Genomic DNA, 124,724 nt, shown 5'->3' with positions numbered 1-124,724 from the left:
GTTTGACCATAGGGGGTTTGACCACATGTGTTTTCTCAGCAGAGGGTCTTTGATCACAGGTGGTCTATCAACGGGTGTTTGATCACAAGCGCTGTATCCAGCTTTGGTCATAGGTGTGATACAATTAACACGATTTTATACATGTTTCCTGAGAGTACGTTAATAGAAATTAACATGTATTTAAAAAAGCCAAGAATTATATTTTAGTCTCCACATAAAGGCTGGCGCTAGACCTCATAGATTTATTTTAAATATAAATGAAACACAAATAATGCGACATATAACAAGTTTCACAAATAAATAATGTAGAAGTACTTGAAAATACATATCATATATAAAGGATAAAAAATGATACAAAACTTGCCAACAAGATGTAATACATAAAATGGTTAACTAAATGACAGATGTGCTATAGCACGCAAATATGTCAGTACATCTGTTTGACCATATTATTACATCATGTCGAAATTTAAAATATAATTTAGCAACTTTTAAAATAAATCCTTACCATATATGGACAGCATTGGACAAACCACCTGAGATCAAAGACCCTATGTGGACAAAACACCTATGATCAAAGCCGGACACAGCGCTTGTGATCAAACACCCGTTGATAGACCACCTATGATCAAAGACCCTCTGCTGAGAAAACACCTGTGGTCAAACCCCCTATGGTCAAACCCCCTATGATCAAAGCCCCTATGGTCAAAGCACCGCTATGGTCAAAGCCCCGCTGTGGTCAAACCCCCTATGGTCAAAGCCCCTATGGTCAAAGCTCCGCTGTGGTCAAACCCCCTATGGTCAAACCCCCTATGGTCAAAGCACCTGTGGTCAAAGGTCCTAGGACCTAATACTTGAATCCCCCTCTAAAATCAGAAACTTCAATGTTTTCAAAGCACACCCAGAACCCATCTGCACCCAGACAGTCGCTACAAAAAAAAACGAGGTTTAATGGGAGAGGAGGAGACACCAATGTGTTCATTAACAGGATCTAGTTATAGCTTTGATACCTTATCCACTGAAATATATGACAAAGATGCACTTATGGTTACATGTTTTACTTGAAACTTCAAAGTATTAAAAAAAAACTTAAAGCAACCTAAAAAAAAACCCTAGAATATTTAAAGTATAAAAGTCTTAGAGGTATTTGTACCACTTTTACAACATGGAACTTCAAAGTTTAAAGTATTCCAGAAAACTGACTCACAAAACATTTTAGTGGCCCGGTGAGAGGGCAGGGGGGAGGGGGGGGGGGGACAAAAAAAGCCCAAACACTCGTAAACGAGTTCAATATTCTATGTTCTACATTCCATGTTCCATGTTCCATGTTTCATGTTCAATGGTCCTTGTCCAATGTTCCGTATTACACGCTCCCTATACCTGGTTCCATGCTCTATGTTCCATGTTCCTTGATTCGTGTTCCCTGTATAACATGGTTCATGTCATACGTGCCTTCTTTCTTATTCAACGTTCCTTGTTCTAAATTCTACGTTTCATGTTTCATATTCCCTGTTCCAAATTCTTCATTTCAAAATTCCATTTTTCCTGTTCCATATTCTACGTTTCATGTTCCATGTTCCCTGTTCCATATTCTACGTTTCATGTTCCATGTTCCCTGTTCCATACTCTACATTTCATGTTCACGTCACAAGCCTGCACTTTCCAGCAATGGCTCTAACCCCCCCCCCCCCCCCACCCACCTTTCCCCGCCCTAAAGACCAGCACAGCCTTTGGCACTGCTAAAGATCAGCCATGATAGGGGAGTCGGCCCATATTATGATCTGCTTCTATCCTGATCACTCAACATTTTAATGATAGATGGGCGACGACACAGCAGAATATCAACTGACACGATCAAGGAAGTAGCTTTATTTCTGGAAAGTTTATTGCAAATTTAAAAACAAAAATAAAAGCCTTTAATAAATAAATCAAAAGAAAGAATTAACAGTTTTATAAACTTTAAAAAAAATAAACAGTGAAAATAATAAGTTCAAGGAATCGATTTTGTTTTAATGCAAGACTGCGTGGCTTCAGTTTAGCATTGGGAGAAAATATATGAGTCTAGAGAAGTACACCATCTCCTGGGTGCCTACCATGACCTTAGTTCAGGGGTCTCCAAACTACGGCTCGCAAGGTCCTCTCATCCGGCCCGCGGAGATCTTTTTGTCTACGGAAAAACAATGTTCATCAAGGACCTCCAGCTGCAATTTCAGTACCGTTTTTCTGACTTGGATTTAAGGGCAGAAGAAGTGAGACTGTTTCGAAACCTATTTGAAGCAAATGTGACCAGTTGCCGAGATGAACTACAGCTGGAGGTCACTGAATTGCAAGCAAAAACAAAATGACCCCCCCCCCCTTAGAGACAAGTTCAAAGAAGGGCGGGTGGTTTTTTTTAATGTTTAAATAATTTTTTGCCCAAGGAATACTTTCCAAATCTTAAAACTTCTGCATTAAAGTACCTTACACATTTTGGAACAACATATCTGTGTGAACCAACATTTTCAAGAATGAAATACGTGAAGTGTTTCTTTCAGATTTTTTTCTCCGAGGAGGGGTTATGGGACACTTTTATATATTTCAATATAAATTATATTTCGTGTTAAGGGGGAGGGGATGGGGGAGCGGTAGACATTTTTCGGGAAGGGGGAGGGGGGCTACGCTACCCCGAAGAGATGTCTGGAAGAAACTCTGGTCCCCGAACTGAGATTTGATATTTAATGCGGCCCTCGGGCTGAAAAGTTTGGAGACCCCTGCCTTAGATTAACAGATCCTTGGTTTCCAATACATCGTGATCTCTCTCTTGACATTTGCCAGTGTAGGATTGGTAAGTATTACGGTAGGTACCAGCATTGGCTGAATAAGCTGCCGAAAAGAAACCAGAGCTAGTATTCATTAAAATCGCTTAATGAAGCTCTGCTTCTATTTTATTTCGGAGTTATCTCTCGTAAATGGGTTGCTGTCCTTGGCTAACGAGCTTGGTCAAGAGCTAAATAAACAAATAATGAAAAAAAAGACACAATAATGTATACAACGTAGTGATCAGTGCAACTTTGTGGTGTATGTTAATGAGAACTTTTTCTGAATAATTTAATACAGTAGAAATTTCACCGATAGCCCCACATCATCCTTGGGAATGCATACGAAGCGTTTCACGACAATTACAAACTTCGCATTTGGAGAGAAAAAGATATACACTTTTTTAAGTGCGCCATAAGAGTTCCAGTCATAAAACAGACCAGGTGCCGCCTGGTTGAAGTTCTGGAATATTCGACAAACCACGGGGTAACCTACGTAAGATATAAGCAGGCCAGATGATCTCCAGACTAGCCCATCTGTAGATGCTAGACACGCCTCTATAATAGACACGCCCCTTTCAAGATGCTAGACACGCCTCTATAATAGACACGCCCCTAAGTAAGATATAGGCAGGCCAGATGATCTCCAGACACGCCCATCTGTAGATGCTAGACACGCCTCTATAATAGACACGCCCCTTTCAAGATGCTAGACACGCCTCTATAATAGACACGCCCCTAAGTAAGATATAGGCAGGCCAGATGATCTCCAGACACGCCCATCTGTAGATGCTAGACACGCCTCTATAATAGACACGCCCCTTTCAAGATGCTAGACACGCCTCTATAATAGACACGCCCCTAAGTAAGATATAGGCAGGCCAGATGATCTCCAGACACGCCCATCTGTAGATGCTAGACACGCCTCTATAATAGACACGCCCCTTTCAAGATGCTAGACACGCCTCTATAATAGACACGCCCCTAAGTAAGATATAGGCAGGCCAGATGATCTCCAGACACGCCCATCTGTAGATGCTAGACACGCCTCTATAATAGACACGCCCCTTTCAAGATGCTAGACACGCCCCTATAATAGACACGCCCCTAAGTAAGATATAGGCAGGCCAGATGATCTCCAGACACGCCCATCTGTAGATGCTAGACACGCCTCTATAATAGACACGCCCCTTTCAAGATGCTAGACACGCCTCTATAATAGACACGCCCCTAAGTAAGATATAGGCAGGCCACATGATCTCCAGACTAGCCCATCTGTAGATGCTAGACACGCCTGTATAATAGACACGCCCCTTTCAAGATGCTAGACACGCCTCTTTGTTGATGCTAGACACGCCCCTATTTAGAGCCTAAACATACCACTTTTTAGATGCTAGACACTCTCCTGTATGGATGTACAGAGACACTTCTATATAGATGCTGGACACGCCACTGTAGATGTTTAACTGGTCTCTATAATAGACACACCTCTATGTAGATGATAGACACGCCCCATTATACATACTAGACACTCTTCTTTAGGGATGTCCAGACACACCTTTACACAGATGCCCTTATATATATGCTAGACACGCCCCAATAATGCTAGATACTTCGCTGTAGGAATGTCCAGATAAGTCTCTACATAGATGCTAGACCCGCCCCCTATATAGGGACACTGCCCTTTATGAATGCCCTATATGAACTTCCTATGCTAGACACATCCGTGTATAGTTTCTAGACACGCCCCTATTTAGATGACAGACACGCCCCTATTGAGATGCTAGACACGCCCTTGAAGACTTCCCCAGTCCTCTCTAGCCACCCCCCCCCCCCCCCCCGAGCTCTGGGACGGGCTCGTCCAACACGACTCCCCCTCCTTGATTGCCGTCCTCTCCAGGGAGGGAACTCGCGAGGAAAGCTGGTTATCTCACCCAGCGAACGGTGAGAGGATTAGGGGCTGTATTAGAGGCAAACCCGGGGAGGGGGAGGGGAATTCCGAGGGTAAGGAAATGAAACCGAGGCTTGTGAACTCGGTGGTAGCACCCGATTTCGCAACGTTGGTGAATAGGCCCAGACAAGGGTGATTAACTCGCTGTGTCAATCAAGTTGAATAACCGCTAACTACATTGTACACGGCAGAGTTGCTTCATCTTTTCAAGGCTATTTATAGGACACAATATTCCACTGCGAGATTGGATTTAGCGGAAGTAAACTGGATGTAGTACAAGTAACTGGATGTTTTACAAGTAACTGGAAGATTTACAAGTAACTGGATGCTGTACAAGTAACTGGATGTTTTACAAGTAACTGGATGTTTTACAAGTAACTGGGAGTTGTACAAGTAACTGGATGTTTTACAAGTAACTGGGAGTTGTACAAGTAACTGGATGTTTTACAAGTAACTGGGAGTTGTACAAGTAACCCGAAGATTTACAAGTAACGTTTTGCCTGCGAGTAAGTAGATTTTTTTACAAGTAACTTGACGTTTTGTAAGTGATGACTTTTTAATGTACTAGACTTTTTCATATCTTTTATGTACTAAATTTCCACGATGAAGTAATTGTTTTAAAACTACAATCTGCGAATCCAGCAGTACAAGAATAGGTCACTACGGAACTTGATCACCATTACGGAACTTGACGGAGTGGTCTAGCGGTAGAGAGCTGGATTGCTAACCCGTAATTCTCGAGTTCGAATTCGGGTTCAAGTCAGTAGACCGTCCCTGAGTCCACCCAACCCTGATGGGTACCTAACTCACGTTAGGAAAAGTAAAGGCAGCTGGGCATAGTGCTGACCACACTATCTCTTCATATGCCGAGGTCACAGAAACAAGTGAACTCTACTTCACTTGCCCCATAGACCGTCAGGTTTGAAAGGGAAACTTTACATTATACGGAACTCGTTCACCACTACGGAACCACTACGGGACTTGATAGCCACTACGGAACTTGATAGCCACTACGGAACTTAATAGCCACTACGGAACTTGATAGCCACTACGGAACGTGATCACCACTACGGAACTTGATAGCCACTACGGAACTTGATCACCACTACGGAACTTGATAGCCACTACGGAACTTGATAGCCACTACGGAACTTGATCACCACTACGGAACTTGATAGCCACTACGGAACTTGATCACCACTACGAAGCTTGATCACCACTACATCAATTGACAACAACAGCAAAAGACTACAATTACAGAAAATGACCACTACATATCAATAACCATCACTAAACAAAAGACAGCATAGAAAAAAAAATCGCATTGAAATTTCATTACACCAACAACACAAAAATGACTATACTAAATCACATGCCCGCCCTTTACATTTTTTAAATACTTTGCCCAGACAAGTCAGAAAATCTAAAATTAGCATTTGAATATTAACTTGCAATCATTCAATCACTGCACTACTAATAATCAGATTTACGGGACAAACATCGGATTTTGATCGTCAGAGATCAAATGACCGCAAGGGATTATTAGAGTTTGATTGAGGAACACGGGAAATAAGGAAGAAATATATCAGGTAATCAGGGAAGGGTAATTGTAGAAATGGGGGTGGGGGGGGGTTATATTAGAGATTTCAGATATGGGATGAAGAATTGTGGATGATTGAGCATTGGATAACTTCAGGGGAACATGTGCTGGTGATTTGGGAACATTGAATGGTGAAAGGAAATAGGTGGTGATAAGGGAACTAAATGGTGATCAGGGAACATTGTGTTTTGATTGGGTAACATTCGATGATGGGGGAACATTGGATTGTGATGGGGAACATTGAATGATGGGGGAACATTGGATTGTGATGGGGAACATTGGATGATGGGGGAACATTGGATTGTGATGGGGAACATTGGATGATGGGGGAACATTGGATTGTGATGGGGAACATTGGATGATGGGGGAACATTGGATTGTGATGGGGAACATTGGATGATGGGGGAACATTGGATTGTGATGATTGGGGAACATTGGATTGTGATTGGGAACATTGGATGATGGGGGAACATTGGATGATGGGGGAACATTGGATGATGGGGGAACATTGGATGATGGGGGAACATTGGATGATGGGGGAACATTGGATTGTGATAGGGAACATTGGATGATGATGGGGGAACATTGGATGATGATGGGGGAACATTGGATGGTGGGGAACATTGGATGATCATAGGGAACATTGGATGATGATGAAGGGGGAACATTTGATGGTGATGGGGACATTGGATGGTGGGGAACTTTGAATGGTGATGGGAAACATTCGATAATGGGGAACATTGGATGATGATGGGGGAACATTGGATGATGATGGGGGAACATTGGATGATGATGGGGAACATTGGATGACGATGATGATGATGGGGGAACATTGGATGATGGGGGAACATTGGATGCTGATGGAAAAAACATTGGATGATGATGGAGGATGATGATGGGGAACATTGGATGGTGGGGGAACATTGGATGCTGATGGAAAAAACATTGGATGATGATGGAGGATGATGATGGGGAACATTGGATGATCATAGGGAACATTGGATAATGATGGGGAACATTGGATGATCATAGAGAACATTGGATAATGATGGGGAACATTGGATGATCATAGGGAATATTGGATAATGATGAGGAACATTGGATGTTCATAGGGAACATTGGATAATGATGGGGAACATTGGATGATCATAGGGAACATTGGATAATGATGGGGAACATTGGATGATCATAGGGAACATTGGATAATGATGAGGAACATTGGATGATCATAGGGAACTGGATAATGATGGGGAACATTGGATGATCATAGGGAACATTGGATAGTGATGGGGGAACATTGGATGATGATGAGGAACATTGGACGGTGATGAGGAATACTTGATGATGATGGGGGAACATTAGTTTATGATGTGGGGACATTGGATGATGATGAAAAGTTTGCATGGCGAGGAAAGAACTTTGGATTATACGTGAGGAACATTCTATGATGATAGAAAACATAAGGTGATAACTAGGGAACCCGTTCGTGATAAGGAACATCCGAGTCTGATTGGGGAACATCATTTGTGGACACAAAAAACTTAGCAGCTCTACAGAGGAGAAAAAAAGTGATAATATTGATGCTATTTTTTTTTTACAGACAGGCCATAAAATATACACGCATCACCATGGCAACGGAAATCAATAAAGTGTAAGTGAATAAAAAAATTGTCAACGAAAAAGAAAAACATTTTTCTAAATGAGGTATGAATTGGAGGGTAGATAGATAGCGATTTGAGGTTTCCATTTTTCGAGGCATGTAATCGATACTGAAAATAACGAGATGATTTTTTTTCTTTTAAAAAACGCGACAACAAACCAAAATAAATAAGGTTGTCGTTATTTGTTATTTAAAAGAAAGATTGAATTTTAAACGCGTAGACAGGCCGACTACACGTAGGCTTTATTTAAAGAATAGTAACAACTTACGTTGTATGAAATAAATTTAAACTCCCAAAGTAGATGAGTGAATGATAGATAGTCCAGGATAGAGAAACACGACACCGATCAGTGTGTCGGACACATCACGATGACAGCGACACTTTCCCCTTGTATCCGATTTACAACGGAAAGGTCAGTTCACTGGCGTAAAGCTCTGGCCCGGTGTAAAGCTGGGCTCGGCTACGACACAGCTGATCGAAGGTTTGTGGATACACTCCGCCCCTACCGCCGGGCTCCAGTAGCCTCCCCTCCCCCCTCTGTAGAGCCAGGGACAAGCGCGCGGCACGATGCTGTGCCCCCAATCATTCTCTCCTAGCTCGCTCTTCTAGAAGAGGGGACATAACACACTTGTAAAAGGAATTAATTCCTCCAAGCAGAAGCTTTTTTTTTTTAACACACACGTATTTAAAACAGTGGTGATATGTTTACATATATATATACTTGGTCTTTATATATGTATATAATACTAAATTGTTTCTTATTAAGTGTAAATTAATTAATTGATTAATGAAACAAAATCTTTACCGCTGTGAAACTGGGTGCTTACGTCACCAGTTTCGGTCGTTTATTTCAACTGTTCGGTTCCGTTCGCTCGACGCAGACGATAGCAACAGCTGGTTAACCCGGGGAGGGGGTGGGGGAGCCAGTGTTTAGTTACAGGAGAGAAGGGGTGGCAGGGTAGAAGTAAGCGATTGGACGGGAATGGACGGTCTCCGTGACGTCACGGAGAAATCATTCAATCAACCGGAAATAGGTTTTATTTTCAGCCTTGACGGAAACATAGTTGTGGTCGTGAGAACGTTTTTTTTAGTGCGTTGTTTGTCACATACAGTCAGTGGTGGAATTTCAGTTTGCTGCAAGTGTGTTTTCAGTGTGTCTTCAGTGTGTTGTTAGTGTGTCTTCAGTGTGTTGTTAGTGTGTCTTCAGTGTGTTGTTAGTGTGTCTTCGGTGTGTTGTTAGTGTGTCTTCAGTGTGTTGTTAGTGTGTCTTCAGTGTGTTGTTAGTGTGCCTTCAGTGTGTTGTTAGTATGTCTTCAGTGTGTTGTTAGTGTGTCTTCAGTGTGTCGTTAGTGTGTCTTCAGTGTGTTGTTAGTATGTCTTCAGTGTGTTGTTAGTGTGTCTTCAGTGTGTTGTTAGTGTGTCTTCAGTGTGTTGTTAGTATGTCTTCAGTGTGTTGTTAGTATGTCTTCAGTGTGTTGTAATTGTGTCTTCAGTGTGTTGTCAGTGTGTCTTCAGTGTGTTGTTAGTATGACTTCAGTGTGTTGTTAGTGTGTCTTCAGTGTGTTGTCAATGTGTCTTCAGGTTGTTATTAGTATGTCTTCAGTGTGTTGTTAGTGTGTCTTCAGTGTGTTGTCATTGTGTCTTCAGTGTGTTGTTAGTATGACTTCAGTGTGTTGTTAGTGTGTCTTCAGTGTGTTGTTAGTGTGTCTTCAGTGTATTGTTAGTGTGTTACTAGTGTGTTGTTGCTCGTTTGCCACAGTCACTGGTGGAATGTCAGTGTGCTGCCAGTGTAATAAGTGTGTTCTCAATGTGGTGTTAGTGTGTCGCCTGTGTTGTCAATGTCTCAACAGTGTGTTCTTAATGTGTTCTCAGTGGTAGAGCGTACGACTACCAACCTGAAAGTCTCGAGTTCGGAAACCGGGAGGTATGACGACTCTCGTCCCTGAGTTCACCCAGCTCTAATGGGTACCTAACTCACTGTAGGAAAAGTAAAGACGACCAGGCATGATACAGTAAAAACCATCCCTTCATAGCTGAGGTCAAAGTAACAGGTGAACTCTCCTTCATCTGTCTCATACATTTCCTGTTCCGAAAAGGTATCCTTATAAACTGAAAGGTTTAGTTAGTTGTTTGAGTAAGGTATACAAATTTGCCTGTTCCGAAAAGGTACCATTTTGGACTGAAAGGTTTAGTTAGTTGTTTAGGTAAAAGAATTAAAGGCAACAACCACACACTAGGCATTAATGTAACCGAAAAAATAAAGGGAAACTGAAATAATATCACATAACTTTTTTTCCTCTATTTTTGCACATAAAAATAAATACTGTTAACCCCGATGAAGACCTGAGGCCGAAACGTTACTTGTTGTTGTTTTTTGTGTTTATGTCAATAACAGTTTTATTTTGGTTCCTAAAAACATACCTCGACCAAAGGGACACGACTCATGGTGGTGAAATATGGTCAAGGGCAGATAACTAGAGTACACCGGACATTCAACATGTTTACACCCTACGTCAATAGGAGGAATTTGTAAGAGAACCGACGCTAAGGAAATTGTATAATGAAGTAATAGGGAATGTTATGCTATAAAAGGGATTGGTATTAAGTAAAAGAAAAGGAAGTGAAGTAAAGAAATTGTATAATGAAGTAAAAGGGAATGTGATACTATAAAAGGGATTGGTATAAAGTAAAAGAAAAGGAAGTGAAGTAAAGGAATTGTAAAATGAAGTAAAAGGGAATGTGATACTATAAGAGGGATTGGTATAAAGTAAAAGGCCTGAGGTAAAGAAGTTGAACAAAGAAGTAAATGGGAATGTAATGCTATGAAAGGGAATGGTATAAAGTAAAAGGGAAGAGCATATAATAAATTAAGGGGACATAATAATGCAAAGGGGAGCAACATCAAGTCAAGAGAACGTGAAATAAAGCTCAAGCATGACAATGTATACTATCAAATCACTCCCGAGTTAACTGACCCTCAGAAAAACGTGTTGGCTACATCTGTAAAAACCAAGACTTTAACCCAAACAAAAACAACACTTAAACAGACTAAATCATCTTTACTGCGCTTCCTCATGTACCTATATAATGCGAGTTTGTAATCCCATGTTCAACTTTTTTTTTTGTAATCGACTTTTTAATCATATTTAGATGTCTTGTACCCAAAATGCTCAAATAAACTAACTTAGAGTTCATTTTATGTAACAACCAGTTTTTTTTTTGTTTTGTTTCCAAGCATTTCGTCGAAAAGATGAGGAGGGGGGGGGGGGGACTAACACGTCTACACACTTCCCTGAACGAAATTGCGAAAATTGTAATTTATTTTTAAAGTGTCAGCCCCACCCCCTCCGGAAATTCGCTTGCGAACAGCCCCACCCCCGAAAGTTGTTCAATACCACCACCACCCCCCCCCCCCTTCCCGAGAAATTGTTTTTTGAAAGAAACACTAGTAGCAAGTTATATAAAAAAAACACATAAGCACATTGTGAAACGATCAGCGATGGAGTGACATCAAATGTGTTTTGGCCGGGGAGGGGGTGTCACACCACCAGACACCACCCACCCTAGTGACGCCACTTCTGCTGACCTGTTGTCAGAATGTATTTTGTTTATTTGGACGAACATAAAGAATCGACTCGGGACGAAATATAAATTCTAACTTGGTTTCTCACAAAATCCCCCCCCCCCCCCCACACACCAGACGATAAATGTATTCTCGCTTCGAGAACTCTATTAAAACGGCGCGGGTTTTGAAGTCACGGTTTTGCTTCCGGTGTTGGTCGATACTGCATGAATAATCTCCCCTCGGTACCAAGGCCGGCCACTCAAGAGGCAATACATGAACTCCGGGTTTTTCATTTTTTCTCCCGGAATTTTTTTAAACTCATGAGCTGAACTCAAAAGTTTTACTTAAGCTCGTAAAAATTACACGTCATTTGGTAATATTATTTTATTTTGGGTTGGAATCAGCTTTTTGTAGTAAGAGGTTATTACATAGAAAAAGCAATTTCTTTTTTTTTTTTTTTTTTTTTTTTTTTTTTTTTTTTTTTTGAAAAATGAAGACTCCATTAAATCGCTTGAACTGAGTACAGAGAATTTGCTCCATAATTGATGAGGCTGTAATATAATTGATTGGAACAACTAGGTCGAACTGGCTTATTGAAAAAAGCATTAAGGAAAGTCATAGGCTCTGTCCTGTGGGTGGCGGGCCACGCCCTTCTGGGTCACGACTGTGAGACGGTCGAAGGGGGGGGGGGGGGGTTATGGAAGAATGGGGGCGATTTAAAAACAAAAGTGGGGGGGGAGTATATTTCGTATAACTATTGAGGTATAGGCAAAGCGGTAGTGTTGTCCTAAGGGGTCGTCCATAAATGACGTCACACTGGTAGGGGGGAGGGGGGTCCGTAATTTTGTGACGGTGTGTGATGAGGGGGAGGAGGGGGGGGGGGGGGGGTTCAGATGGTGCGACGTCACACTTTTGCATTATAAAAAAGCAACGTTAAAAAAGCGAATTTTAGACGTTATTTTGCGTTTTAGGAAACTGTTTTAATAAATTGTAATAACAGTTGATTAAAATATTCTATTTTGACAGAGTTCAGACAAGATTTTGGAAAAATATAGCTGCAATTTTGAGAAGGGTTGTAGGCTGAGGTGTGACGTCATTTTAGGGGGGGGGGGGGGGGCTGGCTTTTTGTGACGACGTGTGACGGAGAGAAGGGGGAGGTAAAAATCGTCCAAAAAAAAAGCGTGACGTCATTTATGGATGACCCCCTAAGGTGGGGGTTGGATAGACCATAAGGTAAGCATGAAAGCAACTTACGCCCCAAATATCAGGGAGACGAATGCCATATGTCATTTATATTGTAGGGACCGATGTCATATGTCATATATATTGTAGAGGCTGATGTCAAATGTCATTAATATTGTAGAGACGGATGTCAAAGGCCATCAAAGTTGTAGGGAGAGATGCCACGTGTCATTAGCATTGTACGAGACTAATGTCGTATGTTATAACAATAAAAAAAATACTAGAGAGACAAGGGTTATTTGTCACACGCAAATGTCATTAAAACATAAGTACGAGCTAGTTAGAAAGATGATATAAACGATATAACGAATGGTACATGGTAGAAAATGTATACATTGAAAAATAAAGTATAAATGGTGTTAATTATATGTCACAAACGTACAAGATAGAAAGAAGGTAGACATAAAGATAAAAAGAAATAAAGGGGAAAATATCGATGAAAGTACGAAGATAAGAATTTTTTTTATGATGGAAAAATATCAAATATAAACGACGAGTTGAATCAATACATCGGCAGTAGGTCATGTGACTTCTACCAAACAAGCAGGGGCGGCAATCAGAACGTGATTCCAAATGTCGAAGTTTGATTATCTGCACTTAGTTCAATGTTCCCGTTACCCATCTGGTGGTGACGACAGGCAACAACACGGGAAATAAAATTTACTTTAACCCTTTAGGTAATTCAGAGAACGAGCCGACCCGCAGCGTATCATACGCCGCTATTTAGTTGTTTTATTTTCTACGAGCCGGCCCGCGGCATAACATACGCCGCTATTTAGTTGTTTCTAATTTTCAATAATTCATAATTTGTGAATTCGACAGTACCAACGCTGACACTGAAAATATTTCTTTAAAACACTATAAGTAGCTCGTTAAGGACCATAACCCCCCCCCCTTCCTTCCCCCCCTTCCCCCCCCTCCCCCCCCCCCTTCGCCCCCCTCCCCCCCCCCCCCCCTACGTTTAAAATCGTTGGCTCTGCTTGTAAACATTTAGAGTGAACACAGCTCACTAAAACCATGTAGGGGTGGGGAGGTAGGGAGAGCGTTTGCAGCTTGTTTTCTAACGGCTCGAAGAGGAGAATTATATAGAGAGATTTTTTAGTAATTCATAATTTGTGAATTCGACAGTACCAATGCTGCCACTGAAAATATTTGCTTTAAAATACTACCCCCCCCCCCCTTTCCCCTAACCCCGACCCTACACACCCCCCCCCCCCCCCCCGTGAAAGCAGCCTCCTCTTAGTTATTTCTTAGTTACCTCCTGTAAGTTTAAAACCGAACTAAATTATCGGCCCCTAATAGAAACCCGGCTCTACGGCTCTACGATTTGTAAACATTTAGCTTTGTAAACATTTAGCGTGACCACAACTCACCAGACAATGTGGGGGTGGGGTGGGGGTGGTAGTGATAGTGATAGTGATAGAGAGAAAGAGAGGGGACTGCAAGGAGGCGCTTGCAGCTTGTTTTCTAACGGCTCCCAGAAGAGAATTATATATATAGATAGATAGATTCCTCCTACCTGTATACGATATTGGACGCGCCCCAAAAAGCAGGTTTTTGGAGTGTTCGGGCTAGGATTAGGGTTAGGGCTATAGCTATAACTAAACAAGTGTTAGAGTTTAGAAAAATGATAGTGTTGGCATTGATATAGGCCACTATATTAAATAATAGATTATAGGATCCTAATATCTGTTTTAAAAAATTCCATTATCAGTGTTTATTTCAGACATCTACTTCGATGACGGGGGTTGGAGGGGGGGAGCTTGAAACTACGATGAGGGTGGGGTGGAAAATCGTTTTCAGTTTCGCCCATTGAGGGGAAGGGGGGGGGGCAGTAAATGAGCTTCGGGGTAAGGGCAGAAGCGCCTCTTTGAGATGCCTCATAGAAACACAGTCCATTATTATGGCCAATCCGTGCACAGATATAAAGTTAAAATCTATTTAATGACCAACTCTATCTTTAAAACGTCGTTGTACAGAAATATACAGATAACGTAGGAATCCTAGTGATCTGACACCCCTTTGAAAGTTGAGAATGGCCTCGCCCGAATAATGACGCGAAATAATTCAACAATTTTGTCTTTCGAGAAAGTTAATTTGATGCATAATGGTCTTTAATGAAGCGGAACGTCACAATGATTGCGGTTCTTGTATCTACGGGTTAATGAGTTTAATTTGTGGCAGCGACACGCTTCAGTACACACGTGGGTGACACAGTGCATACATACACACAGGTAATAGGGTGCGCACACACACATACACATACAGGCAGGTTACACAGTACACACACATACAAGTATACATTAACATGCAGGTGACACAGAGCGTACACAGACATACACACACACAAACACAAACACGCAGGTGACAGTGTGCACACACACAGACACACACACATACATACATACATACATACACAGTACAAACACATACATACAAGCAGGTGACACACTGCACACACATACATAACACAAGTGACACAGTGTATACCTACACACACACACACACACACACACAAATACGCACATATTAACATACACGCAATTAACACAGTACAAACACACTAACACGCACACATTACCATACACAGTACACAGTTAACATTACGTCTAACACACCCACGCAAACACTCACACACACACGCAATAAACAAACATCATTGAGTTTTAATTATGTTTCTTGATGTGATTTTAATAACATACAGGCCTTTACGCGTCAAACATAAATACAAATTGATTTTTTTTTCGATTAATAAAAAAAAAAAAACGCCAATGTTTTCCGTAAAATCAAATTGCTTCAAACCAAAACGACAAAAATATCCTTACACAGATTCGAAGAGATTTGTTACATGGAATACATTTAGTTATTTTTATAACAAAATGTTATTTCTCAAACATTTTAAATTTGATATATGTGGTGGACGACAGGACGACAGGCCTAAGTGATCGTCTTTTGAGTATGCATGCAGTGTTTCTTCCAGGCAACTCTTCTGGGAGAAGAAAGTCGATCCCCCCACACTCTCCCCCCCCCCCCCCGAAAGAAATGGAAATGTATGTAGAAAATATATACCTTACCAGAAAAATTTACCCCCCACCCCCACCCCCGGAGACAAATGTCTGGAAGAAACACTGTATGCAGGGTGTCTAGGTCTTTTTGTTATTTGACTCGAATCACGTGATGACTTAACTTAGATGACCACGTGACACCTACACTTAGATCAACACCGCCTTTGATCACTAACATAACCACAACAGCGGCCATCATTACTTACAAAACCAGACAATCTCTGACAGGATTAGGGTCAAGATTATGGTCCGGATTAGGGTTGCCATTATGATCAGGATTAAAATCCGGATTAGGGTCAGGACTGAAATACTTATTTCAAGTTAAAGCACCCTCCCTGTAATCCGAAAAGAAAATCTTAAATTTATAAGCCAACAGCTGTCATTACGGGATACATCTTTATTTACTGATTACAAACTCACAACGCTCTTCTTTGTAGCCTGCTGTAAGAAATTTTTATTTATTTAATTTTCTTGTAGACAAACATAACGTTAGGATCTTAGAAAACATTAAAAGCTTACAATTTATGAGCAGGGAAATAATAGAGCAATTTACTTAATAAAACAAGCGCGCAAATTCGGTTCGCTTCAAATCGATTTTTTTTTTAAAAAAAAGGGAAATAACTCTCACTGAAGGGAAACAACTGGAGCTTGAACGCTTTGCCAGCAGAAACGACGCAAGAGTTAAGTGCGGGTCGTCTTAGGCCCGGGGGTAGGGGATTGGGGAGGGGGTAAGTGGGTGACGAGTTTTGAAATGATTTCGTCTGATCTATAACTGAATGGGGCGGTATTGACCTCCCTTGGCTTGGCGTTTAAAGCTCAAGAGTTTTGAGCTCAAGAGTTTTGAGCTCAAGAACTTAAAGGGCTTAGAGCTTAAGAGTTTTTAGCTAAAGGGTTTAGAGCTAAAGGGTTTAGAACTCAAAGAGTTAAAGAGCTTAAAACTGGGTCTTGGGATACGAACTTGAGTGGGATAAATAGCTTGGGAGTTTTGTATAGGGGGGGGCATTGTGACTGTATCAAAGATGTTACACCAGTCAGTCACATCACCAACCCCCATCATTCCATCCCTCCGTAAACCCGGATCATCAACTCTTGTAAAGAACATCCCTGGTTGATCCCCCCCCCCTCCCATTGATCATACATATTATACCGGTTTACCTATATCCATACATACCCCTAAACATCTGCTTGTGCATCTCCATATCCAGCTTTCTAACCCTATCCCTAACACTAAACCTATTCTTATCCCAAACCCTACCCTATCCCAATACCTATCTCAAACTTTATCCCAGTCCCAAACATAATCTCTAGTCCTAGCCGAAAATATATCCCAAACCCTTTGCCTTACCCTATCCCTAAATTATCCTTACCATATCCCTAGCTTATCCTTAACCGATCCCTATCCGTTACCCTTTCTCTAAATCACAGTTTTGGTTTACATGTGGAAGGGGTAATTGTCGGGGGGGGGGGGTTATGACGTGGATGAATTCCTGGGGGGGGGGGGGGTAAATAACCGGGGGCTAGTGTCCTGCTTCAGTTGTGAATGTAGTTAGAATGCGACGCTTTAAAACAATTACGTTGACTTCCTGTATAAACCTAAATAAAAAATAAAGTATGGTCTGTAAGCTAAAATATCCTTTGACATATGTATGCTTTCCATACAATGCCATTGAATGATATTATTTTCTGTATATTTTGGCATCGTTTTGTTATTTTTAGAGAGTTGTCAGTTTTTTAGACTGATGGTGTGTGTGTGTGTGTGTGTGTCTGTGTCTGTATGTGTGTGTGTGTGTCCGTCCGTCAGAAGAGAATGAAGGAGGTGGGGGTATCGGTCATTAATACGTTTTCTAAACTTCTGAAAGTGATTTAGCAATCTTAGACATAGAGTGTTATTTCAGTCAAGAAAAGCTGCCGCAGACAGTCATAGTAAACAAAGTACATAAAGAAACATTACGGATATGTTTAAGGTTTACTTCAGGCATTCTAATGACAATTTATGTATGATATCACTATCGGAATTTGCCCCAGGTTGGAATCTTGAAATTTATTTTTAGAATAAATTTTGGATAACTGAATTGAACCTTTTCAAAAATCAAAAGCTAACTTATTTTATGTGAATAAATTACAGAACGATTCTTTGTTGAAACTGTAGATTGTTTTTTTTAATGGTATACGTTATGATGTGTGTTTAATCAGGGTATGTTGGTAAAAACGATGCGTGCATTATAACATTTATTTAATTGTTATGTTGTTGGATGGAATCAAAGATGAAAGCAAATAACAAATTTAAATGTAATAAAAGCAAGAGCAAGTTTAATTTTATTTATTAGAACGTTCCTAAAATAAAAGCAAAATCCACTTAATTTCACGTTACATAATTGAATCTAAAGTAAAAGCAAAAGCCAGTTTATTTCACATTATAGAATCGTCTCTAAAGTAAAAGCAAAAGCCACTTAATTTCACGTTACAGAATTGAATCTAAAGTAAAAGCAAAAGGCCAGTTTATTTCACATTATAGAATCGTCTCTAAAGTAAAAGCAAAAGCCAGTTTATTTCACGGTATAGAATTGAATCTAAAGTAAAAGCAAAAGCCAGTTTATTTCACGTTATAGAATTGAATCTAAAGTAAAAGCAAAGGCCAGTTTATTTGACGTTATAGAATTGAATCTAAAGTAAAAGCAAAGGCCAGTTTATTTCACGTTATAGAATTGAATCTAAAGTAAAAGCAAAAGCCAGTTTATTTCACCTTATAAAATTGAATCTAAAAGCAAAAGCAAAGGCCAGTTTATTTCACGTTATAGAATTGAATCTAAAAGCAAAAGCAAAAGCCAGTTTATTTCACGTTATAGAATTAAATCTAAAAGCAAAAGCCAGTTTATTTCACGTTATAGAATTGTATCTAAAAGCAAAAGCCAGTTTATTTCACGTTATAGAATTGAATCTAAAAGCAAAAGCCATTTTATTTTAACAACTTAAAGCCAGTCTACAACTCCTGCCTGTATAGCGGGCCCCAACACACAAGGGGAGGTAAGAAAAATAAATTAGCTATCCGTATCGAGTAGCTTCCCCTAACAGTGATCTGCATTTATCGATTTGCGACAGTGAGGCCGACCCGAAGGCCTAACCATCGTCTGCTGGCCTTGCCCGGACAAAAGTCTCTCCGGATTTTTTTTGGGAGAAGTTTAAGGGACGCAAGGGTGGGGAAGGGGGTGGGGGAATTTATTCAGGGAATATCTGTTGAATCGATCTATATTTGAAGTTGGTAGCTTCAAAGATAAACAGATTTCAATATAGGAAGGCAAGAGCGAGTCCCGGCTAGATGAATGAAAGCTGCATTAACTAATCGATAGCCGGGGTTAAAAAATTAATCATAATTGTAATCTGTGACTGGAGTGGTTGCCCCTGGTTGGACAGAGTTAATGCCCGTGGTCAAGCCATTAAAATCTTGTCATCTACGACGCTGGGCGAATTGAGACAGTTGGAACATTCCACATCCTGTCTGGTGAATGTCTGGTGATGACGTCATGTTGTATCTGTCAATCAAACAACCGTCTATGACGTCATATCGTGATAGACATTTGCCGTCATGAAAAAAAATGCCTAGCTACTTATAAAGTACCATTTTCTAGGATGATCTCGAACTCACAACCTGGTAGTTTCCAGTCAACATAAATCTACAATCATCCAGACAACAAGCAGACGACACATATGCCGCCACGCCCACCTCCCCAAGCAGAATATATTCGGCTACACTACAACCCCTGCCCATGCAGAATATAAGCTATCACAACCCCTCCCCAAGCAGAAAACATGTGTCCACCCCCCCCCCCCCCCCCAAAGCAGAAGACACACGGCCCCAGTAGATGACACACTGCCCTAGCAGACGACACACGGCCATACCCCCTCAAATTATCGATCACCCAAACTTGTTCTTCCAACACTGGTTCTCCGAACGAAATCATTTTATTAAAAATTCTCCCATTTTATGAGAGAGAGAAAAAATATATTTCAAATGTCTTCTCGAATCCTATTTTTTTTTCCCAACTTCGTTTCGTTAAAAAAATATTTTTAAATAACTTTTCTTCTGGTCTGCACAGATTCACGCGCAGGACATTTTTTTTTCTCCTCTCTAAAATAAACGTTGGCCGGTGTAGAGCTGAAAAAACATCCCGGCCCAAATGCTCCAGTTTGGACGTCCTCGGAAAAGATTCACCGCGGAGTCTGTGAAAATAATTACCGGCGTTCCCGCTTTCAAATCACCGCAAAACTTGTGCAGTGTGTGCTGATTTAGCGCCCCATGACAAACAATCCTGTTTGTTTGAGCTCAAAGAGTCGACAGTCGTCTGCTAGTGCTGATCGGCTAAACGGATTTCCTTTGTATTTTTATTTTTTTATTTTTATATTTGCAAAATGAAAGGAAATCGAAAAAAAAAATTAAAAAAAAACATCTAATCACTCTGCACATTTCAAACAAACTGAGTTAGTGTGGCATTAAGATTAGATGCATGCTTTTTGGCGAAGTTTATATTTGCCAGCAGTATAATAATAAATCTAGAACACGCCAAGTCAAAATTACTAGCCTCTAGTTCCGTTCCTGTCCCTGAGTCTGCCTAGCTCTAATGGGTACCTGACTTGAGTTGGGGAAAGTAAAATGGTAAAGTAAAACGCCAACTGTCATTGACCCCTTCATCTTACTTTTTTCTTCTTTCTTAATTGTAAAATTGGAGGGGATTTCCTCCAACACAATAAAGTTTTACTTATCAACATGTTATACGCCTTATAGGCAGTTGACTCCAGCCTGTTTTTCTTTAAGGATTTGCTTCCATAGAATTTTTTTCCAACCCAAGAACAAACTACAAGTCAGTAGTTGTTTATTTTGTTGTTTTCTCTACCACCCGAGCTTCTATCACTAGCTAACAAGCCTCATCGGCCTGGGATCCGAACTCTGGAATTTCGCAGTCAGCAACCGTGAGCAATCAAGGCAATCATTAATAAGTTATCTCATCGATTTTAGCTCTTCCATCTCAATCAACAGATTCCATACCCTCTGTTAACCTCATTATGAAATTAACCCACACCAATGACGTAACTATCACAAACCCTAATTCTTAAACTATCCCTAACACTAACTATAAAGTAAACCTAACCTTAAATTATGATAAAAATAACTCAACCCTAATTATGAAAACTTACCTAAGCCTTAGTTATGAAATTAACGGAAACGCTAATCAATAACCTAACCTTAACCATATATTATTATGTGATCTACCTCAAATTGTCTCGCATTATTCGGATTGTAAATCCTGTGTTATAAACATTTCCGTGGCGCCAGCATTTTGGGTGTAAATCCACGTAAATTAATTTTCTTTTTTTGAAATAAAATAATTGATCTTCACCCCCACCCTAACACCCAAACTTGGGGTGTAAAAAATGGTCCAAAACTCAGCCCGCGCCCAACAACGAAATCCCATTTTGACGCCCCAGCCATCGATTAAGCTCTCGCGAGATTTCAATTGTCCGGGCGAATTAATGCGTTGTGAGAGCGAGACTTGGCCCAAACTATGTTTGAACAAGTCTGAGAATGGTCCAAGGTCTCATACACTGTGGGTTTAAAATTTGAGGCCATGATGTTATGATGTTAGTGGGCCATGGCCTAGGAAATAACAGATGTAAACATTAAGGCCATGATGTTAGTGGGCCATGGCCTAGGAAATAACAGATGTAAGCTTTAAGGCCATGATGTTATGATGTTAGCGGGCCATGGCCTAGGAAATAACAGATGTAAGCTTTAAGGCCATGATGTTATGATGTTAGCGGGCCATGGCCTAGGAAATAGATGATGTAAACTTTAAGGCCACATAACGTGTAAATGGAATCTATTAATGTAAAGCCTTACTAGTTTCCCCACACTCGAGTCTAGCATTTACATTTAATTAAAAAGCTTTAAGATGAGGTTTTTTTATTTTTATTTTCATCAACTTCATACCCAATTTTCGATTTACCGAAAGTTAAAACATGCTTCAGCTGATTTTATTTTAAGTTATCCTCAGATTTAAGTGTATGAGTGACTCATAATTAAAGCACCCCTCGATGTGAATTTCGCCTATACTTAACTTTACTCATTCTAATGGATTATGCCTACCTATTTATAAACGTTATCCAAAGCTAATTATCGATAATTATTAGTCACTTATCCTAGTGAATAAGTCTACTCCATGTTAGAGAGTAGCCATTTTTTGTGAATCACTCCTTTAATGGATTCTAAAAGTTTTTTTTTTCGAGAAAAATGTAATTACAGTTAATTGAAATTATAATTACCGAAGTTTTGTTTACGTACTGTCTACAACAAGACGGAATGATTGTGATTGTGATTGTGTTTGATGGGACTGACAGGATATGGAAAGATTGTTATCGGGAGGGGGTGGGGGCTGGGGGAGGGGGTGGAGGAAGCTAAAATGTGCCAGAAAGACGGACTCCCTTTCGGATGTTCATATTTTGAATGAATGTAAGTAAAAATTTTCTGCAAACCGATTGGATACATCAATTCTACTCCTGCTCGCCACAATGTATCTTTCTATACAGGGGAAGCAAATTTGATGAAACGATAACAGGCTTTTTTTTGGCGGTATGTAAGTTACATTGTGTAATGGTGAGGGTTTATTTTTTGAACGATGTGTAAGTGATATGGAGAGCCCGAAGTATCAGGTCCTCGCTTCTCAACGGGCATCACGTGATTTATCCCGCCTCTACCAATGGAGACGTCACTCTGACGTTAAGATCCTTGTCAATACATTTCGCTAACGTCAAAATCCTTAATACGCCTATTTGACGTCATGCTCCGTGGTAACACACCTCTCTGACGTCATGTCTATTTCAACACACCTCTCTGACGTCATGTCTATTTCAACACATCTCTCTGACGTCATGCTCCGTGTTAACACACCTCTCTGACGTCATGTCTATTTCAACACATCTCTCTGACGTCATGCCCATTTTAACACACCTCTCTGACGTCATGTCTATTTCAACACACCTCTCTGACGTCATGTCTATTTCAACACATCTCTCTGACGTCATGCTCATTTTAAAACACTCCTTAAAGTTACTCTGGCTAATGTAATGTTTAATGTCTTAAGAATGTTGAATGTTTTAGTTTTCTCCAGTCAATCCAACTCCCTACCCCCCCCCCCCCCCCACACACACACAAACCCCTCACGCAGAGACCTCTCCATAATAATCCACTTACCACCTAACTGCCCTTCATCGTCTTACCGCCTGATTATTATTATGATTTTCCTTTTAGTTAATTAGGAACTCCATTTTTCTCAATTAGAAACCCCATTTTCTCAATTAGGAATCCCATTTTTCTTAATCATTACTCAACATGTTTAATTAAGATTACTATTTTTCTTAATTAAGATCCTAATTTTCTTTCAGAGTTGCTTTGATATTTTTCTTGAATATTTTAGTTTGCAATAATCTGATGATAGCACGCCTACACCCACCAAATATACAGCAACCAGCCACTACATGCCAACCAGCCACGACATGCCAACCAACCACAACATGCCAACCAGCCAACTAGCCAACCAGCCACTACATGCCAACCAGCCAACCAGCCACTACATGCCAACCAGCCAACTAGCCAACCAGCCACTACATGCCAACCAGCCAACCAGCCACTACATGCCAACCAGCCACTACATGCCAACCAGCCACTACATGCCAACTAGCCAACCAGCCACAACATGCCAACCTGCCACAACCTGCCAACCAGCTACAACATGCCAACCACCCACAACATGCCAACCACCCACAACATGCCAACCACCCACTACCTGCCAACCAGCCACTACATGCCAACCACCCACAACATGCCAACCACCCACTACATGCCAACCAGCCACAACATGCCAACCACCCACAACCTGCCAACCAGCCACTACATGCCAACCAGCCACAACCAGCCAACCACACACAACTTGTCAATCACTCACACTCTCCCAATATACAGCAACCACCCACACTCTCTCAACCACCCACACACCATATCAATTATGTCAACCACACATACCATGTCAACCACACATACCATGTCAACCACTCACACTCTCCCAATAAACAGCAACCACCCACACAATCTGTCAACCACCCACACCCTCCCTATATATAGCATCCACCCACAACCTCCAAAAACACTCACGCACACAATACACGAAACAGTTAAATGTCTCAGAGGAAATCTCCGTCAGTAGCACTATATATTTTTTTAAGAACCAAGAAGAACAAACTATAAAGGGAAATAATTAGAACAGACAAAAGATTCGCCATTTTTTTTTTATTTTAACGTGTGTCTCCAGAGACAAACAGTAACTTTAACTATATCTAATTTTACTAATTTACACAGCCGTACACTTTTTTTTATTATTGTTATAATAATATATATAGACTAGGATATTTTGCATTAGGGGAAGGGGTGTAGAATTTTGGAACGATGTTCAAAGGGACGGGGGGTCGGGGGGTCAATAAATGTAACGTACAATGTGTGTTATATTTTTCAAAATTAAAACAACACCTGTATTTACATGGTTTAGTTGCAGTACTTGCAGTTTGACACAAATTCAAATTAGAATCTTTATTTCAGTTTTGGTACATTTAATTTCGGTTTTGGGAAATGTGCTGTTTTACTACCTTCCCTTTATGGCTTAGACGCTAACTTTTGTTGGCTGGTTAGCCCATCACTTTCTAAATTGTGTGTTAATAAAAAAATATATATATATATATCTAAATCCTAATTTTTATGTGAAGACATTAGGCTAAAATAAATGTTTTTAACAAGAGAAAGGTAGTGTCCATCACGAGCGTAAAAATAATATTCCTAGTTGTCTTTCTTGGCGTTTTTTTTCATACTGCTGCAACCTACATAGCGCGTTTGTTATGAAATTACACTACGCGCCTAATAATACATTAAACATTTATAAGCTGAAGGTAGTCTGAGTCCAGAAAGAATAGAATCTTGAATTCTAGATCTAGTCTAGTCTAGATCTCTATTTTTCTCAGAAATTCAACGCAACATTAAGCAAAAGATCTACTAAACATGAGCCTGTGGGTTGATAAATACAGACCAACGTCTCTTGCAAAACTTGATTATCACAAAGACCAGGCGGCTCATTTAAAAAAATTGGTAAGCACATCACTGACATCATAGATCTAGAACACAAGTCACTTAGTTTTGTGTTTTGAGTGAGTTTTTTTTTTTTTAGCTCATACTCATACCGAAGTAAATAAATGTATATGGCCTATAGATCTAGTAATAGATCTATAAAAAAAATAATTACTAGAGTAAAGTACCACGCACGGTCAAACAAAACACAGCTACTGCCACCCTCCACAAGCCTCCTGTTTTCCACTCAATTATTATAGTCTAATAATTGTTTGGATGTTCTAAACGAAACAACCACTAGAGAATCTATCTGCTGTACACATGTCCATTTCTAAATATATCCAGATCATATTCTTTTGTTTTCTCCTTCTGGAAGACGATTTTTAAAGTTTTTAGGTAGGGTCTACGACATCGTATATGAGTCACATCCCCCATATGAAAAGCACTAGGTCCTGGATTAGACGAATAAAACTAACCAATCAAAGTTTTTATAACTGGGTTAACTATAAAGTGTTTTCGGCATTTTACTTTACATATAAAAAGTAGCCTATTGCTAAATTTAATTATGATTATTAATTAATAGTGATGGCAATTGCTTGAGCCAACAATGAAATTCCATTGATATTCGCAATCTAAAAATAAGTTACGGGAATACTACTCTAATACTCCAAAGCATAACTAATAAACTATATTATAATAATTTCAGTAGTAATAGATTATCTGAGAGTGCCTAATTGCTGCCTAATAATTAAAAATATGCTAGGCCTTTAATAATAAGGCATAAAGAATTATAAGTATTACATAATATGAATATTGATTTCATTGACTTATAACCCGTTTTTTACAATTTGTCTAGTTTTACACATTACCAACAATACTTTCTATGGGGTTATAGAAAATAGATGTAGGCTTATTGAATTGTTTCTAAAAAATATTATAGAATAATACAGTTATGTCAGCTAAAACTAAATAAGCCGAAATGTTTCAGGTTGAAGGTGGTGACTTCCCCCACCTGTTAGTTTATGGGCCATCCGGAGCTGGAAAGAAAACAAGAATAATGTGCACACTACGTGAATTGTACGGCTCAGGGGTAGAGAAGCTTCGCATTGAGCATAGTAATTTCACCACACCATCAAACAAAAAATTAGAGATATCGACCATTTCCAGCAATTACCACATTGAAGTCAATCCAAGGTGAAGGTTATTTTGATTACTATTGTCTAATAAAAGTAGTTGTCTGTTATTTTTTATGTAGGCTTTTCTTTGCATTGTTTTTATATATTTTCATTATTCGCTCTGTGTTTAAATTTCATTTACATTTTTTTAATAGATGTTAATTGATTTATATTTCTTGAAATCTTTTAGATTATTTTTTTTTTGCAATGCGCATATCAAATAAACGTTCAACTTTACAGTTGTTACACTCTGATGTTTTCAGTGATGTTGGTCACAATGATAGAGTTGTTATTCAAGAGTTGATAAAAAATGTGGCACAGGTGAATCAGCTGGACACAACACAGCAAAAGAATTTTAAAGGTACTTTCTTTAGAGCCTCTCATTTAGTGCTTGTATTTATGTTAACATGTAGTATTAGTACAGGGGTCGGCAACCTGCGGCTCGCGAGCCGCATGCGGCTCTTTTGATATCAAGATGCAGCTCTCCAGCTCTTTGAACAAATACTAATAATCTTAATAAAAAATAAAATATTTTAAATAAAAAAAATGTTAATGGCTCTTTAAAACCATTGAAATTATGAAAAGTGTAACTTTTGGCTCTTCCGCTCAAAAGGTTGCCGACCCCTGTATTAGTAAGATCCATCAATACATATCAATTATGGATAATGCTTTCCTTCACAGTTAAAAATAATTTGTGATACTTTCAACTAAAAAACTAACATTTTTTAAGACATTTGTATTTTGTTTAACAAGTCCTTTTTACAGTAAACTGTAAAAAAAAGAATTTCCTCATAACTTTTATATATTTCTGTCAACTGACATGATAGTTCTTGCCACATCATAAAATAATTTCCTTTAAAAACCTTTTTTTAAAACTATGTCTTTATTGTTATTAAGCCTGTCTTCTTATTTTGCAGTTGTTGTGCTGACAGAAGTCGACAGGCTGACAAAAGATGCCCAACACGCCCTCCGTCGTACAATGGAAAAATACATGTCCACCTGTCGTTTAATTTTGTGCTGTAACTCTACAAGTAAAGTTATTCCTGCTATTCGCAGTCGATGTCTGGGTCTAAGGGTCCCTGCTCCATCTATTGAAGAGGTCAGTTGATGACTAGTTCTGGAAGTTGCCTTGTTATATATTGATTGGTTCCCAAAACAAAAGCAACAGAAAATAGTGCCAATATTAAAAAGCTCACGTGCAAACTCATTATACTGATACAGTTTGACTGTTTTATTTGGTCACATTTTGTTAAAAGGTCTTATGCATTTTACATATGGGTATCCTGTGCTTGATAAAGTCTTTGAATTATCAATTAAACTTTGCACACTTTTTTATCAGTGAATTTTCTATGGCGGTTTTTTCTGGTCGCCTTATGAATATGATTAGGTCTGAGGGTCCTGTTTGACCTTTTTAATTTAGAAAAACAAACTTTTAAACTGAATCTATGAAATACTAAATCTTTTGATCATGTCATACTTAAAATTCTTTTATATATACATTTTATAAACTAATTTGTTTAACTTTGGCCTACAGATCAGTCAAATCCTTATTAATGTGTGTAAGAAAGAAGGTCTTACATTGCCACAAGAGATGGCTGTTAAGATAGCAGAAAAAAGTGGAAGGAATTTAAGACGGGCAATCTTGATGTGTGAAGCATGTCGTGTCCAGCAGTGAGTAATTACAAAGTACCATCGTTTATTATCTTGCTCATATAGTTGGGTACAGGGCATTCTTCTTCGTTGTTCTTAATTGTAACGTTGGACGCGGATTTCCTCCAACACAGTTGAGTACTACCTGTCAACCGTTTATGTGCTATAAAGGCCGTATCACTCTAATTTCAGCCTTTTAAGTCTAGTTTTTAAAACCTTTTTTTTTAAATTCCATGCAGTATATGTTACATAGATAAAAATTAAAGAGAATTTGCATTGTTAATATCAAGTCCTCAGGAATTTTTTATAGCTGGTTTAAATGCAATTTTTACTGAAGAATGTTTAATCTTCCAATTCCCTGTTTTCAGGTACCCCTTTAACATTGACAGAGAAATATCAGAACCAGACTGGGAGGTATTTTTAAGAGAGACAGCAACTATGATTGCTCAGCAACAGTCCCCAAAAAGGTCAGTTTTTTTAGTCAGGGATTCCCAGATACGACTTTTTCCAAATTCCAATTCCAGCTGATTTCTAAATTTTGAAAAATTTTAATTTTCAGTTTTTTCCCACTGATATTTTTCATATTTTTTCACAAATATAAAACGGAAAATAGTATTCTAATATATTGTCATTCTATAAAAGGCTATGTACATCTCCCAAGTCGGGTTTCTTTTCAGTTACAATCACATGCGTGCTAGTCTAGGTATAATTGATCTACTGTTATTTTTAATCCACCTTTCAGCGTTATTTAATGATTTGTATAAAATCAGCTGTGCTTATGTAAACCAATTTTCCTCAGACTACTTGAGGTGAGGGGGAGACTGTATGAGCTGTTGACCCACTGCATCCCACCAGATGTCATTATGAAGGTGAGCAACATTTCAGTTATTTCTTTTTACAGCCATTAGCTCTTGTGATATCTGAATTCTTGAAGAAAAGTGATATTTGAATTCCTGAAGAAATGACAATACTTGTGAAGCCTTCACAGCATGCCCTCCTAAGTTTGGTGTGGTGGAAGCATACTTTATAAAAAAAATGTGTGAGCTGCAAGATGTAATGGCATCCAAATATCATGTCCCTAGTACCAGACTTTACTATTTTCAGTTTTTGTTTTTTATTTCCTTACCACTGTATTATATGCTCTTGAAATAGGTTTGTGTAATAATGGATGTTGCCACAATTTTTGTTGCCAAATGTTTCTGTATTTAGAACAGTTAAGTATAAATAGCAAAAAAATATTAAATTGTAGTTAGGATACCACCACACAACTAGACTTTTAATTTTTAATGTTTGCATCCTTCAGGGTCTTTTGAAAGAGTTGTTGTCAGTGTGTGATGGGCAGCTCAAGGCTGAAGTGGTACAAAGTGCAGCCTACTATGAACACAGACTACAGCTAGGTCAGAAACACATTTACCATTTGGAAGCATTTGTAGCCAAATTTATGGCAATATATAAAAGATTTCTTGAAGAGGGTATTGCTGATATCTTCTAGATGACTTCCTGTATATAAATTACTCATGTGAATAAACTCCTTTATCTGTTGCAAATCAAATTTTTCTTTTTATAGTTTTTTCCTTATCTGGTTGTAAATGTAAACATAGAAAACAAAAGTCACAATCACTCAATGAGTGAATTTTAATTTTTGATCATACAAACTCTACTACTCTGCTTATTTCACTAAAAGCGGAAAAAATATATCTTTAAATATTTACATTCATTTGGTATTAGACTGCAGAGGCAAATATTTTTAACATAAAACAACTGATCAACGGTATCACATTCTTTGACAAAAAAATATAAAAGAATGAAAGAAAGCTAACAGTTTGTGCTTAGGGGAATGATGTGGATGATTCTGTCATGCACAAAAGTTGTAGCTTTGGTTTTAACACGTGAATAAAGATTTGAATTAGCAACATTCAACAGAATTAAAATTATTCTGGCCAAAACAAAAAAATGTGTGCAGCCTCAATTTAAACAACCATCTGCTAAGCCCACAGATACAGTTTTATAAATATAAGGCTCAAGTAAAGGGAAACAACACAATCTGGCCTCCATGTAAATTTTAGTAATTAGGAAAGCAATTTTAACACCCTAATACTCAATAGTTTGTGCACTATACTATTACCATAATGCCTGTTTACAAGAACCAATCTATAAACTCTCAAGAGTTATTTTAATTTATCCAACAATCAATGACATGCGTGAACACAATGGCATTTTTTTTTAAATTATAAATCATGTGATTTAAAAATGTATTTGGATAGACAAAAACAGCATTGATTATTTCATTGATTGCTTTTTAAAAAAAAAAAACTGTACATATAATTACAAAAGGCCAGAATGTCTTACAAAGCTGCAAGAGCTATACTGGGATAAGTTCGAGATCTGTGAAGTTCTTTAGAGCATAAGGCATCTCTATCTATTTTTTCATACAAATTCCTTGAACCAAACGAGGGTTCAGGTAAATCTTCATGATTGTATGACCCCAGATGGAAAATGGGTTTATTTTCTTGGAGGTCAGAGCCAAAAGATGGGTTATTTTTATCCCCCCACATGCCTTCGGTGGAAGTGAAGCTGAAAAATGATGAAACTTGTCGATGAAAGTAGTCAGATAAGTTGGGTGAAGATGCTGATGGACTCAAGACAGAGCTGTGATGATGTGTAGTTGCGTCACCTATTTGCTCTATATTCAGTTGGTGAAAGGTTTCTGTATTATCTGAAAATAGTAAAACATCTTTTTAAACTGGTTACAGAATATTACAGAATACCAAATAATTATAAACCAAAATTACTTTAAACTTTAATGGAAATAATTAGATTTTAGCAAGGTATGATTTATTTGGATGTTCATGTTTTAGAAAGATTTGATTAACTTGGTGAATGAATCAACATTTATCTAAGTACCTGGGAGTTTTGGCTTGGAAGCTTCTGAAATTTCCTCTAAACGATGTTTAGCTTGTTCATATCCCAGCTGGGCAGATTTTTCATACAAGTTCACAGCAGCAACAGAATCTTCAGGCAATCCTGTAGATTAATGAAAATATAATTGGCTATGGTGTCAATAGTTCTTTCTATATTGTAAAAAAATTGTAAGTAATAATAAACTGAAAACTAGGTCTTATTTGTTCTGTTAGCATAAAACTACTATTCCAGCTTAGCTGCATAACTAATTCTTAAGAGATAAATAACTAGTGTAGATCTTTTAAAGACAGTCTTTTTCTATCTATTACTTTTACTACTGGCAACCAGAAAATTGAAAAGGTTTTCCTATTATGTTGTAGTTCCCAAAAGAATTAAAACTAAGACTAACCAACAAGACCATATTTAAATGGTTTTCCATTCATGTTGTGGTCCCGAAGAAATAAAACTGAGACTAACCACCGAGGCCGTATTTAAATTGTTTTCCATTCATGATGTTGTTCCCAAAAGAATTAAAACTAAGACTAACCACGAGGCCATATTTAAATGTTTTTCCATTCATGCTGTGGTCCCAAAGAAATAAAACTGAGACTAACCACCAAGGCCGTATTCATTAAACACAGCCAAATTGTAGAGAGCAGCTTCATGACCTGCACTGGCAGCCACAGAGTACAGATGGGCAGCTTTGCACTCGTTGACCTCAACACCCCAACCCTGCTCATAGCACATGGCTAAGAAGTACTGGGCTTCAGTGTCCTGCAAGATAGAAAAATGTATTGGATAAACCAATACTGACATTTGAGAAGCAGCTTAAAAATATGCTAATGTTGTCTAATTAATAGAGTATTATAAAAAATAACACAAAATTTACACAATTAAGAAGTATTGAAAAATAACTTAAAAATGAAGACTACTGATAACCTATGTAAAATAATTGTTGAGAAGGCTTCATTAAAAAACTATAAAAACTAAATTGTATAAAAAATATTAGATTAATAGTATTTATTAAAGTCTGCATGTACCAAGAAAATAATTAGAAATAGTTCATTAAACTTAGGCTACTTTAATATAGAGCTACAGAGAGAAAGTTATGTAGGTTAGTTGGGCTATAAGAAAAGAGCCACTCACATTCTGATCTGCTGCTGCTTTGAAGTAGGGCACCGCCTTGACCGGGTCCTGTTTTTCTTGGATATGATGAACGCCAAGGTACAGCAAAGCCTGAGGTTTTAAAATGTTCATTCAATGCCTTAACATCAATAGAGCAGAAACAAAAAAATCTAGAAATTGTAGATTTTGCATGATAACTGGCAGTTTAAAAAATTAATTAAATAAATAAAGGGAATGTTTTACGAACCTCAGGGAGTCCAAGTCTTGCTGCCTTGTCTAAAAGGTTTATCCCTTCTTCTCTCTTCCATGCCCACACAGCCCTAGTTTCTTCATCATCTTCCTTCTCTTTTAGGTACATTAAGCCTAGGTTAAACAAAGCCATACTGTGACCAGCTTTGGCAGCTATGTTGTAATAATGTTCTGCCTGAAAAATAATCATAATTACATTTAGATTAAACTTAAAGAAACAATTTTTAGGTACCTTATCTTACTGGGAAAATTTTAAATGTATCACTCTAAAAATAATCATAATTACATTTAGATTAAAGAAACAATTTTTTAGGAATCTTATCGTACTGGGAAAATTTTAAATATTTATCACGCTAAAATATTCATAATTAGGTTTAGAAAAAGGAAAAATTATATAGGTAGTTAGAAAATTTAAAATATTTATCATCGTACTGACTAATTTTAAATTAGTTTTCATATAGAACTTATACAAAACAAAATGTGAAACTTTATACAATACTTTTTCTAAATCTTGAGACACCCCAGAACCAGTTTCATAACATAGGCCAAGATTGAAGCAGGCCGAAGTATTTCCTAACAAGCACGATCTGCGCAGGTGTTCCACAGCTGTGCTCATGTCCCCCTGGTTTACAGCCTGCAGTCCCAGAATGCTCTCATTGAAGGCTGTGTATTCCTCGCACATAGTCTGGAACTCTTGGAGGGCTGAGTCCAAAGTCTAGAACATTAAAAACATTACTGACTCCAAGTTCCATGAACATCAAACACTTTACTGACTCCAAAGTCTAGAGTATCAAAAACGTTACTGACTACAACTGACCCCCAAATATGCAAAACATTAAAGCACATTAACACAATGACTCCTAAATATATAAAATATTTTATTAGAGTGAAACATAAGCTCATTAATATTTAAATCATCAAAGTTGATTATTAAAAATATAAACAAGTAAAAGAAATTATAATACTTCTGAAACTAGTAACAAGTTTAAAATTTCTATACTTTTGACTGTATTTCTATTCAATAACCTAATAACAGCTGTAAATTGAGGAGATTAATTTCTTTACACTACTTGCGTTGAAGTAAGAAGAGAAATGAACTGACCTCTGATTTAGTTTTATTGATCTCAGCATCCTGTGCAGATCCAGCAGCATCTTTAATGGCCAAAAGCTGACTTTCCTGTGGTGTAGCAATGGGCACAATTCTAGCACTGGCTGAGTTGATGCAACTGATGGTGCTGCCCCCACTGCCAGGCAATGCAAACAGGACTCTGTGTAGGAGGCGGGACTTGCGACGAAATCTGTCAATCTCAGATCCCCAAAGTACTGCTGAACCCTGAAGTATTCATTTGGTTATAATTAGTCAGCAATATAAGATGAATGTTTGTGTTAATTTAAACAGTGTCTTTAGCCTAATTTAAAATAAAAATTTAATGCTTTTTCAAGGTAGAAACTACCACAAACTAATGAACAACAATTAAATCAGTAAACATTGAATTGACAAGATCATAATTTAAAATATGAGTCAACATGTAATTAATATAATAATTCAAGTAAAAGATAATAAAAGGAAAGCTTGGTAAAGTATAGAAATTCACAAAAATGAAATACATTATGCACACTATTCTAACAGATTCATATTTATCTGTTTTACAATCTATTTTACACTTTTTCCCTGGCAGAATTTCTGAGTTTATTTGACATTGCAATGAGGATGATTTCTCTTTTTTCGCTCAGCTTAAAAACATTCATTTGTAGATGATCCCAATGTTTTTATATCTTGCTCTAAAAATTTATTTCTTTTAACCAGCTACCCTAGAGCATAATTTAAAGCTTGTTGCTGTCACATTGTGTCGTGCAGCAAAAGAGAGGCTGTGCAGGCTCACAGCAACAAAAAAAGCAAAACTTGGAAAAATAATTACTACTCAATCCATCAGAATTAAAATAAAGTGAAATTCAGAATATGCAGTTTACCGATATAATTTAAGGCTTTTTTCTTACCTTGAATAATTTCTGGATTCAAGGCTTTGGGAATCAATGTCTGCTGTGAACCCAGTTTGTTAAGTAAGAAATGAAGACTAGATCATTTTAAAATAATTATTACCAAAGACACAGCTTCTGCCATGCGATGTGATCCTTGAATGAGGCGCCAGATATCATACTGACAAGACTGCCACCATTCCCGCCTATCCTTGCTTCCAGTGTTGTTATCAGATTGTCCTTCACCGAGATTACATCTTTTATTTTTCCTAGACTCTCCATTCTCAACAGACAGACTGTTACAAAAATAATGCAATGGCATTATTCATAACACAAGTTTTAAAAATCTAATTTAATCATAAATCTTTTTCGTTTACAGCATACAGATATTTTAAAATTTGTTTAAAAAATATTTTACACCATTAGTTTTTTACAGATGTTCCTTTGATTCAACACTAAAACAAGAAGTGCAAAAAATGCATACAAGTGCATGATTTAACAGCAGTTAATTTCTGATTTAAACCATTTAACATCAATAAAAGATATAATAAATTATTATCCAAACCTGTTTAACACTTCTGAGCTACATGAAAGTTTTTCCCCTGCATTTCTATCTTTTGAACCTTTGGTTATCCACGTGAATGGACAAAACTTGTCTGATTTTTCAGCAGTTTCCAAAACTTCCTGTTCTTCTTCAACATAGAGACCAGCAGAAGGACGGGGGCTGTGTACATATTGCCTAAAGGCTTAAGACAAATAATGAAACAACCTGTTACATTTTTTGCCATTGTGGCATTGAATGATTCTTTTGATATATGAGGTTTAGAGTTTAGGTGTATCAAAATCAAAGTGTATGGCATAGTAATAGTATGGCTCTTAATCTTGTTGTTCAATTTTCAATGATAGTTGTTAATTACAAATAAAATAAGGATATCAAGGATATCTGGCAGTAATAATTTAAAATGGCTAAATGAATTACCAACATCCTGAAATTAAAATTTGTTGCACACAGAGGCAAACAATACAATAATAAAAGGGAATAAACCTAACTAAACTAAGCACCTTGAAATCAAGAGCAGGGTTAGTAAAACCATTGGTTAGTTGAACTTGATTATCAACATGATAATCATTAAGATGATAGATCTCTACTTCTAGAATGTAGGTTGAGATGTTTTTGTTTTTTTAATTTTTACTTGTCTCACTACACTCGTGTAGGCCTAGTTTTATAAAGTTTTTTTTTTTTAATATTAGTAGGCCCTACTAGAAATCTAGCTAGATCTAGAACTATTTTTTCCTTATGCATATAGATCAAGATCTACTTAGTTAGGATAACATTAGACTATAAATTTAAAATTTCGATAATTTTGTTATTGTTTTGGCTATTTTAGTAGCCTATTTTTTTCTGATAGACTATTTTTAATTTTATTTCGGCCCTCATGAAAAAACAAAACTTCACCTAGAAATCTAGATTCTAGAATCTACAAAAACATTAATTTGACGCAAAGTAAAGCTGTAGTTATACATACCCCTTGGAATGCTGTGAATAAACTTCCACATTTTGATATATTATGACCCAATAACTAAACTAATTATAATTTTAAAACGTTATCTATCCAGGGCTATCAGGAATGAAACCTTCCATGGAAGACATGTTTGTTTCTCCAAAGAACCTTGAGGTCAAAGAATAGTCTAAAAATAGATAGTGATCAAGTTTGTTTTTAAAAAATCTGAAAAAATTATTAGGCCTAGCGAAACAAAACCTTGTAATTGTAACTCCCTATCACTCTCATATAAATTATAAATAAATTAATAGGGTACAAAAATAACGTTTGAATTAATAAGTAAAAAATAAACTTATAGCAAGATCTAGAAAACAGCGAAAAATAGATTATTTTGACACATCCCTTTCCCCATAGATCTATATACTAAGTCTATATAATATAGGCCTATATATTGCTATATAGTACTATAGTGTATTATGTATAATGCAATTTTTAAAAAAAACTGGATTGTCTAATAATAGAGAATCTAGGCCTAATAATCTAGTTTTTTTTTATTAACTATAGTCACTGGTGCATATAGATCTAGTATATAAAAGGCTCCCACTACCAACACAATTTTGTGCAACAAAACTTTTTTTACTACCCATTATAAACCTTTCTCCACATCACACACAGGTCCTATGATCCCATAGGGCCTAACAAAATAGTTTTTGTTATAAGTTTTTATTTTTTAAAAATGTTATAATTAGGGGTCCAGAAGGCTTCTTCTGCATTATAAAGTTTGAAACTGATAATTCTCATTAGAGACATATAAATCCATCTCCCAAAATGGAAGTGTAGAATTTAAAGTGAGTGGTCGCAGGTGTGTTGCCAACACATTTTGGAAGGTTCTTGATTGTCAGTATTTGTCACATAAGCCTAAATAGGGTGGAGGGAGCATGCAAGATGAATATTTTTCATCCTTAGCTACATTGCTGTATGGAATAATTTAGGGCTTTATGTATCAAACTTTATATAATTTGCCTTTACCTCAATAACCTATTACCTGCAAATATAAAGAGCTATACAACATCCTGCCTTGAACTGTAACTAAAGCTGGTACCATTTGATTTTGTAAGTATGATGTTTTACTGTATTGATATCTCAGCCTTACAAATGCACATTTATAATGGCTATTGAGAACATTGAAATGTGTATTTACAATTTCAGAGTGCTATGTGTCAATACGGCTTGTTCAAGAGCAGTGGCCAGGTATCACCTGCCACCCTACCTCCAACAATTTTGTATTTTTCGGTTGGTGTAACAACCCTCCTTTCCCCTCACTAATTTAAATGGATAAAACTTTTTTGACGGTAAATTTTACAATTTTGTATTTGGTGTCACCCTTCTAAATGCCCCCTACCCAGTGACACAACTGTTAGTAAACCAATTTATCCATGAGCAAAATTAATAAAGAAATCAAGAGTATTGGCAGAAGTGCTGATGAATTCATTTTTAACATGTCTTTTTTTGTAGCTGAATTGACCTGAATGAAACCATTATGCCGCTCTGCTAACAGTACACAGCAGTGTAATAATATGCTGCGTCCCAGCAAAATTTATGTACAGTCAATTTTCTGACCAGCTCTGTAAAAGTCCTTTGGTCAAACATAAACTCTAGCTGAAGCTATTCCTTTCACTGTTTGAAGTCATGGTAGATATTGATGAGTAATTCGTTAAAATTAAAAATCTTGTGTTGACTGTGTGTATTGTACTGGCTAATGCTGTATCATTAATTGCTGTAGGGTATCCTTTTTACACAGTGTAGGGGATGTCTTTATAAGAGGTTGGGGGGGGGGGGGGGCACATCTCAAGATTTTATCATGGCCAGATTTTTACCAATCTTCAAATTTACAGCACTGCTAGTTTAGATTAATGTTTAGCCAATTTTTTATGTATGATATTTTAAATGAAGTTATAACTACAATATTATTACAGAACATATAATGTAACCAACAAACAAGCAAAAAATAAATATTACAAAATATTTATACAAAGCCATCAGATTTATTTCAAATAACTTCCACAGACATTTCCTTTTTAAAAAGCAAGTTTTTTCATCTGTAGTAATGAGCATTTAAAAATATAAAGTTTTTTTTGGGTGTAGGAACCACAACTGTAATCAAATTACCATTGCAATTCAGGAGTTTATAGCTTACAAACACAGAAAATACATGTTTGTTTACTTAAAACTAACCTTGTGCTTGATAACCTATTTACACAAACTTTGGTCCCAAACTTCTATTGTTTGTTATTTGAGAGAAAGAGTCACCAAGTAATTAATAAAATGACAATAAAAGAGTTAAACCAGTTTTCATATGATGTATTTTTAAAAAAAAACAACTTCAGAATTACTCAATTAGTAAACTTAAGATGTAATATATGAAATTATTTTTTGACAAAACAAACTGACCAACTATTTCACAAGTTTAATATATATACAATTTAAAAATTACCATAGGTTTCTTTCTGAAAGATAACAACAACCATAAGAAAAAATTCAAATAAAATATAAACTGTAACACAGCTATAACCTTTAACTGACACCAGTATTTAAATATCATCTGTGAACACAGCTTCAGTGTATGAGTATTATCTGTGAAGGCAGCTTAAACCCACATCACTGTTTCATCTGTGAAGGCAGCTTTAACCCACAACAGTCCCAGAGTTCACATAAGGCTTCCACTCATCTGATACATCTGCAGGGCTATAGTTGTTTAAAAGCTTGCTCATGTCAATGGGTTGGAAATAGTGGAGGTTGTGGCTGTGAATGGTTTCAAAAGCAAAAAAAAACATTTACCATATTACATCTAAACTAAAAAATTAACACAAGATATAGTATGAATATTTATATTTACTTTTCAGTAAAATGGTTTATAAAACTAACATTATGTAAATATTTAAAATGGTTTATAAAAGATTTATGTACACGTACAAATCTGGTTGCGTCTCTCCTCCCGTAGCTGGATACAAGGATTCATAAACTCTGTCTTCTCCTTCACCGTGGATGGCATAGGCGTTAAATTTTGTGACACCAGGGGGGAAATATCCCCTCGGAAGGATGGCCTCTCCTGTCCACCTATCTCCCTCAATATCTGCAGAGTATGTTGTCAGTGGCAGTTTATCCTGTGATAAAAGAGTTACAAATTTTTTTTACAGAACTCTTCAAATTTGAAAATAAGAAATGTCATAAATTTAGGCCAACTGTAAAGAACACCTGCAGGTCAAATATATTACAGGTATTGCCTGCTTTTAGGTAATTAATTTTGTTTTTCTAAAATCTAATTTGCTGCCTTGTAATTAAAGATGGCTGACAGTAAGATTTTGTGACGTTCTGCTATTCTAGCAAAGGCTAATATCAAATAATAATTTTAACAACCACTGCTGACCTTGACCATCTTTCTCTCACCATTCAACATCAGCAGCAAGTGCTGTCCATATCTGAAATGAAACATATTTAAATAACTTTCATGGCTGGAACTACATTTTAACAAAAGTAAAATTAATTCCTATTGTTGAAAACTGTTTTATCTACCTTTGCTTTATTGATATACAATCAAACATAGTTTTAAAAATGTAACTGAATAACTCTAGCAATTAGTTTTTGGAAACCAATGTTCAATATTTAGCACAAAAAAACTATGCCCTTCTGTACTACCAAGGTTCTTAACCCAAATAATTCCACATTTAAAAAAGAAAAACAAAAAAATGTTACTAAACATTGAAATTACTCTACAGCTATAAATAAACCAAGGATTTATTAGAATTAAAATTACTATAATTTTTAAAATTGAGCTTTTTAATATTGGTTTTAAAAAGTTTATTCCCCCCTCCCAGGAAAATGCAGCATACATATTACCAGTTTGCATTATAATAATTGTAATATTAACATGTTGTATGTAACCTTAGAAATGTTTTTGTAAGTGTTGAAAAGTGGAGAGCTGAGAGCTAATTGTGTTTTTATTTTTCACTTACGGCCCAAGCTCCACTTCAAGATACTGGTCCTTATCATTCAAGAAGAAAGCTTCGACAACTGAAACAAAAAATATTCAGAGCTGTTATATGTGTAAAGTTGATTAAAAAGTAGTAAAAAATTTCTGCAATGTAAACTATTTATTGAAAATTAATGTTTAGTGATAACCCATACTTACTGCTATTGCATTGAGAAATATAGGCTTTATTAAAGTTAAATGTTTATATTAAAATATCATGAAGGCCTTCATTTTAATTTAAACCATGTTTAAGAATTTCCTCCTCAAATAATGCCATAGTTCTTTGATGATACTATAGATCTTAAGTTTTTTATCTACATGTAAAATTATTTTACTAAAGACCTAATGTCACAACACCGTCTGTGATAATTTTCTATGATATAGTGTGATTTTCACATATAGCATAATGTAAAGTAGTGTTAAAACTTTGTTACAAATTGTTTTCTACTTAATTTGAAATACTCTAAAAAAAAATTAATGAATTTCTAAATACATTTAATACATTTTAAATAGTGATATAATAAATAATTTAAAATGATACAATTTACTGGAGAACAGAGTTCCTGGGCAATTAGCTGTGACTATATTTTGTAAAGCTATTATCATCAACAATTATACTTCAGTCACTAATCTGATGGCTAGAGTTACCATCTGCATGAGATAATCTAAAGTACTTCCTAGTTTTTAGACCCACAAGTAGATTTTAACACAGAGATTGGCTTAACAGTTACTTTTAAGGGGTCATCCATTTATGACGTCCACAAAAATCCACTTTTTCCCCTTATAAAAGCCCATATGCTTCCACAAAAGTCAGTTTTTTTCCACCCCCCCCCCCCCCCCCGTGTGGGCGTCATAAATGGATGGCCCCTAAATGTGACAATTATCCAATAAAGTAACCATGAGAAATTGTTTGACTCGGCTTACCTTCATAGTTCCAGAGACCAGGAAAAGGCTGTCCAGGGGGGCCATCAGGCTTGGGTGGGCTGTTGAAGAAAGGCGCTAAGATCTTAATGACCATCCCACCATCTGCAGCTGGTGCCAGAGAAATTTTAACAGGCTCATGCTTGACACAGTTGCCATTCCAGGTTGTCCTGATAGCAAAATTCCTGAAAAATAAAAAGTTGGACCACAAACAATTAAGCCAATTATCTGACTACAAAACAATTCACTTGTTACTTCTTTTAATAAATACACTTATATTTAATACTTATCTGCGAAAAATTTGAAAAGCTTATTGTGAAATTGTTCTATATGAGAATTCTAGAACTGTTCATCAATACTGTCTGGCCATCTTTATTCTCAGAATAAACACATTTGTGCTTATTAATAGTGCTATCCATTATTCTCTTTAGAATTTAGAATCCCCAGACATTTTTATTATTTAGTCATGCCCAAATATTAGTTTGCATATGATTCAGAATAGTTAATTACTACACAGTTAGGCTCAAGATTCAGTTTGGATTGGAAGAATTATTGAATTATTGACAATACTAGATTATTATAGATATGGGCAACAAATTCATAAAACCATTTTTTTTCTAACACTGCAACAAACACTGTTTTTGTTTTTTTGTAATAAGGCTCGCAGCATCATTAAATAATTAAATCTATAACACAACATTAAGAAATTACTAAAAAGACAAAAGAGGGACAAATATTTAAAGTTAAACTATTATCATTCATAGAAAAAAGAAAAGATACGTTAATACAATAAAAGTATGTGACAATCTGAGGTTACCTATAGCCGTCTGATGTCCAGTCCTTTGGCCCTGATATACGGCAAGTTGGCAATGAATTCAGTAAATGTTGAAAAATTACAAACACAGTCAACACTGCTATTGCCACAACTAAAATCCGATTAAGCCATTGTGCCCCTGTAGCCTTTGGGACAAACACTTTAGACTTAGGCATAGCTCGTTAATTGGCGCATTATAACTAATGTGATTTTAAGAGCTATTTATTTTAACGTCATGTTAAGTAAAACAATTTTCTCTTGACCATGGAGTCTTGTGTTTACCTAAAATAACAACTTGATAATGTAAAAAATATGTATTACAAATATTACTTTTCAAAAACACATACATTTACAAATGTTTTGAATTTTATAGAGCAGCCATACCTTCATATTGTATTTGGCTAATATATAATCATAATTTAAGAAATTACATCTAAGGAAAAAACATCTTAGGCTTAGGTTAAGTGTTAGGTTAAAAGACTGGTGTACTTTTTACTGACACTAGACAAGTGGCCCTACTAGGAAAACACAGTATGAGCATAGTATGGTCTACAACACATGTTGATTATAAATTAAAATATTTCAATAAATCAATGTATGACTAATGAATCGGATTACGGATATAGTTAACAAAATTAATAGTGTTAGGCCCACTTCTCTATTCTCCGCACAGCAATCATGATTGATGGATGATGATTGTAGTGCTACCTTGACAATGCCTACTCTTAAAACTCTTTTATCTAGCCATCAATTTCAAACAAGTAACATAGCAACTATTTCAAGTAAATTTGACTTATTTAATTTTACTAATTTTAGATTAACTCTATAATACTCTATATCTAGACTAAATCTAGCCTACAATTTAACTAGATTAGATAGGCCTATTTACTATAATATATAATAATTAATGTGCAAGAGTAAGAGAAGAGTACTGCTGCCTACACTAGTATAAACACATAGAGTCTAGATCTAGATCTAATAAACACAACATTTTATAGTAATTAGTAATAGACCAAACAGAAATCATCCATAATATTAAAGACAGAGTATTCAATCATTAATGTAAATAAATATTAGTGTTTGAAGAACTATCGATAATAGGATGTGGGTGGGGTGGTTGGTTTGTGTATGTAGTATGTAGTTTTAGTAAATTCTGCTATCATCGGTTCAGTATTGTATTGTAGATCTAGACTAGATTTGATTTTGAAAGCACAAATTAAAAATAAATTAAAATATGAAACAGCCTTGATTTTAAATTAATGTACTCAACACTGATCTTTAGACTCACATTTAATATTTAAAATATTTAAAGAAATCGTTGCCTAGGCCTACGACGTGCTTTTATTTTCTGATTCGGCCTAGTCACGTGATTTGTGTGGTCCTGTGTCACTCGTAGTGTGTCAAATGTTCCTTGGTTTATTTGTGTACAGCGAGGCTGCTTAGCCGGAAATCTTACCTGGATAACATCGTTTAGAGTTTAGGCCTAATTTAAGAATAAAGCTATTAACCTTTTTCACAGTCGAAACACGCTTTTGCCAGTTATTGGTGAGCTTTTGACATTTTTCTATTAATTAATTAGGGCGATTAGTTGAATTAGGCTAGGCATTGGCAATATTATTTTATTTGAATATTATTTTCTTTTATCCAGTCTTAGTCAACCTCCTCCCCCTTTCCGTTTTTCTTTTATTTTAAATAGTAAATAGACATCTAGATCTAGATAAATATTAGTATTAGGCCTATAATTATTTATTAGGCCCTAAATAGTAAATAGATCTACTAGAATTAGACCTCCCCTCTAGAATCCACCAGTGTTATACTAACTAATAGACTAATAGTATACTACTAAATAGGCCTATTATATTAGGCCTATATTAATATTTAATATTTACCTGTGATCAGTGTCGGCAGGCCTAATAATTTTAAATATAATAGTCTAATAGGCATTAATAGGGCATATGGCCTAATATTCTAATAATTTAGGCCTATTAGGCATATTTTTATTTAACTCTGTAATACATACTATACCACTATAATAGCAGTATTTTTTATTGACTGTTTAAATGTTTAAAAAGGTGTTTAGGCCTAATTAATAGGCTCAAATTAATTAGCCATACTCTTCTTTGGCAGTGCTAGGCCTGCTAACTACATCTAGATAATAATAGGCCTATAATAATTAATAATATTCAACTATAGGCCTAGGCCTAATAGTATTATTTATTAGGCCTATAGCTTAATAACAAAAGCCCTAGGGGCCTAAGTATAGACATTGGATATAGACTACCTATTGGCTGAAATATTCATTACTAGGTGACTAGTCCTAGGCGATACTGACTAGACTATATTACATAATAGACCTAGATCTATCCTAACCTAAACATAAGTCTATTCTACACTTTTGACTAATTAGATCTATTTAAATTTAAACTAAATATATTGAGAAAAGCTTATTCTAATAACTTCACAAATAAAAAAGATGATTAAGTAAGAGTAAAGAGCTATGCAATTTCAAATGAAGGTTAGGCCCTAATAACTTAAATTTTAATCATTACATATATTGGGTTATGATATGTGATGTTATTGTTTTCAGATGTAATATCAATTATGTGATTATTTTAAGGAGTATTCTAATAATAGAGATTTTTGTAAAATCTTATGCCCTATTTGATGGATGTAATGTGAAATGTGATGATTGCCAAAAAAGATGTGTAATGAACAGTAATGTGGCAATGGTCAGCTGTAATAGGCCATAAGCCTGTCACAGAGATGTGAATATGGAGAGTAATCAGTGTAATAAGCTTAAAATAAATATGTGCTCATCATTAATTCACATGTTAACAAAAAGCTAATGTAGCTTTGAATTCTGTATTTGAACATCTCACACAAGTAGCTCTTATGTTTGTTTCTTTTTACTTTGCTCTTTTTTTTCCATTTTTCTTTTGCTTTGTCCTGACCAGTAGCATATGCTTTGGGGTGTAAGGTAGTGGAGTTGGTAAGGCCTGTATACCCCCCCCCCCCCCCCCCCCCCCCACCGTTTCCCCTCCATCGGATTGATATCCAATCCACAATTGGAAAAATATAGGCCTACACATAATTAAAGTAAATTATATAGGTCTAGGTCTATAAAAATATTTGGTCACACCTTTCAATTAAAAAAAAATAGGTAATATTGCTTATAATTTTTATAAATGACCTTGAATATCAATAACTGGAGTCTAGACTAGTCAACAAATTGTAATTTCTTTTATCCAATAATTCACTGATGATTTTTTATAGATCTAGCTAAAAGAATTCTTTGAGGAGGAGTCTATAAACAGTGAAAACCCTTACGTATTAACAGTATTTATGTTTTAACTCTGGATCTATTTTTACTTGAAGATAACATAAGATAATGGGCGCGAGGAAATTATCCTAAAAAAATTCACATAAAAATGTATTGATTTTGGTTTACTAAAAGTGCTTCAGCAGACATCTTAGGGGTCATCCATATGACATGTGATGTTTACGCTTTTTACCTCACCATCATCACACATCTTCACAAAAAGCCAGATGCACCCCCCCCCCCCCTAAAATTACGTCACATCGTAACCCATCCACCTCAAAATTGCTGTTGTTTTTAAAAAAAAAACCTTAGGTTTTTTTCTTCTCTAAAATTGTTACACATTTCTGTCAAATCGAGTTTATTAATTTCTAATACTAATAGAATTTATAGCCTGCAATCAGCTTCGTAAAACGTGAAATAGAGGCTAAAATTCAGCATTGAACATTCTTTAAAAAAAAACCAAAACAACTCCGACAGTGATAAGTCTCACTTTCTGAACCCTCCCGTTCACACCTCGTCACAGACTTCCGAACCCTAACCCCTCCCTCCCCCTAGGAGTGTGACATTTATGGACGACCCCTTAATATAATTCATCGTAATATATAAAAGCCCATGTGCGGACTTCTAATAATAAAATCGGTATCACAATTACAATTGAATGACGTCATTTGTGAGCGGCCCATTTAAGGAGCCGGTGCAGATCTTGTTGAGTGCCCATCCCACTGTTACTGCACTGATTCATTATCTTCTTAACAACATCGTTTTGTTTGAACTCACACCAACTAGACACGTTACGTTCTTTGTTTGTATTGGTGGTGGAGGGGGGGGGGGGGTCACTCTACTGATTCATTACCTTCTGAACAACAACATCGTTTTGTTTGAACTCACACCAACTAGACACGTTACGTTCTTCGTTTGTATTGGTGGTGGAGGGGGGGGGGGGGTCACTCTACTGATTCATTACCTTCTGAACAACAACATCGTTTTGTTTGAACTCACACCAACTAGACACGTTACGTTCTTCGTTTGTATTGGTGGTGGAGGGGGGGGGGGTCACTCTACTGATTCATTACCTTCTGAACAACAACATCGTTTTGTTTGAACTCACACCAACTAGACACGTTACGTTCTTCGTTTGAATTGGTGGTGGAGGGGGAGGGGGGAGGGGTGCGTTATTAGTTTGATCCGTCGTTGATATGTCATATAGGCTAATGTTTGGGGAAGGGGGGGGGGGGGGCATACGGAAAAAAACGGTTGACTCACTGTCCTCGGGGTGATCGTGTGGGACTGGAAGATAATCCTCTTATATCCCCGGGCGGGGAGTCGATACATTAGATTAGTATCATACACCATTGGCGTCTTGCGACTAGCTGTTTGATGTGTGACATTAGATGAGTATCACACACCATTGGTGTCTAGTAAAGTATCAGACACCATTAGTGTCTAGCGAATAGCTGTTTGATGTGTAGTCATATTAGATTACCTTCAAATACCTTTGGTGTCTAGCGACATGCTGTTGTACGTGTCACATTAGATTAGTATCCCACACCATTGGTATCTTGTGAAGTATCCCAAACCATTAGTGTCAAGCGACTAACTATTTGAGGTGTCACATGCGATTACCATCAAACACCATTGGTGTCATGTGACCAATTGTTTTAAGTATCACATGCGATTACCACCAAACACCATTGATGTTTAATGACTAGCATTTGTATCGTCACTGTGCTTTAGTGTAAGCCTATGATCATTCACGACGGATTATAGAAGTAACGCAAAAATTTCCTTTAGACAAAATATGAGTGAGCCAACAAAAGAGTACTGTTGTACTAAGGCCCATTATAATCACCATTATTATTATCATCATCATCATTCATGTGGACCGCTTGTAGAGCACAGGAAGGTAACCACACCTCTCCGTCATACTCAGTTCTCGGCGATTCCTTCAAGTTTGGCCCACGACATTCCGGCTCCCCCTGCTTCATTTACAACTGATCTTTTTCACGTTTGGTTTTGTATACTTACTTTCCTCTTGCTTTGATGATTCCAATCTAGTGCCTGTCTGGTGATGTTGCTAGTTGGTTCACACAAGGTGTGTACAATCCATCCCCATTTGCGCGTTTGTTTAATGACTATACCAGGGGTCGGCAACCTGCGGCTCGCGAGCCGCATGCGGCTCTTTTGATATCAAGATGCGGCTCTCCAGCTCCTTGAACAAATACTAATAATCTTAATAAAAAAATAAAATATTTGAAATTAAAAAAATGTTAGTGGCTCTTTAAAACCAGGGAAATTTTGAAAATTGTAACTTTTGGCTCTTCCGCTTCAAAAGGTTGCCGACCCATGGCCTATACCATTAGGAATTATATTTGTGATGTCGCCTATAAATGAACGGGGATCAAATTGCTCGGGATCTGTAAACTTTTATATCTACACTGTCAGCAGGGCGTTGTTTCCATAGTGCAGAAGTAGGTAGGTCTGTTATCTTTACTGGAGAATAATAGCACGGCGTATATTTTTATACATACACGGTTTTATTTACACCGGATGTGTGACAGTAAGATGCACCGCCCACGTTGAATGTAAGTCATTGTGAGGGCGTCACTCTTATAGTTGAGAAGAGTGGCTGAGAACAAGGCTATGGGTGGAGTCTTTTTTTTACTCCGGAAGTGTTCCTTTCAGGCATCTATTGTTGTTGGGGGGGGGGGGGGGGGTAATAGAATAAAAACTAAAATAAATTATACTTTCACCAGTGTCTGCCACCCTCGGAAAATTTAGTCCGCCCCCACCCCTTTAGTTCCAAGTACCCCCCCCCCCCCCCCCCCCCCCAGAGGCGTATCCAGGTTTTCGTTGTAGGGGGAGTGAAAAGAGCAAAAAAAGGCGCCGAATTTATTTTCTATATACGTGTATTTTATATATATATATATATATATATATATATATATATATATATATATATATATATATATATATATATATATATATATACTAGCTGCATCACGTGCTCCGCCACGGTAAATCTTTTTTAAATGTACCAACTTGGGAACAGAACAAAACTAAACACAACACAAACGAACGCAAAAAAAAAAAAAAACACAAACGAAAAAACAAACACTACACTCATAACATAAACACAATTTAAATGCAATCATAAAGGCATATTGCTCACAGTCTAACCCGTAGCGCCAAATCGCGCCCTTTCCGGTGATTTGCACCCCCCTCAAACTTTCGATTTGCACCCCTGTCCCCCCCCCCCGCCCTAAAACTTTCGATTTCCACCCCCCCCCCCTCGTAAAATAAATTCGGATCATATATTTTTAATTAACTACTGCTTCTTTGTGTTCTTTGAAAATAATTTTTTAACATAGTGATAGGTATGGGTTAGATCACTGTATTGATCACACACCTTTTTACTGGTAATTGCAAAAACAAAATTCACAGAGTTTTACGTTTAAAAAGCTAATTTTCTGGCGGCATGGTACTTTGGTACATCATTACGCGTTTTTCTACATGCACTTAACAGATCAGTTCGGGGTGGGTTGGGGGGGGGGGGGTTCAACTTCATTCACCAGTGTCCGGTCACGTTAGGTCAATTATCCAACCCAGTGTATTCCTAGGTGTGACATTAATGTCGCTCTACACAATTGTGGTGGTGAAGTGTGTGTGTGTGTGTGGGGGGGGGGGGGTGTGGAGATAACCAACTCAGAGGGAACATAGCTTCAGTTTTTAGATGACTGTTCTAAACATACATATATATTACACTAATATATATTACACAAATATAGGGCCTATATAATACAGAAATAGATTTAAATAAGTAACAGTGGTATCATGACGATATTTTTTTTTACAGAGGGGTCCATGGAGGAGGGGGTTGTAACTGTTTCATATAATTTGTAATCGTAATCACTATCGCCCAAACTGTAAGAATACTACTACTTCATCATGATGACGTTGTTGACCTTGTCAAAATTTCCCCACCACTACGCAGTTTGCTCATAAGTAAATTTAAATAGAGGTGCCACATCAGTTGTATTTGTTTCTGTATTGCATTTTTTTAAAAATTAATCACACGATTCAAACTGTATTTATAAAGTATTTATGTGTGAAGTTTTATGTATACCATTTTCTAATTCAATTACTCATAAGCAAATTTAAAATCAGTTGCCTTAACCTTAACACCCCTCTTGCCAAGTGGTACTACCCGTAGAGGTTTTTTAAACATTGCAATGCATCTTAATGGTTATTTTTAGAATGGCAAACTGATGCAGCTGTTAATACGTGTTGTAAACGTAGACACTACTAGACTAGTACAATTATGCTTAATTGCTGCATGAAAAGAAATCTTGTGATTTACATAGATGTGCCGACCAAAAATATTTTTTAACAAATATCATTGTTTAAAACTTTGAGTTTAAAAAGTTGCCAAAAAGGCGCCACTTTGCTGAAAATGGCCAGAGGGGGAGCGGCCGCTCCCCCTGCTCCCCCCCTGCGTACGCTACTGACCCCCCCCCCCCCTCGGAGAAAAAAATATGAAAGAAACACTGCTCCCTAATTTCGCTATTTGGTTCAGCAGAAAGTGATGCATTTGACCAACATAACTCGTTAATGGCATATGTTGTTTTTCTTCTTCTAAAAGCTTGGGGCAGGGAAGCGTTTAATAACGCAATTTGATAACTGCTTCAAATCCTCGAAATCGGTATTGAATATAGCGCTGGCTGCCCTAACTTAGCCGTACATCCTAATGCCTTTGCTCAGGTTTGAGTTTCTCTGTAACGTATACCCACACTAAACCTAACACTCTGAACTGCTGCACTGTCAGTCATTGATACAAGGCGAATGTTGCAACATCAGTTCATAATCCCCCCTTTCCCCAAGCCCCAATCCCCGGGAATATTGAGACTAGACGGTCTAATCTCACCACGGCTTGTATTTCGACATTTGATGACAATTTTTTTGTAATATCAACCCACGGGCACTTTTCCCGTTGCCACCAGTCTGGGGAGGGGGGGGGGTGGCACTACTAAGGTTATCAAGTGGAGCAAACACAAGACTGATTTAATTTTGAACCTAGCATGTTAAACTGACGTTTTTTTGGACATGTTACGTCATTCAAACTTAAGCTTAATTGATAGGATTCAAATGTTTTCCATTACGTTTTCTAAAATCTGTGCCAAAGTATTTCGAACTTGCTGCCTGCATGGCGTGCTTGGTAGATTTCTACAGTGATTTGGACGGAAGTGCTATGATTGTTCTATTATCGCGACCGTTTTTTAATGTAATTTCTGTTAGGGGTCATCCATTTATGACTTCCACACGCGGGGGGGGGGGGTCCGAAAAAAACTGACTTTGTGAATGCATATGGACTATTATAAGGAAAAAAAAGTGGATTTTTGTGGACGGGAGGGGGGGGGGGTCCAAAATAAAAAAAATGTGGACGTCATAAGTGGATGACCCCTTAGTAGATGTGGTTGGTGACCCCCGGGGCGGAATTATCACTCGGGGGTGGGGCGGTATTTGGCCATCTATGCCAATGAAATGCCACAATGTGGACATGGTAGACTACACAATTAACCAAGAAGAAAGCTGAGAAAATAAGTTTTGATTGAGCTAATTTTGAAATTCCACACCACAGATAACTTCATCACATAAGAAAGAAGCAGCCTAAAAAAATGCTACTACAAACTGCGTTTGTCTCAAAATGTCACTGTCTAATTCATTGTAACAACATTGTGACAACTCCTTCGTTAACATTAAAGGGACACAACTGTGTGTAAGGGAGGTAACTACACTCGCGGATGTGTTTCCTAAATTAATAAATAGGACTATTCATTTAAAAAAAACTTTGATGCAAATGGCTTTTTATCACTCAGTTTGTGGGCTGTTACTACTCAGCGTTATATCCAGTATCTTTTTTTTTTTAATACGTCATAACCACGACCACTGTAACATGTATGTAATCAGAGTTACGAAAACGGAAGAGCACTTGTTACTTAAGTTAAACTCTTAATTTGATTTTGTGTCTGTTTTAATTTGTCACAGGTTTTTGTTTTCAATATAAAAAAATATGCCATTAGTGAATATTCTAGTTTATAAACCTGTACATGTTGTTTAAGAGTGTTGAATTCTGGGATAGGTAAACAAGCAGGGTGGGAAGGGGGCGTGTCGGTAAAGGTCATCTTGGCTGTGCCGTCACGCGTGACGAGGCGGCAACAATCCGACCGTTCTTGTGCTGTTGTTGGTGCACCATGGGAAACTCTACGGCCATCTGAATCAGGAATTCTAAAACTCTGAAAATGGGGCACTTTCTAGTAGGAGGCACCAGTACTTCACAACATCATTTAGAGCCTAAATTTTTTTCAACGCTTTTTTATGGTGTCAAAATATGTTGCCCTACATGAAACTCTTTATAGGAACTTAAGATTATTTGAACTCCGTTATTGGAGCCTAAAATTCTTTGTGTGGTAAAAATAATTTGTAACCATATTTTAGGATCCCAAAATTCTTTCAACCCTATTTAGCTAATTGGGAAAGAGCTAAAAATAAAAACTTTTTACTCTAGCTGGTGAGCAAATATTTACGTTACTTAGCTTTAACCTAGGGAATGTAGACAAAACTGAGATGTTCTAGTCAGATTGTGACCACGAGCCGTATAATGTAAGGATCGCTGTGACAACTCTGAAGATGCGTTGAAATAAGTTTGGTGTGTCTGTTTAACCTGTCTGAAGTGTGTGCTACATCCCTGAGATAGTCACGTGACCATGGTGTGTCTGTTTAACCTGTCTGAAGTGTGTGCTACATCCCTGAGATTGTCATGTGACCACTTATGTCAACAAAGATAAGAAGGTCTGTGATGGTTGTTTCATTGTAGGTGAGGTTAGTACAGGTCACTCGTCACGGTTCATTGGTGCAAGTTGTCTGTATGTCCATGTGTATGTGTGTGTGTGGGGGGGGGGGGGGGTCTCACGGTACAATACAAAACTATTTGACCACTTGAAGTGTTGAACGGATGACACCCGTCTCACCCAGTTGGTTCTACACGATTTGTCATTACATTTTATCATGGATTCCTTCTTCGTTTCACTTTTAAGCTTGAGTTTTAAAAACTATTAGACCAGTGACAGTACCTCCATACACACATTTCTCTTACAGCCTATGTTGTACACAATGGTTATTACATTATGTTCTGGACATCCCCTTCCCCGCCCCCATGACCTCGACCCAATCAATTGATTAGCTAGACATCTAAAAACTATTTGACCATTGACAGTACCTCACTAAGCGCACTTTTCACTCTGCCTTGGTATAGTCCTATAGTGCAATACTTATTACAATACGTCCTCACCACTTATGTATCCCGTTTATTAGCTAGACATATGTTACGTATATTCATATTGCCAACCTCAGTGGATTGTGTCTAATCTGTAGAATACATCGGTTTGCATACATAAATTTGTTTTCTACTCTAGACTTATCTACTATCAAATGTGTACATTGTACCACTACTCATTGACTATAGTAAAGGAGGCAGCCATGCAAGTTAAAAATAAAATTACACGTTCATAAGCATGGTAGGTTGTGTAGATGTATACCATACTGGACGATATCCTAGTTACAAATGAACATATCGGTTGATCACCATTTTATGATTAGTTGGATTTACACATACAGTACCACCATTCAAACTTATTTCCCTCTAATTAGGGGCGGTAACCGCTACCAAAGTAAACAAGGAGAGAGAGAGTGAGAGAGTTATCGAGCCTTGATTTGATCAGCCGTAGATGTGTATAAATAATGTATTTGCTCAAGGCAAGGGAGGCCACTGCTTAAGGTAGATCGTTAATGGGCTTTTTTTTTTAGTACACGTCACGTTTCGTTTGCTATACATACCATGTATGGAGAGGGGGAGGGGCAGTCAGACCAGGTTGTGATGCAGACGTTTCGCCCCCAACGTGTTGTCCGTGGTGAGTTACTCTCACGTGCGTTACTCACCTTGAATAAATTACAACAGCCTGTATGTGTGTGTGTGTGTGTTGTCGTAGTTTTGTCCCATGCATCAACAGCTAAGCCTAGAATCGAATTTTTTATAACGCGGTTCTCCAACACGCATCGCACAAAGAGTTGTAATCGATTATTTGCCTTTTTTCTTCATTCGCCGGTAGATTTGTAGAGATTTTTATCCGGATTCGCTTATTAACGATACTGTTATCGATTCTACTTAAGGTTCAAAGAGCCCACGATTTTCCTGTCCTTCGACCTGAATGACGTCATCACTGAATGTGTCACCGGTGTGTTGTATGCAAATGTTCATGAATTATTAAATTTTTTAATTCGTGTCAAGTCCAACATGTTGACAGATTAGTACCCTGAAATGTCATGCACCTGACATTTAATGTCAATGGACGGATGACACTCATAGGACCTCAGGTAACCGACTGATAAAGCTTGTTTGATAGCATCTTTCCATGTGTTACGGTGAATCACTAATACGAAAGGGCAAAAAGAATCATTTGTAAACAAATTAATTTAAATTCGTGGTGGCCGAGATATTTAAGCTAGCATTAGCCAAATCGGATCTGTTAATAGATTTAAGCTGGTATGAAATTTAATGTTAAAAAAATGAAAAGCTCACGGTTATGTAAACAACTGAATCCATTTAATTTAATTGATGTTTTTAACATAATCGATAGGCTATACAATTCTGGTAAGATCTTTATTAAAATATTGGCCACATCTAGTTACTAAAAAATTTCCAATGTTAAGTCTGTAGGCATATTCTTGATTAGAAAAACCTTTAAAAATAAATTTGAAGTAGATAAGAAACGGGTTTTTAAGAAACTTAACATGCACTAAATTAGTAGATACTGACAGGACACGGAGAACGAGAGTTACGTATACAGAGTTGAGAATGATGCTATGAGTGCAGGAATGATGTTAAGAATATTATAATGATGTTCTGAGTGTTGGAATGATGTTGAGAATATTATAATGATGTTCTGCGTGTTGGAATGATGTTGAGAATATTATAATGATGTTCTGAGTGTTGGAATGATGTTGAGAATATTATAATGATGCTCTGAGTGCAGGAATGATGTTAAGAATATTATAATGATGTTCTGAGTGTTGGAATGATGTTGAGAATATTATAATGATGCTCTGAGTGCAGGAATGATGTTAAGAATATTATAATGATGTTCTGAGTGTTGGAATGATGTTGAGAATATTATAATGATGCTCTGAGTGCAGGAATGATGTTAAGAATATTGTAATGATGTTCTGAGTGCAGGAATGATGTTAAGAATATTATAATGATGTTCTGAGTGTTGGAATGATGTTGAGAATATTATAATGATGCTCTGAGTGCAGGAATGATGTTAAGAATATTGTAATGATGTTCTGAGTGCAGGAATGATGTTAAGAATATTATAATGATGTTCTGAGTGTTGGAATGATATTCTAGGTGATGGAATGATGTTGTGGATGTTGAAAAGATGCTATGGATATTGGAATTGTTTTCTGGATGTGGGGGTGATGTTCAGGGTGTAGAAAGGTTGTTCATGGTGTTGGAGTGATGTTTGAGGTATAATCTGGATGTTAGCATGATGTAGTGAATGTTAATAGAATGATGTTCTAGATGTAAGAATGATGTTCTGGGTGTAAGAATGATCTGGGTGTTAGAATGATGTTCAGATGTTGAGATTGTTGTTCTGATGATGTGGCATGTGCACCAGAACGTATCAGAGTGTAGCGTGTGTTAGAAAGGTCAAGGTTGGAACCTGGGCTTCCAGTGGTCGACATGGCACAACATTAGAACAAATTTAGGATCAAGTCCTGGTATATGTGACCCACACTGGACTCTTCTAAACAAAGGGGTGTAAGGTTTCTCAAATTATGAGTTTCTACCGGTTCGACAGTCGACTAAAACATTAGGTATGTTAAGTTTTAAGTTGTAATCTTTTCATTTGATTGAAGGGTTGAATCATATGAGATTTATCACAGACGTTAGTAATATTGAATTATATTTTAAAGCAACACCCCTTTTTTTAGCAAGTCCATCAACATTACCATGAAAGACTAGTTAAAAAGTATGCATAATTGTGACATAAACACGAACCATAATCTATAGCAAAACACAATCAATTTTTAAAATTGTATTACATTTTTTTTAAAGTCAAAGTCAAAGTGTTGTCTAAAAATCACACAGAACGGGAAGTTATAAAAGTATTTTTAGATCGTCTTCTAATTTGACGCTACAAGCGTGTTTGGGTACTCACATAACGTTAGCCAGAGCGGGAATTCCCAGCAACAGCAGCAAAGCGAAAGTAGCTTGAGCCATTTCCGTTGGTCGTGTTTTCTAGTGCTCCAAAACAATATTCTTAGTTAGAACTTGTCAGCTGTCCGGTACGATAAAACTTGCCAGTTGTCCCTCTATCTCAGAACATGCCACATTGGCCTTGAGTCTTACCATTGCCAGATTTACTTGCGCGCGTAAGCCAATGATAAAGTAAGCAAACAGGTACAGTGTACATAGGTGGGCGCTGTTCAAACTGACCTAACACGGAGCTAGCTTCAAACAGGAAGTGATGTCACAGCAAAGCGAGTAGACTGTAAACACGAGGAACTGGTTGTTTTTTTGGGTACCGAAGCATCGAAGAAATGTGTCTTTCAATGTGGGAATTATGTATTTACTTTAAAAAGTAAATATCATTTAACTATAGAGATAGGAATGTTGCAGAGAAATCCCCTATTCAGAGAACATAGCTGTTTTTCTAAGCGATCAGCGAAAATTGATAATAGGGTTGGTAAGTAGGTCACCAACCAGTTCTATGGCTCATGCAGGTTTTATTGAGCCGTAGAACTGGTTGGTGACCTACTTACCAGCCCTATTAACCGATGGTGTATCAATTTTTTCGCATTCTGATGTGGACTTGAACCCGGTCCCTTTAATATGCCAGCGCACCATCAGTAGAAGTAAAAAAAAAAAACCCTTTCGAAACTTACGGTCCATGTGGCAGGTCAAGTAGAGTTCATCTGTTTCTGTGACCTCGGCATATGAAGAGATAGTGTGGTCAACACGCCTTTACTTTTCCTAACATAAGTCAGGTACTCATCGTAGCTGGGTGGACTCAGGGACGTCCGACGTATATAAACCCGGGATCCGAACCCGAGACTTTCGGGTTAACAGTCGCATGCTCTACAATTTGACCACGCCGTCCCATCCCTTCATCAGCAGGGACCTATTTTATTAACTTGCCCGCGGGGTGCACCGGCCTATGACGTCACGCGAAGTACTCTCTAATCAATCCTACCTGCAGGGGAAACCTTGACCCTGTGACACACAGAGAAGTAACGAGTGATCGATAACCGTGCATACAGATCACGTGACCGTATGAAAACAAACACGAGACCTGTCCCCCGGGGCGTCTCATTTTTCTTTCCATTTTTTAAAATTATTTTCTTCTCCTGCTCGAGAAATTAGTTAATTGGTTTTTAAAAATTCAATCAACTCGAATGCGTGTTTTTCATTTCCATTTCTTGGACTTTGAATAAACGCTCACATACAGATGGCCCAGTGATTTGAACGTACGTGAATTTAATGTTTAATTAATTTTCTTTATAATGTCTAGTTGAAGCGATACATATCGGTGAAGTTGAGATATTGTTTTAAACAAAATAGCAGTTTGATCTATTTTTTGGGTGACTTTATGTGTAGAGGTTGTGCAAGTAGAGCCGAAAGTTCAGCAATTCAACCATTCAGGTCAGTTGTTCGTTGTTGTTTTGTTGTTGTTGTGTGTCTGCATATAGGTTCTACGGGTCAGCTATTGGGTAGTTCAGGTCAGCTAATGGGTCCAGCTGTCATCAGTTAGGCTCTACTGTCGGCAGTTAGGTCATATAGGTCATCAATTAGGTCATACAGATCAGCATATAGGTTCTACAAGTCAGCTATTGGGTCCTACGGATCAGCTATGGGGGTCTGCGGGTCAACCATTGCGTCATATGGGTCAGCTATTAGGTCATATGGATCAGTTATTTTGTCTTATAGGTCAGCTATTGGGTCATATGGTTCAGCTATTAGGTCATATGGGTCAGCTAATAGGTCATATTGGTCAGCTATTGAGTATTATGGGTCAGCTATTAGGTCATATGGGTCAGTTATTTTGTCATATAGGTCAGCTATTGGGTCATATGGTTCAGCTATTAGGTCATATGGGTCAGCTAATAGGTCATATTGGTCAGCTATTGAGTATTATGGGTCAGTTATTGTGTCATATTAGTCAGCTAATGGTCATATAGGTCAGCTATTGGGTCATATAGTTCAGCTATTGGGTCGTATGGGTCAGCTATTGAGTATTATGGGTCAGTTATTAGGTTATATTAGTCAGCTAATGGTCATATAGGTCAGCTATTGGGTCATATGGTTCAGCTATTGGGTCGTATGGGTCAGCTATTGGGTTATATGGATCAGCTATTGGGTCATTTGGGTCAGCTATTGGGTCATATGGGTCAGCTATTGGGTCATATGGGTCAGCTATTGGGTCATATGGGTCAGCTATTGGGTCATATGGATCAGCTATTGGGTCAGCAATGCGGTCTTATTGGTCAACAATTAGGCTCTACGGGTCAGCAGTTAAGGCGTGGCATGCCTTGTGTTGGTCATGTGACCATGGCACGACCCCCAGCTGTTTACTGTAAACATTGTCAGGTGACCGTTACAGTTTGCCGTTGACCTTACGACCATTTCAACACGCGAGTGGCCTTGACCCCGCGGTTCAACAATACTGTTGGGAGCGACCTCTGGCGTCGTGTCTTTGTTTTGGGTCTTATCTGTGAATCCAGGTTAATTAAAATAAAAAATAAAAAACTAGTCTGAAAGTTACATTAACAGGGTGGTAAACTTCAAGGTGCCATACCAATGTCCAAAAATCGAATCTTCTTAAAATAGGGGTGTTAGACTACTAGTAGTTAGCTTAAACACTATTATAAAAGTAATGTTACACATTATCTTTATATCAACAGGACAGTAACCTTGGTCGGATAGGTGTCATACCAGTGTCTAAAAATGGAATCGTCTATAAAAAAAAGTGTGATAGGTTACTGGTGGTTAGCAAAATAGTAAAATAAAAGGGGGATTTTATTATACACGTGTCTGATCATAGAATCTTCTTAAAAAAAAGGGGGGGGGGGGGGTGATAGGTTACTGGTAGTTAACTAAAATACACACATGGCTTGTTTATTTCAATGCTAGCTCTATCCCCAACCCTAGCCATATTCAAACGCCTAACCCTAATTTCTAACCATAATACTAGTCGAGATTACATAATTGCTAACAACCTAACACGCTTAATTTGGAAAAGTCGGACATCGATTTTTTCAATCATTCAAATAAAAGTCTAATGTAAACATTATCCCTAACCTAAGCCTTACCAAAATCTTTCCCTAACCCGTACTTAGCCCAATTACTTCTGTCCCCAACACTAAACTGATACAACTACTCTACAAACAACCTCAAACACCATTTTTTTTCTTCCAAAGTCCAAAGTCACGTACTGGTCACACCAGTTCTTAACACTACCATACCGGCTTCTTAAAAAACTTCACACTACCATACTGATGGCTTCTTACAAAACTTCACACTACCATACTGGCTTCTTACAAAACTTCACACTACTATACTGGCTTCTTACAAAACTTCACACTACTATACCTCCTTCTTACAAAACTTCACACTACTATACTGGCTTCTTACAAAACTTCACACTACCGTACTGGCTTCTTACAAAACTTCACACTACCATACTGGCTTCTTACAAAACTTCACACTACCGTACTGGCTTCTTACAAAACTTCACACTACCATACTGGCTTCTTACTAAACTTCACACTACTATACTGGCTTCTTACAAAACTTCACACTACTATACTGGCTTCTTACAAAACTTCACACTACCATACTGGCTTCTTACAAAACTTCACACTACCATATTGGCTTCTTACAAAACTTCACACTACTATACTGGCTTCTTACAAAACTTCACACTACTATACTGGCTTCTTACAAAACTTCACACTACTATACTGGCTTCTTACAAAACTTTACACTACTATACTAGCTTCTTACAAAACTTCCCACTACTATACTGGCTTCTTACAAAACTTCACACTACCATACTGGCTTCATACAAAACTTCACACTACCATACTGGCTTCTTACAAAACTTCACACTACTATACTGGCTTCTTACAAAACTTCACACTATTATACTAGCATCTTACAAAACTTCCCACTACTATACTGGCTTCTTACAAAACTTCACACTATTATACTAGCTTCTTACAAAACTTTCCACTACTATACTGGCTTCTTACAAAACTTCACACTACCATACTGGCTTCTTACAAAACTTCACACTACCATACTGGCTTCTTACAAAACTTCACACTACTATACTGGCTTCTTACAAAACTTCACACTACTATACTGGCTTCTTACAAAACTTCACTCTACTATACTGGCTTCTTACAAAACTTCACACCATTATACTAGCTTCTTACAAAACTTCCCACTACTATACTGGCTTCTTACAAAACTTCACACTACTATACTGGCTTCTTACAAAACTTCACACTACTATACTAGCTTCTTACAAAACTTCCCACTACTATACTGGCTTCTTACAAAACTTCCCACTACTATACTGGCTTCTTACAAAACTTCACACTACTATACTGGCTTCTTACAAAACTTCCCACTACTATACTGGCTTCATACAAAACTTCACACTACTATACTGGCTTCTTACAAAACTTCACTCTACTATACTGGCTTCTTACAAAACTTCACACCATTATACTAGCTTCTTACAAAACTTCCCACTACTATACTGGCTTCTTACAAAACTTCACACTACTATACTGGCTTCTTACAAAACTTCACACTACTATACTAGCTTCTTACAAAACTTCCCACTACTATACTGGCTTCTTACAAAACTTCCCACTACTATACTGGCTTCTTACAAAACTTCACACTACTATACTGGCTTCTTACAAAACTTCCCACTACTATACTGGCTTCTTACAAAACTTCCCACTACCATACTGGCTTCTTACAAAACTTCACACTACTATACTGGCTTCTTACAAAACTTCACACTACTATACTGGCTTCTTACAAAACTTCACACTACTATACTGGCTTCTTACAAAACTTCACACTACTATACTGGCTTCTTACAAAACTTCACACTACCATACTGGCTTCTTACAAAACTTCACACTACTATACTGGCTTCTTACAAAAACCAAGCACACATTTTCTACATCATATTATTGGTGGGTGGCAATTTACAGATTATATATATTAGCTACTCCAGGATAAAAACATACAAAGGTTTACACTACTCCGTCCCCAGATAGTGGGGGGGGGGGGGGGGAATGCTGATTTACAGTACATAACATACAGGTTAATATACTGCCTTCCTTTCACAGGTAGTAAATGGGGTCCGGTGGGGGGAGGGGGAGGGTCCTGTACTATCTTTAACATCTCCATAACTAGGGCATTACCATAGAACCGAGAAATTCCTCCAGAAACGAGTAGTATTGAGGAAATCCACCCACCCCACACGGTCGACTGGGTTCACGTTCTGGTTGAGCGGTCTCCCGGGATTATCCGCGTGCCTTGTTTACAAACTAGCTCAGTGACGTTATAAGCAAGCCATTATAACAAACTAGCTCAGTGACGTTATAAGCAAGCGATTATAACTAACTAGCTCAGTGACGTTATAAGCAAGCGATTATAACAAACTAGCTCAGTGACGTTATAAGCAAGCGATTATAACTAACTAGCTCAGTGACGTTATAAGCAAGCGATTATAACAAACTAGCTCAGTGACGTTATAAGCAAGCGATTATAACTAACTAGCTCAGTGACGTTATAAGCAAGCGATTATAACAAACTAGCTCAGTGACGTTATAAGGAGGAGGTTACGACGAAATGCTAAGAACACAATCAAGTAAACACAGAATTTGTAATACATTTCTTAATTCTGGGTTATAGTCAAATTTTTAGTTCTTCTTCGTTCTTGATTTTAAAATATACATTGGATCGGGTTTTCTTTGACATAATTTAGTAGTGCATGTCAACCTGTTAAGCGCCGTATAGGGCGTTGATTCCGAATGCAGCCTTTTTATTTTTGTATTTGCTTTCATAGCCTTTATTCAACCGAGAACAAACAGCAAGGCAGCAATCGTTTTATTGCATGTCAACCTGTTATGAACCATATAGGCCGTTGATTCCGAATTCAGCCTGTTTTTCTTTCTGGATTTGCTTTTGTAGCCTTTGTCCATCCAAGAACAAACTGCTAGAAAGAAATTATTTTTTTTTCCTCTTCTACATAGCTTGCTGTTCCCAGTAAACTAGCTTCGTCTACGAACTCGGGACTTTTCGGTTACATTCATGTGCTCTCCCTCCCGACCACGGCGTCTTCCAATGTTTCTAGTTATTCTCGATACAACTTAAATTATCCGCTGTCGTAAAACGGGTTGTTTTTGTAATGTTTTTATTTTATAACAGTTTGCCAGTGTGTGTTTTTATAGTGTGAAAACCCTTGGTTTCAGTATTGTCCTTCTAAGAACAAACCACAAGGTAGCAATCGTTTAATTTGCAAATGTTCATTATCCAAGCTACCAACATAAAACAAACGCAATGTCCAAGCAGAGACCTAGATTTCTGGTGAAGTTAATGTGTGTAGTGTAGTGTGTGTGTGTGGGGGGGGGGGGTATCTAGAGGTGAGGCTGGCTCATTAAAATTTCATTGTACGAGGTTGTGTCGACAGGAAACACATTTAAGGCGGTAGATCTGAGCACTAGTTATTTTTGTGTGCATTAAATTGTATGATATGAATTGTGTGATGTGTAGGTTGAATTGATCGATGTGTAGATTGAATTGTATAATGTATACGTTGAATTGTATAATGTATACGTTGAATTGTATAATGTATACGTTGAATTGTATAATGTGTACGTTGAATTGTATAATGCTTATGTTGTATTGTAAGCTGTGTACGTTGAATTGTATATTGCTTATGTTGAACTGTATGATGCGCACGCTGAATTGAATGATGTTTTTTTTTAAAACTGTAACACATGCTAGCCTGCTTTGAATTGTATGACTGAGATTTAAGTGCTTTACACTTTATACGCATAATAGTCGCTCGTATTAGATCTATATCTCATGAGAAAGGATGTCATATTTTTCCTCTATCTTTTCAACAAATAATGGTGGATTAAATTTACTTTCTATTTATTTGACGAACGCGAGACGTCTTTGGTGACATAAAGAATGACCGAGTACTAAATCCCGTGTAATCGATTACTCGCTTAGCTCAGACAACAGACATGTCGTTCTAAACACGCAATGGACACTGTCCAGCCTCCTCTACCGGTGTAAAAAAATAAATAATTAGGGACGCATGCACTGAATCTAACACTACATTCTCAATGCTGTTTGCCTAGCAATTTAAACAAAAGTTGTTTTCGTGTTTTTAGCGTCCTACAGGGGAAGGCTAATGAACCCCCGTATTCTATGTGAAATGGACCCCCCCCCCCCCCACCCACACACACACACCTATTCTATGTCCATCTGAATATATTTTCAATTTGCGTGGTTATTTGTCATTATGGTAGCTAGGGTTTGTGGGAAAATTCAATGTTAAGGGAGTCAAAGTAAGATTTTAACAGATGAAAGTACTATTGTACTTGGTGAAAATACTACAATACTTGGTGTTCGTGGAAAGGGCTAAAGTACTTGGTGAAATTACCATAGTAGTTGGTGTTCTTGAAAGTACAACAGTAGACCGCTTGGTGAAAGTACAACAGTATTTGGTGAAAGTATTACATTACTTAATGAAAGTACTACAGTAGGTCACTTGATGAAAGTACTAAAGTAGGTCACTTGATGAAAGTACTAAAGTAGGCCACTTGATGAAAGTACTACAGTAGGTCACTTGATGAAAGTACTAAAGTAGGCCACTTGATGAAAGAACTAAAGTAGGCCACTTGATAAAAGTACTAAAGTAGGTCACTTAACGAAAGTACTACAGTAGGTCACTTGATGAAAGTACTAAAGTAGGCCACTTGATGAAAGTACTAAAGTAGGCCACCTGATGAAAGTACTAAAGTAGGTCACTTGATGAAAGTACTAAAGTAGGTCACTTAACGAAAGTACTAAAGTAGGTCACTTGATGAAAGTACTAAAGTAGGTCACTTGATGAAAGTACTAAAGTAGGTCACTTAACGAAAGTACTAGATAACTTTGTGTTGGTGAAAGTGCAACAGTACTTGGTGAAAGTACCATAGTACTTGGCGAATGTACTACTACATGGGATTAAAGTACTGCAGTTGAGTTTGAAAGTAGTTGTAATCTGTGAAAGTACTACAGTACTTGGTTAAAGTACTACATGCTATTAAAGTACTGCAGTTGGGTTTGAAAATACAAGCAATTAGTGAAAGTTCTATCGTCATTTGTGGAAGTACTACAGTACTTGGTGGGCGTACTTTAGTGAAAGGAGAACTTGGCTCTGGCACGTGTGTTATGAGTCAAGTGACGGTGTTGACTGACTTCCTTCACGTCCGCGCCTGATGAGCACGTGACCGCTAACTCCCCGGGTGTCGAGTCCTAGTCGTAAGCCGGTCCTTTGGCCAGTTTTTTTGGCGCGTGGTTGTATGGCGCCCTTGGTGCACTTGGACAATAGTCACGTGATGAACAGGATTGTCACAGATGTCATAATCACATGTCACGCGAACAGTGTCATACACATGTCATGGTATATAATAAAATGTTAAACTATGTATATCATAGAAATATATGGACTATGCCTCAATGATCTCCAACGTTCAAGTTTAAAAGTTACCTTATACGTCTTTTCGATGTAATGTAAGTGAATAACTATTTTTTTTTCTATTTTTTTTTTGCCTCAGACAAGTAATTTATAGCGTCAGTTGTGTGTGTTCGCTTTAGTATTACAGTTTTCATCATTTTTTATCGTAAGTGAATAACTATTTTATTTCCATTTAGAATTGGATTTAAAAGATTACTTTCCCTGTAGAATTATGTTCCTTATACATTTTCCTCATTGAATGCATGATTATTGTTCCTGTATAATTACCTGTATTTGTCTAAATCATATATGCTGACTCATGTATTGTATTACTTACATTCTGGAAGGCTGTATGATATTATAATTATTTTCATTTGAAATCACCTCTGTTTAATTTGCAGGTAAAGCTATGCCCCTTGTAAAATAACATCTCGTGTAGAATTACTTCCCTTTAAAGAATAGCATCCCCCTAAAGAATGAACTGAAATTCTATCTTTGATCCCCTGTCTTGATTAGCTCCCTTGATATTTAATGTGTGAAATGTGCCACTGTTACTCCAGAATTTGGGGGCCGGGGACAGAGAAAGCTGTCCCGCCGCTGGTTCTCAATTTGGGAGTCACTGGTCCATACATTGGGAGCCGCGGGTCGACAGTTCGGGAGCCGCTGGTTGGGAGCCGCTGATCGGGAGCCGCGGGTCGACAGTTCGGGAGCCGCTGGTTGGGAGCCGCTGATCGGGAGCCGCGGGTCGACAGTTTGGGAGCCGCTGGTTGGGAGCCGCTGATCGGGAGCCGCGGGTCGACAGTTTGGGAGCCGCTGGTTGGGAGCCGCTGATCGAGAGCCGCGGGTCGACAGTTCGGGAGCCGCTGGTTGGGAGCCGCTGATCGAGAGCCGCGGGTCGACAGTTCGGGAGCCGCTGGTTGGGAGCCGCTGATCGGGAGCCGCGGGTCGACAGTTCGGGAGCCGCTGGTTGGGAGCCGCTGATCGGGAGCCGCGGGTCGACAGTTTGGGAGCCGCTGGTTGGGAGCCGCTGATCGGGAGCCGCGGGTCGACAGTTTGGGAGCCGCTGGTTGGGAGCCGCTGATCGGGAGCCGCGGGTCGACAGTTCGGGAGCCGCTGGTTGGGAGCCGCTGATCGAGAGCCGCGGGTCGACAATTTGGGAGCCGCTGGTTGGGAGCCGCTGATCGGGAGCCGCGGGTCGACAGTTCGGGAGCCGCTGGTTGGGAGCCGCTGATCGGGAGCCGCGGGTCGACAATTTGGGAGCCGCTGGTTGGGAGCCGCTGATCGGGAGCCGCGGGTCGACAATTTGGGAGCCGCTGGTTGGGAGCCGCTGATCGGGAGCCGCGGGTCGACAATTTGGGAGCCGCTGGTTGGGAGCCGCGGGTCGACTATTTGGGAGCCGCTGGTTGGGAGCCGCTGATCGAGAGCCGCGGGTCGACAATTTGGGAGCCGCTGGTTGGGAGCCGCGGGTCGACTATTTGGGAGCCGCTGGTTGGGAGCCGCTGATCGAGAGCCGCGGGTCGACAATTTGGGAGCCGCTGGTTGGGAGCCGCGGGTCGACAGTTTGGGAGCCGCTGGTTGAGAGCCGCGAGTTGACAATTTGGGAGCCGCGGGTTGACAATTTGGGAGCCGTTGGTTGACAGTTTGGGAGCCGTTGGTTGACAGTTTGGGAGCCGCTGGTCGACAGTTTGGGAGCCGCTGGTTGGGAGCCGCTGGTTGGGAGCCGCTGGTTGACTATTTGAGAGCCGCTGGTCGAGGCCCCCACCGCCCTTGTGTTGGTCGAACAGGTTCACTGAGCTGTGGCACTGTGCTGGTCTGGACGACATTCCAGCCGATAAAAGGCCGCGGGTTGTTTGTTTATACCGCTAGGTTTTAACACCACAGCAGTGCTTAGCGTGAACATTCAATGTCATAGGATTATTTGTTTCTTCTAACGTTTGTCTGAGGTAATGAATAGTGTTGTTTATTACAGTATTTATAGTTTTTATAGATTAGTCTTACGTTAATTAATTAAAGAGGTTGTTTAAAAAAGTTGTAATTGAATTTAAACCTTAAGGTTAAAACAGGTTGGTGTACGCTTAAGATAGACGAATCGTTATTTTTATTAAAGATGGTATCTATGCTAGAAAACTAATGTAAAAAATAAATGTAGGTCTGATTAATCAGCTAGCCTTGATACTAAGATATACAGTGTGTAGTTTGTACCGTAAGAGATAGCGACGTTCTTAGTTCAACTAAAACATGAGCTACACATCTGAATAGAATGTACACGTGTGTAGAGTTTGAACACACACGGCTATGTACTGTGTATGAACTACGTGTTTTTATCGTACTACGGAGTTCGTGTCAATGTTATGTGACACCTTGATGACACATCTCCAACCAGCACCTGTTAATTAACCCTAACCTATTAATTATTTCACATTGTGTAACTCCATGGATTAACAGTAACCCGTGGTTAATTTTAATCTCATGGCTATGTTTTGTTGTTGTGACATAACCCGCGATCATACAGGTGAGATGAATTAGTGAATTAAATACAGGACGTAAACAACCAAATACAGGACGTATTCGCCTTCTGATAGAAAGACGTATATAGGTCATAGGCTTTGTGAACTTTGACCCGAAATTATTCATATTCATAATTCAGCATTTTGTAATAGCCGTGTTGAAGCTAACGGGCTGTTTCCATTAACTGGTCCATCCAAATGCATTTATAAACAGTAGAGTCCAGGGGTCGTGATGGAGTCTTTACTAGAGGATGTGTACACAGAGCATTAGAAGTGTTCAAATATTTTGTACACAATACGCAAAATGTATACGAATATCTATAAAACGGGACTACATATATTATATAGGATAAATTAGGCCCCTATATGATATAGTACTACATATATAATATAGAAATACATTTATAATATAGGAATATAGACTTATATATATGGGGCTATATATAAACGTATAGCCCTATATTATATGTATCTACATAGTCCTATGTTATATATAGCCTATAGTCGTTTATAACATTATATATGTAGCCCAATATCACATTTCAAATAGGCATATATATATATATATATATATATATATATATATATATATATATATATATATATATATATATATATATATATATATATATATGGGTAGTTAGAGCTCCAACCATCAACAGGTGGGTACAGGTGGGGTGTGTCCTGGCTTGGTGTTGTGATTGACACCTATCACTCATCTCCTCCAACATCCTTATGACGTGTGTGTCACCTGCCTCTACCTGAGGCTGTTAGCCAGGGAGTCATCCACCAAAATTCCCCTACCTGTTTCTTTTACACTCCCTACCCTCCCACCTCACCCCAGCGGGTGATGATTATTTGAGGACACGAGTTAGTTCATCATTTCTAGGAAAAGGGAGAGGGTAAAATTTTTGCCGCCAGTACCCGGGTATTCTATCCTGTTCCTTAAAAAACACGAGTTTTATTTTTAAATATATTTTGACAAATATTCAGTTCCGGTATTTTCTACATTTTTTTGCGTTTAGTTTTGGTTATTTTGAGATGCGATATTTTAACTATCGTTTCGCGTATCATTTGGGTCAATAATTTACCATTAAACTGTGTGTATTACCAGGGGCGTAGCGAGGGGGGGGGGGGGGGCGGGGGATGCGGACCGCACCGGGTGACACCATTTAGGGGGGTGACACCAAGGCAAAAAATAGCAAAATATATAGAGAAAAACTTGAGGGGGGGGGGTGCAAATCGAAAGTTTGAGGGGGGGGGGGGTGCAAGTGCAAATCGAAAACTAGAGGGGGGTGCAAATCAAAAGTTTGAGGGGGGGTGCAAATCGAAAACTTGAAAGTTTGTCCCCGGGAAGGGTTGCAGCGCCTCTCGGGGGGGGGGGGGGGGGTGACACCATTAAGTGCCGCACCGGGTGACACCCGACCTCGCTACGCCACTGTGTATTACTCAAATATTTAAAGTAAAGAACTTAGAGAAGCTCTAATATAAACATTTAAGAAAATCATATGAATATTCGCTCATGAAATCTCTTCATTACATTTTATGGAATAACACAGTTACTGTAATAATCATCGAAAGAAATAAGTTTAATGTTTTTTCCTTTTTTATCTCTGTTCATTTGAATTATAAAATTACAATAGTCACTATTTTAATTATTTTAAAAGGTTTCGTACTTTAATTAGTACTTAAAATATAGGCCTATATTTGTGATATAATATTTCTCAACGATAATTATCTGCCCATTTTTATCATATGAAATTAATTACTAGTGACTAATTAAATATCAAATTCGATTTTTAAAAAATGAGACATTCTTGCGTTGTTATCTGCGATGTACATATATGGTAAGTTGAGATATAAATAGCTCAGTTATAAATGGGTCAAAACTGAATGACAAGATTTGACCGCAAACTAACCCACCCTAAGACAGTGTCATTTATGTTGGGGGGGGGGGGGGGGGGGGGGGGAGAAACGCTTCACTGGTCATCCAGAGAAAAAAAAACAAGCCCACGTCCTATCGCTTCAGAAAGTGTGTAATGCAACTGTTTTGTGTAACGGTGTTACTGATTTTCACCACCCTTCACCCATATGCTTTGGCTAATGGAATTTTACATGATTTATTTTTAGCACGCTCTTCAATATGTATGTCAAGACAGTAGCCCTATGGTGGTCGTGTACATGTACAGGTTAAGTAGACCTATCCGGTGCACTTAAGTACACTTGTTTTTTTTTAAAGAAGCGTGTCTTCGCCCTGACAACCAGACGTACACAATCTTCCTGACTGCTCTCCCCTGTGTTTTGATTTGTTTATTTGACACTGGTCGCGTAATGAACCTTCGAGGTTGGAGAGTTTCCGATAACAACACGTTAGTCATAGGGCTCGTGGACACGTATAAGGCGAGAGTTGCCGTGTCTTCTTAGTGCTGTAACTGGGGGAGGTGGTTCTCAAACTGCTGGTCAGACTAGACCGGGATAATGGCGGCCTCATGGACACGTACACGGCGAGAGTTGTCGTGTCGTCTTAGTGCTGTAATCTAGTGGGAAGCGGTTCTCAAACTGCTGGTCAGACTAGAGCCCGAATAATGGCGGCCTCAGGGGTTTGTGGACACGTACACGGCGAGAGTTGTCGTGTCGTCTTAGTGTTGTAACCTGGGGAGGTGGTTCTCAAACTGCTGGTCAGACTAGACCGGGATAATGGCGGCCTCGTGGACACGTACACGGCGAGAGTTGTCGTGTCGTCTTAGTGTTGTAACCTGGGGAGGTGGTTCTCAAACTGCTGGTCAGACTAGAGCCCGAATAATGGCGGCCCCACTACACGTACAAGGCGAGAGTTGTCGTGTCGTCTTAGTGTTGTAACCTGGGGAGGTGGTTCTCAAACTGCTGGTCAGACTAGAGCCCGAATAATGGCGGCCTCAGGGGTTTGTGGACACGTACACGGCGAGAGTTGTCGTGTCGTCTTAGTGTTGTAACCTGGGGAGGTGGTTCTCAAACTGCTGGTCAGACTAGACCGGGATAATGGCGGCCTCGTGGACACGTACACGGCGAGAGTTGTCGTGTCGTCTTAGTGTTGTAACCTGGGGAGGTGGTTCTCAAACTGCTGGTCAGACTAGAGCCCGAATAATGGCGGCGTCGTGGGTTTGTGGACACGTACACGGCGAGAGTTGTCGTGTCGTCTTAGTGCTGTAACCTGGGGGGAGGTGGTTCTCAAACTGCTGGTCAGACTAGAGCCCGAATAATGGCGGCCCCACTACACGTACACGGCGAGAGTTGTCGTGTCGTCTTAGTGTTGTAACCTGGGGAGGTGGTTCTCAAACTGCTGGTCAGACTAGAGCCCGAATAATGGCGGCCCCACTACACGTACAAGGCGAGAGTTGTCGTGTCGTCTTAGTGTTGTAACCTGGGGAGGTGGTTCTCAAACTGCTGGTCAGACTAGACCGGGATAATGGCGGCCTCATGGACACGTACACGGCGAGAGTTGTCGTGTCGTCTTAGTGCTTTAACCCTGGGGGGGGGGGGGGGGGGCAGTGCTTCTCAAACTGCTGGTCAGACTAGAGCCCGTATAATGGCGGCCTCAGGGGACAATAAATTGCTTATTTAAATGGTGGCTTCAGGGGTTAGTAACTTGCCATTACAGATGGGCCAATAGAGACAGTGTTTCTTTCAGACTTTTATCTGTAGGGGGTTGAGGTGGGAGTGCCAATAGAGGAAGTGTTTCTTTCAGACATTTTCTCGAGGGGGGGGGGGGGGGGACACACACACTTTAAAAAGCATATATCTTCTATGTAAATTCTATTTAGTTCATTCAGTTCGGGGCTAGGGCGGGGGGAGGGGGGTGGTAATAGCATGGCTACCCCCAGCTCTCCATCAGAAGAGATACCTGAAAGAAACTCTTAAAAAGAGGCAATTAAAAGCTCTTACGGTGTCGAACCTACTGGCAATAACTAGCCATTACAATGTCAATGTGGTCCAAGGGGCAATAATTAGTCTCAATAATGTTGGCTCTAGGGACAGTAACAATAAGAATGGCCTATGGGCTATAATTATCCTTAGTAATGTAGAATCTAGGTCCGTATCGCGTCCGTACAAAAAAAAGTGTGTGGTTAAAAAAAATCAGGATCACAGATACTAGGGTCACTGTATCTTCTAATCATATGTGGGCGTTGTTTTATCTGTTAAACAGGCATTCATCTAAGATCCATTTCTTAGCGGTGTGTACACACTTTTTAAAAATGTGTACATCCAATGTCTGTAGTAAACCCTTAGATCCATTACAAATTTGACGCATTTGTCACTTCTTGGCTTTCTAAAAATAGTCGTGTTTTTTTAAAAGTAAAGCCACCTGAACACGCTGTTAGGGATAAAAACTAAACTACTTGAACACACCATTAAACGTTTTGCAATTTCGGTTCCGATATTGATTTCAGAGATTATCAAGTATCTATTGATTTTATCTTATCGAAATGACTGGAAAGAAGTTTTCCCCGTCATTAGGAAGTGTCGCAGTACCCTCGAGCGTCAGGGTCCCTACAGTCAACACGTTGCCCTTGGAAACGTGACTTGAAAACGAAACCGGATGTTTAGGTCAACATGACCTGACTGAATAAGAGGAAACGATTTCTTTCCTGGGGAATGATTTTCCCGGTGGTGGAGTCTTAGTAGGGGGTGGTTTTTTAATTGGGCGTCTGGGTTTAACTTTTGATTGGGCTGGTGGCTTATTTGATGGTTAGAGGGGTGCGGTCGTTGATGGTTGGGGGGGGGGGGGGGGTGCTTTGGGATTAGGGAGGGTGTTCGTTAATTCTTATTGGAGCTGTAGGGTGATGGATGTTGCTGTGGGGTTTTGTTGATAGGGCTGGGGTTAGTTGAAGTAGCTGTGGCGATTATGGTGGGATCCTAGTGGGTTGTGTTTAAGGAGGCGGTGAATTTAGGGTGGGTATGGTGAGCAGGACTTACTTGACTTAATCCTCTTTACTCCTTGTGGAACATACGGCCTCAACCATTACCTCCCATTTTGTCCAGTCCCCGGATGTTGATTTTCCAACCTCCCAAGACATTCCTGCTGTCTTCAGTTTTTCTAGAAGACTCCGATGTGGTGAGGTGGTGCACGGAAAAAAATTGAGTTTTACAGTACTGAATAATTTTATGTATGATGGGATGGAGTGGTTGTGCGGTAGAGCGCACGACTGCTAGCCTGAAGGTCTCGAGATCGGATCCCGGTTTTGATGCCGTACAACGTCCCGGAGTACACCCAGCTCTGATGAGTACCTGTTTCACGTTAGGGAACGTAAAGACAGCTTAGCCTACTGCTGATTACACTATCCTTTCGTATGCTAAGGTCACAGAAACAGATAAACTCTACTTCACCTAATGCTGACTACACTATTCTATCATATGCTAAAGGTCACAGAAACTGGTGAACTCTACTTCACCTACCCCGTGGAATGACGGGTTCTAAATATTAACTTTACCCTATCTATGAATATTTCATCGTGTGGCCTAATTGGTTAATTAGCTTTGAGGCTGCAGTCAGTTGTAGCTGTGTTTTGTGTGTGCATGTTGCGGGGGGGGGGGCGTTATATGGTTAGGGTTAATGAAATGATGGTAGCTATGCATGTGTTAAGTGGGTCCAACTAGGATAAAAATATGAGACCAACAGAAATTAGTTGATAACGAGTACCACGCTAGGATAAAAATGTGACACCAACAGAAATTAGCTGACACAGTGGTTCTCGCTAGGATGGCGTCCACCACCCCACCCTCTCCCACCACCTCCGCCCTCTCCATCCTGTCAACAAAAGGTCACCCAGTGCAGTCTGGTGTAAACAAGCCAACAGAAATCAACGACAACAATGGCGGTAAAAATTGGCAGCCGACACTGGAAAATTGGGTGAAGAGTTGCGCGAGATTTGTTTTGGGGGTGGAGGGGGGGGGGGGTATTGGAACTTTTTTTCCAAATCTGTTGGATTTGTATTATTTGTAAGAAAAAAGTATGGCCTATAAAATCAATTTTTTAATGTACACGTTAGTATCACCGTTGTGTATCTTTTTTTCACAATATAAAGGGGCTCTTTTCTTCTACACCATGAAATGCAATATGTCGGATGACTCAAGTTTAAGTCATATTGCTTGATACAAGTCAAAGTCATCTCGTGTAACTCCAGTCAAAGTCAGAGTCAACTTGAGTGACTTAAGTCAAAGTCATCTTGTGTAAAGTCGCCATCAGTGACACTAGTCAAAGTCATCTTGTCTGATAAGTTCAAGTCATTTTCTGTGACTCCAAAGTCAACTTTTGTGACTCAAGTCAAAGTCATCTTGTGTGACTTAAATTAAAGTCAAATTTTGTGACTCCAGTCAAAACCAACTTTTGTGATTCCAAAGTCAACTTTTGTGACTCAAGTCAAAGTCATTTTGTGTGACTCAAGTCAAAATTATCATGTGTGATAAGCTCAAGTCATTTTCTGTCACTCAAGTCAGAGTCAACTTGAGTGACTTAAGTCAAAGTCATCTCGTGTGACTCAAGTTCCAGTTGCCATTAGTGACACAAGTAAAAGTCAGCCTGTATGTCACATGTCAAATCACCGTGTGTGTCACATGTCAAATCGTTATCTGCTTCAACCTTTACCTACCACCCTCTCCAACCCAACACTAAAGTTTTACACGTCCTTAAACCAGTGTACATTTAGCTAAGTCATTAATAACTAACATGGTACATTGTGCTATGTAAATTGTAAAGAAAAAACACACCTTGGTCGATGATTATTCCATGTGCCCTTATAGACTTGATCACATTTCTATCTCTAACTGAAATCACATTGATTGATAACTCTTTGATTTAAAAGTTACCGATGATTGTTACTTGTCATAGACTTGATCATATTTCTATCTAACTGAAATCACATTGATTGATAACCCATTGACTGTAAGCTACCCATGATTGTTGCATGTGCCTCTATAGACTTGATCACATTTCTATCTATCACTAACATCTCCCACATTGATTGATAAACTCTTTGATTTAAAAGTTACCCATGATTGTTACATGTCATAGACTTGATCATATTTCTATCTAACTGAAATCACATTGATTGATAACCCATTGACTTAAGCTACCCATGATTGTTACTCGTCTTCCTATATATCTGATCACATTTCTATCAGAAAATCACATCCACTGACAACCTATTGACTTCAGATACCCAATCTTCTTAAACCATCCATACCCCCCCCCTCCCCCATACCTCCTACAGTTTTATAATTTCGCTCCTGCATCAGTAGTTTCCCTTTAGCATTTAAAACCCATTACTTCCCTCCCCTGGCCACTAACCCGTTGAGCAGGGGAACTAACCATGCATAAGAAAAATTGAATTTACTCATCTATATATTTTTTCCTTCTATTACAGATCTGAGCCAAGCGATAGGGTATTCCCTGAACGGAGAACTCAAGGAGGGAACGTGATGGCTAAAAATAGACATGACGTCACAGAGTAATCGTACTCTCGGGACCAGAATCCAAGAAATGGATTTCTTTTATACAAACTTGGATTGGTTTCAAAATTTCAAGTAAAATTTTTAAAAATCGGCCATCTATACATATTTCTGTGTGTTCACTTCAGCTGTGAGTACTAAAAGGATTTTTTTCTAAAGTGGTTTGTTGTGTATCATACCTAAAAGGACCGGAGTAATTTCTTTTGTGGTGGATTATAATTAGGCGGCAACTCGGAAGTGTCCGGTCTCAGTACTTAAAAAAATCACGTGCGTGACGTCATTGACCGGACTGACCCCACGTCTGTCACATAAACTCTGCCGGCAGCGCCTGTATTCGCACCCTACGGATATTGGCAAATTCAATTAGCGATACTGTGTGTGCTTCCCTGTAATCGGATTGCATTCTTGTGTAATCGATTTTTTGTTGTATCGCGACTTGGTGTATCATGGCCTCAGTCGGTGAACAGTCAGCTATGCCTTTAGAGGAGGATGGTGAGTTGCTTTGTCTGTCTTCATGTCTGTCTCTTTGTCTTTATGGCTGACTTTGTCATTCATGTCTGTCTTCATGTCTGTCTGTATTCATGTCTGTCTGTCTTCATGACTGTCTGTCCTTATGTCTGTCTTCATGTATGTCTTCATGTATGTCTTCATGTATGTCTTCATGTCTGTCTGTCTTCATGTCTGTTTTCATGTCTGTCTTCATGTCTTTCTTCATGTCTGTCTTCATGTCAGTCTGCATGTCTGTCTTAATGCCTGTCTCAATAAGTCTTTATGTCCATCTTGATGTCTGTCTTCAAGTCTCTCTTCTTGTTCGAGCATTCTATTCATATATCTTGAGTCCTGTTTTTATGTCTTTTTCCTCACGACTCTACGTATGTCGTTGTTAATGTCTTTATTCTTGTCTTTATATACTATTTTTATCACTCTTAATACCCATGCGTGTGTCTGTGTTTATGGTTATAACAATGTTTTGTATATTGAATGCATGGGGCTAGTGTTGGTTTATTTTCGTCTGTATTTAGTTATAACTGCCCACATGTTTGTCTGCCACTTCGATTGTAATTATGTAATGTTGTTGTTGTTTTTTATATCTAAAACGTTGAAGTGTAAATAACACGCAGGTGTGCGTACATTCATGTGTACATTCATGATGTGTAGTTTTTATGTATACATTCATGATGTGTACATTAATGGTGTGTACATTTATGTGTACATTTATTGTGTGTAGATTCTGTGTACATTCATGATGTGTAGTTTTTACGTGTACATTCATGATGTGTAGTTTTATGTGTACATTCATGATGTGTACATTCATGTGTACATTCATGGTGTGTAGTTTTTATGTGTACATTCATGAAGTGTAGTTTTTATGTATACATTCATGTGTACATTCATGTGTACATTCATGATGTGTACATTCATGGTGTTTACATTCATAGTGTACTTGACACACCACAACCCCTCCCTCTCCTAGGCCAGGGGTTATCTCGCCTTAAGAACGGGAATACATGTGGTTGTGTGTCAACAGCTGCCAGCCAACGGTACTGGTTCGTGTTTATCTCCCTTGGTCTACTCTCCCTTTCTTGTCTACTTTGGTATAAGTTGGTCCCATTGTCTTGCTATAATTGGGCTATTTTGCCCCCCCCCCCCCCTACACACACACACTATCCACATCTTAGCTTCCTTGAAATAAATTGTTTCCATTGTCTGGCTATAATTGGGCTATTTTGCCCCCCCCCCCCCCCCACACACACTATCCACATCTTAGCTTCCTTCTTATAAGTTGTTCCCATTGTCTGGCTATAATTGGGCTATTTTGCCCCCCCCCCCCCCCCCCACACACACACTATCCACATCTTAGCTTCCTTGAAATAAATTGTTCCCATTGTCTGGCTGTAATTGGGCTATTTTGCCCCCCCCCCCCCCACACACACTATCCACATCTTAGCTTCCTTGAAATAAATTGTTTCCATTGTCTGGCTATAATTGGGCTATTTTGCCCCCCCCCCCCCACACACACTATCCACATCTTAGCTTCCTTGTTATAAATTAAATTGTTCCCATTGTTTTGCCTTACTTGGGCTAAATTGTTCTCCTTCTCCGATCTTGTCTCCCTTGAAATAAATTGTTTCCATTGTCTAACCTTACATGGACTAAATCCCCCTCCCACCCCCCCCCCCCATCCCCACCCTCACATCTTGACTTCCTTGAAATAAATTGTTCTCATTATCATGTCTTATTTGAGCTAAATTGTCCCCCATCTTGCCTTTTTAGGTTGTATTGTCCCCCCTGTATTGCATAATCTCCCTTGAACTGACTTGTTTCCCCCTTGTATGGCTTACCTCCCCTGAACTGAATTGTCCCCCCCCTGTTTCGATCTCCCTGTTGTGCCAGCCCAGTAAATTTAGTTTTGTCTGTGGTTACCATGGCAAGTAATCATCTCACACGTTTCAAGTCTTGTAAAAAATTAATAACTGTAAAGTGGAGCTTAAGAGAGCTGATCTTTTAAACCCTACCCTGAGTAGTTTCCAGCAGAGAGTTTTTTCACACATAGACCCTGTATTGTTGTCGTTTTTTTAAAAAGCAGTTTTCCAAAAAGTAAGTTTTTTTTAAAGCAAGTTTTCTTTAAAAAAATGTAAAAAAAAAAAAAAAAGCACAATAATATGAAAACGCACTTATAAAATGCATTCATTATTTATTTATTTTTTTATTACGAGAATTTTTCTTTAGTTTAACCAAATCGTCATGTCATGTAAAATTGTCTTAAATTTAAAATGGGCGTGCATTAACCTAAAAGATGAAACAAAAGAGCATAACTTAAAACGAACTATAAATATAATCTTTGTTATATTCTTTTAAAAATAACGTGGACATTTTATTGCATGCATAGTTAAAAAGAAAAACAAGTCTTCCCCGTTAAAGGATAACAACTCTTTTTATTTGTGGGTGTGTGTGGGGGTGGGTGGGGGGGGGGGGGCAATCTGTGGTTATTAAAAAATACTTTAAATTCTCGATTTATTTTTTTTGGTCTGTCAAAATTTGATATGAAAAACGTTAGTTGCTGTGTGGAGTGAGTCGTCAGATTTAAAACTGTCTGTGTGTCGGCGGTTGTTGTGTCAACATTGTTGGCCGACACCAAGTGGTCCCAGTGTGTCTGTGGTTGTGTCCACTGTGTTGGCTGACACCAAGTGGTCTCAGTGTGTCTGTGGTTGTGTCAACATTGTTGGCCGACACCAAGTGGCTGTGTCTCAGTGTGTCTATGGTTGTGTCAACATTGTTGGCCGACACCAAGTGGCTGTGTCTCAGTGTGTCTGTGGTTGTGTCCACTGTGTTGGCCGACACCAAGTTGCACTAAGGTGTCCTGTCGTCACTGACAGAGGGGCAGTTTACTGACAAGCAAGGGAAATAATCCGTGCAAATACATATGTTAATCGTAATGGCAATGGTCTGGACGGGGGCGGGGGCTGTATAGCTTGATGGGTGGGGGAAGGGGAAAGGTGGTTCAGGACACGTTATTATTTGTGTGGAGTTTCTGTCTGCCATTTAATTTAGGCGGAGTCAGCTAGTTTTGGTGGAGTCAGCTGGTTTTGGTGGAGTCAGCTAGTTTTGGTGGAGTCAGCTAGTTTTGGTGGAGTCAGCTAGTTTTGGTGGAGTCAGCTAGTTTTGGTGGAGTCAGCTAGTTTTGGTGGAGTCAGCTAGTTTTGGCGGAGTCAGTTTTTTTATGGAGTCTGCTAGTTTTGGCGGAGTCAGCTAATTTTGGTGGAGTCAGCTAATTTTGGTGGAGTCAGCTAGTTTTGGTGGAGTCAGCTAGTTTTGGTGGAGTCAGCTAGTTTTGGTGGAGTCAGCTAGATTTGGTGGAGTCAGCTAGTTTTGGCGGAGTCAGTTTTTTATGGAGTCTGCTAGTTTTGGCGGAGTCAGCTAGTTTTGGTGAAGTCAGCTAGTTTTGGTGGAGTCAGCTAGTTTTGGTGGAGTCAGTGTGAATTATGTTCACCATGTTTGTACTTGTGCAGTGAACGAAAACCTCACTTGTTTTTTTTTTTAAACTAGAACAAACTGTTCAGCCGCCCAAACGTGATGTTAAGTCTGGTAACCACACAGGTTGTTGGGTCACTCTGTTGTGTCAGGTGGGATAATTCGTTGTACGCTGTTGGCCACATGGCCCTCTTGTATGGTGGGGCCACTCACAACATAGTTTTGGCCACTTGGTGTCTTGTATGGTGGGGCCACTCTCAACACAGTTTTGGCCACTTGATGTCTTGTATGGTAGGGCCACTCTCAACACAGTTTTGGCCACTTGGTGTCTTGTATGGTAGGGCCACTCACAACACAGTTTTGGCCACTTGGCCCTCTTGTATGGTAGGGCCACTCACAACACAGTTTTGGCCACTTGGTGTCTTGTATGGTAGGGCCACTCACAACACAGTTTTGGCCACTTGGCTCTCTTGTATGGTAGGGCCATTCACTACACAGTTTTGGCCACTTGATGTCTTGTATGGTAGGGCCACTCACAACACAGTTTTGGCCACTTGGCCGCCCTATAACATTGTATTACTGGTAGCTTTGCTTACCTTACTCTGTTTACTTGTTTGTCAACAAACTTTTTAAATTTTTGGAAAACTGTTGCATCAATCTTTTTAATTAGAACCCGTTTTTAAATCAGTTACGTGAAAAAAAAAATTATACTTGCATGAAGATGTTTAAATAAAAAAAACCGTTCGTTTACTTTTGAAATCAAAAGCTATTTGTCTACCAGGCACATGAATTTATTGGGCACATATAGGCCATGTCACCGTGACATGGTACTTGTACGTAGGTCCAGGGGTAAGGGTGGGGGATATTTTTATGTAACACTCAGGGACAAATGGAAATCTCGAAAGTCACGTGACTGTCGTTTTCTGTTTGATGTGGGACATGTTTTCTTACTGCAACACGTCTATCGATATATATATATATATATATATATATATATATATATATATATATATATATATATATATATATATATATATATATATATATATATATATACAGACAGACAGACAGACAGACAGACAGAAAGACAGAAAGACAGACAGACAGACATAGAATATTTTGGATTAGATTTAGAGAGAGAGAGATAAAAAAAATATAGAGTGAGATAGGTGTATATATATATATATATATATATATATATATATATATATATATATATATATATACAATATATATATATATATATATATACAATATAAATGACGCTACCACTCAAGTTAAGTGTGGACAGTAAAATACACCAAACATTGGTCAACTTCCTTATCTCCAGTGATTTCGACAGTTCAAGGAAGTGAAGCCTGTATTTAATGTATTGACTCGGTGATTGATCTGCCTGATCGATAACATATCAGTAATCTTATGATCGTATTGGGTGATGGGACCATAAATTTAAACGTTGGGGTGATATATGGTTTAGATATAGGAGAACTTAACGGCAGATGTTGTCCTTTGCTGGTATTTATATCGTAAGAGCAATATGATGTGAACATACGTGGTAATAACCTTTAGGGGGTATGGTTTATAATTTATCGTACACAGGTGTTTTTATAAAATACTCCCACACAACGCATCACACGTTTTTTTAAAATATAACCACACACACACACACACACACACACACACACACACACTTACAACAACAACAATATCCGCGCAAAGTAAACAATAAAAACACGTTTTTCGTGCGGCGGTTGGTATTTATACAGCTAGGCCGGATGTGACGTAGTCGGGGTTACGCTTTGTCACTCATGGCCATGGAATGGATAATCAGGCCAGCTAGACGACACTTTGACCATGTCTGCGTCTCATTTGGACATGGGACATGGCATTGGTCATCAGGCCAATATGACGTCACGTGGTTATCGCTGCGTCACTTAAGGACACCGTGACAGGGTATTGGCCATGAGGCAAACATGACGTCATGCTGGCCATCGCAGCTTCACATTGCATTAGTCAACAGATGTCACTAAAATACAACGTGACATGATATTAGCCACAAGGCCAACATGACGTCACGCAGGCCAATACAGCGTCACAATAGGCCGTCACACCATCCCAATGTGACAACACCGTCATACATCAGGCGCCTGTCGGAGACTTGAGAGAAAAAATCTGAATACATGAATACTAAGTAAGTCTGAAAAACACGAGCCTGCATTTTCCCCTAGGCAATTACAGGTCGAGGGATTTATCTCGCCGTGAAGATCATGCTTTCGTTTAGGTTTTCAAGTTTTTAAAAAAACCTCCCCCCCCCCCCCCCACACACACATACACTCATCACACGCAAAAATACACAAAATTGACATTTTTCTACTTTTAGTCGTTAGCCCTAACTGAAAAGTTTTAATATTATTCGTTATTCTTACTAGCTGTCCTAGCTTAAATATGACTAGCCACTTACCCAGCCTAACACACCATGACCTATCTAGCAACACGTAACCCAACTGAAACCACTTAGCCTATACCCATCTAATACTAAATATTACCAAGCCCAACTTAACCTAACTTAAACCAAAACAAAACCTAACCCAACCGAACCCAACCTAACATAGCCAAACTAACCCAACCTAACCGAACCCAACCTAACCTAGCCAAACTAACCCTAACCCAACCTAGCCGAACCCAACCTAACCTAGCCAAACTAACCCTAACCTAACCGAACCCAACCTAACATAGCCAAACTAACCCAACCTAACCGAACCCAACCTAACCTAGCCAAACTAACCCTAACCCAACCTAGCCGAACCCAACCTAACCTAGCCAAACTAACCCTAACCTAACCGAACCCAACCTAACATAGCCAAACCTAACCAAACTTAAACCAAACAAAGCGGATCCTAACCTAACCAAGAGTTATCTAACTTCGCCTAGTTTACCACCAAAGACTTGCCTAATTCTAAACTGTGCCCCCCCCCCCTCGACTGTGTGACAATACACTGTGTGGCTGTCCGTCAATGATGTACACTCTACACCCTGACACCAGCCAAGTCCACTCGCTGTCACGACCAGCCTCTACATGATGTCACAAGAATATGCACATGTTAGTATAATCAAGAGACCCCATTCGAATGTCATATAACCCCACACCCCTACCAGGAGACCCCTCACATCATTTTAAAAGACCCCCCCAATCTCGTCACCAATAACTAATGAATTCCTTACTCGATCCTGTCAACACTAAAAACCTGTATTGGCGAGAGTTCTTTTAACGCAATAAGTGAATTCCGTCTCCCTCTCTCTTTCCTTAAACACTTGACATCATGTAAGTGAATCACCAAGTCTCTCTCGGGTCTAGTCTCTCGTTTCTACCTAACTGGTTCGCTATTCGTCGTTTGTAAAATACGTCTTACTGTCATTGTTTTGCCAAATTAGATTAATTTAACTTGAATTTCATACGTCATTTCTTACAAACTAGCCTAGCCGAATCCCGCCGAATATTTCTAAAATAGTCTAACACAAACCTACCAAATATTACCAAACTAGGCTAACCCAAACCCACCAAATATTCCCAAACTAGCCTAACTCAAACCCACCAAATATTCCCAAACTAGCCTAACCCAAACCCACCAAATATTCCCAAACTAGCCTAACCCAAACCCACCAAATATTCCCAAACTAGCCTAACCCAAACCCACCAAATATTCCCAAACTAGCATAACCCAAACCCACTGAATATCTCCAAACTAGCCTAACCCAAACCCACCAAATATTCCCAAACTAGCCTAACCCAAACCCACCAAATATTCCCAAACTAGCATAACCCAAACCCACTGAATATCTCCAAACTAGCCTAACTCAAACTTTTAAAACTCAGCCCAGTTAAACCAACCCATCTATGTCAACTGCAACTGGTCTATCCACTCACCTAACTTGCTGGTCATGAAACGATCGACTGTCCTAGCTGTTTAGATACGTCACACTTACGATTTACTGCTCCACCCACTTGCTTAGTTGACTCTGATTTTCGGCTCATGTACAGTAGGACGCCCCTGAGTCCACCCAGCTTTAATGGGTACCTGACTCACGTTAGGGAAATTAAAGACGACTAGCCTTACTGCTGCTCACACTATCCCTATATATGCCGAGGTCACAGTAACTGGTGAACTCTGCTTCGTCTGCTCCATGGATTACCACGTCTGAAAGGTTTACTTTACTCGCATTGTGACGACGGCCTAAAAACAGGCAACAACGCCGTTGATTCTTTTTGACAGGAAATCTTCCCAAAGGGAATACCGTTTGCTCCCCCGCCCCCACTGGATGCCTGTCCATATATAGGCCTGACTAGGACACCCCCTGACCATCCCTTCCCCCTCCCCCCACCATTGCGAGAGGCCACTTTAAGATGGTGACACCAACAGGACCCTCTCTCATGTAAGGTAACTCTGCAAGGTCCCGTCTTTTCATGTTGGGGAGTCTCGTCCTGGGCAGATATCGTTAAATATTGTCTGTGTGCTATGTTTAGATGGGTGTCGGCATTTGTGTGTTTGCCAACCCCCCCCCCCCCCCCAACCTCTCGCCCTTACTCTGGGGGCCAAGGCACGGCCCGTGGGCAGTTGTTTTGACCATGTATGGGCCGCTTCAAAGCCAGTGGTCTAACGGCTTGATCAGACTTCAAAACCTCACTTCCGGTGACGTAATATCGAGGTCAATATGGCTGGCGATTTTGAGGGGTTTTACTTTTAAAAACAAAAGGTGAGGTGTGTAGCCATGGGGGAAGGGGGGAGGGGGATGCTGTGTGGTCAGAATACCGACAGAAATAGACCAATACTGCGGCCGAATATTCCGGTAATTCTCGGTAGCGGGCCTTAGCGATAAAAAGGCTTTCGAAACGAAGTGTTTGAAAAACCGCCTCAACATTTCCACTCACAAACAAGGTCTTGAGAGTAGTCATCTCTCGAGCGGCGTTTTAATTGGATGTTATTTATATCTAGGAATATCACGTGATCCGGTCTATTTATAGCGTCTGGTATATGACTCTGTATTTGGCGTGCGGTGACTTGAGTGTTTATCTGATGAATGAGCTGTGAGGTTGTTAGTCTTGAGGTGGGGCTGTGTCAATCGGCTTGTGTTACAGTTGTGGTAGACGGGGAAGACGGGACTTTATTGTGCTGGAGAACATGAATTATTTGTTTTAAGGTTTTAAGTTCTTGTTCGATTCGGAATTATCGGCTGATATTTCAGTGATTAACTGTGAAGTATACACAACTAGATTCTATATAATACAGTATTACACATACAGTATTACACACAGTAATAATAAAGAGATAGTTTGATCTTCGTTGAGTTTTTAGAGTTAATTTCGGGATAGTTATAAACTTTTTATGATTTTTTAAAAATCTGGATTATCGTCAATATAATATGAACTTTTACTGTTAATTTCTGGATAGTTGTAAACTTTTTGTGATTTTTTAAAAATCTGGATTATCGTCAGTATAATATGAACTTTTACTGTTAATTTCGGAATAGTTGTAAACTTTTGTGATTTTTTTTTCTGGATTACCGTCAATATAATTTCTAGAAAGTTGTGGAGCTGTTGTTGTTGTTGATGTTTATCTGAGCACAATGATGGTGGTGGCTGTCGCCGACATGTACGGTAAGTTGACCGTCGCCTGAAGTCGTTTCATGTTAACTTCGTAAACTGGATGTACATGGATTAAATGGTAACTTTACTACTGATACAAATCTGTTTCCCAATAACTTTCCTTAACTGACAAAGTAGTAGGCTATGTCCTATGTTTTTAATATCGGGAAGGCGAAATCCCCTGCGCCCTAGATACACGAGAGTAGGCCTATATCAAAAGCTAGTACGTGATGACTGGCTCCTTGTATTCGCTACCTTCCAGTCAATAGTCAATAGTTTCTTCCAGGCATCTCTTTTGGTGGGGGTGGGGTGGGGGGGGGGGGGAAGAAAGTCTACCGCCCCTTCACCCCCAAACTAAATGGAAACATTTACTTATACCATTGTCCACTTTTTCATTTTGGCCCGAAATTTTTTATCCCACCTCATCTACTTTCATGATCAATAACGGAAAGATCCAATCCCACCCGACCTTAATCCTGCAATCGGATTATTCCTGCCGTTTATGAATTGACTCTTATCCTAATATTTAACTTAACCCATTGTTGAAAAGTAAGATTAGGATTAGGGAAGCTGGATAAAATAAGCTTACTTTGCACTTTGTTGGTTCCACTGTTTTGTATGCTGTGGAACGTCATGTATATTTACCATTTTAAACCCGCGCAGAAGAAGTAAACTTCACCTATAACCTCGGCAAGTGAAGGGAAAGTGGTCAGCACTAGACCTCCTTTACTTTTCCTTATGCTGGGAACCAGAGGCGTAGCGAGGGGGGGGGGGGTGCGGGGTGCGGACCGCACCTGGCGACACCATTTAGGGGGGTGACACCAAGGCAAAAAATAGCAAAATATATAGAGAAAAACTTGAGGGGGGTGCAAAATCGAAAGTTTGAGGGGGGATGCAAATCAAAAGTTTGAGGGAGGGTGTGCAAATCGAAAGTTTGAGGGCGAGGGGGGGGGGGGTGCAAATCGAAAATTTGAAAGTTTGTCACCGGGAAGGGTCTCTACGCCTCTGGGGGGTGACACCATTAAGTGCCGCACCGGGTGACACTCGACCTCGTTACGCCACTGCTGGGAACCCATCAAAGCTAAGTCGACTCAAGGACGTCCTATGAAGATTTCTATGCATCGAGAATTTGAGATTAGCTGTCATGCGCTCTACCATGCGACCACCCAGCCCATACAGATTGCCTAGAGCAAGTTGCGACCACCCAGCCCATACAGATTGCCTAGAGCAAGTTGCGACCACCCAGCCCATACAGATTGCCTAGAGAAAGACACACAACACATCAGCAGTCCTCCCCCTGTTTATTGCCCAGCTGTAGTGGCTTTAAACGAAATGGTCATAAGGTGTTCAAGTTCTGTTGATACACCTGGTCAACCATTGTGTCGCTGGTGTCAGCTGGCGTGTCACGTGGGGTCTATAAATAGATACCCCGCGAGTAAACAGCTTGCTGGAACTTGCTTTTGTTATTGGACAGAGCGAGTCACGTGATACGGTTGAACGCGGATTAATATCGTATCAAACCTATATGTTACGTAATTAATTATAAACGTGGGCTCCACTTTGAAAATCATATGTGGCTAATATTTTTTTTTAATTTATAAAACTGACAATAGTACGATACACCGTTCAATCGTATAACGTGTTTGTAAACAAAACTTCGTGTGGTATCGCTGTCAGCGTTATAATTAGGGTTAAAAGGTAACAAGTTTCGTAGAGTCAAGATTACGATCTAACTAGTAACGGACCCGCGTATGGTTTGCAGTGTTTCTTCCAGACTCCCCCCCCCCCCCCCCCACCCCCCGAAAGATGCCTGGAAGAAACTCTAATGGTTTGTGCAAAGCTGGTTTGGCCAAAGTTGAATTAGGGTAGCATTAGTAAAGTAAAAATATCTTTGGCATTAGTTTAGATATCGTGTCTTTATTTCCTGTTAATCTGGTTTGTCTTTAATTTTGAGGGTGCAGTAAAATAGTCTTCGGTTAGAATCGTGTCTTGATTAGATCCAGGGTAGGTTAGAGTTAAATCGTATCTGATATTGCTTTGATTTTTAAGTTCTCCAGTTTTGAAAGTATAGGAATAGTTTGACGACAAGAAAATGGCCAGTTCGGTAGCCCGTAATAGAATAGATATTTTAAATTGTACTATGCCGGTGATATTTGTGTGTATGTTGCCGGTGATATTTGTGTGTTTTTATTCGGTAATATTTGTGTATGTTACCGGTGATATTTGTGTGTATGGGACCGGTGATATTTGTGTGTTGTTTCCGGTGATTTTTGTGTATTTTGCATAGTTTCGAATTCACCCATTTTTTAAAACTATTTTAGTACGATACCCACGGGACAAAATGGACCAATCAGAGACGTTTGTTTTATTTACTTCCAGATATCCGCGGGGACATCAAAAGGAAAAAGTTTAACCCAATCTCGGCGGTGAGAAATTTTTTCCGTACCAAGAAAAAGAAAGAGGATTCAGTGGTGACAGTCAAGGCCCAATCAACGTCCACGTTACATTCCGGGCTAGATGAGGATGACGACGATGGCGGGTATGTTACTGTGGATTGGTTGCTTGTTTTTGTTCTATTTTGTGAACCCCCAAAATAAGCAAACTCTTGCTAGTAATGTAAAAAATTGTTATAAAATTTCGAATGTTAAAAGTACGTCTCCGAATATAGGCCTACATAGTTGTTGGCCGTATTTTTAGAAAGTTTACGTCCTTTTTCTTTAGGTTTAAACGTTCCCAGCAGAATTCTTCTGTAGAATATCAACTAACAATTTGCATTATTAAATATAATCTAATGAGAGACTTAAAAAAAATTAATAAGCATCCGTATTTTAAAAAAAAATTATATAGTAGCTGGTGAGATGCATTGATTACTTATAGGATTTGTCCTTATGCTTCTCGAGTTTGAACCCGGGTTCAAGTCAGTAGATCGTCCCTGAGTCCACCCAGCTCTGATGGGTACCTAACTCACGTTGGGGAAAATAAAGGCGGCTGGGCATAGTGCTGACCACACTATCTCTTCATATGCCGAGGTTACAGAAACAGGTGAACTCTACTTCCCATGCCACATGGACCATCAGGTTTAAAGAGGGAACTTAGCTTACGCTTTCATGATTTGACAATACCTGTTATAATGAAAGACCATGTAAAGTTGCAGAATGTACCACCTTTTTATAGCATTAGAGATTAGTTTTGTCAAGCCTGTGTGACATTAGCTCCCCTCTTCAGCATAGGGTATGCAGACGTTAAGGACGGTGCTTTATCTTATGGATGTAGCACATTGTTTTAAACTGCATGCTACGCATATAACTGTTGATACGTTTAATGAAGCCCAAATCTCTGTGGTGAAGGGAGGGGGGGGGGGGGATCTGTTAATTTTTTTTTTCAATAGACAGGCTGTCTTTTTATTAATTCCATCGAGAGAAGATCGTTTTATTATATTTGAAGTTGAATTAGTTACTGTGAAATATCCTGACAGGTTTTCTATATGCGCTGGATTAGTTTTGTTGCGGTATGGCAGGATTAAAACACCCTCTCCACGCGGCTCAATCTTCCTGAAATGACACCTGACATCTTTTTTAATGAAATGTCATCTTCTGTAGCTGATTAGAAATATGTCACACGCGAGGAAAAGCGTGTAGGGTTTGGGGGGGGGGGGGGGGGAGTTAGGGAGGTGTCGTATTTTAAGAAGGTGAGCTTAGATTGTCAGCACGTCCCTGTCGTCCTGTGTGATGTTTTGTTCATATTTCTTAGCTGATGTTATGTTCATATTTCTTAGCTCATGTTTTGTTCATATTTCTTAGCTGATGTTTTGTTCATATTAAATAGCTGATGTTTTGTTCATATTTCTTAGCTGATGTTTTGTTAATATTACTTAGCTGATGTTTTGTTCATAATGTTTTATTCATAATGTTTTGTTCATAATGTTTTGTTCATAATGTTTTGTTGATATTACCTAGCTGATGTTTTGTTCATATTTCTTAGCTGATGTTTTGTTCATATTTCTTAGCTGATGTTTTGTTCATAATGTTTTGTTCATAATGTTTTGTTCATAATGTTTTGTTCATAATTTTTTGTTGATATTACTTAGCTTATGTTTTGTTCGTGATGTTTTGTTCGTGATGTTTTGTTCGTAATGTTTTGTTGATACTACTTAGCTGATGTTTTGTTCATAATGTTTTGTTCATAATGTTTTGTTGATATTACTTAGCTTATGTTTTGTTCGTGATGTTTTGTTCGTAATGTTTTGTTGATATAACTTAGTTGATGTTTTGTTCGTGATGTTTTGTTCATATTGTAAAGTGATGTTTTGTTCGTGATGTTTTGTTCATATTTCTTAGGTGATGTTTTGTTCACATTTGCTACGTAGTGTTGTGATCGTGATGTTTTGTTTGCATGTCTTGCTTGATGTGTTGATCATATTTTTTCACGTGATAATACAGAACGGGTTAGTTATTTCAACAGAAGAAAATAGAATTAAAAGAGTTGCACAAAATCGGACAGGGTAATTAACTCCGCTTTTTCTGGTAGTGTTTTACCGGTTGCATCCCCTGAAAGAAATTATTCAATTCTGTGTCACTAAGTTGTATAGTGAATAATTCTTTACTAAAATTTAAGAAACGACATAAACGCTTTTCTTTATAGTTTTTTAATTACTTGTGCTTTATTATATATTTAATGAAAATAATTTGTTTCTCCCTTTTTTAGAGCATAGTTATAGAAATCCTTGTTACTAAGACGGTTTTTAGAAATAAATTTAAAAAAAAATAGCTATCAGCAGGTAGGGACATATTATTAATTTTTTTGTAGACTATCATAAAGGATCAATTAATGTGTGTATACGAGGTTCAGGGCCTTTATTGTTTCTTTCAACCAGTTCACTCCTCTTCAGCCAGAGGCTTAATGTATGAACATGTTGCATGTTACATACAATATTATACATAGTATACAATTTAACATATAGTTTTTTAGCATTTCTTTGCGTCTTGAAGTTTCATTAAAAGATTACATTAACATTTTGGTCTAGTCTCGTCCTTTTGTAAGTTTTTCAACCGTGCTTTTTGCAATTAGTCTTGTGTTTATTCTTCGTTTTTTGTTGTCGATATGGAGTATTGAGGATTGAAGTTAGGTCACTAATTTGTAGTTGTAGTTAAGTCGATATGGGGCATTAGAGTACCGAGTTTGGTGATGAGGGAGGGGTGGTTGTATTTACGAGAGTCAGAGAAAATATGACTAAATTTTTTCGTCTTGGTCGCTGCTCTTCTCTTTCTTGTCGTAAGGGATTCTTATTTTCTTCTCTGGTGTGATGCTGAAGTAAGCTGAGTAGTAATTGGTACCATCCCCCTTTTCAGAGTGTATTTCCTCGCAGTGACTGTCCCAAGCATCCTCTGAAAGGAAAAATGTTTCACAGATGGTGCATTGGAAAGTTTCAGTCTCCTATGTGCTTCTGCGTGGTGTGTGATTGCTTGTTCGCGTGTAATCTGTGTATTGCATAATCCGCATAGTGTATTCTTCGGGTGTTGTTTGTAATGTTAAACATACTCTTCAATGTTGTTGCACATCTTGTAGCAGGATCCGCGCAGGTCATAAGCTCATTAGTCTTTGCTGTTTTTGTTGCTCTACCTTTCTCTAATAAGGGGCTGTCACTTTTCTTCCTTTTTGATGATGGCGATTCTGAAAGTGAAAATGGCTTGGCTTTGCCGGTGCTAGATGTATCTTTAGTGTTAATTTTAGCGCTGATTTTTCCTGATTGTGGCGTTGTGCTTTGAGTTGGTGTAGCTGAATATTGCTTTGTTGGTGCGACCAGAGTTTCCTGTCGCGGCGAGTCTTGATTTTTTTTGGTGACACTGATTTGTCCAGTTTTGTGTTGACGCGCATGTTTGGCATGCTTGTTTTCTTCCCGGTATTGCTATGAGAACGTTAATCGCTTTGTTTTTGTAATTGGATTTTTTAAATATTTTTTTTTTATAATACTCAAATACAATGGCAACTAACAACTAATAGTTGAGTTGCGTTGTATTTCTAGTTAACTTGGTACGATATATGTGTACTTTTAGTTAGCGACCATATGTTGCAGACGATATTGTATTAAGTTATTCTTGTTCCTGAATTTTCATGTGCCCTTATATTCCTGTGCTCGAGTACATTATTTCTGCTTTTGTTAATAAATGGGCTATGGCTTGTGGTTTATTACAACGATACACCTCCCTCCCATCCCTAATGAACTATTCCCGACAAAGTTATGCCCCTTGGCCAAAGTTTCCGGCGCGGTGGCCTCCCTGCTGGCTGTGTTTGGCCAGGGATTTTGTCCGTTTGCTGACCGGCTTGACATGTCAGTGTTGTCTGTTGATCCATTTGCCAGGAAGTTTTGCCACGAAAAGGGAGGGGGGGGGGGGAGGGGGCGACAGAATGGTGCCAGGAAAAATAGGACGGATTCGATATGGTGATAATTTGCATGTTTTATTGGCCGTTGATTAAACTTTTTTTTGTGTGTGTTGCACGATCGTTTGTTAGACTCCCAGTTATCGTTGTGAAAATTGTTTTGTGAAATTATTTTTTTGTGTGTAAAAAGTGGATCCATTGTTCTTCCGAGGAAATAATTTCTTCAGCAAAAAACAACTTATGGTGAGTTAATTAATTAACGTCGTTACAAGGAAAAAATTAAGCGCAATTCTCCGACATCTACAGAAATGTGGGGGATGGGGATTTATAATAACGGTGCGGCGATACGGTTTGTTGTAGGCTGTGATGTGGATCTTGTGGTTTTGATGCTGTTTCGTTCATGGTGTTTTATTTTTTTAATCGATGCTGTTTTTAAAGCTGTTTTTTTTTTAAAAATATAAACGTTTATTATCGCTCAAATCTTAAATATTTAAGCTACCAAAGCTTATGTTAAAGAAAGCAAGTTTATTACAAGCTTTTATTTAACTCACTTCCTCGACAGTCTGTCTGTCTGTCTAGACGGAAACGCAGGAGTGAAAATTCGGACAGTTCTACTTGACCGATACGATTTACAGTTGGCACGTGGGTCAAGACATGAAGACAATGCAATCTGAAACTAAATTTGACTTAATTGGATGCCTAATTAATTTTTTATGAATTAATAAAAATTTGGACCGAATTAGTAGGCATGTCTAGCCAACCACACCACACGCGTCATCACCTTCAATAGCAGCGCCATCACGTAATGGCTGCGTTCAAAAACCATTGCGCGCCTACTGAACGTGATGTTCAGTAGGCGCGCAATGGTTTTTAGTCATGTAACTCTATTGTAAATAAAACATGTAAAGTACTGAAAAAAAATTCATAAAAAACGTTTTAATAACAAGCTTTTATGTAATGATGCACTAAAAAGTAGAAAATAAATTATAGACTACTATTTAAATAACTATAAAGAAAAGCGTGGGTGTCTTCCTTAACATTAGTAAAGGTATCCAATAGATACTAAAGTGACCCACGCTTTTCTTTATAGTTATTTAAATAGTAGTCTATAATTTATTTTCTACTTTTTAGTGCATCATTACATAAAAGCTTGTTATTAAAACGTTTTTTATGAATTTTTTTTTTAGTGCATTTTAAAGCTGATTATTACAAAGGTTTTAAATTTTTATTTTCGTGTTGATATTTTGGATATTATGGGACGGCGTGGTCTAGCGGTAGAGAGCAAGACTGCTTACCCGAAAGTCTCGAATTCGGATTCGGCAGTAGAATATACCTGGGTGTCATTAGCTCACTTTGACCGTACAGAAATGTGTTCATTAGGTCACTTTGTATTAATAATGTGTCCGTTTGGATCACTCTGACTGTAATCATAGTGTGTCAAATGGGCCAAGTTATGCCGATAGTGTGTCCTTTTGGTCACTTTGAGTTGACAGTGTGTTTGTTGGGTCTGTTTGACTATGATATTGTGTCTTGAGTGTGAGATCTTCAAGTTTTCTGATCTCTGTAAGATGTAGGTACGTGTTCTATGCTCTAGACACGCCACTACCTGTGTCTCACCTGTTTTGATTTTCTGCGTCAGTCGTGACTTGGGTCACGTGATGCATCGACGTGAGCGCCAGTTTGTGACGTCATTGAGTACGGTTGTGAAAATCAATACATACATACATGCATTCAAATAAGTTCCGCGGGGGGGGGGGGGGGGTAATGTTAGTGTATGTTATTAATATTGACGGAAGGGGGAAGGGTATACTAGAGCACGGATATTACGTTAATAATTGGCTCTTATCAATGGCGTTGTTGTCGCTTGTGGTGTTGTCATTGGTGGTGTTGTCATTGGCGGTGTTGTCGTTGGTGGTGATGTCGTTGTTGGTGTTGTCAGTGGCGTTGTTGTCGTTGGTGGTGTTGTCATTGGTGGTGTTGTCATTGGTGGTGTTGTCATTGGTGATGTTGTCATTGGTGCTGTTGTCATTGGTGGTGTTGTCATTGGTGGTGTTGTCATTGGTGGTGTTGTCGTTGGTGCTGTTGTCATTGGTGGTGTTGTCATTGGTGGTGTTGTCATTGGTGGTGTTGTCATTGGTGGTGTTGTCGTTGGTGGTGTTGTCATTGGTGGTGTTGTCATTGGTGGTGTTGTCATTGGTGGTGTTGTCGTTGGTGCTGTTGTCATTGGTGGTGTTGTCATTGGTGGTGTTGTCGTTGGTGGTGTTGTCATTGGTGTTGTTGTCAGGGCAAGATTGTTTGAACTAGTTACCAGTATATGTAAGTATGCATATATGTCTGTATTTATGATGTATGTCTGTATTTATGATGTATAGGTTTTGTCAACGAACTCAGGCAGTTTTAATGCTCAATGGAATTTAAAATTGTGCATAAAAATAATTTGAGGTTTTTTTTTTCCCCATATTACTTCAGTTGAAACAAACATATGAGTAGGGGTGTGCATGCGGTGTTTATGTGTAGGGAGGGGGTGGAGGTGTCTGACCACTGATTGACCCACGTGTAGATTGTGTGTGTGTGTGTAGGGAGGGGGTGGAGGTGTCTGACCACTGATTGACCCACGTGTAGATTGTGTGTGTGTGTGTAGGGAGGGGGTGGAGGTGTCTGACCACTGATTGACCCACGTGTAGATTGTGTGTGTGTGTGTAGGGAGGGGGTGGAGGTGTCTGACCACTGATTGACCCACGTGTAGATTGTGTGTGTATGTGTAGGGAGGGGGTGGAGGTGTCTGACCACTGATTGACCCACGTGTAGATTGTGTGTGTGTGTGTAGGGAGGGGGTGGAGGTGTCTGACCACTGATTGACCCACGTGTAGATTGTGTGTGTGTGTGTAGGGAGGGGGTGGAGGTGTCTGACCACTGATTGACCCACGTGTAGATTGTGTGTGTGTGTGTAGGGAGGGGGTGGAGGTGTCTGACCACTGATTGACCCACGTGTAGATTGTGTGTGTGTGTGTAGGGAGGGGGTGGAGGTGTCTGACCACTGATTGACCCACGTGTAGATTGTGTGTGTGTGTGTAGGGAGGGGGTGGAGGTGTCTGACCACTGATTGACCCACGTGTAGATTGTGTGTGTGTAGGGAGGGGGTGGAGGTGTCTGACCACTGATTGACCCACGTGTAGATTGTGTGTGTATGTGTAGGGAGGGGGTGGAGGTGTCTGACCACTGATTGACCCACGTGTAGATTGTGTGTGTGTGTGTAGGGAGGGGGTGGAGGTGTCTGACCACTGATTGACCCACGTGTAGATTGTGTGTGTGTGTGTAGGGAGGGGGTGGAGGTGTCTGACCACTGATTGACCCACGTGTAGATTGTGTGTGTGTGTGTAGGGAGGGGGTGGAGGTGTCTGACCACTGATTGACCCACGTGTAGATTGTGTGTGTGTGTGTAGGGAGGGGGTGGAGGTGTCTGACCACTGATTGACCCACGTGTAGATTGTGTGTGTGTGTGTAGGGAGGGGGTGGAGGTGTCTGACCACTGATTGACCCACGTGTAGATTGTGTGTGTATGTGTAGGGAGGGGGTGGAGGTGTCTGACCACTGATTGACCCACGTGTAGATTGTGTGTGTGTGTGTAGGGAGGGGGTGGAGGTGTCTGACCACTGATTGACCCACGTGTAGATTGTGTGTGTGTGTGTAGGGAGGGGGTGGAGGTGTCTGACCACTGATTGACCCACGTGTAGATTGTGTGTGTGTGTGTGTAGGGAGGGGGTGGAGGTGTCTGACCACTGATTGACCCACGTGTAGATTGTGTGTGTGTGTGTAGGGAGGGGGTGGAGGTGTCTGACCACTGATTGACCCACGTGTAGATTGTGTGTGTGTAGGGAGGGGGTGGAGGTGTCTGACCACTGATTGACCCACGTGTAGATTGTGTGTGTGTGTGTAGGGAGGGGGTGGAGGTGTCTGACCACTGATTGACCCACGTGTAGATTGTGTGTGTGTGTGTAGGGAGGGGGTGGAGGTGTCTGACCACTGATTGACCCACGTGTAGATTGTGTGTGTGTGTGTAGGGAGGGGGTGGAGGTGTCTGACCACTGATTGACCCACGTGTAGATTGTGTGTGTGTGTGTAGGGAGGGGGGTGGAGGTGTCTGACCACTGATTGACCCACGTGTAGATTGTGTGTGTGTGTGTAGGGAGGGGGTGGAGGTGTCTGACCACTGATTGACCCACGTGTAGATTGTGTGTGTGTGTGTAGGGAGGGGGTGGAGGTGTCTGACCACTGATTGACCCACGTGTAGATTGTGTGTGTGTGTGTAGGGAGGGGGTGGAGGTGTCTGACCACTGATTGACCCACGTGTAGATTGTGTGTGTGTGTGTGTAGGGAGGGGGTGGAGGTGTCTGACCACTGATTGACCCACGTGTAGATTGTGTGTGTATGTGTAGGGAGGGGGTGGAGGTGTCTGACCACTGATTGACCCACGTGTAGATTGTGTGTGTGTGTGTAGGGAGGGGGTGGAGGTGTCTGACCACTGATTGACCCACGTGTAGATTGTGTGTGTGTGTGTGTAGGGAGGGGGTGGAGGTGTCTGACCACTGATTGACCCACGTGTAGATTGTGTGTGTGTGTGTAGGGAGGGGGTGGAGGTGTCTGACCACTGATTGACCCACGTGTAGATTGTGTGTGTGTGTGTAGGGAGGGGGTGGAGGTGTCTGACCACTGATTGACCCACGTGTAGATTGTGTGTGTATGTGTAGGGAGGGGGTGGAGGTGTCTGACCACTGATTGACCCACGTGTAGATTGTGTGTGTGTGTGTAGGGAGGGGGTGGAGGTGTCTGACCACTGATTGACCCACGTGTAGATTGTGTGTGTGTGTGTAGGGAGGGGGTGGAGGTGTCTGACCACTGATTGACCCACGTGTAGATTGTGTGTGTGTGTGTAGGGAGGGGGTGGAGGTGTCTGACCACTGATTGACCCACGTGTAGATTGTGTGTGTGTGTGTGTAGGGAGGGGGTGGAGGTGTCTGACCACTGATTGACCCACGTGTAGATTGTGTGTGTGTGTGTGTAGGGAGGGGGTGGAGGTGTCTGACCACTGATTGACCCACGTGTAGATTGTGTGTGTGTGTGTGTAGGGAGGGGGTGGAGGTGTCTGACCACTGATTGACCCACGTGTAGATTGTGTGTGTATGTGTAGGGAGGGGGTGGAGGTGTCTGACCACTGATTGACCCACGTGTAGATTGTGTGTGTGTGTGTAGGGAGGGGGTGGAGGTGTCTGACCACTGATTGACCCACGTGTAGATTGTGTGTGTGTGTGTAGGGAGGGGGTGGAGGTGTCTGACCACTGATTGACCCACGTGTAGATTGTGTGTGTGTGTGTAGGGAGGGGGTGGAGGTGTCTGACCACTGATTGACCCACGTGTAGATTGTGTGTGTGTGTGTAGGGAGGGGGTGGAGGTGTCTGACCACTGATTGACCCACGTGTAGATTGTGTGTGTGTGTGTAGGGAGGGGGTGGAGGTGTCTGACCACTGATTGACCCACGTGTAGATTGTGTGTGTGTGTGTAGGGAGGGGGTGGAGGTGTCTGACCACTGATTGACCCACGTGTAGATTGTGTGTGTGTAGGGAGGGGGTGGAGGTGTCTGACCACTGATTGACCCACGTGTAGATTGTGTGTGTATGTGTAGGGAGGGGGTGGAGGTGTCTGACCACTGATTGACCCACGTGTAGATTGTGTGTGTGTGTGTAGGGAGGGGGTGGAGGTGTCTGACCACTGATTGACCCACGTGTAGATTGTGTGTGTGTGTGTAGGGAGGGGGTGGAGGTGTCTGACCACTGATTGACCCACGTGTAGATTGTGTGTGTGTGTGTAGGGAGGGGGTGGAGGTGTCTGACCACTGATTGACCCACGTGTAGATTGTGTGTGTGTGTGTGTAGGGAGGGGGTGGAGGTGTCTGACCACTGATTGACCCACGTGTAGATTGTGTGTGTGTGTGTGTAGGGAGGGGGTGGAGGTGTCTGACCACTGATTGACCCACGTGTAGATTGTGTGTGTGTGTGTGTAGGGAGGGGGTGGAGGTGTCTGACCACTGATTGACCCACGTGTAGATTGTGTGTGTATGTGTAGGGAGGGGGTGGAGGTGTCTGACCACTGATTGACCCACGTGTAGATTGTGTGTGTGTGTGTAGGGAGGGGGTGGAGGTGTCTGACCACTGATTGACCCACGTGTAGATTGTGTGTGTGTGTGTAGGGAGGGGGTGGAGGTGTCTGACCACTGATTGACCCACGTGTAGATTGTGTGTGTGTGTGTAGGGAGGGGGTGGAGGTGTCTGACCACTGATTGACCCACGTGTAGATTGTGTGTGTGTGTGTAGGGAGGGGGTGGAGGTGTCTGACCACTGATTGACCCACGTGTAGATTGTGTGTGTGTGTGTAGGGAGGGGGTGGAGGTGTCTGACCACTGATTGACCCACGTGTAGATTGTGTGTGTGTGTGTAGGGAGGGGGTGGAGGTGTCTGACCACTGATTGACCCACGTGTAGATTGTGTGTGTATGTGTAGGGAGGGGGTGGAGGTGTCTGACCACTGATTGACCCACGTGTAGATTGTGTGTGTGTGTGTAGGGAGGGGGTGGAGGTGTCTGACCACTGATTGACCCACGTGTAGATTGTGTGTGTGTGTGTAGGGAGGGGGTGGAGGTGTCTGACCACTGATTGACCCACGTGTAGATTGTGTGTGTATGTGTAGGGAGGGGGTGGAGGTGTCTGACCACTGATTGACCCACGTGTAGATTGTGTGTGTGTGTGTAGGGAGGGGGTGGAGGTGTCTGACCACTGATTGACCCACGTGTAGATTGTGTGTGTGTAGGGAGGGGGTGGAGGTGTCTGACCACTGATTGACCCACGTGTAGATTGTGTGTGTGTAGGGAGGGGGTGGAGGTGTCTGACCACTGATTGACCCACGTGTAGATTGTTTCTAGCATCTGGTGGACAAGCACTGCTCACGCTCAAGTTTTCCGTAGATCTTTTTGTTTCACTCCCCCACTCCACCCCACTCCGACCTCAGCCCCACCCCACCCCCTCCCACAGAACACGCTCCTTTGTTGTAGTCTGCACGCTCTCTATGCTACAATCCACCACCCCCCTCCCCTTGTCAGTTCGCTCAATTTACTAGTCTGCTCACCACCCCCCCCCCCCCCCCGGGTAAATTACCGCTCCTATCTGCTGTATTTCATTTTTTCAAACAGCCAACCCCAACCCCTCCCCCCCCCCCCCCGAGCCAGTTACCGCTATCTGCTGTCCCACCCCCCCCCCCCCGTCCGTCCGTCCCTCCCCCCACACACACATGGGCCACTTACACGATCCTGTCTGCTATTTCTACCCCCCCCCCCCACACACACACATGGGCCACTTACACGATCCTGTCTGCTATTTCTACCCCCCCCCCCCCCCACACACACATGGGCCACTTACACGATCCTGTCTGCTATTTCTACCCCCCCCCCACACACACACACACACACATGGGCCACTTACACGATCCTGTCTGCTATTTCTACCCCCCCCCCCCCCACACACACACATAGGCCACTTACACGATCCTGTCTGCTATTTCTACCCCCCCCCCCCTCCTCCCTCCCTCCCCTTTGCTATTTCGCCTGGTGCCATTTAACAACAAGACGATCAACATCGTGAGCCACGCCTTTTTAATCACCCCCCTCCACACGTCCTTTCAACCCCCTCTCCCCCCCCCCCCTCTTTCCCGCCACGCGCGTCCTCCCCACAACAAAATCCGATTTCCAGGCGTTCACGGTGCCAGCCGTCTCTGGAACCATTCTGTGATTCATATGTGTCATCCGCGGGTTGCATTCCTGGTCTCAGGATTCTACGTCTGTCGTTTGTTTTTATTGGAAGTGCTCACACTGCAAGGTCAGTCTCACTTCAGCCTCGTCCTGTTTATACTCACACACACATGAGCTCCGTCCTCTTTTACTCACTCACATTTCTGCTTCTTTTGTCTGTTTCCAGTTGTTGTTTTTTGTTTAATGCAAACAATACGTTTTGAAGCGGCCCGCTGTTGCCGGTAAACAAAACTATTGATATTTTATGTCGCGCTGTCACTGTTTTTTGTTACAAAGATACCCGCTCTATTTAAGTACTTACGTCATCATAACATATCTCTTTGTATTATACAGAAGGAGGTATTCCCGATTTTCTTCGCTAAGCCCATTTAACTGTGTGATTACGTGTGTTTATTTATTTATGTATGTAATTTAATGTTTGAATCTCCCCCGTCACTCCTGTTGGATTGTAGTCCGCGAACCACAGTTTTCCAAAACCTTTTGTCAAGGCCTGCCAGTATTTGATTTATATTGAGGTTCATTTGTTCGTGAGTGGGGGAAAACAAGTATTACATCCACTTCAAACTATATATTTGTGTTGTGAATGTTTTTATCATTGGTCTGTTAGCATTTTGTTTTACTGTTTCACAACAATGTGATAACACAAGCTATCCCTATGATAAATTAACCCCTACCATAACCCCCAAATTTATCACTTCATCGCCAACTATAACTATAACCCAAACTCCCCCCCCCCCCCCCCCCTTGTCATCCGCCTTACACTGCTTGACTTGCAGCTATTGATTATCATCCCGCAACATGGCAGAAGTTTTTTTTTATCCCCACTGAGTTATATTTCTCCAGATTTCTCCGGCTTTGTTTTTTTTAACAGATAATTTCTCGCCGTAGCGATCTTGCAGAAATGTCGGTTTTCAAACATTTGGTGGAGCAGAAGAAATGTCTGTTTTCAAACATTTGGTGGAGCAGTTGCGAAAGAGCTTTTTTGTATACAGTTGTGTATTCTCATTGTTATTTTATGTTTGTTGTATATTATCTATAACTGTCTCATGAATATAGTGACCCAGTGGTTGTGTTATCAGTGTTATCTACTAATAATATGCGCATGATAATGTCTATGATCTTAAGAATTGTTTTTATACTGGTTACAAATGGGAATATTCCTGTAACGTAACGAAGAGTGATTTGTGCCATTGTCTTTTTTTAATGTCGATCTCGCTCTTTTACACAAGACCCAACTTTCCATAGCCGCCCCGTGTCTCCACCCCATACTGTTACAGCACCCCAGTCTCCAGTACCACCCCTATCCCGTCCCACCCATTCTCCATTTCCCGCCCAAACCGATAGCCCGACCCCTATCCCTTACCCTTTCTTCTTTACCCTACACCACACCCCTTATCCCGACATCCACCCCTACCCCATGACCCACCCAAGAAAGCCGCCGCCCTACAAAAGTCTGACCCTGACCTTGTCTCTCCCAGGTTCAAGGCCACCAAGACGCCCAACACTGCCCTGGCGGCAGCACGAAGCATCTCACAAGACAGCATCTTCTCGCCCAGTGATCGTGCCGAGATCAGCAGGTTCCCCAAACCTGCGCTATCAGAGGACAGCATACCGCAGTCGGCGTTTCAGGTGGGTTGTCTGTGTGATGGGTGGGTTGTGAGGGTGGGTTGTCTGTGTGATGGGTTGTCTGTGTGAGGGTGGGTTGTCTGTGTGAGGGTGGGTTGTCTGTGTGATGGGTGGGTTGTGAGGGTGGGTTGTCTGTGTGATGGGTTGTCTGTGTGAGGGTGGGTTGTCTGTGTGAGAGTGGATTGTCTGTGTGAGGGTGGGTTGTCTGCGTGAGGGTGGGTTGTCTGCGTGAGGCTGGGTTGTCTGTGTGAGGGTGGGTTGTCTGTGTGAGGGTGGGTTGTCTGTGTGATGGGTGGGTTGTCTGTGTGAGGGTGGGTTGTCTGTGTGAGGGTGGGTTGTCTGTGTGAGGGTGGGTTGTCTGTGTGAGGGTGGGTTGTCTGTGTGAGGGTGGGTTGTCTGTGTGAGGGTGGGTTGTCTGTGTGAGGGTTGTCTGTGTGAGGGTGGGTTGTCTGTGTGAGGGTGGGTTGTCTGTGTGAGGGTTGTCTGTGTGATGGGTTGTCTGTGTGAGGGTGGGTTGTCTGTGTGAGGGTTGTCTGTGTGATGGGTGGGTTGTCTGTGTGAGGGTGGGTGTCTGTGAGGGTTGTCTGTGTGAGGGTGGGTTGTCTGTGTGGGGCTGGGTTGTCTGTGTGAGGCTGGGTTGTCTGTGTGAGGGTGGGTTGTCTGTGTGAGGGTGGGTTGTCTGTGTGATGGTGGGTTGTCTGTGTGAGGGTGGGTTGTCTGTGTGAGGGTTGTGTTGTCTGTGTGAGGGTTGTCTGTGTGAGGGTGGGTTGTCTGTGTGAGGGTGGGTTGTCTGTGTGAGGGTGGGGTTGTCTGTGTGAGGGTGGGTTGTCTGTGTGATGGGTTGTCTGTGTGAGGGTGGGTTGTCTGTGTGAGGGTGGGTTGTCTGTGTGGGGCTGGGTTGTCTGTGTGAGGCTGGGTTGTCTGTGTGAGGGTGGGTTGTCTGTGTGAGGGTGGGTTGTCTGTGTGATGGTGGGTTGTCTGTGTGAGGGTGGGTTGTCTGTGTGAGGGTTGTCTGTGTGAGGGTTGTCTGTGTGAGGGTGGGTTGTCTGTGTGAGGGTGGGTTGTCTGTGTGATGGGTGGGTTGTGAGGGTGGGTTGTCTGTGTGATGGGTTGTCTGTGTGAGGGTGGGTTGTCTGTGTGAGAGTGGATTGTCTGTGTGAGGGTGGGTTGTCTGCGTGAGGGTGGGTTGTCTGCGTGAGGCTGGGTTGTCTGTGTGAGGGTGGGTTGTCTGTGTGAGGGTGGGTTGTCTGTGTGATGGGTGGGTTGTCTGTGTGAGGGTGGGTTGTCTGTGTGAGGGTGGGTTGTCTGTGTGAGGGTGGGTTGTCTGTGTGAGGGTGGGTTGTCTGTGTGAGGGTGGGTTGTCTGTGTGAGGGTGGGTTGTCTGTGTGAGGGTTGTCTGTGTGAGGGTGGGTTGTCTGTGTGAGGGTGGGTTGTCTGTGTGAGGGTTGTCTGTGTGATGGGTTGTCTGTGTGAGGGTGGGTTGTCTGTGTGAGGGTTGTCTGTGTGATGGGTGGGTTGTCTGTGTGAGGGTGGGTTGTCTGTGTGAGGGTTGTTCTGTGTGAGGGTGGGTTGTCTGTGTGGGGCTGGGTTGTCTGTGTGAGGCTGGGTTGTCTGTGTGAGGGTGGGTTGTCTGTGTGAGGGTGGGTTGTCTGTGTGATGGTGGGTTGTCTGTGTGAGGGTGGGTTGTCTGTGTGAGGGTTGTCTGTGTGAGGGTTGTCTGTGTGAGGGTGGGTTGTCTGTGTGAGGGTGGGTTGTCTGTGTGAGGGTGGGTTGTCTGTGTGAGGGTGGGTTTGTCTGTGTGATGGGTTGTCTGTGTGAGGGTGGGTTGTCTGTGTGAGGGTGGGTTGTCTGTGTGGGGCTGGGTTGTCTGTGTGAGGCTGGGTTGTCTGTGTGAGGGGTGGGTTGTCTGTGTGAGGGTGGGTTGTCTGTGTGATGGTGGGTTGTCTGTGTGAGGGTGGGTTGTCTGTGTGAGGGTTGTCTGTGTGAGGGTTGTCTGTGTGAGGGTGGGTTGTCTGTGTGAGGGTGGGTTTGTCTGTGTGAGGGTGGGTTGTCTGTGTGAGGGTGGGTTGTCTGTGTGATGGGTTGTCTGTGTGAGGGTTGTCTGTGTGAGGGTGGGTTGTCTGTGTGAGGGTGGGTTGTCTGTGTGAGGGTGGGTTGTCTGTGTGAGGGTGGGTTGTCTGTGTGATGGGTTGTCTGTGTGAGGGTGGGTTGTCTGTGTGAGGGTGGGTTGTCTGTGTGAGGGTGGGTTGTCTGTGTGAGGGTGGGTTGTCTGTGTGAGGGTGGGTTGTCTGTGTGATGGGTTGTCTGTGTGAGGGTGGGTTGTCTGTGTGAGGGTGGGTTGTCTGTGTGAGGGTGGGTTGTCTGTGTGAGGGTGGGTTGTCTGTGTGATGGGTTGTCTGTGTGAGGGTGGGTTGTCTGTGTGAGGGTGGGTTGTCTGTGTGAGGGTGGGTTGTCTGTGTGAGGGTTGTCTGTGTGAGGGTTGTCTGTGTGAGGGTGGGTTGTCTGTGTGAGGGTGGGTTGTCTGTGTGAGGGTGGGTTGTCTGTGTGAGGGTGGGTTGTCTGTGTGATGGGTTGTCTGTGTGAGGGTTGTCTGTGTGAGGGTGGGTTGTCTGTGTGAGGGTGGGTTGTCTGTGTGAGGGTGGGTTGTCTGTGTGAGGGTGGGTTGTCTGTGTGATGGGTTGTCTGTGTGAGGGTGGGTTGTCTGTGTGAGGGTGGGTTGTCTGTGTGAGGGTGGGTTGTCTGTGTGAGGGTGGGTTGTCTGTGTGATGGGTTGTCTGTGTGAGGGTGGGTTGTCTGTGTGAGGGTGGGTTGTCTCTCACGTCCTCCACGAACAAATGACATGTTCTCTACTATCAAATGACATGTCCTCCACGAACAAATGACATGTTCTCTACTATCAAATGACATGTCCTCCACGAACAAATGACATGTTCTCTACTAGCAAATGACATTTCATCTACTATCAAATGACATGTCCTCTACTATCAAATGGCATGTCCTCTACTATCAAATGACATGTCCTCTACTATCAAATGTCATGTCCTCCCCTATCAAATGTCATCTCCTCTACTATCAAATGTCATGTCCTCCTCTAACAAATGTCATGTCCTCCACAGAGCGAACTGTTGTCTAAGCTGAGCAAGAGGAGATCACTCTACTCTGACGATGATCGTGACGAAGGATTACCCCGCAGTCCCGTGCCTCCGGTCACCACTGCTGACGTCATTATGGGTGGTCCACTAAAGGTTGGTTTACATAGTAACCATAGTAACTACAGACATGAATGTTTTGAATTTCCTGTCTATATTTGTTTGTTCCTCTTTCTTTATCTTTGTCGAAATACAGTAATTGCATTTCCTTTTTTAACTTTGGCTTCTATACTTTATATATAAATAAATATATATATATATATATATATATATATATATATATATATATATATATATATATATATATATATATATATATATATATATATATATATATAAACAAAGGTTTTCTTAAGCTAGTTCGGCTACCACCTCTAATTGATCCTGTTTTAAACTTCGCCCTGCCAGAACACTCCTCCATATACCATCCAATCACGCGCTATTTACAAAGCTGGTCTAGCTAGAGTATATGTCAACCTTGGGCAACAGTCACTACAATTTGGGCAACATCCAACAACTTTTGGGCAACATTCAACAGCGTTTGCGCAACATTCAATACATTTTGGGAAAGTATCGCCAAATTTAGGGAACACGTTGACATAATATCTGCTGTTCCATCCTCTTTTATACTTCACCTTCTGTTAAATTTTCGCATTGACCTCACCATAACCTCCCTCCCCCCCCCCCATACCTTCACCTACACCACCCCCCTCCCGCCCAACTAAGCCCAACTTTCAGCTCCTTGTCTCCGCCATCCACTCGTTCATCAGTTTCTCTAATTATTCGGAAAAAAAATTAATTAATCGACAATTTGTCAAGGGCCATCCTCCGGCGCCTGCTCACAAAGATGAGTGATCAACATGTTTTTGTACTCAGCCCCCGCCGAGTACTCCACCCCCCCTCCACGCACACACATCGCCTGCTTTTGTAGCCAGAACTGAAGCAAATCGAAGGTCTTCTGTAGCGGACCCAATCTGTCGGAAATCACTTCATCACTGGGGGTTGATGTACTTTTTACCATGGGGGTTGGGGGGGGGGGGGTGGTCCGATGTACTATTCACCAGTGTGTGTGTGGGGGGGGGGGGTTGATGTACTATTGACCAATGTGTTTGTGTTGGGGGAGGGGGGTGGTTGATGCACTATTAATCATCATATGGGGTTCGGGGTCGATGGCCTATTGGCCACTTCAGTTTGCAAGACCATGATGTGTATTTCTAGTATCTATTTTCTTGTCTATCCCCCCCCCCTCGTTTTCCGCCAACCTCACTCCTATTCCCCCACACCAGTCATCCACAATTTCTATTCCCCCACACCAGTCAACCCCACCCCACATCAGTCACCCCTAACCACACTCCCACCTCCGCCCCCAACTAGTTATCCTCATCTCCACTTCCCATACAAATTAATTGAAACCCAGATGGTGACAGAACACAAACACGGGCAGTTGCAGTAGAGCTGTCCTAAAGCTTGAAGATCTCACATGTTAGCCCCCCCCCCCCCCCCCCCCCAAACAATCATCACGTTGTTTAAAGTGTCCCGAACAAACACAGTTCCCGTTTGGATGAAAACATGTTAGCTGCATTTTGTTAACTGGACAATAAAGCATCACATCGTCTGTTGTTTCCAGGCCGTATCGCTGGTAGGGTTAGGGCTAAGCTCAAGGACGTACGGTTAGGGCTTGGGTTAGGTACGGTGTTTCTTCCAGACTTTTTTCTCCGGAGGGGGGGGGGGGGGGGTAAAAGTATACGTTTTTATATCGCTCAGAGGGGGGGGGGGACTTTTTCTCAGGGTTTGTTGGGGGGGCCTTTTGGGAGAAACTCTGGTTAGCTATTGTGATATTACGAGATGTTTAACCTCTGTGTCCTAAAAAAAGTTTAAATGACCAAACTTTTTAATAACTTCTTACCCTTTTTTTTTAGCTTAACTCATCCTCTGTTCGGCTTAACACATCCTCTGTTCAGCTCAACTCATCCTCTGTTCAGCTTAATTCGTCATATTTTCAGCTTTTCCAATTTGACTCACCCTTAAAACGAAGTTCACCCTAAGAGGTCAACTATTTTTCTGGCCAATTTTGCGCTTCCCGCTACCCGCACTGTGCCGGGGTTATTTTCAGGTCATGTATTCATAATGACACGAGGGAGTTTTCTCCCTTGATTAGGGTTCGCTCCCCTGGTTACTCAGTGTAGTCTCAATACGAAGTTCATGAGCTGTGCTCATATTTCATCTCACGTGACCTTCATTTCAATAACACGGGCTTTGGTGTCAGCTCTATAAATAGGTTCATCTATTCAAAACACGCTTGGTGCTCTACACATGTTTTTGTGTTGTTTTTAATTACTTTTTTTCTTCCCTTTTTAGGGGTTACATATAAATAGGCTGTTATTTCCAAAGATATGTCACATCTGTTTTTGAAGTGATCTTTATCGTGAATATTTGACAGTTTTTTTTTTTTAAATTTGTTTAACTACGATTTAAAGCTTGCTACATTGACAAAGATGGGGGGAGGGAGGGGGTGATTAATCGTCAAAAACTCGATAAAGTTTATTCCGTTTTGTCATTTTACATCAGGCTCTTTGAAGGAACAATTTCGTCATTTTATTAATCGCGGTGTCGGAACAAATTAATTAGATGGGTGTCTGGGGCACGTTGACCAGGTAGGCCCCGCCTCTAATACGTCTCGTCTCGACTGTTCAAATACCCAGGCTAAAAATTCAAATTTTGCGGTTTAGAATTTTTTTTTTTGCAGAATTTTTATTTATAAAACAACACTTAATAATTAAAAAACAGCTCATTATAAACCATAAACAGCCTTTTATATTTCTCAAAACAGCTCTTTATAATTCATACAACAGCTCTTTGTATTTCATAAAATAGTTCTTCTAGTTCGTAAAATACTTTTTATTGTTCATATTATAACTCTTAATTTGACTATTCCTTGTTTAATGTTTAATTATCTTAATAACGAACTTTTTTTTAACCAAACTAGGCTGCTAACCCGAGAGTCCCGAGTTCTAATCCGGATTATAATCATTAGAACGTTCCCGAGTCCACCCAGCTCTGATGGGTACCTAACTCACGTTAGGGAAACAAAGGCAGCTGGGCATAGTACTGACCACTTTATCCCCTTGTATGCCGAGGTCATTGAAACAGATCAACTCTACTTGACCTGCCCTATGTGTCTTGGGCACAAACGGGAAACGCTGATGATGATCTTTGAACCAAACGGACATATACGTGTGTAAATATGTCTTGTTAACAGTGTTTCTTCCACACATTTTTGTCTGCAGAGGGGGGGGGGGGGCACTTGAAATTTTCGGGGAAGCGGACTAACATTTCCGGGGGGCGGACGACACTGGTAAAATTATATATTTTCTATATAAATTCCATTTCGTTCGGGGGGGGGGGGGGGGGGGGTAGATGCCTGCTTGTTAAGATCTAGGCTGAGACCAGTTGAAGATATCCAGGTCTGAGAGCCTTGCCGTGATTGACAGCCAGACACAAACCACCCACGATCGTGGTCCAAGCTAATTAATAATCAGCCTTGATTAAGTGGCTGTAATCAGACGTGCGGATCAATAGAGGTGGTTTGTTAGCGTCTTGTGGCGACTTTCTTGGGTTGTTAGCGTCTTGTGGCGACTTTCTTGGGTTGTTAGCGTCTTGTGGCGACTTTCTTGGTTTGTTAGCGTCTTGTGGCGACTTTCTTGGTTTGTTAGCGTCTTGTGGCGACTTTCTTGGTTTGTTAGCGTCTTGTGGCGACTTTCTTGGTTTGTTAGCGTCTTGTGGCGACTTTCTTGGGTTGTTAGCGTCTTGTGGCGACTTTCTTGGGTTGTTAGCGTCTTGTGGCGACTTTCTTGGTTTGTTAGCGTCTTGTGGCGACTTTCTTGGGTTGTTAGCGTCTTGTGGCGACTTTCTTGGGTTGTTAGCGTCTTGTGGCGACTTTCTTGGGTTGTTAGCGTCTTGTGGCGACTTTCTTGGGTTGTTAGCGTCTTGTGGCGACTTTCTTGGGTTGTTAGCGTCTTGTGGCGACTTTCTTGGGTTGTTAGCGTCTTGTGGCGACTTTCTTGGGTTGTTAGCGTCTTGTGGCGACTTTCTTCAGTTGTTAGCGTCTTGTGGCGACTTTCTTGGGTTGTTAGCGTCTTGTGGCGACTTTCTTGGGTTGTTAGCGTCTTGTGGCGACTTTCTTGGTTTGTTAGCGTCTTGTGGCGACTTTCTTGGGTTGTTAGCGTCTTGTGGCGACTTTCTTGGGTTGTTAGCGTCTTGTGGCGACTTTCTTGGGTTGTTAGCGTCTTGTGGCGACTTTCTTGGGTTGTTAGCGTCTTGTGGCGACTTTCTTGGGTTGTTAGCGTCTTGTGGCGACTTTCTTGGGTTGTTAGCGTCTTGTGGCGACTTTCTTGGGTTGTTAGCGTCTTGTGGCGACTTTCTTGGGTTGTTAGCGTCTTGTGGCGACTTTCTTGGGTTGTTAGCGTCTTGTGGCGACTTTCTTGGGTTGTTAGCGTCTTGTGGCGACTTTCTTGGGTTGTTAGCGTCTTGTGGCGACTTTCTTGGGTTGTTAGCGTCTTGTGGCGACTTTCTTGGGTTGTTAGCGTCTTGTGGCGACTTTCTTGGGTTGTTAGCGTCTTGTGGCGACTTTCTTGGGTTGTTAGCGTCTTGTGGCGACTTTCTTGGGTTGTTAGCGTCTTGTGGCGACTTTCTTGGGTTGTTAGCGTCTTGTGGCGACTTTCTTGGGTTGTTAGCGTCTTGTGGCGACTTTCTTGGGTTGTTAGCGTCTTGTGGCGACTTTCTTGGGTTGTTAGCGTCTTGTGGCGACTTTCTTGGGTTGTTAGCGTCTTGTGGCGACTTTCTTGGGTTGTTAGCGTCTTGTGGCGACTTTCTTGGGTTGTTAGCGTCTTGTGGCGACTTTCTTGGGTTGTTAGCGTCTTGTGGCGACTTTCTTGGGTTGTTAGCGTCTTGTGGCGACTTTCTTGGGTTGTTAGCGTCTTGTGGCGACTTTCTTGGGTTGTTAGCGTCTTGTGGCGACTTTCTTGGGTTGTTAGCGTCTTGTGGCGACTTTCTTGGGTTGTTAGCGTCTTGTGGCGACTTTCTTGGGTTGTTAGCGTCTTGTGGCGACTTTCTTGGGTTGTTAGCGTCTTGTGGCGACTTTCTTGGGTTGTTAGCGTCTTGTGGCGACTTTCTTGGGTTGTTAGCGTCTTGTGGCGACTTTCTTGGGTTGTTAGCGTCTTGTGGCGACTTTCTTGGGTTGTTAGCGTCTTGTGGCGACTTTCTTGGGTTGTTAGCGTCTTGTGGCGACTTTCTTGGGTTGTTAGCGTCTTGTGGCGACTTTCTTGGGTTGTTAGCGTCTTGTGGCGACTTTCTTGGGTTGTTAGCGTCTTGTGGCGACTTTCTTCAGTTGTTAGCGTCTTGTGGCGACTTTCTTCAGTTGTTAGCGTCTTGTGGCGACTTTCTTGGGTTGTTAGCGTCTTGTGGCGACTTTCTTAAGTTGTTAGCGTCTTGTGGCGACTTTCTTGGGTTGTTAGCGTCTTGTGGCGACTTTCTTGGTTTGTTAGCGTCTTGTGGCGACTTTCTTAAGTTGTTAGCGTCTTGTGGCGACTTTCTTAAGTTGTTAGCCGAGCGGTCCACTGTAGCTAGTGGTCCGCTGTAGCTAGTGGTCAAGGTGGGGGGGGGGGGGGGGGGAGAAAATAGTGTGGAAATTAATTTGTTAAAGTGGGGGGAATAGTAAGGGCGTCGATTTTTCAAGGTGGGGGGGGTAGTGTGGGCGTCAATTTGGTAAAGGTGGGGGAGTAATAGTACAAGCAACCATTTGTCAAGGGGGTTTGGGAGGGGGATAGTGTGGGCGTCAATTTGTTAAGGTGGGGGATGGTTTGGGCGCCAATTTCTCAAGGTGAGGGGGGGGGGGAATAGTAAGGGCGTCCATTAGTCGATGTGGGGGATAGTGTGGGCGTCAGTCTGTGAGAGGACTGTGGGCGTCAGTCAGACGCGGCGCCGTATTGAAGAGATTCCTGCCTGTAAAAGATACGTATCACGATACACCATTTTAGGTTTAAGTTACCACTTGAAGGTCATTGACCGGACGTGAATTTCCCTAAATTGACAAGAAAGTAATTAATTGGTCGACGTTGTATAATGTAAGCTAGATTCACAGTTTCGATATAGGTCTAGGTCTAGTCAAGATGTATCATGATGTATCATGAATGCTAACAATAAAATCAATAAATGTAAAAAAGTAATGTCTTAGGTTAAAAAAAAAAGAAATATTTAGAATGTATACCATGTCTCTCTATAAAGAGAAAAATGTGACGTCACGTATAGTAGCTGTAACTAAAGTGGCCTGGGTCAGACTGTATGCGCGCGCATGTCCACGGCGTTGAGATGAGTCACGTCCCCTTGTGAGTCGGTAGTGCTTGAATGAATGTACGTGAGATCTCAATTGGCGATAGCTCCTGGCCATTCAAGGGCAGCGAAGCAGAAGCTATTGGCGCCCCGAGCATCGATTAAATGTAAAGAAAAGATTTGTTGATGATGTAATTATAAAATGGCGTCAATCTCCTTTGTCTAAATGCTACGGTGGAATCGAACTTGCATCTGCTGAGAATTATTATACTTTCGATTATATTTTGATCCACAAGATTTAATTTAAAATTATTGGAAAAAAATATTATAAAAGCCATGTGGGGGTGATAGGCTCTATAATCAATAATTGTAACCAAGGTTGTGATGTTGGATAAACCGTATCACAAGGTATTAACCCTAACCTGAACCTTAGTTTACAGGCCCTTAGAATTAGCTCTCAAACTAACATTAGCTTTACTATAGAAAGAACGTGATATGTAAAATCTACATCTTAATTTAAACCTAACCTTGAAATATCAAAACACAACCTAACTCAAACCAAATCCCCAGCCACATGTAAAAAGCTACAACCTTGACTTTAATCTAACCTTAATCTAGCCTTAACCTTTATCCTTACCCATTATCGTGTTCTTTGAGCTCTGCCCCCCCCTCCCCACACACACACACACACACATTCCAACACTTGCCCAGCAGAAGATATCCCCAGCAGACGACATAAAACCCACTCCACTCTGCTTCCCTCGCACTTTCGTTTTCAGTGAGTATCAAAGGCTTAGCTCTTGATAGGAATAATAAAAACTACACCCCCTTCCCTCACACACACCCGCTCACCCCCCCCCCCCCTCCCCCACACCCACACACACCCCACACCCTTACAGACAAAAAAAACCTGCTCGCCTTTACATGTCATTTATAGCCCCTGTGAGTAAGCTCCCCTTGCTCGTTGAGTCACGGAGAGTTACGGCCCTTGAACGCACCCGTTATCTCCCCTTCTTCACCCCCGTGACGCCCCCCGACACGACGGGAACCGAACAAAGAAGGTTAACGACACGACAACGTGGGTTCAATTAAAATTTATTTCAGCAGAGCCAGGAGAATAAAAAAAAAATAATCTGCGTAAAACATATCAAGAAAGACATCTTAGCTCTAAACTTTTTTTTTGTGTCTTTGTTGCGTGTGGATGCTGTTAATGTTGAGGGGCGTGCGGGGAGGACATTGATTGTAGAACTCTTGATACAGGGGAGGTAGGAAATCTGCGGCTATTGATGAACGCTGTGACGTCATGAGCAGCTTCTTTACTGTGGGATCAATACGTAATAGTGCTGACCTATTTTACGGGGGGTATGTGGTGTAGATTTGAAGACATGTATCACAGTGTATCTCATGGGGATGTTGTCGTTTTATGTATGGTAAGGTTGGGTGAAATAGGATTTGGGTAGCGCACAGCACGCCACACACCACATTGTTTTGTCACACAGCCACATTGTCACGCAGCCACAATCCTGTGGATGACACGCGTATAGTAAAAAACTCAACTTGATCACCCAGCCACATTGTCACGCAACCACATTGTCACACAGCCACATTGTCACACAGCCACATTGTCACACAACCACATTGTCACACAACCACATTGTCACACAACCACATTGTCACGCAACCACATTGTCACACAGCCACATTGTCACACAACCACATTGTCACACAACCACATTGTCACACAGCCACATTGTCACACAACCACATTGTCACACAACCACATTGTCACACAAACACATTGTCACATAACCACATTGTCACACAACCACATTGTCACACAACCACATTGTCACACAACCACATTGTCACACAACCACATTGTCACACAAACACATTGTCACATAACCACATTGTCACACAACCACATTGTCACACAACCACATTGTCACACAAACACATTGTCACATAACCACATTGTCACACAACCACATTGTCACACAACCACATTGTCACACAACCACATTGTCACACAACCACATTGTCACACAACCACATTGTCACACGGCCACATTGGCCACATTGTCACATAACCACATTGTCACACAGCCACATTGTCACACAACCACATTGTCACACAAACACATTGTCACATAACCACATTGTCACACAACCACATTGTCACACAACCACATTGTCACACAACCACATTGTCACACAAACACATTGTCACATAACCACATTGTCACACAACCACATTGTCACACAACCACATTGTCACACAACCACATTGTCACACAACCACATTGTCACACAACCACATTGTCACACAGCCACATTGTCACACAGCCACATTGTCACACAAACACATCATTTTGTCACACAACCACACCATCTTACCACACATCCACATTGATGATTGAGTCGATATTTCTCCTTTAGTACGCCACGACTAAACAATTTGTTTCTGTAAAAATCTATCATCTCACCCCTCCCACCCACCCCCACCCCTCTCTGCCAGTTACATAAATGTCAATAAATCTTTACCGCATGACGCTGTGTCATCGGGTACTTGACTTGTACAGGACAAATTCCTGCGTACATCTCACACATGTACATGGGTGTGAACATCTTCAACCTGTGCATGGGTGTGTACATCTTCAACCTGTACATGCGTGTGTACATCTTCAACCTATACATGCGTGTGTACATTTTCACCTCTGTACAATGTTGTGTACTCAAACGAGCTACATTCGTGTACACATACGTGTACAAGTTGTACAACGTACACGTCCTTGGTCATCTGGGTTTAGCAAACCAAATCACCCGAACTTAGCCAATTTAAGTTTAGCCAGTAGAAATTAGCCTATCAAACCTTAACCAACAGAACTTAACCAATGTAACCCTATCCAGTCATATTTTAGAACGTGAGCCAGGTTTTAGCCCGTCGGCATTTAAAATACTCCAATTTTAGCCTTGATAACTTTGTCCTACAAACGTTAGCCTAGCCATTCAAACGTTAGCCTAACCTTCCAAATTTAGCCTAATAAGCCAAATTTAACCTAATAAGCCAAATTTTAGCCTAGCCATCTAAATTTAGCCTAGCCAGCCAAACTAAAGCTTAGGCAGCCAAACTCTAGCCCATCCAGCAAAAAACTTAGCCTAGCCAGACAAGTATATTTTGGTTTGCAATTCATCCAAATTTTCTCGGACTTGACACTGGCCACCATAACAGTCTGACGTCACCGAAGCAATTAGTAACCTAACCCCGCCTCTATCTCTCTCCTCCCCATCCCTATTTTCTGCACTCATCAACAAAATCCAACTCCCACCACCTTCTGCACGCAGCATCTAGGAAAAGCTAACTCTTTGTTTAAATATGGAGAAAGCTCATAATTGTCTCCCTTAAGATGTATTGATTTTTGTTTCGCTTTCTGCAAGTTTGATATTTTGTTATTCCAGTCTGGGCCGTCAGACAAGAAGTCCAGTAACAGAGACTCGGACCAGAGTTTGATCAGTGTGGACGGCTCAGAGAACGAGGAGGTTAGTACGTCTACCTACTTTTGAAATTTGAAATTAAACAGCAAAAAAAGCTTACAATAGAATTTTTATTACCGACCATTTTTGCAGGAATTAGACCTATTTCAGATTAACCCTTTTAAAAAAGAAATATTTATTTTTTGACAATTTTGTTTCTAATATTTATTTCAGACAAAAAAGTTTAAAATAGAAATATATCTTTTTGTTTTTTGACAATTTTGTTTTGTAGAATTTAATTTTGCCAAAAATAGTTTTTAAAAATAATTTTTTTTTGACAATTTTGTTTATAGGATTTATTTCAAACCAATTGGAAGAAGTCTGTCCCCGCGAAAATATCTGGGAGTGAGCAGAAAAAAGGGAAGAAATCTGAAGGTGAGTTATGGTTTTTTTTAATATGGTATGCTGGGTACTCATATTATGCTGAGTTAACAAAAATAAGAAATTTAAAACAGATGAGAAAAATAGATGAGGCTGGTGGACTGAATATGAAAATAGCTTAAAGTCAAGTCCAAAGAAGTAATGCCAACATGGGACTGGTAGTGCTAGTAGGCTAATAAAAAAAACCTAGTTACTTTTCCTTCACCCCCACCCAAACCTCCACCCTGGTATCACTTTGACCACAGGACTGCCCTGACCTTGACCTGTAGGTGACTCATGTAACCCCCAGCCAAACTGCTGCACTTGTTTCAGTCTCTGACTGGCATGTAATCAATAGCCATCCCAGTACAGGGACCAGCAATCTCACCCCCTTACCCCCACCCCCCCCCCACACCCCAGTCTTCCCCTCAACCACCCACCCATACCCCCACCCCCATTACAGTCTTCCCACCCCCTTACCCCCCACCTGACATAAGTCTTCCCACCCCCTTCGACCACCCACCCAACAGTCTTTCCACCCACCCACACCCATACCCCCCCCCCCCCCCAACAGCACCCCAACCCCCCTCATCCACTCACCCCACAACAGTCTTCCCACCCACCCCTCCAACAGCATCCCAACCCCCTCATCCACTCACCCCACAACAGTCTTCCCACCCCTTACCCACACCCCACATAAGTCTTCCCACCCCCTCAACCACCCACCCCACCCCATCCCCCTAAACACCCTGCCTAAAAAACTACACATCATTTCTTTTGAAAAATACATTCAACGTTTGTCATATGTTAGTAAAATGTATATCTATAACTGTATAAAAACTGTATGCATAATTTTAATGCTATCTGCCGTATGTTTAGTACAATAATTTATGGACTAATTTATCAAGCACGCCAATGTTATTAAAATCTTTTGGATAATTCTATCACTGTGTGCCTTATGTTAGTAATAACTATTGGACAATTTGTCATTATCCGTCATATGTTAATGCAGACTAAACGGATAACTTTATCACCAGCAGCTGGCATGGATCAACTGGATTTTAGCAGCATCCAGAAGACAGAGGTCCTGGATAATGCCGGAGCCAAGGACCGGATTTCTTTGAAGCCCAAGACACGGAAGGCGAGTAGGCAGTCACGGAAAAACAGAGACGTAAGTACATGCTGGCTTCTGTGTAGTCAGTTCTGGTTTCTGTGTAGTCAGTTCTGGCTTCTGTGTAGTCAGTTCTGGTTTCTGTGTAGTCAGTTCTAGCTTCTGTGTAGTCAGTTCTGGCTTCTGTGTAGTCAGTTCTGGTTTCTGTGTAGTCAGTTCTAGCTTCTGTGTAGTCAGTTCTGGCTTCTGTGTAGTCAGTTCTGGTTTCTGTGGAGTCAGTTCAGGCTTCTGTGTAGTCAGTTCTGGTTTCTGTGTAGTCAGTTCTGGCTTCTGTGTAGCCCTGGCTTCTGTGTAGTCAGTTCTGGTTTCTCTGTAGTCAGTCCTGGCTTCTGTGTAGTCAGTTCTGGCTTCTGGGTGGTCAGTTCTGGCTTCTGTGTAGAAAGTTCTGGCCTCTGTGTAGTCTGTTCTGGATTCTGTGTAGTCAGTCCTGGCTTCTGTGTAGTCAGTTCTGGCTTCTGGGTGGTCAGTTCTGGCTTCTGTGTAGAAAGTTCTGGCCTCTGTGTAGTCTGTTCTGGATTCTGTGTAGTCAGTTCTGGCTTCTGTGTAGAAAGTTCTGGCCTCTGTGTAGTCTGTTCTGGCTTCTGTGTAGTCAGTCCTGGCTTCTGTGTAGTCAGTTCTGGTTTCTGTGTAGTCAATTCTGGCTTCTGTGTAGTCAGTTCTGGTTTCTGTGTAGTCAGTCCTGACTCTCTGTTGTCAGTTTTTTGTTTAGCTAAGAGTTTTTCTGTAGTAATTGGGTTAGCTGATGGCTTGTCAATAGTCAGTGGTTAAGTTAGGCAACATTTGGTAACATTCATATGCCTAACTATTTAAAACAGTCACTGGACCATAAATTTGTGGATTATTTTGGTTAAACAAGTAGTGTAATTCATTGGACCATACATTTGTGGGTTTGTTGGATTAGCAGCTGTCTAACAAACTAAAACTTTGACTTACTAGAGCATAAATTTGGGGTTTTATACATTTTGGGCCTCAAACTAAATGTATATACTGGAATTTAACAACTAACCTAATTTATAATGTGTTTTCTTGAAATGAAGGTTAGCATTATTTTTAATCAACTGACCTAATTTATAATGTGTTGTCTCCAAATGTAGGTCAGCACGACGCAGTCCCTACCTAGCCTGAACGAAGAGTCACCTACAAGAACAATCTCTGAGATCAACTACCCACAAGGTATTTTCAACTCACAACTTTGTAATAGAAACAACATTTATTTGTTAAACATTATGGATGAAAACAACTTTTGATCTAAATTATAAACTCAGTTCCAAACCAAATAATTGTTTTACATTTTTGGTTTGATATGAATTAGTTTTATCATAAACTAAAGTTGTCAATTTCAGAACTCATGCACACACAAAAAAAATTATACTTATCGTTTTTTATAGATTACTTGCATGTATGGATGGATGTATATTTTGTATCTCATATTATTCTTTGTTTTTTTCAGAAGTTCCTCTAACCCCAGGTAGCCAGAAGGTAGCCTTGACCCCAACAGAAGACACGCCTGCTCCTGCTGTAGTTGCAGAGGTCAAGGCCACAAACATTGGGAAGCTAAACTTAGCCTCTATCAACACCAGTTCCAAGGGAGACAAAACTACAGTTACCTCCCCTACTTCATCAACCAACGGCTCTAAAGTCTCCACCCCCACATCGCCAACCGCTAAATCAGGGCCAACACCGGGGCCGAAGTTTGCTGGCTCCACCATCATCACCACCCACGGCCAGTCTAGTCCTGTCAGAACTGAGAGTCCAGTCGTCCAGGAGAAGCCTTTTGTTGACCCCAGTTTCAACAATAAATATCTGGATGTAACGTCGCTTCAGAAAGATAAAGGGGAAGATAAGCCAGTCAAAGAAATTCACGCTCCGCAGTTTGAAGAAAACATGACCATGAGTAAGAGCCCCTCTCTTGAGGCATCGTTAAAAGTCTCGGACCCTGACTCCAATGTCACCATGTCTCCTAAAGAGGACTATAAGCAAAGGCGTCAAGGTCGCAGCAAGACCCTGCCCGTGAACACGGAGGACCAGGTCTCACCCCGCGTCCAGCGTGCCAACTCCCACAGAGTCCAGTCATCAAACTCTCCGGAACATTCCGTTTCCCCGCCCCTCTCCCTACCAGTGGATAAAACTCTCCCTGCAGTAAAAAAACTGGATAACACAAAATTCGGATCTCTTGACTCCACTGCGGATCTCATGTGGCTTGAGAGAGTCCGCAAGAAACAGGAAGAAGAAAATAGCCGGTCTGCTTCGTTTGATTCCCCAGTCACAACCAGCAAGCCTGCAGCGAACTTAAACGCACCCAAATCTGTGTTTTCCTCGGCCAGTTATCTTGAAAAGAAACGCGGAAGTATTGAAACTATTTCTGTTAAAACTCGTGACGGGGCGGAAAGTGTAAAAAAACAAGACAGCTTGAGTTCTGACACTAAAACAAATCAGCCAAGCTCTGATACTGTTTTGGCGCGTAAAGAGAGTTTTGATATTGAGCTCACTGATGTTTCAGTAAAACCAACCAAAAGCTCCTTCTCCGCAAACAGAGTTGACTATGTGAAGCCTGTTGGCCAGAAAGACGTCAAGGTGTCCGTGCCTTCGGTAGACAGAGCTAAACTGTTGTACGGTTCTCAGTCGATGGCTTCCCTCAACACGGTGAAACCATCTCCCAACATGCATCAGGAGCCGGGGGTGGAGGAGACCCCCAAACCATCTGGCATCAGCCATTTCAAAAGTGGCAGCATCAAATCATCGCCCGTCAAGACAGCGGATAGTAGTGCCACAGGACCCAGCAAGGCACCGTTGTCTGTCACTTCCTCTATGGGTTTCAAGATGTCGTCAGCGTCATCCGGTTCCAACAAACTGAACAAAGCCGACATGGGCTGGATAAAGGATAACCACGGACAATCCTCAGATCCAGCTGTGACCACTGCCCCCCACTCTGCTTCACCTGCTGCCACAGCCGCGGTAACCTCGACCACTGCCAGCAAACCTCTCCCTAGTACCCACCCTACCCCCTTTGCTTTTACTCCTAAACCTATTAGCAGTGTCATCCCACCCGCTTCGAAACCTGCAAACTCCCCCACCTCCCCACCCACTGTTGCTTTTGGTGTCAAACCCTCTAGTTTTAAAGCTTTGTCCTCTGATACGGCAAATGTTTCATCTACCTTATCATCATCCTCATCATCCTCTGTAGTCACCCCTTCATCGTCCTCAACCCAAACATCATCTGTACCATCATCTACCCCCTCATCAACATCTAGCACATCAATATCCCAATCTCGTCCTAGCTCCACACGTACCCCCTCCACTTTCACATCCTCATCTATATCCAAACCCCAAGTTTCGAACTCTAACCCTTCCGTCTCCTCTCGTTCAACCACCATCACAACCTCTCCCTCCTTTAAGTCAACTGCCAAACCGGCACAGGATGAAAAGAAACCGGTTTTGGACGTGAAGAAACCGGTTTTGGAGGAGAAGAAGTCTGAAAGTGCTGTGCCAGCCTGGCGGTCAAGCATCCCCAAACCTGAAGTGCCCAAGGCTGAGGTCAAGATAGAAATCATTGAAAAATCTTCCCAGAGTAACGCAGATCTTCTCAGGAAGACTGCGGACAAGACCAATCTATCTGTTAAGGTATAAGCGCTTAGAACATCAAAATCTATGCTCTGTCTATCGTGAGCTCTTATTTTAACTCAATCTCAGCTCTGTCTAACTCTAGGCTCTTAGTCCATGTCATTCAGTCACCAGCTAAGCTCATTTCATTAAACTGTAAGCTCCAAATCATCTCGCCTTTAAGAGCTGACCATGATGCAATACTGGTTGTCTTGTACCATAATGTTGTTTTGTCATTTTATCTTTTAGATTTATTTCATTTATTCCTATAATGTAGTTTTTAACAATTTTCTTTATGAGAGACACTTGGTAACATGGGTTACAGATTGAACCTGTCATGTAAATTATCTACTGTCGCTTAACCCCTAAAGCTGTATTTCAAGTTGTTGTTTTTTTTTCAACTATACTGACTGTACACATTTAGCTAATCAAAGTGTTTTGGGTGGATTTTATTCTTACACTTGTGAAATATTAAATCTGAATACAATTTTAGTTCAAAAACCTCCCCTAACAATTTAGAGAAAATCAGTTTTTAAAAGGCTATTTTTAGACAATTATCTTAGCATATGAATTAGTGGAAACCAGTAGCCTGCTAAGTTTCACCACGTGCCAAAATTATTTACAGTCGTTAATTTAGATTGAGACTTCATTAAAATTGATCCACTATAAGTAGTAATGATATAAATAAACGCTTTCAAAAACTGTTTAATTTGCTTATTCAGGCTGGGATTTTAGTATAAAATTATTAAAGTTAGATAACTCTTTTTTATGCAGGGACATCCCTTTCTCCCAGATCATATAAACAACAGCTCACAATTTGTAACAGTGTAGTGGGTTTTGTTCCCACATATTTTTCTATTTCTTTGGTCTTTGGTTTTATTTTTATTTTCCTGGTGAAGTTTAATTCATTTTGTTAAATTTTAACATGTAAATTTTCTCAATTATTAAGCAGACATTTTATGCAAATTTAATTAGCTTTAAACAATTTTTTTTTAAAATTAATTTCTGAAAATGAAATTAAACATTTTTTTTTCCAATCCTATTTAAATATTTTAATGACATAAATTATTTGTTAAATATTAAATTATTAAATGAATTTCTTACATTTTAAATTTCTAACAAAAAAAAACAACACAAAGTATTCTTTTTTTAATTAATTTTTTTTATATATAAAATTGATCTTAAGGCTAAACAGTGAATTTATAATTGTTTACCGAAAGTGATTGAAGTTTATTGTACTAGATCAAAAAGGCCTATGTATGCTTTAAAAACCAACAGAGATAACACTACAGCTAAATACCTCAACTAACATTGTTTTCTGATTTTCTCCTGTAGAAAAATGACTCGTCATCATCCACCATGGGCTCCAAGTTATCCTCAGAAAGCTCATCCAACAGAAGTTCCAGAGTCTTGGACATGGTCAAAAACTTCCAGAGCCATCAAGTCTCCACCTGAACCAGATGTCCACTGGGAGAACAAAATGTCATCAAGTGCTCACCTATTCCAGAATTTTCCTGGCGTTAGAAAAATCTTATGGCTGATAAGCACATTCCAGTGTTACAAAATATTTTAGTTTCAGGACCACAAAAATATATTTTGGACCATAAATAGTTGGACCACAATTATATGGACCAAAAATATTTGGACCACAATCATTTGGTCCGTAAATATTTGTACCATAATTTTTAATCAGTTTTTAAAAAATGAAATAAATATTTTTTCATTTATGTTATCATGTAACTGAATGGGCATATTTTGTGATACCTGATGAGAATTGTGAATGTTTATGTGAACATTTATCACTGACACACATTCACGAAATTACTGAAATTCATAACTGAAAATTGTTTCAGTTGAACTAACTATGCTGTTGAATTAGAACAAAATGGTCATTACAGATTGATTTCTTTTAACCCGCTCATTAATTTTAATTGTACCCCATCTAGGAATTTAATGTGGAAAAAAAAATGTTGAATTGTTAGGGAGAAATTGTGATTTCTGCTTCAAGCTGATAGCCTACCTGGCAAAACCGTGGCATTTAAATCAACATGCAATTGCTTCAAAGTCTAGCCAGAGTGACTATTTCACATTAAAACCCATTATAATAGAAAGCCACAAATCTTGCCTGTTTCGGAGTAGATTAAATGAGGTCGAAGTTAGACCAAGACAATTATTGTAAACAGAAAATATATTTGTAATATTATTGGAGTTTTCATGCTTTGCTATACTTTCAGTGCTTAAAACAAAACATTCCAATTTTATTTTTTTATTTGTCTATATGTAAAAAAACAGTTTTAACAAATGTATAAGCAGAAATTATAAACCGCTATTATTAGCACAATACTCAGCTTTGAACAGCTGCAATGCTTGACAAGAAATATTTTTTGAAAATTTATTCTTAACTTGTAAAATATTTTACTATGTGGATTGTTCAGTTTTCAAACATTATTTTATAAAAATTATGAACTTAATTTATTTCCCAGCTTGTAGCTTTGGTGCTTGAATATGAATTTAAAAATACCTTAATAGATACAGAAATGAGTTTTTACCTTGACCTAAAGTTAGAGGTGTATTTTAAACTTTATGACACAAGGGAGATAACTCCTTGAGATATCCAGTTAAATGCTTGGCATTGGAGCATTTATAAAGTTGAATGTTAGTTGTTTTTTTCTGTGGCTTTTTTACATGAAAGTTTAATGCATGTGTTGTCCTGAATAATCATTGTTGTCATAGCAACCACTGTTTACATGAGAACTTTTTAAGAGAACAAAAAATAACATTGTAAACTTTAAGTTTTATCATAGTGTTCATTGTTCATTTGGTGAAACTTACAGTTCAGCTATGTTGATTAGATACCTGTTTTGGTTTAGCCGTGTTAAATGATATCATAATACCTCCTCTTCAACATGACCCCCAACCCATCATGTGACCCCACCCCATCATGTGACCCCACCCCATCATGTGACCCCACCCCATCCTGACCCCATCCCAGCATGACCTTAACCTAGAATGACCAACATCATCTTATCCACAGGCCAACTTAAACATGCTAGAACATACAGAACATACAAAATAAAATACATACCCATAGCATAATTACATCCATATATGCCCCCCCCCCCCAACCTGGCACATAACCTCAGTCACTCTTTATTAGCTACCCTCAAAAAATTATCAGGTTACATAATCATAGATCTCCATACAATTGTCTAAGGTAGTCACACACACATAGAACCTTACCTCACATAACCGCACACACTCATAAATACACCCCCACATAACCCTATCCCCTTCATAACCACACCCAAATAACTCTTACCCTACATTACCACATTCAATATAACCCTACTCTCACATAAAACAACCCCCCACTTAACCACACCCAATATAACCCTACCAACAGATAAACCACACACCCAACTTAACCACATGCAACATATCAGCACACCACATGACCACACCCCACATAACCTCACCCATGACCCCACCCCCCACATAACCCCACCTCCCACATGATCCCACCCCCCACATGACCCCACCCCCCCACATGACCCCACCCCCACATGACCCCACACCCCCACATGACCCCACCCCCCACATGACCCCACACCCCCACATGACCCCACCCCCCACATGACCCCACCCCCGACATGACCCCACCCCCCCACATGACCCCACCCCCCACATGACCCCACCCCCCACATGACCCCACCCCCCCCCCCCCCCCCCCCCCACATGACCCCCCCCCCCCACATCCCCTCCAAATGTTACTCTGTGTATATGTTTCACTTGAAACCTTTCTACCATTTAAGCCTTAAGTTTTGTCAGGTACCTGTTTCATTCACATCTATTCATGTTGTGTGTATGCTTTATAACACTTCTATTTTATAAATGTGTGTATGCTGTATAACACTTCTACTTTATATATGAGTGTATGCTGTATAACACTTCTACTTTATACATGAGTGTATGCTTTATAACACTTCTATTTTATAAATGTGTGTATGCTGTATAACACTTCTACTTTATATGTGAGTGTATGCTGTATAACACTTCTACTTTATACATGAGTGTATGCTCTATAACATTTCTACTTTATAACTGGTCTTCTCAGTGTTATTGTTCAATTGTAAATAACATTTTTCTTGTTAAATGTTCTATTACCAAATAATGTAAGCGGCTACGTGGCTAGTGGCTAAGTTAAGTTTCTTCACAAACATAAGAACGTAACCACATAACCACATAATAATCATCACATATCCACAGCACTAATAAATAAATATTATCCACGGCATATTAATAGATACACATATCCATAGAACATTAATATTTATCAATGGATATTCACTGCATATGAATAGCCAATATTGCTGCCACCATCAGTTTAAACAAAACAATTTTCAGGACAAATGTTACATAGTAAACAGTAACACAGTATCACAATCATCAAGTTATATTATAAAAAAAAACACGATAAAAATAACAATTTAACATTAGAAATCACACATTACCAAAATCCGGTTAACTTCAGAAAATACACCAAATGTTATACATTAATTTTAATCAGCACAACAGGTCATTAGTATTGAAGCAGAGCAATAAATGTAAATGAGTTGACCAATCAAGCAATACATTTGGGAAGTGTTCATTAAAAAACATATACTTTAAGAATTTGACCAATTCTTACTCTGGTCATATTTATTCTATATTCTCCTGTACAATTGTTTTGACTTTATTCCCAAACAGTGCTGTATTCCCATAATAGTCGTATGTTGTTGTTTTTTATTCAGGATGATTCTATGAGATGTATGTTATTTGTTCTGTATAATTTAGAAAACATAAGGATGTCTAACTTGATAATGAGAGATAACTCACAGCTAATTGTAAATTTATCAAGGGAATTAAGTCTTGATATACTGGTAGGAAAGTTAATTTGTATTAAACTGACATTGAATAATTTCTAGTTTCACCTGTAGAATTTAGTTTAATAAAATATTGGTGATTTTTTGTTTCTTAAACTTTTAAACTAATTTCCTTGTATTTTCCCCAATATTTTACAGGAAAACTTTCAACTAATCTGGCTTTAACTGCCTTTTACCTGTTCTAACTGGTTGCCATGTTATATTCATTTCCTGCAAAATTAAAACTATCTCCTGTATAAATAGATACAAATATTGTACATAATATTAAAATTATTAAAATTATTAAATTAAGATTTTTGTCTATATATTTTGGCAATGGGCTTTTTAGCTTATTTCCTTAAGATTGATTATCCCAGAAGATGTGTGTACAATGAGTCAGTTGATTTGATTTTGTACATACAAGCAGAAGTGTACAGTCTGTTTGATTCCAAGCATAAACACATCGTGCTGTAGCTGTGTGGGGGGCAGATGTGAAGGACAGACGACCAAGTTGAGATGTGAGTGAATAAAATAGATGTACATCTGCTCATGTCTTGCTCTTTCTTCTGTGTGAACTACGTGTGCTGTAGTAGGAATGATGTATGTAAACTGTCTGAAATACTGCTCAACGCTACTTAGTACCAGTGGCGTAGCGAGGTCGGGTGTCACCCGGTGCGGCACTTAATGGTGTCACCCCCCCCCCCCCCCCAGAGCCGTAGCGACCCTTCCCGGAGACAAACTTTCAAATTTTCGATTTACACCCCCCCCCCTCAAGTTTTTCTCTATATATTTTGCTATTTTTTTTACCTTGGTGTCACCCCCCTAAATGGTGTCACCCGGTGCGGTCCCCGCCCCCCCCCCCTTGCTACGCCCCTGAGATCAGGATCTAGTTCTCAGTGTTTCTTCCAGACTTTTATCTCCGGGGGAGGGGGGGGGGGCGGCGAACACAGTTAAAAGTATATATTTCTATATAAATTCCATTTCGTTCCCCGAAGAGATACCTGGAAGAAAAACTGATCTAGTTGTGACAGGAACATAGAAGTGAGCAGTGATTTGCTTTGAACTCATTTTACTCAACCCATGACCACCACCACCCTCCCCCTCCCAGACTCCACACAACTTTTTTATGCTCGTGTAAGATGTGGAGTGAGCGATTCTAACGAAATGTTATCTGACTTTCATAACCTAACGTATTTTTTCAACACTTTGAAACACTAACTTCTCTATGTTCGTGTTTTTTTTTTCCAAAAGATCTTGGTCAACGTTTTAAAAAATAGATTTATTCCCCCTTGTATAAAATTGCAAGGTCTTGGCATATAATTAATCTATAACAGCAAGAATATGTGCCACTTTCGGTTATCGGAAATTGCTGAAAAGTTTATACGGATCTACAAATATGGTATAATACTTATATGTGAAATTTCATCAACCTAGCTATAACGGTACTTAAGTTATCGTGTTTACAGATATACACACACACAGACATACGAACAAGATCGAAAAATTATGTTTTTCCCACTCAGGGAGGTGTAAAAAATCTCGATTTTTTTTTTTTTTTTTTGCACGATTACAATACTTTCTCTATATTTCGTATACGAGAAAGTAAAAACAAGCAAACGTAGAGTCTATGTGTTATGAAATTTTTATTCGAAGCTGTCAAATTGATAACTTTCACAACAAGATTCAAATCCGATGTAACAATTTTACAAGAACAATCATTGGCAAAAAGTTACAACTTAATCACAACAACACCAGTATAATGAAACAATCATAAAGGACAGAAACTCTAACAGATTGTCTGTTGCTACTCTCAACACGGCAGAACAGACTTCTTAAGATATACTTGAACTCTTTATTGTACGGCAAGCTACCGCGCATAGATTTTTAAAAATTTCTTCTAAACATAGGTTCTTATTTATTAGCCATACCCTCTTATATATGGCTGTTACGCCGGGAAATAAATTGTAACGATAACGGGAAATGTAGGTATGGCTAATCGAGAAGAACAAACATATTAGTTAAATAGGTATCACAGTAGGTTTGTTTAGTTTAGTAGACAGCTGAAACAATTTTTTGTTTCGTTAGAAAACTTGAGATATCACGTTGTTTTATAAGATAGTTTAAAATTTTAGAATCCTGAGCTAAATGAAATTTGGACATGAAGAGTAACACATTAGGGAAGGGGTGGGGAGGCGACCATTCTTCCACATTATCTACTGTAGGTTAACCTTTTAACCTAGAGATCCATGGGCAGATGAAGTAGAGTTTATGTTTCTGTGGCTTGAATTATGATGGTGAGGTCAGCTTTTTACTGAGTCAGGTACCAACCAGAGCTGGGTGGACTCAGGGACGTCCTATGGACTCGAGAACAGGATCCGAACTTGAGACTTTCGGGTTAGATGTCTTGAGCTCTACCCCTCGATCACACCGTCCCCAAACTGTGTTTGTATCAATAGGTAGTGACGTGTCAACGTTGAGAGACAGTGCTGGGGGCGGGGCAGCAAATGGGGGGGGGGCGTGTCTAAAGGGAGTGGGGTGCGGCACAGACGCCATTGTTTGCCACAACCAGGACGACCCCTTCCTAGAATGGTTGACCACCGAATGGATGACCCCCCACTCCCCCTATCTTTGAACATAAA

General features: G+C 40.4%; 5 protein-coding genes and 1 long non-coding RNA gene across 8 annotated transcripts; 3 read left to right on the top strand and 3 right to left on the bottom strand.

The window, feature by feature from the left end:
* The first annotated feature begins 24,827 nt into the window (after nucleotides 1-24,827).
* Nucleotides 24,828-29,406, top strand: LOC131954994 (replication factor C subunit 3-like). The gene is made up of 8 exons (XM_059318867.1): nucleotides 24,828-25,060; nucleotides 26,028-26,233; nucleotides 26,478-26,575; nucleotides 27,132-27,313; nucleotides 27,749-27,885; nucleotides 28,233-28,331; nucleotides 28,664-28,733; nucleotides 29,168-29,406. Exons 1-8 carry the CDS (start codon nucleotides 24,974-24,976, stop codon nucleotides 29,354-29,356), a joined length of 1,068 nt encoding a protein of 355 aa, XP_059174850.1. The 5' UTR covers nucleotides 24,828-24,973; the 3' UTR covers nucleotides 29,357-29,406.
* A 75-nt stretch (nucleotides 29,407-29,481) lies between these two features.
* Nucleotides 29,482-35,809, bottom strand: LOC131954993 (uncharacterized). The gene is made up of 10 exons (XM_059318866.1): nucleotides 35,643-35,809; nucleotides 34,682-34,862; nucleotides 34,241-34,412; nucleotides 33,242-33,472; nucleotides 32,639-32,854; nucleotides 32,138-32,314; nucleotides 31,912-32,001; nucleotides 31,380-31,539; nucleotides 30,769-30,888; nucleotides 29,482-30,580 (listed from the first exon to the last, which is right to left on the bottom strand). The coding sequence occupies exons 1-10, from the start codon at nucleotides 35,671-35,673 to the stop codon at nucleotides 30,210-30,212; spliced, it is 1,749 nt and encodes a 582-aa protein (XP_059174849.1). The 5' UTR covers nucleotides 35,674-35,809; the 3' UTR covers nucleotides 29,482-30,209.
* Nucleotides 35,810-37,643: 1,834 nt separating this feature from the next.
* On the bottom strand, nucleotides 37,644-55,160 carry LOC131954986 (UPF0462 protein C4orf33 homolog). 3 transcript variants are annotated; one of them, XM_059318856.1, is made up of 7 exons: nucleotides 42,672-42,798; nucleotides 41,387-41,665; nucleotides 40,573-40,754; nucleotides 39,632-39,689; nucleotides 39,046-39,097; nucleotides 38,592-38,782; nucleotides 37,644-38,420 (listed from the first exon to the last, which is right to left on the bottom strand). In XM_059318856.1, exons 2-7 carry the CDS (start codon nucleotides 41,557-41,559, stop codon nucleotides 38,303-38,305), a joined length of 774 nt encoding a protein of 257 aa, XP_059174839.1. In that variant the 5' UTR covers nucleotides 41,560-41,665; nucleotides 42,672-42,798; the 3' UTR covers nucleotides 37,644-38,302. The 3 variants fall into 3 exon arrangements, with proteins under 3 accessions (XP_059174839.1, XP_059174840.1, XP_059174841.1); XM_059318857.1 differs by having other exon boundaries at nucleotides 41,387-41,677; nucleotides 42,672-42,790; XM_059318858.1 differs by lacking the exons at nucleotides 41,387-41,665; nucleotides 42,672-42,798 and adding an exon at nucleotides 54,977-55,160.
* Nucleotides 42,868-85,720, top strand: LOC131954988 (uncharacterized). The gene is made up of 3 exons (XR_009388816.1): nucleotides 42,868-42,928; nucleotides 73,488-74,064; nucleotides 85,565-85,720. It is a non-coding gene; the product is annotated as an uncharacterized LOC131954988 (long non-coding RNA).
* A 2,694-nt stretch (nucleotides 85,721-88,414) lies between these two features.
* On the bottom strand, nucleotides 88,415-97,390 carry LOC131955009 (putative mediator of RNA polymerase II transcription subunit 29). The gene is made up of 4 exons (XM_059318887.1): nucleotides 97,340-97,390; nucleotides 91,391-91,863; nucleotides 88,805-89,028; nucleotides 88,415-88,569 (listed from the first exon to the last, which is right to left on the bottom strand). The coding sequence occupies exons 1-4, from the start codon at nucleotides 97,388-97,390 to the stop codon at nucleotides 88,415-88,417; spliced, it is 903 nt and encodes a 300-aa protein (XP_059174870.1).
* A 928-nt stretch (nucleotides 97,391-98,318) lies between these two features.
* LOC131955008 (serine-rich adhesin for platelets-like) lies at nucleotides 98,319-119,629 on the top strand. Its single transcript, XM_059318886.1, has 9 exons — nucleotides 98,319-98,374; nucleotides 98,896-99,046; nucleotides 102,160-102,288; nucleotides 111,979-112,059; nucleotides 112,347-112,428; nucleotides 113,451-113,584; nucleotides 114,679-114,757; nucleotides 115,035-117,205; nucleotides 118,520-119,629. The coding sequence occupies exons 1-9, from the start codon at nucleotides 98,319-98,321 to the stop codon at nucleotides 118,637-118,639; spliced, it is 3,003 nt and encodes a 1,000-aa protein (XP_059174869.1). The 3' UTR covers nucleotides 118,640-119,629.
* Nucleotides 119,630-124,724: the final 5,095 nt, after the last annotated feature.

This window comes from Physella acuta, unplaced genomic scaffold (genome assembly GCF_028476545.2).
Source record: "Physella acuta isolate Inbredline_101_S28 unplaced genomic scaffold, ASM2847654v3 ptg001046l, whole genome shotgun sequence".
Taxonomy (NCBI): domain Eukaryota; kingdom Metazoa; phylum Mollusca; class Gastropoda; family Physidae; genus Physella; species Physella acuta.
Note: the sequence above shows the minus strand (reverse complement) of the source record. Positions and strands in the feature narration are given on the sequence as shown.

Excerpts from the sequence above, each read along its gene's own strand:
- LOC131955009 (XM_059318887.1), bottom strand. The coding sequence starts at position 97,390 with ATGGTTCCAGAGACGGCTGGCACCGTGAACGCCTGGAAATCGGATTTT. Across the intron at positions 91,864-97,339 it reads CCTGGAAATCGGATTTTGTT|TTCAAACAATCTTGCCCTGA; the intron begins GTGGGGAGGACG and ends ACTGGTAACTAG. Across the intron at positions 88,570-88,804 it reads CAGCCCCTTATTAGAGAAAG|AGGATGCTTGGGACAGTCAC; the intron begins GTAGAGCAACAA and ends TTTTCCTTTCAG.
- LOC131955008 (XM_059318886.1), top strand. The coding sequence starts at position 98,319 with ATGTCGGTTTTCAAACATTTGGTGGAGCAGAAGAAATGTCTGTTTTCA. Across the intron at positions 98,375-98,895 it reads TGTCTGTTTTCAAACATTTG|GTTCAAGGCCACCAAGACGC; the intron begins GTGGAGCAGTTG and ends TGTCTCTCCCAG. Across the intron at positions 117,206-118,519 it reads AGACCAATCTATCTGTTAAG|AAAAATGACTCGTCATCATC; the intron begins GTATAAGCGCTT and ends TTTCTCCTGTAG.
- LOC131954993 (XM_059318866.1), bottom strand. The coding sequence starts at position 35,673 with ATGTGGAAGTTTATTCACAGCATTCCAAGGG. Across the intron at positions 32,315-32,638 it reads TGTCTCAAGATTTAGAAAAA|GCAGAACATTATTACAACAT; the intron begins GTATTGTATAAA and ends ATTATTTTTCAG. Across the intron at positions 31,540-31,911 it reads AAGCAGCAGCAGATCAGAAT|GACACTGAAGCCCAGTACTT; the intron begins GTGAGTGGCTCT and ends TCTATCTTGCAG.
- LOC131954994 (XM_059318867.1), top strand. The coding sequence starts at position 24,974 with ATGAGCCTGTGGGTTGATAAATACAGACCAACGTCTCTTGCAAAACTT. Across the intron at positions 27,314-27,748 it reads CTGCTCCATCTATTGAAGAG|ATCAGTCAAATCCTTATTAA; the intron begins GTCAGTTGATGA and ends TTTGGCCTACAG. Across the intron at positions 27,886-28,232 it reads GAAGCATGTCGTGTCCAGCA|GTACCCCTTTAACATTGACA; the intron begins GTGAGTAATTAC and ends CCCTGTTTTCAG.
- LOC131954986 (XM_059318856.1), bottom strand. The coding sequence starts at position 41,559 with ATGCCTAAGTCTAAAGTGTTTGTCCCAAAGGCTACAGGGGCACAATGG. Across the intron at positions 40,755-41,386 it reads TGGACATCAGACGGCTATAG|GAATTTTGCTATCAGGACAA; the intron begins GTAACCTCAGAT and ends TTTATTTTTCAG. Across the intron at positions 39,690-40,572 it reads TGGTCTCTGGAACTATGAAG|TTGTCGAAGCTTTCTTCTTG; the intron begins GTAAGCCGAGTC and ends TTTTTGTTTCAG.